General features: G+C 46.1%; 4 protein-coding genes across 5 annotated transcripts; 3 read left to right on the top strand and 1 right to left on the bottom strand.

Annotated features, from left to right (window-relative positions):
* The first annotated feature begins 62,629 nt into the window (after positions 1–62,629).
* Positions 62,630–74,586, top strand: LOC142817783 (uncharacterized). The gene is made up of 4 exons (XM_075895448.1): positions 62,630–66,027; positions 67,477–67,538; positions 72,648–72,795; positions 74,318–74,586. The coding sequence occupies exons 1-4, from the start codon at positions 65,895–65,897 to the stop codon at positions 74,374–74,376; spliced, it is 402 nt and encodes a 133-aa protein (XP_075751563.1). The 5' UTR covers positions 62,630–65,894; the 3' UTR covers positions 74,377–74,586.
* A 25,397-nt stretch (positions 74,587–99,983) lies between these two features.
* LOC119173449 (uncharacterized) lies at positions 99,984–109,067 on the top strand. Its single transcript, XM_037424266.2, has 5 exons — positions 99,984–100,164; positions 104,069–104,223; positions 104,735–104,808; positions 106,973–107,059; positions 108,822–109,067. The coding sequence occupies exons 1-5, from the start codon at positions 100,066–100,068 to the stop codon at positions 108,950–108,952; spliced, it is 546 nt and encodes a 181-aa protein (XP_037280163.1). The 5' UTR covers positions 99,984–100,065; the 3' UTR covers positions 108,953–109,067.
* Positions 109,068–116,770: 7,703 nt separating this feature from the next.
* Positions 116,771–123,300, top strand: LOC119173450 (uncharacterized). The gene is made up of 5 exons (XM_037424267.2): positions 116,771–116,924; positions 118,423–118,580; positions 119,554–119,627; positions 121,172–121,258; positions 123,049–123,300. The coding sequence occupies exons 1-5, from the start codon at positions 116,811–116,813 to the stop codon at positions 123,177–123,179; spliced, it is 564 nt and encodes a 187-aa protein (XP_037280164.1). The 5' UTR covers positions 116,771–116,810; the 3' UTR covers positions 123,180–123,300.
* Positions 123,301–137,259: 13,959 nt separating this feature from the next.
* Positions 137,260–143,482, bottom strand: LOC119174556 (uncharacterized). 2 transcript variants are annotated; one of them, XM_037425508.2, is made up of 5 exons: positions 143,142–143,482; positions 142,126–142,286; positions 140,783–140,856; positions 139,476–139,556; positions 137,260–137,615 (listed from the first exon to the last, which is right to left on the bottom strand). In XM_037425508.2, the coding sequence occupies exons 1-5, from the start codon at positions 143,259–143,261 to the stop codon at positions 137,482–137,484; spliced, it is 570 nt and encodes a 189-aa protein (XP_037281405.1). In that variant the 5' UTR covers positions 143,262–143,482; the 3' UTR covers positions 137,260–137,481. The 2 variants fall into 2 exon arrangements, with proteins under 2 accessions (XP_037281405.1, XP_075751562.1); XM_075895447.1 differs by lacking the exon at positions 143,142–143,482 and adding an exon at positions 142,384–143,124.
* Between the last annotated feature and the right edge of the window lie 697 nt (positions 143,483–144,179).

Below are 144,179 nucleotides of genomic sequence, written 5' to 3'. Positions count from 1 at the left end.
CTGGGTAATTCGTATGATACTCTACAGAAGAAAAAAAATCCCTTTTTTGTCTCGGAAGGCCGTCTGAATTCGCTGTCTATAAACATTTTTGCGGGCCCAGTCCGTTCAATGGCGGCAGCTACAAACACGCACATGCACGAACCCCTTCCTCGTGCACCACATATATCCCGGTGTCTATAGTTCTAATTCATGCCAGTACTGTTCCACCAGAGCCACTCTTGACCATATTCTATGGGAATGTCCAGCATTAGTCAAAAATTATGTGGTCGCGGCCTCCAATGAAGACCTTCGGGCGCGTTGGTGGACTGCGCTGCTCAGTTCGGGCCTGGACAAGCAACTTTGGGCGATCCAGCAGGCCAAGGAAGCTGCCGGGAGACATGGTCTCTCCGTTAGCTCCTATAGGTGGGAGCCCAGCCCAGCAATCTGCCGGAAATTATTAAAGTTTACCTCTCGCTCTCTAAGTGGGTTTAACGACTTTACTGGGGCCAATATAATGGGCGATGCATAAACAAAGTGACGTGTATGAAAAAATAATTATCACCCGTTCCCACGCGAATTATTAGATGTGTAAAAAGAAGGAAAAAAACAAATTAACGGATTTCTTTTGTAATCTTCTAATTAGGGGCAAGTCGTTCATTAATTCGCGTATGCATACGACACCCTTTTGCCTGATCTCTATAGATTCCCAAAAACATGTACACAACCGTGAGATCCGACGAATCTGGCCGCATGCAGACGCTGAATTTAGAAATTCAGCTAGACCAATAGGTCTACTTTGATAGCTTCCCTCTTTAAGTTCCCCGCACGCGTGTTTGATGTCGGCGCAACTTTTGATCTCGAGGTCACTGACACTGAAGTTGAAGCGCCTTATACGAAATACCTGCGCCCCATCACGAGAACAGAAACTCGCCATACAAGGCACCGCGCAGGCATCGTGCGCAAAGGCAGCACGTCTACAACTCGTACTCTGGAAGACGGCTTAGCGACGTTTTCAACAAAAGCAAAAAAAAAAAAATCACCCGAGCTCAAAGAACAATGAAAGGGATCCACTATCCGACCCTTTATTTGTTTGTTCTATTTTTTTTCTTTCTTCATTCCGCTCGCATTACATAATGGTCGCATCATTGTGCCACCGGCGGGCCCTTGTCTTCTTTTGCGGCTAATTACTCACCTGCCCTCACTCAGCGCTTTGTTCGTGCCGGTCGCCCCCATCACTCTTCGTGACAGTTACTTCGTTAGCGTAACCTTACGCCCAGCGCCCGCCATTGTGCGGCCGCTACGCAAACAAAGTTTTCGATATCTGCGAGCATAGCCTTGCGCGTATAGTTCTCCAATGGGAGGGGGGGGGGGGGGGCGAGTTTTGCCACAGTGTCCCCACCCCTCGTGCGCTTTTGCCGGCCTTTATGCAGAGGCATGTGCACGGTTGCTTGCCCATTAGAGAGGGGGGGGGCGTTCATTGCACTCCCCCTTTGGTACAGTCCAAAATACATGCTTCATCGTGGATGTATTTTCTGTGTGTTTCTTTCTGTGCAGACATGAAAACGAAGCGATAATTACACATTCCTCCCAGTAACCTGCAAACATCTTCCTGAAAGACTTCTTAGTCGATGCCGGACTGGACAAGAGCTTGTGATATATTGATTTCATTTCATTTTTATTCAAGGCAAAATCGTTACACTTTCCCTAGGGAAACACGACTAAGGGATAAATAAACACCTCACTAGGTCGTGCCACCCTGGCAGCAAAAGCATACACACACCGAAAAGCATTTTTTGTACAGAATACACTGATACATATTCATGTATTCATGTATCAGAGTGATATAGCTAGAAGTGACGATATATGCAATGATTGGAATTATGCGTTAGTACAGTGTCAAATTTAAATGCGAAGCATTTCTCAGCGAACTTCGGTGACTTTGAGTCTGTCTATCTATCTATCTATCTATCTATCTATCTATCTGTCTATCTATCTATCTATCTATCTATCTATCTATCTATCTATCTATCTATCTATCTATCTATCTATCTATCTATCTATCTATCTATCTATCTATCTATCTGCTTACGTTTGGGCGCTCTATTGGTCACCCCCTTAACTTGGCGTGAATTAGCCTTGGAGGGTAAGATGGCTTGACGAGTATAACACACTGGTCAGACCATGAATAATGTCACCTTCCCGTCGCGTACGTCGTCAAACACTTCCCGCCAGACAGTGGCACATGCCAACGGGCGGGTATGTGCCGCTGGTATGCGGGTATGTGCCACATGTGATTGACACTAATGATCTACCCAGGAACGACGAGAACACACATGGACAATTTTAACGCGTGAGCGTTAACCAATACCCGACATTGGTAGCGTCGACCCTACGAAGGCATGGAATAAATATCACTGTTAAGAAAAACCGGACATCGGCAGCGTTGACTGACCGACGAAAGCAAATAACAAATTTCAGGGTTCCCGCCGGAATTGGGCCCAAGCATTCTGCGTGGCAGTCAAGCATTCTACCACAGAGCTATGCTAGTACTCGGGACTACATTACAAATAGACGCTAATCTTCGAAAAGCGTCAATAGTGGTTGCAGTGCTGCCTACCCAATTTTATAAATGTTACATACGTACTCCTTTGATACAGCCATTACGTCGGGTTAACGTCAATTGTGGTTAGGTACCATGCGCTGAAGTTAACTTATGTATGAGTGTCCAGGGCCAGCATCCTCGTGGGCATCAGCGCTTCATATCAGCTTCTTGTGTTGCTAATACGCATGTTACAGTTGACATCGTTGTGTAAGTGCAAACGACTGGTTATATAAACAACAGCAACTATTCAACATATGTCTGTGCGTGCAACATTTGTACATATACTTAGCGTCATTTCATGACGTGTCGTTCAAAAAAAAAAATCCGACACGGTCACCTTCCCTGCGCATGCTTCGCATAACATCAATTCCCAGGTACGTGGGATCTGCCGAATTTTTTTATGAAAGGGAACACGGCGCAGCATGCACCTGCACGCTTCGGTGGCGGCTGGCAGTGCGTTCAAGCGGGAACAATAGCAACAACAGTCTCTTTTCGCTTCATTTCGCGGCGAGCAAAACAACCATTCGTTGCTGATATAACACCAGAACACAGCGAGCTCAGTGCTTTCTGCCATACTGAAAAGCGCGTGGCACCATCTGTTGCAGGTGCGGTGAAGCAACACCCTCAACTACCACGTGAGCAGACGCTCTGCAAATCAAACGCAAAAGTTCACAAACCGAGTGCGGCCGTAAGCAAAGAGTTTCCTAATATGCACTAGAGGGAACTCAGGTGCTAGTGTCTATGGGAGCTGCAACGCAAGGCGCTTCAGCGAGCATGGGAATGATGGGTAGTACACACATTTGTCTAATCTTCCTACTTCTGGCCTGCTTTTGGCTCCGTGTGTGTTCGTGTGGATTCGAGCTGTTTTCTCATGCAACAAAATTGAGCAAATGTTCAGCGGTCGCGCTTCACCACCTTATTCTTTTAGCCTTACATTTCCAAATTGGGCCACGAAGTTCAAAAGCGTTGAATCTTTTTTTTCAAAACAAAACCGAAACACAGCAACGAACGAAGCCACAAGTACGATTCGCCATCAGCAAGTACGAAGACTATAGGCAAATGCGTGTACTGCCCATCATTCCCATGGTCGCTGAACGATCGCAGCGGCTGAGTCCTCTCTAGTTGATTTTAGAAAACTCTATGACTGTAAGCATGTTTCTCGCTGTTCCTGTGCTTAATTGTATGCTGATTTTGTGTGAAGCGTTGAGGAGACCTTCCTTGACAGTCCGGAATGCCTGCAGCACGTGCATTTCAGACTGCGGAAGCAACTTCATCAGGTACGTATTATCTGACTGAAAAAAAGAAACGCGAATAGCACCAATTTCGGTGTGCCTTGGCTGTGACAAGGAAGAATTCGTGCTGTAAGCCGGCTTCAACGTACACTCATGCACAGCATGTGTATCATTTGCCAGTCCTGCCGGTCACTGGAACAGACACGCGGTGCAAAAAGCCAACCAGAACAAGATTTCAAAATGATACGGTGACGCCGGTGGAAAGCACGTGTAGATTCGCTTAGTGACAGTCAAGGCATGTCGCAGTTGGACCGAGTCGAAAGCCAGGCGTTCCGCACCGTTCACATCTCTTTGCATCGCGATAGTAGGCCGTTACAGCTGTACTAAACATACGCGGTGCGTGCATCCACGCGTGATTCGTAATACGTATATCCTATTATTGACATGCGTCCTGCGAAAGAGCACGGCAATAGTTTTGTGCCTCATACTACAGGCATAATCTTTTTTGTAGAGTGAAACTTTGACTTCCTACTAAAGTAAAGGCGAAGCAGGGACAGAGACGTCCTGTACGTTAGCACGTCTCTGTACATTAGTACAGAAACGTAAACTTCGCGCTGAAGTTTGCACGCCAGCTTCGAACCTTTCTGTGCCTTGGAAAAGAAATTTATGTTCAAGGTCGCTTGTGAAAAGCTCGAACTCTTCTCCTTCACGCACCACCCGCGGGGTTCTGTGGGTCCCTGCTGTCGTCACGCCGTGACAATTGTGACGTTTTCCATCCTCCTGAAGGGGTGGCGTGGGGGTACAAAAATACAGACCACTTTAGCAATAGAAAGGTCAGCGTCTTTCCTGCCCCGTTGTTTCTCGCTCCCGCCATTAGGTGTTTCTGTTCCCTCCCCGAAGCGCTGTAAATGTGTCAAACGTGTCTGAATTCCAGGTATCACCGCGTTTTCTGCCATGGAACGCGTCTGTGCTTCCTTCAAGTGGTGTAGGCTTTTTCTTTTTGTTTTTTTTTCTCGGCCTTGTAAAGTACTTTTCGTGGGGCTTTCGAGCTTTGTGGCACAGTGAGGCTGACTTCGCACGCGGCGACAGGCGCCGAGTTGCACTAGTACGAGACGTTAAAAAATGCAGAAGCTTACTGCTCATATGTTAACGCTGTTTCACCCTCGTCTTCGCCCCCTCCTTCTTCCTGGCGTCTCTCCTAGAGTCTCCCAATTTCTTTGTAGCCTCACGCACGCATAGGTTTCCTTGAAGAGAGCATTTTTTGCGGTGCGAAGTGGTGCGTAAGCTTCACGTGTAAGAAAAATATACGCATACGAAGAGATGCGGTCGGAGGAAAATGGAGACAAAAAAAGACTGGAGGATGCGGGAGGTGGGGGTGCTGATGACGCTGTGCGCGATGTTCTTCGCACCCTCGTATACGGGATAAGAATGGAAACTTTACCGTCGCAATCCATATACAGCGGGCTCGCTTGACGACGCAAGAATGTGCCTGGCGCCGTTAAAACCTGGGGTGTGTTCTCTTGTTTCTTATTTTCAAAGGCGATATAGCACCGTTGCCCCCCCCCCCACTTACCTCCTTCCCCTTCTCTTTTTTTTTTAGCAAACGTCACCATGACAGAGCAGTGATATGCGATCGTATATCAGGACACTTATACGAGGCCAAAGAGGAAGACAAAAGTAAGTTGGTCTATTAGTCTGTAGTGCTAAACCAATGGTGGGTGCACGGAGCAGGCGGGAGAACATAGCGAGCAAACGTTTCAAAACAGTTGTTGTCTTCCTGTATTGGGAGATTGTTTGGAGCAAGTGATGACAGCAGGGTCGTGTACAAGCAAACAGAGATGGGGACGTTTGCGACGAGCAACCCATTCGAGTGAGTGTAAACAGAGCAGTAAACATGGACATTCCAAGGCGCGTTTTACGCTAGCCGGTTGGAGCTTCTATTTTAAGGGCAGCTAAAGTTCAACGTCCCACTCACGAAATTGGGGTGTTTCCTTGTTTGTTTGTTTTTGTTCCTAGAGCGTCAACAGCGATTTGTTTAACAGCGGAGCTGTCTAATCGTTTCGCTGCGCCGGGTAGTGCGAACAGAAATGAGTCGGTACGCGCTATGTTCGTCCTTTGTCAGTAACTAATTCAGTAACTATGATGGGCGAGTATGTTACGTCACCGAAAATTGGGGAACAACTAGCGATGGGGCTAAAGTCACGTTAGGTCGCGTAATACAACTTGTCATACTAATATGAAATCGCGTAACGCTACGCAACAATTAGTTACGCGACTAAAACAATCGCCTAGTTCCTGGTCACACGACTAATACCACGTAGCATACGCGACAACTAGTAACATGAGCCAAATAACGTATACCGTTACTTAACTGGTCAAGTAACTGAAATCTCGAAGCGTATTGTAACTACTCCCGCGTCTGAAAGACACGTGACTAGTGACTAAAATCTAATGAATAAAACGAAGTATACAAGCTGTAACTAGCCGCGTGACGAAAACCACGTAACACCCGGCCACGTGGCGTGTTTTCCCGCGGAAATCATGTGACGGCGTAGCCACGTAAATAAAATCTCGAAACATCGCGTAAAGTCTGGTCACTTGACTAATAATCACATAACATCGCGCAACATCTAGTAACGTCGCCCGTATCACGTGAAATTGCGAAACGGCTGGTCGAGCGTCATGTTGCCACCATAAACCACGTAACGACTTGTCACTTGACCCCAAATCAAGTAACATCTAGTGACGCGACGTTTTCCCGACGAGACCGCGTGACGGCAGCGTATTGTGGGGAACCGACCAAAACCGGAGAGAGATATAGCGAAGGCTAATCATACCTAATACTACTAGCAAGAAGTCAGCAACCGTAACAAACACTTGAAAGAAGCTAGAACGAACAGAACAATAGCGAGAAGCTATCAACAGGGACTCGAAAATCTTCATGGTTGACATCTCATCAGCCATTGCGTGACAAACTAGCTAACCAGGACATAAGAATATTGAAAAACAAAACAAAAAAAACGATTTTCTAACGCGTGCGCGGTTCTTTTCCTGTGAGAAGCGTTGCCGCGTTCTAACTGCTCCCCTGTAGTATAGAGTACCAAGTGCTCTAAATCGTTCAACACTTTTTCTCAACGCACAGCCTAGTCACATCACATCACATCACATCACTTTAATACCTTAAAGACCCCCATGTAGGGGGTATTACATAAGGGTGGGTTACAGGTAAATGCACACAGGTTTTCAAATGGAAATGTGCGTGGTGACCTTCTCTTTAAATGTTGCTGGACACGTGATGGCTGGAACGTCACAGGGAAGGCCATTCCAGTCCACTGCTACACGGGGGAAAAAAGAGGCAGAAAAAGTAGTAGTGCGAGCATGTGGACGGGCAATTTGAAACGCGTGGGCAGTGCGGTGAGATATGCGCGTCGGTGGGACGATGTAGGGTGCTTGATTAAGAGGGCTGTGAAAGAACTTGTGTAGCAAACAAAGACTGGTAATGTGGCGGCGCACTGAAAGATTCGAAAGACCAGTTTCACGTTTAAGGGATGATATGCTTATGTTATATGAATATGAAGAATGTATGAACCTAGTGGCGCGGTTTTGCACAGACTCTAATTCATTTATCAAGTATACCTGGTGCGGGCTCCATATGGGAGCTGCATATTCTAGTTTAGTTCGGATTAAAGATTTATAGGCGAGAAGTTTGATGTCAGGTGGGGCATGACGCAAATGACGCTTCAAAAAACCCAGAGTTCGGTTCGCTGATCATATGACGTTCGTGATATGCGTGTGCCATGAAAGATCACTGGATAAGGTGACGCCTAGGTATTTATAGGATTTAATTTGTTCAAGAGTAGAGTTAGCTATTACGTAAGAAAAATGCAAGGGATTATGCTGGCGTTGAAAAGAAACGAGTTTGCATTTAAAGGGGTTAAGCTCCATCAACCACAGGTCGCACCATTGCTGTACACGATGAAGGTCATTTTGAAGTGCAGTTTGATCAGAGGGGTTAGTAATTTTGCGGTATAGAACACAATCGTCGGCAAACATGCGGATATGAGAAGATACATGCATGGGTAAATCGTTAATATATATTAGAAACAGAAGAAGTCCGAGGACGGAACCTTGGGGGACTCCCGATGTTACCGAGAGGGAGCTGGAATGTTTATTTCTAATATCGACAAACTGGGAACGGTTAGCAAGAAATTCTGAAATCCATGCAAGAAATTTGGGGTGCAGATTCAACTGGGCAAGTTTTAGTAACAGGCGTTTGTGTGGTACCTTATCGAAAGCTTTAGCGAAGTCTAGAAAGATTGCATCAGTCTGGAAGTTACGGTCAAGATTAGCGTGCAAATCATGAGTAAATATAGCTAGTTGTGTTTCACAAGATAAAGATTTACGAAATCCATGCTGGGAAGAATGAAAGAAATTGTTAGCATCCAGAAAGTTTATTATGTGAGTGTATATGACGTGTTCCATGATTTTGCATGAGACGCTGGTTAGTGAAATGGGGCGGTAATTTAGGGGTGACTGTTTGTTACCTGATTTGTGGACCGGAATGACCTTTCCCACTTTCCAGTCAAACTGGCCACTAATTGCGTCCTTTTGAAATATTCCTGACTGATTGAGATTTGCCGTTTATGATTACCCGCTATAGTGAAGCGTCCTCGTTCCACTGCTAATCATTGCATTCATTGTGTCATTTACGTTAAGGCGCGAAGATAAGTATTTCCTGTGCATTCTCTCTTATATTCACAAGGGAAATGCAAGAGATGGGCTTCTTTACACAAAAATCGTTATTGCAGAAAAGCAACATTTAAAGGAGTTAGTTACACGCGTGCAGGCCGCTTTTGTTAGCTTCGAATATGCAAGTCGGCACTCTTGACGTTCGTGCGGTGGCTTCATGTTGGAAACTGTCAGGCAGCACATTTTAAAGGCGGGGAAAGCCTTAGATGCTTCATCAAACGTGAAAAGTCACTGTTGGTGTCGCCGTCATCACGAATGATGCGAAAATTCACGCGATCGAAATTTATGATTGATATGTGGGGTTTAACGTCCCAAAACCACTATATGATTATGAGAGACGCCGTAGTGGAGGGCTCCGGAAATTTAGACCACCTGGGGTTCTTTAACGTGCACCCAAATCTGAGCACACGGGCCTACAACATTTCCGCCTCCACCGGAAATGCAGCCGCCGCAGCCGGGATTCGAACCCGCGCCCTGCGGGTCAGCAGCCGAGTACCTTAGACGCGATCGAAATTACTATTTGAGGACGTCACGACGACAAAACTAGTGCCGTAATCGTGACGTCATCTAAGATGACGTCACATGATGACGTCGTCACACAAATTGATTTTGTGGTTAAATGGGGACCAATCCCCGAGGAACACCACCTCATCTTGTCCATGCATGTTGCATCTACGTTGCAAAGCCGGACGCCTTGCAACTTAGATAGATAGATAGATAGATAGATAGATAGATAGATAGATAGATAGATAGATAGATAGATAGATAGATAGATAGATAGATAGATAGATAGATAGATAGATAGATAGATAGATAGATAGATAGATAGATAGATAGATAGATAGATAGATAGATAGATAGATAGATAGATAGATAGATAGACAGATAGATAGATAGATAGATAGATAGATAGATAGATAGATAGATAGACAGATAGACAGACAGACAGACAGACAGACAGACAGACAGACAGACAGACAGACAGACAGACAGACAGACAGACAGACAGACAGACAGACAGACAGACAGACAGATAGATAGATAGATAGACAGATAGACAGATAGATAGACAGACAGACAGACAGACAGACAGACAGACAGACAGACAGACAGACAGACAGACAGACAGATAGATAGATAGATAGATAGACAGATAGACAGATAGACAGACAGATAGATAGACAGATAGACAGACAGATAGATAGATAGATAGATAGATAGATAGATAGACAGATAGACAGATAGATAGATAGACAGATAGACAGACAGACAGACAGACAGACAGACAGACAGACAGACAGATAGACAGACAGACAGACAGACAGACAGACAGACAGACAGACAGACAGACAGACAGACAGACAGACAGACAGACAGACAGACAGACAGACAGACAGACAGACAGATAGATAGATAGACAGATAGATAGATAGATAGATAGATAGATAGATAGATAGATAGATAGATAGATAGATAGATAGATAGATAGATAGATAGATAGATAGATAGATAGATAGATAGATAGATAGATAGATAGATAGATAGATAGAGTGCGCTCAGTCGAGAGGCTCCGATGACCAAAAGACGCACACATAACGTAAGCTCACGCGAGCTATGCGAAGAATTTCACATAAACAAACAAAAAGCTACTCTCTTCCATCTACGGCTCTCAGCGAACGCACCTAGACCTTGGCAGAACGGAGTCAACTCGTTCGTGCGCAAGTCGCGCGGAGCACGACCTCACGCGGCTTGGCGGCCGCTCACTTGCGCCCCCGGTCGACAGCCCACTCGTCTCTTCGGGCTACCGACGGCTGTCAGGTCCGGAATTCTTCCCGCTCCGCTCGTATATACAGGCACGTCGGACCGCTGTCTTAGAGGGTGCGGGCACGATTGGCAGCGGTGCCATAACGCGAGGCGCCGTGAGAATCGGCGTGGGCGAAAGGGTGCTCGCCGTCGGAAAAGAGCGATCGAAGTTTGCTTGCCTCGCTGTCTAACCCTTATTCTGAGGAAGGAAAAACATTCCAGCAGCGAGACGTGGCGTTACTCACTGTGTGGCTCTGGCTGCTAAGGAGGAAATTGTTTTTAGAAGCTGCAACTGTATATACCGATGGGAGCCGGTTGAGAATTCCCTACAGATTAGGGCGAAAATCTTGGATGCGCCTCATACGACACGAAAATTGACCGTCGGCATTCCTCGGCGGCAACACGAGTGACGCAAAATTCATCATTAGATGACGTCATCGTGACGTCCCCGATGATGAAGCTGTGGGATGCCGCCATGGTGCCACCTAACGTGACGCCACGTCATCACGTGACATTGTCGATAGGTCAAATGCGGGTCGATCACAGAGGCAATACAACATGGATTCAATTCAAGTCCGCAATGCAACTGCGCAAAAAAATGAACAGAAACAGGAAAGTAGAGAAAAGGACAGACAAGCGCAGACTATCAACTGAAGCTTTATTGCAAGAACAAGGCAATATAAAGGGCAGGATAAAAAGCAAGAGAAGGCAAAAGGGGACGAGGGGAAAAAAAGACACAAGAGACCAAATCAACATCGCCAGTGTTCCCTCTGCCGTCAAACATGACAAGGAGTTATCTGAGTTTCGTATGACGCACGTGTTATGCTTGATCTGGCCGAGGTTTTTGTTGATTTGGTTCTGCGTGTCTTTTTTTTTTCCTCGCTGTTTGCCCTCTCTTGATTTTATAATCCCTCGTTCCTGCAATGAAGCTTCAGTTGATAGTCTGCGCTTGTCTGCGCTTTTGTCTCCTTTCGCGCTAGCGTCCGTTTTTTTTTCTTTTCACGCAGTTAGATTATGGATTAGAACCAACCCACCCAACTTACCATTCTTCTGAACCATATTAAGTACAAAAAGCTTGCAATGTCCCTTATACAAGAGGCTGTGCATGATCACGTTAGGCGCAGAAAGTTCGAAAAGGTTGAGGGGACGGAGTTGGAACTCTTTTTTCTAACCCGGCTACACCAACGGCGAAATCCTCCCAGCACAAAGGTCTGCGACACGTTGGAGCTTCTCTGAACTGCGACACGTATACGACACGCGGTAACGCCGCAATACAATACGCCGACCTTATCGGCGTCATATACTCGAATGAACCAGACAGCGACGCCAAGATCACCCGGCCGGTATACCTTATGCGTGTACATGCATACATACAGATGGCAGAGCCATCGCACGTTCCCAGATAAGTGTGAGTCTGCTAGCTGTCGCATCGCTCGACCAGGTCGTTTCTCACGCCCGCGAATTCGTGGCACGCGTTGGACGCGGTGCCACCGACAGTACGCCCGCATTTTGGGCAACACTAAGCAAAAGAAGTACATAAGGAAATGATGAAGGAGATGGGCATGGACGCGGCATGGGACGCCGGCGAGTGCAAAGGAGACACGGAGGGGGAAGAAGTGATCTTTCGTCTCTCTAGATGGGCGACGAAGCGTGCCCCTTCCCTCCGCAATGGTCTTTCTGAGGAATAACGGGGAATGGTGGAAGGTGAACAAGAAGGGGAGAGGGGGTAACTGTCCTTTTGTTTCCGCGGAAGAGCGAGCTCTTTCGAATGAATAGTCAGACCCACGTCGCCTCGCTAAGGCGCCGTCCTGGTCGGGGGAAGACATGCTATTCATAGACTCGGGTGACGTGTCACACGATGCCGACTGCTAGAGCCTTCCATGTATCAATTCCATCTATCTATCTATCTATATGCTTGCCATGCCCCGGGCCCACGCGACGGCATCAGAGTTAGCCGAACCACATCTGCAACACCAACCACGCCCTCTTGTGTGCCTGCTATAACAATCCCTGCCCACTCCCAGTCCCATTATTCTTCTGCTTTCTACGTTAGCGCTGCGCATACAAACACGCAAAGAGCGTAGAAACGAAGAGAGGCACTCCTATAGTGAGAGATAGGGTCTTTCGACTCCAGGAAAGATGAAAGTAAGAAGGACGATTCGTGGCACACCGCATGGTCGGTTTGACGCGAAGACCGCACAGGGCGACACGCTTGGAGTCGTTCTCGTCGTTTGGTGCCAAATGGGGAACAAACGATGCCGGCGGCGGCCAAAAGGCCCGCACGACGCGCGCAGAGCGTATCGCGTTTGTGCTGCGAGCGTGGAAGCGCAGGCGACAAGCATCTATAGCGAGAGATGCTTGCTCGCCCGGGCGCGGCCGATTTCCAGCAGAGATATATATTTGTCGTGTGCCGCGCCCGTAGTAAGCGGGACCATGCCGCCGGGTCCGAGACGATGGTTGCGGGTGACAATGAGACTGACGGGCCCACCTAGGAATCGAGCTCGCGAGACGACGCCGCCGCAATTAGGAGACGCGATGGGCCGCATTCACTCGCGGAGCGTAAATAATGCTCCGCGGAGTTTTTGTCGTTGCCCCTCCTCCCCATAGCGACGGGCGGAGGCAACAGCCGGAGAACTATGGCAAGCGGAGGACGGAGAGATGAGATGAAGAACAAGGATTACGAATGGAAAGAACAAGAGATATGGGTGAGTGGGAGGTGAGGAGGAAACGAGAGCGTCAGAATGACTGTATGGTGGAACGAGGATGCTTTTCGGGTCAACACTACCACGAGTGCGCATGATGGCGGGTGCCCTCTCGGGGAGATGCAAAACTACTGATAGACGCATGGGAGGTGCTACAGGAAGACAGGAAGGCTCAAATAGCCAAGCGACTCGCTGGTAGAGCTAAAGAGGTACAGATGCTCTCTCACTATCAACGAAAAAATTCGCTAGTTTGCACACCCAGAGCGCTGCTGTATAGATAGGAATGATTACAAAGGACACTGTATACGCAGTTATCCATCGAAAACTTACAATCTATTCAGCCCGCATCCCTACACATAACGTATATGCTACATCTTTCAACGTTAGGTGGTTAGAAGCGTTTTCGCTGCACGAACCACTCAGTTATAGCGCCTGCCCACAAAGATTACCATGTCGTCACGCGAGCGTAACACCTTGTGATTTATACTGAATGTGGGCATTTCGGACTCTGCGAAAACATCGCGAGAACATAACGTTGACTGTGTCTTTCCGTATATTATGCACGCTTGATACAACGCGCCCACACAAGCGATCGTACATAGGACTTTAATTTTAATGAACAGTGTTTGTCTACTCTTGACCTTTCGGCGCTGTGAAAAAAAAAACAAAAGCGGGAAGGGGGAGAGGGCAGACAAAGAGCCCTAGCTGTCTCGCTCTCTCAATTTTTCTCTCTCTCTCTTTATTTCTTTCTCGACGCACTGAACATACGCCAGAAGACAGGCGAGAAAACTCCTTTCACTGTTGATATATAGCGTGTTAATGCGGGCTTTTTGGTCCGTATACAGTGAGGCTCACGCGATTCACCTGCGCAATGACTCATCTGTAAGCGCGGCTTCCGAATCCTGCTCAATAAGGAGAATCATTATCTCGATCATTGAATAATCCTTCCGCATGTGCCGCTACGAGTGCGTGTCCACATACAATGCTTTCTTGTTTTTTGTTTTTTTTTCCCCGAGAGCATCCGTTCCGCTTCGGCGAAATAAAACTCGTTGTTGATAGTGGGTACTTGTTCTCGTGGCTTCTCTCTGTGTACCGTCTTAGTGCTATTTTTCCGAAGTTCTCGTAATGGCGTCCTGCATTAAACGCACACGCACAAAAACGTCCTCGCCTCCGGATTGATACTATACAAAGCTCAACTTCTAACACCGTGGTAGACACAGACATTGCGGGGTAAAACCGAAAGAAAAGAAAGAGAAAAAGCCGAGGAGCCAGCCGAATAGCAATTCGGTCCAAGTCGGCACCCCAAACTAAACTAGACGTTCAGCGGAATTTCTTCCCACCGTACACGGGTGCTGAACACGGCCGTGTTTTCAAGTAAACAGCCACGTCCAAACGACCTCCTCCTTATTATAGGCGCAAACGCAGAAGCACACAACTGCTGGAACGCAGGAGTACGATAAGAAAAAAAAACGAAACGAAAAAAGAAAACGCGGGAAATCCGCAGGCGTGACTTCATAGTGCGTCGGGAAGATGAGGGCTAAAGCGGCGGCACGCCGAGTCACGCTCGCCGTCCGAAAGTGAACGGCGACGCGTGTTCGCCTGCGGTAATGACCTGACGCCACGCGAGTCGCTCGCGCGTTCGCCCAAGCCACATGCTGCAAAGGCGCCGCCAACTGGGCGAACTTCCTCTGCTGCTGCTGCGGAGGCAGCAACAGCCTCGCCTGTATATAACGGAAGAAGCATCAGCAGTACCTATAGCAGTATACGGTAAGTGCAGTGGAGATAAATGAACGAGGCGTTATTCGTTTTCTTTTTCCCTACCGCATGCGATGCGCGCTCAGCGGGTGGCTGTGTACTACGTGGCACTTTCGCCGTCAACGTGGGAGGCTTTTCGCGCCCCGGGTTCACGCGCGCGGCGCGCCACGCATCCCCGCGGAGACAAGCAGCGCAGCCTTGATCGCACTGCACGGGGAAAGCCGTTCCACGTCGTTCGTATTAAACGTGCCACCAAGCCTGCAGGCTGCGAGCGCGCGATTGAAGACCTGCCAGTATACAGGCCGTGTCTGTGTTTCGCGTGCCGGAAGCTGCATGCACGAATGCACGAGATCCATACGGACGTCGTGTGACAAAGAGACCATGTGTGTGTGTGTGTGCGTGTGCGTGTGCGTGTGCGTGTGCGTGTGTGTGTGTGTGTGTGTGTGTGTGTGTGTCCAAAGATCTGCAACAGGAGCGAACACTGTGTAGGAAGGGAGCTTGCCAACAGTGGGTGAGTGGCAACACATGACGGGCTGCCTGGTGGACATGAGGTTCGACATTACTTAAATAGGACAGTGTTTAGAGTGTTTCTAATTTTTAAATCACATTCGGAATCATTATACACAGTGGCGTGCCAGCAGATATATATATATATATATATATATATATATATATATATATATATATATATATATATATATATATATATATATATATATATATATATATATATATATATATATATATAGATGCTAGCAAAAATACGTTTTTTTTTCTTTTTTCAACAAATGTATTCTCTCTATATATATAAGACTATAGAATTCCGCCACAAGTGCAAGAACGCTTCCAAAGCCTTCTGTATCAAGGACGGTCTCAGCCCGTGTACCAAAGCCTCTAAACCCCGAGAATGGGCGATTTGTCAAGTCCGTCTAACACACTCGAATGTTCTTTCCTGGACGCACTGAAGCAGGACACTCAGGGAGATGAGCAAACGTTTCCTCGCAGCATGGTTACCGCATTGAAATTTGATCAACTAAATGATATCGCTTGAGCAGACGCACTTTACCACTTGTATTTCAATTTGTCGGAGAAAGCTTATATCAAACATCTCTCAAACGATCAAACGATAGTCCGGTCGTGTAGTTCTTACCAAGCCTACGATGTTTGATGTTGTGAATAACTGGCGCTGGGATGAACGCGACAAGGACGAGCTCAAATGTCTGCGCTGCCAGTTGGGCTCGGCGCACCAAGAACACAGCTCGTACAACAAGCGATGTTCTCGCAGCGACTACAAAACGTCAAGTCCAATGCGACAAAACCAATCGTACACTCAATTCCTCGGGCATTGCATACCCCAGTTTGTATACGATGTACGCGGTGGTTTCACAATGAACGTTAATGAACGTTACGGAATGCACAAGTCCAATATAACGCTCGCACACACCTCCATCTAACGCTTCTGTCTCTGTCTCGAGATCTTCAGTGAATTGGCTTCTTATTGGCCTCGTCTTGGCTAGGAATGTGTCATGGAGAGCACATCCTCGTCCGCTTTCGTCCTGTGGGTGCACACGTGCACGATGCAGCACCGGCATCACAATCAATGGGAGGGAGGGAGAGGGGGCAGCGAGATATCCCGACTTTTTCTCGGAACTTGGTGATGAGAGGGCCGGGTAAAAAGGCGGAAATAGATTGGTCCCATGGCTTACGTCGTCACAGAGCCAGAAGAGGAGCACGCAGTACGCGCTATATTGCGTCGAACAAACCTTTGGCTCTGCGAGCCGCGAATCTCGCGCGGGTGATGTATAGGCGGGAACTCGGAGAGAATCCCAACCGAATCGTAATGAAAAGGGGTGTCTCAGTGGGAGCACACGTGGGGGAGATGACGGTGCATATTTGTGAATCTCCCCAAGCTTTTCATCGCGTAACGAATGTGCGGCACGCGCTGCACAGGATTGTATACGAAGTAAATGAAAGCCACGCGCCTGGTGGCTGCAGGAAAACCTATTGTTAAGACTATTATATACGAAACTACATATACGCATATGACGATCGCACCAACTAAGAGAAAGCTGCTGTACTAATTATTATTGATATAAATAAAGAAAAAGGAAGACATACAGAAAACAAATTCAAACTAGCAACGCTCAAGCACGGAACCTCGCAGCGGACGTCGTCAAACTTCCATTACAACGGCCCATATGCAATCGACAACTCAGCAACGATTACCTATATATTTCCATCGCACTTTTCACCACAACAATAGACGGCTCGCACTGGCGTCACTCAAACAGCCACAGTGGAGCCCAAACATGACGGCACGCGAACAATGCGATGTCACGTTGCCGTTATCACATGTTGGTTCTTTCGCTATTCATGCATAAAGGCCTGACAACGGTACAGAGAGGTCGTTATCAAACTGAAATAGGTTAATCGCCGCACGATTACACTGCTTTGACGTCATCTAAGCTGCCGCGCTGGAGCCACGTCTTGCGTCCATGACGTTACAAAATGTATCAATGCGTATACCTGACCCAGTGTCCCATACACCCGGCACAGGGTAGCCAGCACGTCTGAGAACTGGCTAGCGTCCCTTTCCTTCCGTTTTTCTCCTCCTCCTCACATTGTGTGCAAGACTTGTTCTCATCAGCCCAAGGCCGACGACATCGTTAGTTACACTTCCTGGTTGAGTTCAACGATAACGCTCGTCTCTTCGAAATGCGCGCACCGAACGAAATATTGGGAAAAGCTCCCATTTGTGCATTGCAACTTAATTGGATGGACCGGCGAAAACGTAGCTGAAGTCATGGGTGACATGTGCGCCGACGGCGTTGTTGCGGCAAGAAGAGAGATCGCCCCGACTCCTTGATTCTAAAGATATATTCGCTTGTCAGGAGACATCCCGACTTCGTCTTGAACGCGCCGCGCTCGTTTCTCTATAGCAGCCTTAAGATATTCCGGAAGACGTCAGCTTGACGCACTCTTAACGCCCCGCCTCGTTTGTTGGCAGACTCAACAACGGTGTTCGCCATTGCGACAGTTGTGGATGTCGCAATGGCGTAGGTTTTCAGAGAAGTCCGCGACGATATGCGCAGGCACGCGTGAATCTGGCGATTTCAATTGAAAATAAACGATGTGTTTCGCAAACAATGTTTCGCACGAAAGTGCAGTTCTATATGGGAGCTTCAGTCGAATGTTATGTAGCTCTGAAGTTGGAAGTTCTTCAAGAGTGAAGCTAATGAGGAGTTCACGTTCGGGAAAGTTCTAGCGATGGAGCACCGGCGGAAGATCATGGATTACAGCCATAAGCATCTGCACACGGTTAACGCTTAACTCGAGTAGTTAGCCGCTAGCTTTGATTCAACGAATGAGAAAGATACATCTCATTTTTTTTTATCTTCACAGACCATCCTGTCATCCTCGTCAGAGAGCGACAGTGATGAGTGTGTGACAAAAAACATTACAGTGTAATAGCCTTCATGCGTATGAGGCACACGCGCATATATACTTTCTGACAACACACATACACCTTCTGAAGACCCTTCTAGACTAAGCTGGCGATGGACGGCTAAATGTGGACAAGATATAGATGTCCAGATCTCCCCTACACCCATGCGTATTTTTTTATTTCTTGGTTTTTTACGCACTATAACGCCCGTATGCCTTCAGAACATCCTGCTAAATTCACTCACCATATCCTCTCAGAATCTCTGACGTCTGTATTTAAGCACCGCTTCGCGCTGTGCAGTTAGAAGCCGACTTGCGAATATACGTAACTCGACCTAATTGCGGCATCACTGATCAAATGAAGGAACACGTATTAGAAAATAAAACCTTTTCTTACGCGAGCTTAACAACCACCGACATATGGCATTCACCGAAAAGCCACAGCATTTCTTACTTCCATTACAAGCACCACTCGTAAAGCTCACGTAATAGCCACTGACAGACAATATCGCACGTAAAACGTCGTTGGTTTCTATATACCACCACCACCGCCACCGCCAAAAATAAAAAAGAGAAACGGATCTTTTTACACGCTTTTAGCCGATCCTTACGCGCGCAACGTATGTGCATTCCGTGCGGCCACTGCGCAACTACGTTTAATGGCTATCGTATGGCCTCTAACTTGTCCACTTTCACAACTATACTCCCACGGGGGTTTTTTTATGTGTGTGTGCTTTGTGTTAGGTCCAGGTGTGTAACCGAAGCATCACCACTGCGGCCTTGTACTGTACCCGCTGCCCAGTGCCGCCGCCAATTTCCAAGTCTTCTCTTAGGTAAGAGGGCAGTTGGGAGAGGAGGATGATAGTAAGAGGAACGGAAAGCTAGGTCAGAGTTGGGTTGAGAGAACGGACGCGCGAACTGACCAGCGTCCCAACGCTTCGTCACTCTCGCAAAGCAAAAAATAAATAAGCCTCATACCCGGGGGTCTAAACTGGCTTGCCCGTAAGACTAAGCTTTTCTCCTCGCAGAAGATAAAGAAAATAAATAGGTGAGCGTTACTGGAGAGACGCAGATAATGGGAAAGAACCGATTTGGGCAAGGGGAAAGGTGGGGGCGGAGGAGCGATGGTAAGAGCACTCCAACTGGACAGTGGTTGAGTACTGGCGAGCACGTGGCTTGGTACAGCCGTTAATATACAGCGGCAGCTGTCTGCCTCGTTCTGTATATGTAATACTATATTCTAGCCACCATAGTAGCATGTATACACGCGCGGCCCGTATACGCCACTGCAACTATACAGAGCCCACCCAGCAAACGACGCGACCTCTCTCGACTGAGTGCGCTTTCGCTCAGCAGCCCCGGACTTAATGCGATCCCGACGTTTGCAGTACAAGTGGGGACAGCACGGCTGGAGGATTACTGTTCTTGTCCGTGTGTTCGAAGGACACGAGATGCTCCATGAGGTTGCTCTAATAGAGATGGAACGGTTGTTCGAGAGTTCGTTTGTATCACTTTCTCTCTCTTTCTAATCTATAGATCTGTACTGCAGTGATTGTAAATGAGCTGCACAAAAAAAAAGAGATAAAAAATCAAGAGGCTTCAACCGTACACGCAATAGAGTCATTTACTGCAGGTTCTGCTAACCTGGACAGTGTCATCTTTTCTCCTCCGATAATTATTTGCTACGCACGCAAGTTCGTTGCCGTCTGTTATGCCGAATTTCCTGCCATATACGCATTCGCCAGGTTCTAAACCGAACGTGTACAGTCCAAACAATGCAGTTGTTTCAGCTCGGTGGTACCAGACGCGCGTGATTGATATGCATCGCTGCTTGCAGTGTACGAACAGGATTACCACAATGCACCAGGGGCGTAGCCAAAAAGTTTTTTTTTTTCCGGGAGTAACCTCTTTGGAATGGTCATTTTTCGCCCTGTGTGCCATGGTGGAAAACATTTTAGGGGAGGGGGGGGGGTCACGTGGCTAAGGTACTCGGCTGCTGACCCGCAGGTCGCGGGTTCGAATCCCGGCTGCGGCGGCTGCATTTCCGATGGAGGCGGATATGTTGTAGGCCCGTGTGCTCAGGTTTGGGTGGACGTTATAGAACCCCAGGTGGTCGAAATTTCCGGAGTCCTCCACTACGGCGTCTCTCATAATTATATGGTGGTTTTGGGACGTTAAACCCCACATATCTATCTATAGGGGAGGGGGGGGGGGTCACGGGTTCGGTGTGCTACTCTCTGGCTACGCGACTGTGCTTGCCGCACACGTCACAATTACAATGGCTGTAGAAGATCGCGTCAGAAAATGTAAGTCCACTCTTGCTAGTGCTTGATATAGTATGACAGTCACATGTGCTACCGTGAAGCGATGTATTCTCTGCTATCGTTTCTGGACGTCCGCCGCTAAGGCACCGCAGCGGTATAGCCTAATCAACGTTTATTTATGGCTTCTTCGTTCTCACTCCTCTATCTACCTGTCCACACTAATTCCCGCTGAATTTCACGATAGTGCGGTCACAGAACATCACTCTTCGTGCTAGTGCGCTCACTGAGTGTAGCTGCAATTTCAAAAGCACACTCGGCGTTCACAAAGCAGAAAGACAACCATTGTGTCGACGAATTCGCTTTAATCACCCTAATCCATCGGACTTTAGAAAAAAAAAACATCACAAACGTTTCAAACAACGGCGTCACGCTTTGAGAATGAGAATAAAAACTTCCCTGCAGCCGACAGCCTGAAATCGAGTCCCCTGAACAGCAAGCGTACACCATCGCGGAACCGTTCCAGATCGCGTCAGATTCAGCCACAACGCACAGCTATGAAACTACTTTCAGATCGGTAGCGTGACAGTCACTTGTCGAAACTTCGCCGTCACAGATTGTGGTCTTTTTTTTTCTCTTTCTTTTCTTGAGCTCACAGACGAAACGTTCATCGGCAGTTGAAATCACACTCGGCTGAGGGCTTGTTTCCAAAATTGGAACGCCGCACCTCGTTTTTGTTGTCTCCGTGTTCTGTGTACAACGCTTCCATAGCTGCCCCCCCCCACCCACCCTCTTTTACCCCTCGTCCCCCCCCCCCCCCCTCCAATGCCTGCATGTTCCGTCTTCATGATCGCATCTCTGAAGTTTCGAGAGGGTCGGCCTTCGGAAGGTGCCTGCTGTCTTTGTGTCCTCGTGACATCCAACTTCTTATATTCGAGTTTGTTGTTTTCTCGCGATAGAGCGGATGAGCATCGTCCCACTGGGGACTTGAAGCAGTAAAGGCGATAGGGGGGGGGGGGGGGCGAGTGTACGTCCGAGTGCTCCCATTTCCAGTCCCCAGCAAGAGAGCACAACAATGGCCGGGTAAGCTATTTCGAAAAAGCCCCGCGAACAACGTCCTAATGACTCTTCTCATTAAAGGAGATTCCCGATGCTAGACGGGAGACAGATTTGGACGCGGATAGCTCCGTTGAATGTTGCGAAGATTTACGCGTCGTGACCTGCCTAGGAGATAACGGAGGACACAGCCGCTGCATGCTTCACCGTAGGGAGAGATAGTGTGTTTGTGCGTGTCCATGAAAACTCTACAAGACGTTGTATATGGTAAAGATTATACAAGTCATGCGTAACAGCGTGAGCCGGCATGATCATCGGTGCAGTTCTCTAGGAAAATGGAGGCTGTTACGCCCCAGAATTTTGATGATAGAATGTCTTCACATGAGCCATTCAGAAAAAAAAAATTCTTGCAAGGGACGGTTTAGAACTGCGCACTTTCACTACACTAAGGACCATTTGAGGGTCCATTTTTTTTTTCGCTCACAGACGCAGCACAAGGACCACCCATTGGCACTGGAGATTTTACTAAGAGATAAAAGCAATGCTCATAACGATGTACAGAGTAATGTACATATATTACACGAAATGAATTTTGGAGCTCTGAAATGGACTATCCTCCATGGCTGCTTGCAATACCAAGCATTGAATTCTCAGTGGATGGCATTATCAGAAAGAGAGACATGTTCGTCCAAGCTGCTCAACAACTAGCGCTTTATCAGATACACATGCGGTATCCAGGGTACATACACATTTACACAGATGGCTCAAGTACTACAACGTCTTCAACATTGGCATTTATCATACCACAGCTCAATATTCAGGAATCGTTTAAATTATGTCGCATGACGTCATCTACTACATCTGAGCTCTTCGCTATTCTGTATGCTCTAAAGTTTATAAACTCGGTAGCAGACGCTAGAAAATGGGTACTTTTCAGTGACTCACAGGCCGCATTAAGATCACTTTCCAGTACAAACAGGACAGTAATAAATGATAGTATTTATTCACAATACTGCCAGTCTCCAAAGAGATCATAGCAGGTGGGCACTACAGTATACAGTTACAAAGAGCACTTAACACTTTCAGGATCGTAAATTGGTAAATAATGTGTAAAAATACAAATCAGCAACCTTGAAGCATACAATCAGTACTTATGCACACCATACACACCAAATACAAGTGAATGCTGGTTTGCATGTCACAGAAAAGCAGACATATCAAGGACGCTAAAAGACGTTATTTTCAATTCTTGATAAGAAATCGCACAATGACTGGGCATTAGTGGTGAAAGGGGTTAACAAATTCCATTCGTGGATGGCAACTGGAAAAAAAGAGTATTTAAACGCATCATTGTTACATTTATATTCTAATAGAGTATTTGTATGTTGGTGCCGGGTAGCTCGTGTTTGCGAATATTCAACGTAGTTTGAGACACCTATTTTGAAATAATTATGTAGGAGTTGATAAAGAAATTTCAAACGTGCCTGCTTCGCCCGTGTTTCGAGCGTGGTAAGCCCAGAAACAGCTAGAATGGTAGTGGGTGAATCAGCCAGTTTAAATTTGTTATGTATGAATCTTATGGCCTTCCTTTGTACCTTTTCTATTGTTTTTATGTTAGTCACGGTATGAGGAAACCATACAGTATTTCCATATTCAAGGATTGGCCTAATGAATGTTTTGTAGGCTAGTAGTTTCGTCGAGGTGGGTGCCAGATGGAGCGATCTGCGAATAAAAAATAGTTTTTGCACAGCAGAAGAAGTAACATTATCAATGTGAGCGTCCCACCTTAGATCTGATGTTATTGTTAAGCCTAGATATTTATGTCTCTGTACATTCTTGAGAGCAGCACCATTTATGTTATAGCGAAAGTTAGGGGGTTCTTTTTTCTGTGTTATCGTCATGCATGCAGATTTTTTTACGTTGATTGTCATCTGCCAATGAGAGCACCATTCTGCAACGGTATTAAGAGACTTGTTGAGAGAGAGGTGATCTTGTTGATTGTTAATTTCTCGATAAATGATACAGTCGTCTGCGAATAACTATATTTTACTATCTATATTAGTAGTTATATCATTTATATAAACGAGAAATAACAAGGGTCCAAGCACGGAGCCCTGGGGCACTCCTGATGTCACTGGTACTGTGTCTGATGCAAAATGTTCAAAAATAACAAACTGGAATCTATTAAACAAGAAATCTTGAACCCAAGCAATAATTTCTCCATCTCCGATAAGGCTTCTTAATTTAGCTATTAGCTTTGTATGACAAACGCAATCAAATGCCTTGGATAGGTCGAGTAGGATTATGTCGATTTGGCGGTGATTGTTAATGCCTAGCGCGAGGTCGTGTATTACTTCGGTTAACTGTGTTATAGTGGATAAACCTTGGCGAAAACCATGCTGGTTATTGGACAGAAAGCCTTCTTGTTCAAGAAAAACGGTTAAATGTTTTAGAATGATATGCTCGAGAAGTTTACATGCCGTGCTGGTTAGCGATATTGTTCTAAATTTGTTTCAATGGATTTATCTCCTGATTTGTGTATCGGAATAATTTTTGCTATTTTCCAATCTTCTGGTAGTTTGGGCCCCGCCGCGGTGGTCTAGTGGCTAAGGTACTCGGCTGCTGACCCGCAGGTCGCGGGTTCGATTCCCGGCTGCGGCGGCTGCATTTCCGATGGAGGCGGAAATGTTGTAGGCCCGTGTGCTCAGATTTGGGTGCACGTTAAAGAACCCCAGGTGGTCGAAATTTCCGGAGCCCTCCACTACGGCGTCTCTCATAATCATATGGTGGTTTTGGGACGTTAAACCCCACAAATCAATCAATCATCTGGTAGTTTGGATGTTGAGAGGGATTTCCGAAAAATAATCCCCAGGTATCTGCTGCTCCACTGTGCGTATCGTTTAAAAAATTGATTTGGTATATTGTCCGGACCACAGGCTTTTTTGGTGTCTAGGCCAAGCAGAAGATTAAGAACACCGGCGTCTGTGATAGTGGGACCAGGCCGCGGATGTAAGTCGGGCATGACACCATTATCTTTAGTGAAGACAGAACGGAATAATTGGTTGTATCTGTTGGCTTTATCTTTTTCTTCAATGGACGAAAGCTTAGTTGTGAGTGTGTTTTTTTGGCGGAAGTGGTTCCAAAATCTATGTGAGTTGTTTTTCAAGAAGCTGGGGAGTACAGTGTTGAAATAATGACTTTTCGCTTCTCTGGATTTCTGTTTAAAAGTTTTTACTGCAAGCGCTAGCCTGGAAGCGTTAGATCGGTTGGTGCCTGGTACCTTGTTTGCCTTCCGAATCCTTTTGAGTTGGTGTTTTGCATGTATTACTTCACGTGTAATCCATGGGTTATTTTTTAACGGTTTTTTTAACCGCACAGGAATAAAATGTGTTACACAGTGCGACACTATATCTTTGAAACACAACCAGACATCGTTTGCATCAGACAAGGGATCTGAGGCCAATTCCGAAAACACTGGGAATTTATGAGCCAAGTAGGTTTGTATGGAAGCGTCATTTGCTTTGTCAAAATTTATTATGGTTTGCGCTGCCGTTTGCATCGTTATTGAACAATGTAGCGGTAATACACACATCGGTATTCTGTGATCTGATATCCCTTCAATTATTTCAACCTGTGTTTGTTCTAAAAGGAAGTTATTACTCAACAAGATTAAGTCAAGTACACTGCGACACTCGCCTTGTACCCTTGTGGGGCATTCCACAATCTGGCGCAGGTTAAAACTTAGCATCATATCGACAAGTGCTTCTGAAGCCTTTGTCGTGTACTGCATGGTAGCCCACTTAAAGTCGGCAAGGTTGAAATCCCTCATAAGAATAACCCGGCACTTTCCAGCATGTTGGTGCAAATACTCTTGTATGGCGGTTATGCATTCGTGCCCACATCCGGGGCTTCGATAGATGCAGCCAACAACTATACTTGTGCTTTTGGTAATAATTTTACAAAAAACTGCCTCAGCATCTGCTACTTTTGTAAGGATGATTAGTGGGATTGATTTCTTTATTACTAACGCCACGCCTCCACCACGTAATGGGGGTCTTTTCTAACAAGTACATAATTTGGGGGAGCAACTTCATGACTCGAGATGGATGCCGATAACCACGTTTCGGTAACTGCCACTATATCGGGTTCTCGATCGAGTAGTAGGCTTTCAAATGGCTGTACCTTATTCAAGATACTGCAGGCGTTTACGTTCAATAACGTTATTTTTTCTTGCGCTGGCTTTGGCGCGTTGCGGGCCGGGTTGCTTCGTTTTTTTCTTTGTTCCACTTTGTCGTACGACATACGAAACTCTGAAAGAGCTCACCAAAGCAAAGAAGGCGCAACACGAGATCAAATTCTAATGGATACCTGGCCATTGCAGCATTCCTGGAAACACAGCTGCCGATGAAGCAGCACGACAAGCACATCGTAAAGACGTTACTGTTTCTTTACCAATTTCGAAAAATGAATTGCGTAGTATTATAAAGAATACAACTTTCAGAATGAGCAAAACTGCTTGGTTTGACCAAAGTAAAAAGAGCTGTGATTTATATCACATCGATCCGTTTATTGAATTCAAAATTACGCTGGCTTTAGATAGAAGTATGGAAACTCTAATTCACCGATTGAGGCTAGGCACCGCATACACAAAACATTTTTTGCACAGAATCGGCAGAGCTGAAACTCCCGAATGCGAATGTGGATTTATAGATGAAGACGTATGTCATCTTCTCATAGACTGTCCACATCATGACACGCCGAGATGTCGTCTTAAGTCACAATTGTTCGCATTGGACCGCAGACCATTTAGCATGAAAAAACCTCTGGGCCCATGGCCAACTGGAGTTTTACAGTCACACGCTTTAAAAGCATTAACACATTTTTTACAAGACAGCGGGATTGCTGACAAGTATTAAGAAAGAACAAACTTTCATTTGTAACACATGTACTTATTATGTACAGTATCATGTGACACCCATCACGTGTGTTGTGAAATGAATGCCGGGATGACTATTATGTACATACGAGCGAATGCATCTTTATAAGGACCAGACGTGTGCTCTGCTGTTTTGTGCTGGTGGACCGAATATTAACGAGGGACATTTCCAGAGACTTCTTTCATTGACTTTCGAACATTTACTTACCATTATGTTGTTATATGTGCGTAAAAGTGTGTCTTTGCATATCTGTGCCTGAGTTTTCTATTTTCCATGCACTGCTTTGTATGTTTTGCTTCAAGATACGTGTTCAAGTTTCAATCAACGGCTAAGGAGTAGCCGGCGCCACAATGGTGCGCCAACATCTCCTTATATATCATATCAATAAAAAAAGAACATTTGAGGGGGGGGGGGGGGGCTCGGAAACATTAAGTAATCGCTGAGTAAAGCTTTCTGTCTTCTTTTTATCTGTTGTCCTTTTGTGGCCGCATATAAATTGGAACTGCCTCAAAGTATCTCCCCCCCCCCCCCCCCCCAAAAAAAAAGTGTCTGATCAAGTCATAACATGTCGTATGTGTACTAACGTGTGCGTTTTTGCGCATCGCTCCAACGCATCTGAATGCAACTGGCAGCCGCAACTACATGTGAGCCGCTAATGAAACGATCTCGAATCGACCAGAAAAAAAGAGAAATGTTGAAGGCGCGATTGTCTGAGCTTGGAGCGATGTTTACGTGACTTCCGAAGTAGCGAAGGAGGCGCGTTATAAGTATAAACACGACATGGGCTGTACGCGTGACAGAGCTTGAGAAGTTAAGAAAAAAGCCCTTATAACAGAACACCGCATATAACGTAATCAAAAGTTGCCCACATTCTTACGATATCTTGCTTTTAGCTGTAAGAAAAAAAAAGACGAACGTTCGACAGAAAACAGCACAAATTATGCGACTGCCCCGTCGTCTCTCGTCTGCATGTCTCTTTCTTTGCGCTAAAATCAAGATACCACTCATTTTCGATTATTCACCAACTATCCCAGCAAAGAGATGTCATATTCATTATCACAGCTTACCTCGCTAGGCTCTGAAGACGCTAGGACGTTGTAGTATAGACGCCAGGCATTCTTAGCGCAGGCATTCACGGCACCCGCAATCATATCCATAGGATCCTTCATCAAGATTGCATTTGGTGATTGTCCAGTCTTTAAAGCGTGGTGCACGACAGATTTGCTCCTCCTCCACACTTTGTCGCTCTAGTAATGACTGATCGATACTAAAAAAAAAGGGGGGGGGGGACTAAGATCACTCAGTCATCACCATGCACGTAAGAACTGCTTATCACGAAATACCTTCTCGGGTTATCCGTCGCGTGCAGCGGGCTGCCATGACTGACACACTGTAGTGCTGGGCCTGTCGCGATAAGCTCTGCTTTCCATCTCAATTATTGTTATTTTTATTTTTTTGGAGCTAAGCCGTTGCCATGTCGATTCAAAGCGTTTCTGCTTACATATAAAGTGCACGTACGATCTATGTTTTCTCATTTCTTTTTTCAGGTGCCAAGGCTACCCGTCAGCAAAAACGAAATCGGCCTCTCATCGATACCGGACCCGTGCGGACGATATCGTACAACACTAGCAGCGGCAGCCCACCAAAACACGGCACCGCGTCCAGCCCAATGAGGCAGCCGGCCATCCACGTGTGGACAGTCGTAAAAAAAAAGCGTCCACCTAAAGCCGGGCCACACTATCTTTTTTTTCTTCCACAACATCCCCCCACGCTTTAGATGCCGCGGATTGCCTCACGCCTCATTTTGGAGTGTTTTCCTAAGCTTACACGGCCCGTCCAACAAGGGCACCGCATAATAGGCCGTAGGCTGCCGATCAATTCTTCGACACCCTCCTCCCCCCTACCCGATTTCCTGGCCATTCAACACCTATACTACACCTTTGGCGGCACCTCCCCCGTGGAACGCACCATCACCCCAATCTCCCACCCCCATCTACTCCCCCCCCCCCCCCCCCCCAAAAAAAAAAAGGTGCACTTTTTTTTCTCTTCCTATACGAAAGCACCGTGACCTACCTTGCTTTTCGACAGTGCCGCCGACGACGGTCTGTATCTTCCGCCCCATATACAGCAGCCACCCCTCCGCCTTCTCTATTCGAACAAGGAGACGCCAGCAGCTTTTGTGCCGCCCTTGTCGGCCCCGGCTAAAGCTCGTCCCGCTCGTGGCCTAGTTACGTCGTCGGAACGATGTAACGGTGCATGATTGATCCCTCACTCCTCGCTCACGCGACGCGACGGGCACGAAGCATCCACGTTGACATGTACGCCGATTCCGAGCGGTCTCTCATTGCTTGCCTCCTCAGCAGGAGCGCCAAGTGACGCGGCTATATTGGGAGGTGGCGCATTTTTCCTCGTGGCCCACGTTCTGATCGAGTGGCCGTGCTGGTTTCCACTAAATGCGCCAACGGTATTATTAACGAAGTTTTCATCCAGAACGGTCACTACACTTTGCATCTCTTTTTTGTTTTGTTCCGTTTCCTTATATTATTCATGCTGTTAATGCATTGTAACAGATGCATACCTACTTGGTCGAGCTTCAACTCATTTTCCTCTTCACTTTCTTCCCCATATTTCTTCGCCCTTCCCTTAGTGCAGGGTAGCAAACCGGATGCTCCATTTTCTGGTTAACATCCCGGCCTTTCCCTCATTTTATTCTCTCTCTCTCTCTCTTCAACTCATTTAGCGCCAGCAGCAATTTTCAGCATCTCATTACAACGCGCGAGGTAATACTGCGTCGTATGCAACAACAACGCTATAGGTATGAAAAGAAACCATGTTTTGGGGTAGTAACGGGCGTGCACTGCCGGAATATAACTCCGAAGATATATTTGTAAAGGTATTCATAGGACAGCAGTCATCGACAATGCGCAACAGCGACAGTCAAGGACTCTCCAGAAGCGGCGATAAGCTACGACCCACTAGAAGGCGCTGAAGAGAACGATGCAGTGCAGAGTCGCAATGCTTGGCTATACGGTAACCAGGGTACTCAAACAAAGCCGCCTGGCGATCTAACAACATGTCACTCTAAGTGGTCACGGTAGGTCTTGAGGCACCCCACGCTGACAATGTCGAGCCTTCGACGGCACATGTCCGAAGATGGTTCAGTGGGTTCGATCAGGTAGTTGACGATGGATGTGAATTCAACAGGACCTGCGTAAGATGGTCAATCGCGACGATAGTCCAACCCATAGATAGCTCATATAAAATTATGCAACTGGATACTTCAGAAATTAATTCTATAACGTTGACCCATTTGAGACGTCGACGTACATGTGACAACAGGCTGTAAACAACAGATCAAGCATTTCGCTTACTGTGTACGTGGTAATGCGTGCGATGAAAAAAAACGGATGTGGACTGACTTGCAGGTATGTCAGTGCATTCGAAGACTGCCAGTGTTTGTGTTACCATGTTGTGGGAGTTGGCACTGTTTCGCGAGTACATTGTTTTATACTGCATTAATTTCAATGTCACTTGCCTAACACCTCTAAAATTCCAACAAATTGTAACATAGCCCAGTGCTCAAATCCTCGGATGTTTTTTTTTTCGCATACAAGACGTGCTTCCCACTGATTGCCCTTGTCATTGCACTAACAAGCGTCGAATCACAATTAACTCGAACCTTCTCATCTAAAGGTTTTATATATAGCATGAGAAAACCTCTCTGTGAACGCCTGCCCACAGGAATTCCTCAGTATAGCGGTGTCCGTGACACATTTTTTTTAAATATTTTCTCTGCATCTTTTCTTTAGGACTTTAGAACCATTTGCGCGTAAATAGAAACAAATACATCCCCATTATAAGAAACGGTAGCACTACCAGTCATTTTTTGTGAACTGAACGAGTCGCACACGCGAAAGGATATCGAGATATAGGCGTCAGTAAATGAAACACGCGTTGAAGCGTGTAATAAGTCACAACATCCCTCACAAGCCACACGCTGACGTCACCATGCACTTGTCGATATAAAACAACCATGACCCATGCACCAAACAACGCGATTGATGGCTGGCAAGAAATTTACTTTGCGGATTGCGTGCTTGAGATGCAATGCTACATCTGGGAGAATACTGGATAACAAAAAAAATGAGAGACGACCTCCTTTTTGTGTAGGTGTTTATGTGTATTAGCTGGTACCCCGTCTTTGAAGCTCACGATGCATCAACTGACCCAACAGCTATCGCTCATGGGAGACCCGGTAAGACCGAAAGTTAAACTGATGACAAAAGGGTCCTCTCATCTGGCTATTTGCAAGCTGTCGATTTCTGAGAGACAGCGATATGTAAAACCTATACGTCGGCAATATAACGAGCCGCCGCCTCACTGAAAATGCACAATGCGCAACAGTGCGTCATTGCAGCGTTTGCTAAAGGGGAAGTATATGAACACGCTTAGTAACTATACCAACCAACAGGTCCGTAATCTCTTCCACCACGCATTCGCGCTTGGAGGAGCGCGACATCCACTCGAAACGGGCCTGCATCTGTCAAGATCAGATGCAATATTACTCATCTCCCGACACCGTCATCCATCACAGCTATAACGTCGTGCCTGGACAGCTACCGCGGTGGCTCCAGCTTCGCCATCGGCTGAGCGCACGCGCTGTCCTAGACTACATTGGCTCAGCCGAGGTCAGGAGATACTGCAGCCGGCGGCTGGACAACGCAGCCTCCACGGTCAAGCAGGCTTCAACATAAACAACAACAGAAAGAAACCCCCCCCCCCCCCCCCCCGGTGGACCACCATGCCGCGTACCCTGTCAACCCACATCAAGAAAAAGCCTACCCCAACTTCCCGCCTTATTTATTTCTTTCTTTCTTTCCGTCTTTCTATCACGACAGCTCCAAACCATTCTCCACACACATATCCTCGTGCATCTGTGCGCGTGCGAATTCCCCTCCCTCTTAGCTCCTTCACCACAAACCCTCTCTCCCACTGTCGAATCCCACTCACTATACTCTTCGCATTGCTTACACACCGTCCACTGCGGGGCCGAAATGAGGTCAGGGGTCAGCCGGACTCTCATTTTCGTTCACTGTGCTCCCTGCATCACGAGTGCGCACAACCAAAGCCGGTGGCGTCCATTTGCTGTTGTTATACTATTGGCATCGCTGTCCACGCTTTGCAGCCCCCTCGTCTCGTTTCGTTGGTTCGTTTGTTTGTCTATTGTTTACACTTTTTTTTTCAGTTGCTCTCTATCTATTCTCCACGGTCATCGTCGTCGCCCCGCACAGCTAGGCGGCTGGCAACAATGAGAGGGCGAGAAAGGTGCCGGACAAATAGGCAGCAACAGCCGTGAAAGAACACGCAGGAAAAAAAATAAAAGCAGCAACGACAGATGATAACAACAACAACGGCAACGCATTTGTGAAACATCCGACCGGTCGGCCATGCTCGAGAACGGTCAGAAAAGTGGACGAGAGGATCAAAGCGGGCGAGAGCAAAAACCAGCAGCTGCACTTTCACTTAGCCACGCGCACCCGATGGATCTGGAGAAGCAAAAACAACTTACGAAAACAAGTAAAGCAATGTGCAACAGGGCTGTCGTTAGCTTGCGCGTGGCTGACGACTTGAATTAGGCGCGATCACCTTTGGAGATAGTCTGTGCGTGGGATATATGTTGAAAATATATGTATAGCCACGGAGTGACATCGAAAAGCCTTCGCCTTGCTACGGCGAACTCACACGATGCTATAGTGACACTAAACACTGTACTTCGAACACAACTATGACACCGTAGTCTCAGCTTTTCTTCGTCTCTCTCTTCTTCCAGCAGCCCCTACACAAGTTCGTATGGTGCGGCTTTCTTCGAGAAAGAGGCCATGTGTATCTGTTTTTTTCTAGACATTTCAGACAAAGATGGACGATAGAGACAATCAAGTAGCTATACATTAGGTGACGTTACAATACAGCGATCAGGCAATGTGGGTTTGGCCTTTAATGATTAACCTTGCGGTTTTTCGTGTCAAAACCGAGACATAATCATGAAGTGGAGGACTCCAGAAAACCTAGATTAAGCACCTGATGCACTGCACCATACACGCGCCTTTATAGCCTTTCGCCACCACCGAAATGCGACCGCAACAACCGGGATCGAACTCACGACTTTCCGGCCAGCAGCCGAGCGTCGTATACCGACTGTGCCGCCGCGACGCGGATCGCGTGAACGTTAATGTCGGTTTCGAGAAAGAGCTACGGGGTAAAAAATATGTTTAAAAATCATTTCATCGTGGGTCAGGATTCTATAAGAAAGAGCGTGACCTTACCGATGTAGGACATACATACATACATACATACATACATACATACATACATACATACATACATACATACATACATACATACATACATACATACATACATACATACATACATATATATATATATATATATATATATATATATATATATATATATATATATATTGTTTTTAGCTTTTTACATGCATCGCAACAGCGCCAAGTGTAAAGGGGGTAGCCGTCACCAAACATTGGTCGACAACACAAGTAATTTATTTGTTTTTTCCATCTCAATAAAAAATAAGAATTCGTATACATTATAGCCCTCAGTTATAGCTGTCTATACCGCATCTGTGTGGTCATAACCCATAGTTTAGAGCACAAAAAGACTGCGCACCATCGTTGTCGTCTGGCGACCACACAAAATTACTCCAGCTAGCACGGTTCGGTCACCGCAGAGCTAGGCTGGTGGGCCCCAAGCTCGTCTTGACTTGGCTAGGCTTTCATCCTCTCACTTCTCTCAAGTTCAGCCCTTGCTGTACTATGCTATAAACGGCTACTCTTCCTCAGTCTTTTTTTTTTTTGCCTGTCTGTATATTTCTTTCTTTCCCGCTTCTTTTCGTTTTTTTTTCTATTCTGCGCATTACTCTCTTCCCATTATCCTTTCAGTCCTCCTCGCCATCACGTATCCCCTCCTCACACTCAATTCCACCTTTCACACCCATGCTACATTCTACAAGCTTATGCTACGCGTTGCTAGCGTGCGCGGATAGCCACACGCCGGTTACGACGATCGTCTTCGGATCTTGAGTACGCGGGTTCGATTCTCGCCATCGCCAAGAAATTCTATTCTTCTCTTTCTGCACCCGTGCCCATTGGAGGTATTGTACACCACGCAGGACAAACAGTCGAGCGTATAACAGGGAGCAAAGCAGCGGAGGAACACAAAGAGAGAGAATGCCGGCTCATTATGACAATGATGTTCTATCCACATCACAGGGCAAACATCGAGCATAACGTTCGCTATAAAATATCATTGAAGCTGTTGAGATTGTTGAGGAACGAGAGACGAGACGGCGGCGCTTGAGACCGTGCTGCGGTCTCGGCTTTTATTCGGCACGCGAGCGTAGACTGCTTTCCAGCTGCCACGTCCAGCCTGGCCAGGAGCTCAGCCGTTCTCCAATTCCTCGTGGCACGAGCCACGCGGCTCGCTTCTTTTTCGGCACGGCCAGCTGGCAAAATCTAGCGTGGCACTACAAGATCATTCGAATGGAAGCGTAGTGCATTTGCCCGAAGTCATTGGCACTGTTTGGTAAAGAGAAATACGTGGACCCGGGCTCCACTTGACAGCGGGAATGATGTTACGTCATTACACGTTCCGTTCCCGTTTCTCACGTATTGACCGTCTTGCTCTTGATGATGATGATGATGAACAAACTTTATTTAATTAGAAGAAAGGTCCTCCTCCCCTTTCAGGTGCGAGAGGAGAAGGGAGGACCAAACCTAGACAACGGTTACGATCCCATGGGCCGTGGCGGCGTCTTCCGCCTGCCACCGTCTTACTCTTTCCAATTTTTTTTTATCTGCCTCCGCCCCGCCAGGAGAAGCTGCCGATGTCAGGACTGTGTTCACTATCTTGCTTTTATTTTTCATATTCTTGTCCTATCTCACGCTAGTCGACATTCATTTGAAACAAAGTTCTGCGGATGGCATTCGGACAAAACATTTTTATTTCTATCTGCTGTAGCGAAAAAGAGAAGTCTCAACATGGCCTCAGCGGAATTGCTCTGTGCCTAGGCGTCATCGCCATCGGCATGAGTTCGTGGTTGCTGCGCTTGCCCGAAACGCTGTTGGTCCGTTCTCGTGCATTGCCTGACAATAAACCTACTAACAAGTGGTGGAGATGCTACGGGACCTCCACCACCTTTTCATTTAGACCTTGCAGGCTGCAGTCACGTGAACAACCACTGCAAGCTGCCCCACTCCTTCTCTATCCAAAATTCGCTCTTCTTTTGTTTAGGTGCGAAGCGGAACAAGTGATCTTCAGTCTACCATTCGCCCATGCGTAAGGCAGTAAGCGCGCGGTCAAGGTCGAGTAAAATCTACGCGGAAGGCTGCGCGCCTCTTATTTTCCCATGAGCAAGGTCAGCAAACCAAATATTTCTAGCTCCCCTGCATTTCTGTTGCCTCCCTCTTCGCTTTCTTTCCCATCTTTCTTCCCGATTGCAGGGTAGCAAACCGGATGCTCCATTTTCTGGTTAACCTCCCTGCCTTTCTCTAATTTTATTCTCTCTCTCTCTCCTTTCCTCTCCCTTTCTGTCGACGCGGGTGGCATGTCGCGTGACCAGGTACAGGGCGCACGTGTAAACACTCGCACGCCGACAAGCATGCAGTCGCAATACGCATGCGCCAAACCGGCGAGGGCCGCTAAAAGGTGCCCAACTTCTTTGTCCGGCAGGCATCATTGGTCAAAAGAAGTCCGGCGCCGTTGTCGTCGGTGCGTGTAACACTGTTTACGCTTCGGACCGCCGAACAATACGTCGCTGCTAAAGAGAAAGAAAAAAGAAGAAAAAAAAAACGAAAGTATGATAGTTGGGAGACGGTTTTTTTTTTCTATTTTCGTTCTCCATCTCTCTCTTCTCCCCGATGGCCTCAATCCGCGGGTCCCATTACACACGTCCGTAGAGAGATCCGACAATAAAACGAAAAACTATCACAGAGAAGGTTACCGGGGTTCCGAAAATCGTGAAGTAAGGTAAAAGCGACGGCGGCGGGGAAAACGTGAGTGCCGACGCGCGTTCGAGAAGTGGGGGACAGGTGTGTTTGCCGCCCGTCTGCAGGCGCGTGCGCGCGGACCACTGCAGACCGTTTATACGCGTGCCGTGTGTGTGTTGGAAGCAATCTCCCGTCTGGCTCGTGCCGGTTTCTTGGGGGATCGTGGCGTTGTTCGACGAGTTAGGTCGTGTTTTCTTGCTCAGCGCTGTAAATGGCTCGTTCGGAGCGCAAGCGTAATGTGGCAGCTTGGGCTAGTTGGTATGGCATGACGATAGTTATAGTGTGAGAACAAAACGACGACACAGAGACACGTGTCTTTCGTGTCCTTCTTGTCTCTGTGTCGTCGTTTTGTTCTCGCGCTATAACTATCGGCAAGCGTAATGTTCGGAGCAATAGCAACAACAACAACAAACAAACAAACAACAACAACAACAACAAAGACACATGCCTTGTTTTGTACTATTCGTGTAAAATGATTCATCTCTCTGGTGTCTGTCAGCTCTGCCCTTCAAGCCAAATGAAGCTACGGCAGGCCAATTTGTATTGTATCGGTGCTATGTAATAATGTTATTAAAATATTAAGCTAATATTACTATAACTTATAGCGTGCTTAAGCATACAGACTTGCATAGCTGAAATCCTCCGCCATGGTGGTCCAGTGGCCAAGGTACTCGGCTGCTGGCCCGCATGTCACGGGATGGAATACCGGCGGCGGCGGCTGCATTTTCGATGCAGGCGAAAATGCTGTACGCCCGTGTGCTCAGAGTTGGGTGCACGTTAAAGAACCCCAGGAAGTTGCAATTTCCGGAGCCCTCCACTACGACGTCTCTGACGATCATACGGTAGTTTTGGGACGTTAACACCCCCCCCCCCCATATCAAACTCAATTGCATAGCTAAAGTGGAAACGTGTTTGCATTTCGCTTTTACCTTAATTAATGAGTGACTTACAGACAAAGTGCAGCATTCGTGATGAAGTTATCGAGTGCACCCTTCGGGGTCCTGGCGAATATCTTAGTTCGCACGAAATTCGCCAAGTAATGCTTAACTATTCATCATATTCTAACTAACACTCGATGAATGTTCAGGGGCAGATGTGCCCATATATGCATGGTCAGTGAGAGTTGAATGTTGACAAAGTAGAACAATTTGCATCCAAGTTTGGAGATGTTCGTTTTCAAAGTGTGCCAGGCAATGTAACTTGTGTTTCATTTAGTCTCGATTAATAGCGCCATCAGGGTCTTTCTGTGGAAATGGTAAGTCGAGTCCCATCGGAATGGGGCGGAATGTTTTGAGGACGCGCATATAGATACTGCTTGCGCGGTGCGCCGGTCTTCCGAATATATGCAGCAGATTTGACATTTATTTATTAGTTTGAATTCAATGCCGACCCCGTGTGTTTTAAAAAAAATAGCAGAAAATAATTAAGGGTAATAAATGAATTCAGAACAGGTAAAGTGATTCAGTGATAACTGCAGATAATAAGTAACACCTTCACTCTTTCATGCAATCAGTTCTCGTTATTCTTTTAAGATCAACTATTGAAGAAAACGCCTTTATATCGGACGGGCGTTGGCTATAGTCCGGTTGCCTGACTTGCGACACACAAAGAAAATAATTATTTAAATATATATAAGGTTGGCCATGTTGGTATTCCTTTTCATCATCTAGAGCAGGACACAAGGATATAGCGAAATATGATGAGATACGCGCTCTGTCGTCCGTGGAATAATGAAATATTCAACGCTTTCAGCGAGAAGTCACACAAGCAGAAAGAACATTTCGTGAAAATGGCATGTGAACCACACTCAGACGTATCACTGCACAAGACAATGCAATAGTTTGAATATAAGCAAACTTGATGTCGATACAAACGCAAAGAACGTGCGTGCATGCGCTATACAATGAGTGTGCACACTTATTGAAACACCGGCTCCATAGACATTTCTAATATTACCGTTGTTATTCGTTACAAGTCCCAATCTTCATGTGAATCGCTCTTCATTAGGCAACGCAAAGTTATATATTCGGAGTTCACAAAAAACTCTGTCGATTTCCTTCTTCGTGCCGGCCAAATTAAAGACAGAATGTTCTAAATGACTAGGAGATGCATAGTGGCCCCACTGGAAGGACATTTTCAGAAGAAGATAATACACCGATGTTCCATTCTGTTCGTAGTATATATATATACTACGAACAGAATGGAACATCGGTGTATTATCATCGGCGCTAGGCATATGTGTATACACATATGCCTAGCGGCAAACACACTGTCACAGCGAAAGCTAGAAGAACGGCCTTTAAGAGCCTTTTTACAGCGAAAGCTGTTATGAAATCACAACTCGGGTCACGCGCAGTTGTCCGCCGCCGCCGGTGTCCATAACCACATCGCGCGAAAAAAAAAACTAGTACCAATGACACAGTGGGTCTACAACCCAGGTCCACTGGATGCAAGCCTAGTATTCTACCACTGAGCTACGCCGGTGCTTGTAACTTGTTGTCAAGCTCGTCTTAGGTACGCTTGACTACAGTGTACTAGAAGAACAGTGTACTAAAAGTACAGTGTACTAGAAATACTTCTAGTACACTGTACGCTTGACCTAGCGCCAATGACACAGTGGGGCTCGAACCCGGGTACGCTGGGTGCCAGCTCAGTATTCTACCACTGAGTTACACCAGTGCTTGTGACTTGCAAATTAGCCTTAGGCAGGCTTGATGTCGGGAAAGCAATCGCGTTAATACGACTTTTAAAGCATTTTAAAACAGCGAAAGAACAAGCAGTCATCGCACAATGCGAATATAGCGTAACGAGTGGACCGTCCAATGTCCCAACCCATTACAAAAGCTTGTTCTTGCTCTTCGATGAACTGTGGCGCATACCCACTTCATCCATGATTCCTCATCGTCATCAGCCACTGCATGAACAATTGGCACACGATTCCTTGCAAATGTTTAGCGGATACTACGCTTCTCAGAAGAATGGCAAAAGATAGCATAGCAAATACCGGCCTATTAACCAGGTAAATTTATTAATAATGCCCTAGTGGGTAGCCAGCCGGTCTGAGAACTGGCTAACCTCCCTGTAGTTCTTCATTTATTCCTCCTCCTTCCCTAGTGGGTACCTAGCAAGGTTGCTTGCAGTAGTTACCCAATGAGTGTTTCGAAAAAAAAAACTCTGAAAGGCCGCTCTTCTGGATTTTGCTGTGACTGCGCTGCGCCTTACGCGCAGGCCTGGCGTTTTTTTTTAACACTCTTTGGGTAGCTGCTGCAAGAACACTTGCCGGGTACCCACAACACCATTAATCATTGTGTAATAGGCATGCATTCACTATATATGCAATCCGTCATTCTTCGGAGGAGCGTGGTATTTGCTAAGAAGTTTCAACGAATTTCGTGCTAATTTTTTATTTTCATGCAGTGACTGACGACGGTTAATAATTACGCCTGAAGTTGGTGTGTGCCACAGTTAATAGGTTATGAAGAACAGCCTTTTGTAATGGGTTGGAGCATTAGACGACCCACTCGTTACGCAATCCGCATTGTGTGACGCCTGTTGTTCCTTTGCTGTTCTAAAACGCTTTATTACTAATGCTAACGCAATTCCTTTCCCAACATCAAGCCTGCCCAAGGCAAATTTCCGAACGAGTCCCCCGAAAGACATGGCGCGCGTGACATCACCCAATAGCGGAACGCCGTTTTGTTTCAACGGAATGCTGCGCTTTGTGTGCACTCGTAATTAAACGTCTTCGTGTAAACTTCCAGCCCGAAATTCAAAATGGCGGACAAGGAGTAGGCGGTACCTTCCACCGACGCAATCAAGAAACTATTCTTGACGCACAACAAAACTCACAGCCTCTTTGAGTGCGCGTTCCCAAAGAGCCCGATTTGAGTGAAGAGTGCGGAGGAAACGGGAACATAGCAGAAATGCAGCAGCAATGGGCTGTCGCTCGCGCCCTTATTTCACTGTTTGCACAGCCAAGCGATTCCGCCGCAGCCATTACAGGAGCATTCGCTTAGGTATGACTTGTACTGGTGCATCACTCGAAAACAGCAACTCAACGACCTCTGAATTGTTTCCAGAGTCCAGAGATACAGTTTCCAGATGTGCTTCCTTTCATAAACCGCGGCTCGGCGTCTACAGAAGATGTACACCGAAACATTTGTGAACAAAAAAACAATAACGTTTTCAAAAGGCTGTTAACTAGAACAACAAAATAAAAGGCCACAACAGCAAAAAAAAATATCACCGACATTTAACCCGTCAATCAAAGTATATGACAGAACAAAAGGTTAAGAAGAACAAAATAAGATGCTGTTAACCAGAACAAAATGGAAGGCCGCAATTCATGATACAATGCACACTGCTTTACCCCATCATTCGCATTGTTTTGTAAATAAGCTGGACTTTTCCTTCTTGTTCTTTTGTTTTTTTTTGGTCTTTTTTTGTGCAGGTGGCATGCTTTCTTTTCTTCGCTAACGAAGAGTATAGCAGAAGTGGCGAGGCGTAGGATGCGAAAAAAACAAAAAACAAACATGAACATCATGAACAAGTGCGGACGATCTGCCATTCTGCCATTTTCGCTCACCTCCTACGTCCTTATTCTGTTTTCCAACGTGTAACGCACCTGTTTATGATCACGAGCTGTCACAAAACTACTTCTTTCCAACATTCACTGATATCCTACATTTATCGAGTAAGGGCATCAACGAAAGAGAGCACACGTGGCTCAGAAACAAAATACACCGCACACACATGCAAGTCCGTTTGTATACAATAAATTACACACATTCACAAGCAGGAATTCGTACAAGGCGTCTAAAGGGAACCACTCACCGTAGAGTTTCCTACACACTAGAGGGAACTCTGGTGCTATAGTGTCTATGCGAGCTGCAACGCACGGCGCTTCAGCGAGCATGGGAATGATGTGTAGTACACATATTTGTCTAATCTTCGTACTTCTGGCCTGCTTTTGGCTCCGCGTGTGTTCGTGTGGCTTGGAGCTGTTTTTTTTTTTTATCACGAAACAAAAATTAGCAAGTGCTCAGCGATTGCGTTTCATCACCTTCTTCCATTAGACTTACATTTCCCAATCTGGTCGCAAAGTTCAAAATGGTTGAACTTTTTCTTTTCAAAACAAAATCGCAACACATGTATAAACAAAGCCGCAAGTACGATTCGTCGCCCGCAAGTACGAAGACTAGGCAAATGTGTGCACTACCCATCATTCCCATGGTCGTTGAACGATTGCAGCGACAGAGTCCCCTTAAGTTATTTTAGGAAACTCTATACCACTCACTACCAACGGTGATAACATCAGTAGCATCCTGCTCTCTCATCAGCCTATTTTCGCGTTGATATTGTAAAAGTGGCACTAATTTGGTTTGCTATGTTTCCACCGAAGACGCCTTACTTAAGCATGCTCTGAAAATGCTCAAAACTGCAGTCTTGCACAGCAAACCATCGCATATGCGGAAGTTCTGGTAGGTGCAATTGGCCCATCTTAAACCGAAGAACATAAACACTATACACACACATATACGTATACACATAAGTAAACCACCACTGCGAAAAACCGAGCGCTAAAACTGTTCGTTTAGAGCGAGCGCCAAGTGGTTTATATACTTGCAGAGGTTGCAACTGTTTGCGGACAAGTTATTCAGCTATTCACTCAAGGTGAAGCGTGACCATCATAGGAAACTATCAAAATTTAGGCACTCCTAAGGCACACGAACTCTTACAGAATAGCGTAACTCAAACATCGTCTTTGAATCGTAACCACTTGCCAGAATTCTCTAGCCTTTGATTGGCCTGCCATAAAACATGTCACTCACATTATGCATGAGTGAGTGACTGATTAATCACAGACTTTCAGTATTTGAATCGGCTTGACTAACGGACGAAGCAGTTTCGTTTACACCGCTTGCGCGCAATCAGAACCAATTTACACTACACTAACAGGAAAAGTTCTTCAAAGGTCTTGAGTAATATAGGGATATATGGAACAAGTTACTGTGGAAAAGGAGGAGTGTGCTTAGCTAAGCTCGTTGGTTGCACATAGCGAAGGGGTTCCAGAGAACTATGCTTGGACGAGGATAAAAAGACAGACGACAACAACGCTGGACAAGCAACTGAACGTTTATTGAAACTTTCCTCGAATATTTATAGCAGTTGGTAGTCAATGCAATGCTCACTGATGCCCAGATTGTTTATTTGTGCCTATAAATATTTTTTTTCGTTTTCCGTAAATAGTATGGAAGGTGCACTGATGCATGATTGTCCACTTTTCATCCATGACCAGGGGTACTAAAATATTGCCCGTTCGCTTGTTATTGCTGCTTGCTAAGATCTCGATGTCGAGCGATTTGGCCGTGCACTTACAGTAGTGATTGTGGAACTGGCGGCCGATGTGAACGCGTGTAAATACTCCGGTGTCACCCGGAAGAACATGAAAAATTTTCGAGTGGTGTCAGAACCTCCTGAACTCCCACCTAGTTACGACCATCGTTCTTAGTCCAACAGTGTGCCGTCTGTCTTTCGGTCCATGTCCAAGTGGTTGGCTGAAGCCCTCTTGCTGTGGAAAAGGAGTTCGTTATCATGTTATCACATAACTTATTCTTACACTACAAACTAACAGTATGACTAACGATTGATTTTATATACCGTGAGTACCACTAATTATTTCCTACTTAGTGGCAGAACAAAACGCAGGCAACATTTAATGCATCGGGTGCTCACAAAGCACTGCGCAGGAGAGGGTATACACAGAACGCAGAACGAGAGAGCGAAAGAAGCGGTGATCAATACTGACAGCTCCCAACGCGGAGGGGTCGGACGCGAGTGATGACTCAGCGAGTGCGTACAATTCCATCCACACGTCGAAGCTGACAGCCTCAATCTCCCATCCAATTGGACAGGGCCTCTCACACTCCCCCCTCCTCCCATTTCTTCTACTTGAACAGCGTCGTAGCGTCAGAGTGCAGTAGTTCTCCCGGGCGCACTCTCACGGTCTAAACCAGCAAATACATGCAGGCCCAAAATCAAATTGAAAAGTTGGGTGGGGGGGGGGGGGGGGAGGCACCGAGGTTTCGATTGAGCCCGGCCCTCCTTCAAAAACGCTTCGCATTGGCGCCGCTATCAAAGCGCCCACGCAACGAGCTATTAAATAAATAACAAGAGGAACAAAGCAAAGAGGGATGAATTGAAAACAGCCCCCTCCATCAGCTCTCCCCCAATTTATCACGCCCTCTCCTCCTACCTTCCTCTTCTCCCTTTGAAGAACGCGCCCTTAGCGTTGCGCTCGCTCTCCGCTCCGTTATAGAAGCTTCACCCTCTCCCTCGCGGCACGCTCTAAACGTGGCCCGGTTGGAGGTGCGTGCACCGTTACAGACCGCCCAGCCGTTGCCTGCCGGGCACCGCCCAAAATTCAAATGGTGCGTCGGATGTCGAGGGTGTCCCAACAAGAGCGTGGGCTCCTCCCTTGCAGTGATGCGTCATGGGGTTCAGACGGTTTCTTTTTTCAAAGTAATTGTTAGCATCGCGTTGCCTGCAAGAAGCGAGGAAACAACTGCAGAATAGCGAAGACGAATACAAACGCAATCATATACAAAAAGAGGTTAGGTGTTCAAGGCGCACTGGGAATACTAACTTACAAGTATGATTCTACGTTTTCGGTTTCTTTCATAGAAATGTAAAAAAACAGTCGGCAAGAAACATATAAGCAAAAAAGATTGGTGATTGCATCCTCCTGTACAATTTAGAGCGATAGTAACCTTTATCTGGAAAAGACCGAGTTTTCGGGCTCTCAACTGTGATCATATTATGTCAGCGTAGGAAACCTCGTCACGCAATCTGATCATTACACACAGGTTGACAAGACCTAAAGTCGGATCATCAATATAATTAAAGAACTAGAAGCTGTGTCTGTAATATTTTCTCCCGTCCTTCATCTCCTGATGCCGCTAAATATATATAAAATAAATGGCGTCTGAAACACAAAGTATGTGAAGTTATATAACAGCTCTTGGATTGTTCCCGGCGTGTGGGACCGGCGCACGCCGTAATGACCGACCCATTGTAAGCTGTAAAAAACATTAAAAAGAATCACGCCAGATGTGTGAACTCCATTGACGGGGTTGTGTATTGAAGCATTTTTGGGTACAGCGCGAGACCGACAACGACGGATGACCTGAGGGACACAGACGAGCACAGACTTGCAAATCGAAGTTTTCTTTTAAGAACACGTGAGCGCATAGATGGCCAAAAGTGTGCAGCCCACTTAAAGGGATACTCAAGTCAAATAACAATTTAGGTGAGAGTGAAAGCTCAATGTATGATAACGCCTAAAACGACAATATTATTAACAACAGTGCTGTACTTACCGAGACATTAGTGTAAATGCACGAACACATGCATCGCAGTAGGACATTCGTAAAACGATCCCAATGACGTCACAGCTACAGTCTACAATTATTCACGAGTAATCAAACTAGCTGCACTAAATGAAGAACCTTCCGTGCATCAAGAGACGTAATAAAATGCTGCTTGTGTGTTTCTGTTTGATTCGGGGAAAAAAGAACCATCGGACGTTCCATTTTTGACTGGTTAAACTGGACAAGTCGTGCCATCTAGCTGGGCCCAGTTGAACCAAGCACGTCTGCCATCTCGGAGCCAATGGCAGGAAATTGTTAAATGGCCGTTGTTGTTGCTCAAGCTGCCTTCGTTTTGCTGCTATGGTGTCGACGGCCACGCAGTAAATCCGGCCAACGAGGTGCATGGCAACAATGACGTGAGACGTACTGCTTTAGGCGGGTAACTTGAAGTGCGCTAACCAATCGCGGACTACTAAAGCGTGATTTTATTTCAAAATAAGCTCTTCATTGACACAAAAACAATGAATCTAATTGTCTGTGTTTGTTGGCATAAGAGTAACACTACGAGGTTTCTAGACAGCTATTAAAGCAATCAACGTCGACCTATTATTGCCTACAGTGACCTTTTAAGAAATACATTTTGGGCTTCGTGCTCACTCAAACTCAGCGTCACCAAAATTTTGCTCAACCGGACTCACTCGGAATCAAACTCACCAAACGATTGCTCACCTGGACTCACTCAGACTCAGACAAACTACTTGATCTGAGTCTGAGCGAGTCTGAGCATGCATGGCCTCCGTGATGGCGGGCGCGATACACGCCAAACGCCCGCCATCTCGGACGCCATGGTCTAAGGGAGTCGACTCATTAGTGAGCTTGACGACCTACGCATGAACGTGAACGCAATAAAAAAAGAAAAAAAAGAAACGTATCGACATTGAGGGGAAGTGTTAAAATTTGAACAGAAGTATAGTTACATGCAGCGTATCAACTAATGGCGCATGTGCTGAAAAGATATGCGAACAATTTGTTCGTGAGACACATCGATGCCTCACTGACGCATGTGTGATCCATTCGTTCGTATATGTTCTTCAAATAAGGCTTTTCAGTAGCGAGTCGTCGCTCGTCTGTGTCCCTACCGTCTTCGTCGGCCTCGCGCTGTGCCCGAAAAGGCTGCCTTATGCCAACGAGCCCAAGTTCCTATACTGTGTACTAATAAAGGGAAAGAAGGCAACCACCCGATTGTAAGACGAAGCCACAAGGAAATCCGTGCGGATTTCCCAGAAAGAAGAGCTTTTTTAGTTGCCGAAAACTACGTCCTGGTTCTGCACTATTGTGTAATGTATTCCGCTGACGTCATCATCATCATCAGCCTGACAACACCCGCTGCCGGGCAAAGGCTTCTCCCATGACCCGCCAATAAACCTGGTCTTGTGCTTTCTGCTGCCACGTTATACCTGCGAACTTTTTCATCTCACCAATCCACCCAACTTTCAGTCTCCCCGCCGTGCGTTTGCCTTATCTGACAATCCGGTTAGTTACCCTCAATGACCAGCGGTTATCCTGCCTGTGTGCTACATGTCCGGTCCATGTTCATTGCTTCTTCTTGATTCGCTGACATGCAATCGCGTGCATATTGGTCAAACAGGTCACTGTCTCAATGACCGCCTACGCCAGGATGCGTTTAACCTAAGTGATAATGCAGGCACATGGCTGAGTCGGCTGGCCCTGCTCACGAGAAAAATGAAGTTGCAAACCTGAATTTCTTAGCTGCAACGTAATTGCAAAGAACGGAAATGAAACAACACGCCTAATTGTTGAAGCTCACAAGATGTCATGCCTCAAAGACAAATACATCATTATGATATCCATATCTTTATCGGCCAAACAATTTTCTGATCACACCAGTGTGACACGTGCGTGTTAAATTGCGCAATGAGTGTTAGACGTTGATATAAAACTAAGGTCTCATTTCTCTCAAATAAATTGTTATTAGTTTGCGCTTCGTCTGTCTTTCTGTGTTCCTCATTGTGTGTGCTCTCGGAACAGTTCACATCAACACGTAAACAGCAAAATCGTGACCTCCGAGACCTGTCAGCTGGAGAAGCCGTCGATGGGTGTGGATTTGAAAACCACAAGCATAACGCATGTGGGGAAGCGTTTGCGCATTGCAGGCAAGCGTGAACTGCTGGGAGTGCTACAGTGCTGCGCTGAAACGTGGAGCCATGCCACGCAGTGAAACATTTTTAACGGCTTACAGCGCCACATCAGCAAGTCATTTTGGCGGCATGCTCAAGTCCAACCATGATGACGGAACTGCACGCAGACACTTATCGAGGGGCTTTCTGTCACTTTACCATAGCGCTTCTGATTATATAGATTATTAGCGTGCGCATGTAGTAGAAAAAATCGTTAATACTGCAGTTTCAGGATGATCTCTGCAAAACTAGCCATTAATTTAATTAGGAGACTATTTCATTGTGTCTTCTATAGATAAATTGCACTGACGCGACTAAATCCACCGCGTTAGAGCCCTATCACGTGAGGACACGGCGTTTGGAATGTGACATTAATTGTTATCAGAACGTCCCATGCAGGTTATTTCGTTATTTACGCGTGGAGACGTTTTTGCCACGTCGTTGCCGCCTTGCAGCAACTTAATTAAACATTTTGTTGAGCTAGTTGGCACAGTCGGTCGAATCTAAAGCTATCGTGTGTGAGTGGCAGTTGTTTCTGTGTATCCTTTCCATAATACTAAATAAGTTTCAAAAAAAAGGAGAGGACAAGTGTATACGCCCAAGAAGCACGTGCCTCCGAAGCACTTCTTTTTGTAACCTTGTTCCATAATATGGCGCTGAGAGACAAAGAAAGTGGCTGCTGCGCATAATAGTTAAAGTTTTGGGAGACTGTACATGCTTAATGAAATACAAAAAGACGCCCTTTCTCTGCTGGCCCAATTTTTCGTCCTCGATGGAACGCGTCCTTTTGTATTGAAGCAACTTGTTTTTTCCCCAAAGCCGACATCATGGAGCACTGAGAAGTTGCGTACTGGCAAAACGTCTGAGCATACGTGCAAGCTTGCATGCGTGACGTCAAGTTCTAGACGTTGAGAAGTTTCATTCCCTGCGTTCAGACAACGAGAAAATAAATACGGACCGATTCGAGCAATGGTAAGCGCATACGAACGCACATACTATATAGTACACAGCAAACCATGATGCTAAGATAACGATACGTAGCTTAACGTTGCCATTTTCAAGAGCAATATGGCAATCTATGCGCTATTTCTGGAGGAGATTTAGCGTGAGTAGTCGAGAAACGCATCGATATTGAATTGCTGAAATCAGTACTGAGATTCTGACTCCTTCTTCTTCAGTTATGTTTTAACACCCATTAGGATGCCTCACTAAAAAATGCTTAAGACGAGTGACGTCTGTGTAGCTCATTAGCAAACTTGTTAAGAAAAAAATATGGGACAGTAATGTTATGGCCGTGGGCCGATAGTGAAAGGTCCCCGGGCCGCGTTTGTGAGGCCACTGTCTTAAAGGAACTGCAGTGAAATAATGTATCGCTTTAGATTGATAAATTTTACTTCGATAACAACACTAATATTGTTAGCTCTTTCGTTACCACGCGAAAACGGTTGTTTTTCATACGTCTCGGGAAGATCGTTTTTGCCAGTTTTAAAAGTACTCCAGCACGCATTGCAGCATACTAAACTTTGCACAATGATATGCTTTTTGCAAAAAAAAATGTATGTTGTAGAGCAGCAAAAATATTTTAGAAGGAGAAAATGTGACAAGTGTGGAATTTTTGTTAGCCAGCAAGTAAACAGTGTATATGCCAAAATAGTATAAAAAACACTATATATGCCAAAATATTCAAAACAAAGAAAATTCAGAGTATACATTTTGTGCATCAATGACCCAGGAACAGCATAAAACATAATGAATGTTGTACAAAGCGTTTCTCTTCACACAGACTAACAAAATCAGAACCGTGGTGCTGCTTCGTTGCTCGTGCCATGCGGTGAAGCATTGCATAATTTTCGTGAGACACTAGTGTACTCGTACACTTTTATTAGTAAATTTTCGTTGCCTTGCGATAATAGTCTTCAGGTATTCCAGTATAGATGGATACCCGTGATGTGAATGATCCCTCTATAAATGAGATGTCCATTGATCTTCACTGTTTCGTCTAGCGTCACCTATTTCTATGAGCCACCTCACTCCGCATAGGTTGGCGTTCCAGTATATGCATCCAAGCATATTTTTTTGCATTTCTGCGCATATCGTTCTGAAAAAAAGGCCAATATCGCCCGCAGTTCTGACACGTATCACACTGCTCCGTAGTCAGGGCCAAGATGTGCTCCGGGGACCTTCTTGCTGACAGGAGAAGCTCTGCAGCCATCGCCAGCGCACCGCGCCCCAGCAAATTCAAGTGTGGACAGCGCACGTGACCAGAGTAGCTATAAGATTGTGCACGAAGGTCAGAAGCTATACGCACAGACAACTTGAGGATGTAAACGAAACAAATTCATGAACGACTGCGGATATCTCAGGATGACACAAAACATCGTCGCCATAAAACTTGAAGCTGAGGTGCGGTCATCCTCAAACTCTAAGCTCGTCCTCACTCAATTCAGGTTGGGTTGCAAGACAGTTTCGAGCAGCACATGTAAATTGCAGCGCTGGTGCGCACCCATGAGCGCGAGACGACGACTTCATAGGAGCGACTAGTGGCATTAGATGCGACCCTGGGTCTGATATAGCAATGTAGGCAAAAGCGAGGCAGCTGGAAACTGTCAGAGAAGGCCACCTCGAAACTTTAAACGCGCGGCGGACCTTCGTAAATATTTTTTTGAAGAACAAATTTTCCCCGACTCCTACTAACAGCTCTCTATTGAATACCTGGCATAAATTTCTGGCAATTATTACTGCTCAACATAGTCAAAGTGCGAAGCTGACACTTTAATTCGACATTAGGCTTGCAAAGGTTATTTTCACCACAGAACTTCAATGTTACTGTATAGCATAATCCCGAGTGGCACGCACTTCTCTCAAGTTCGCCAGCCTAGTCGATTTTTTCGAGGACACACGCACTTTAGTTCGCGCAAAGGTTTGTCGAAAATCACTATGTTGCCAAAACGGGCTAAGTCAAGTTGATTCTGAAAGTTTGAATTGCTGGGCTAACTACTAAAACGTTCTCGGTGCACGAGAAACAAATTTACCGTAACAAAATTGATGATCCAAAAGCATCGATCACCGGTGATCGTTATGAATAGACGTGGTAATGAAAGAGTTAATTGCGCCAGCGTGGGTTTATTCACAAAAGAAAACAAATCTATCAAATTTCCAATTTTCAATTTCGCTTTAAGAACACCTCACATGATTTCAAGGATTTTAAAGCGCATTTTTCGTGCTTCCGCGACATTGGCTCAACAAAACCTCCAGAAATTTGCTATCTTAAGCCAATGGCCTCCCCCTGAGAGGACAATGTAGTTAATTTCTACCGACTATAATCTAAGTAGGACCCCCGTAGGTGCCGTCAAACTCTATGACGTCACGACGTTTGGTGCAGAAATTTCAAGGCGGCATCGCTACGTACATATTTTTGCATGCGTTTTTTTCCCTTAGCAAGCGTCTTTTAAAAATGTAGCAATAACGGAGCTTTTGTAATTGTGAAAGAGTAATCTAATAATGAGAAAAAGCATTTTGATATTCATGCAGTGTCCTTTTTAAAAAAAAAAAAAAAGAGGTCCAGTGTACAGAGATTTGTTCCGGAAACAACAGCATGGGTGGTCGACATCTATAAATGCGCACGCATACAGCGCCTACACGACTAGCAGAACGCCAGATTAAAAAAAAAACAATAGTTACTCACTCTTGTAGAGATGAATGACACCATGACGTAGCTGCTGCACGCATGCGCATTTGCGATCAAACAACTGTTGTATTGTTTCCGAAACAAAAATTTCAATATGTAGCGTTCGCCCTGTGCATTGTCTTCCTCTCTGTTTGCTAAGATTTTTTTATTTCCTTTATTGCCAAAGAAAAAAATGAAGTAGAGCTATGGGAACAGCAAAGTTTTCGGTGCAAAGCGAATTCGAATATTATTATTTTTCGAATAGTTATAAAATATTTAAAGTATTCTTTTTAATAGTTCGAACTGAAATTAAGAAACAAAATGTTGCGTAAGAACCATAAGTATATGCATTTTTATGAGATAGCAACACAGAAGTGGTTTTTTTTTTTTTCAGTTAGATCGGTGAAGTGCTGGAGGAATGGTGTTCCCTAGTTGTTTCGTCAAGGTTGAGGCAATTACAGAGGCCGAATCGTATTTATTTGCATGATATAAAAATACCAATGGGGTGTCACAACACTTTGCACGTGAGAGGAAAAGACGCTGATTCCTCCACTTTCTCCTCCAATTTCAGTGTCTGATTTGGCACAGAAGGTAACACTCCCTTCGAATTCAGAGTTCCATATTTGCCTCGTAAACGTCAACATACAGGAACATCTGTAATTTCGGGTGCTAAAAATTCTCGGCGTCACAATTTTTCGCACTTTATGCCAAATTTCAGGTCCAAAGAGGGGATAACTGAACCCCCTGCTCTGGCGCATCTATTATCTCCATGCTGCCTGCTATGTTATGGCGCGGACTGAGGCTTTATTTATTTATTTTTTTGCTACCTCAATATAAAGAATGTTCGGACCAGCGCTTTCGAGCTAATGCATGTGTGACCGTAACCGAGTTTAAAAGGTGCCTTTGCCACAGTACAAAAATGTGCAGGGTGAAGCATATAAATATTCTGAAAAAGCCATTGTCAATCGAATGTTGACTGTATTTTTCCTTTGGAAGATCGAATACTCCCAATACTGAAATTCCGGTGAGAAACGAATTGAATAGCAAACACATCGAAAATATTCGAAAGTTCAAATATTCCAACACTGCTAAAAATGTCTTTCATAAGCGAGATGTTTTACATGGAGTCTTCTGTACAAGTCGAATCCAGGTATATCGAATTAACATCTGCATCGGACACTTACTTATTCTTATGTAAACACACGCAAAAATAATGGGCGCATGTCTAAAACGTTAGATGCTTTCAACACCGCGACGGCAGCTTCAAGTGTGCTTCTTCAAACAGGCCATCGCGTCACCGGATATATTCGGGCCTACGAAACGCTGTTTTTTGAACAGATGCTTTCGAACAAAGCATCTCATTAAATACAATCGGACGCAATTGTGAGGTGAAAAAAAAAGAAAAGGGCAACGTATAGGCGTCGTTAAATTACTGGAACGCCATTTACGCTCCGTAATAAAAATTTTTAGCAAGCTTCACTGCAATGCAGTCCCGCAATGCTCGAAGCACACTACCAACAAAACGGGTCATTTCACAGTGAAGTGCACTTCGTGGGGGCATGAACTTACATTGAACAACAACAACAACAACAACAACAACAATAATTATTATTATTATTATTATTATTATTATTATTATTATTATTATTATTATTATTATTATTATTATTATTATTATTATTATTATTATTATTATTATTATTATTATTATTATTATTATTATTATTATTATTATTATTATTATTATTATTATTATCATCATCATCCTTGTCCTTATATATTTCTTTTGTTGTTGTATTCTAGCCCTGCTGTCTTATAAGTCTATGTATTCTCGCTCTTTTTAATTGCATTTTACTTTTAGGATTGCCTGCGTTGTATCATTCATATTTCATCATTTTACTCTTTTTTGTGTGTGCCAGCACAAAAGCCTCACGGTTATCCCTGGGCATGTTAAATAAATGATCAATTATTATTATTCTTGTTTACCTAAGAGAAACTGATACACTAGTTTGTCAGCTTTACTAGGAAAAGAGCAGTGTAGTTAAAGTGAGTCCATGTTTCTTTGTCTATAATTTGCTGCTCCCCTGTTATATTTATTGTGCATGCTATTGTATATTTCAGTCAATGATGCACCACATAAGCGTTGTTGCTCTCATAGGCCGCATTAACAGTCACTGTATGTATGATAATGCAAGCAAGTCCACTAAAATGTACTCGGTGCGACATAATGGAGTTGGCACATCTTTTTAGCTGATAGCACGGCTGTCCTAACGCAACAATTTGTCATGCATCTTCAATTCTCGTACAACTATATTTGCTTTATTCTGCACTTGCAACATAAAAAAACACATAATATGCACAAAGAAACATCTAAATAACTGGAGTAGCCAGGGCAGCGTTGGGAGTTGAACAGGGCCATTAGGGGTGGTTTTGACATTACCTATAATGCTTTCGTGCTTGGACTTTGTGTGTGTGATAATAAATTGTTTTATAATAAAAGTTTTAGCCTTTCTACACATAAGCAACCCCCAAGAAAGTTTCCTGGTTGCACGACCCTGGGTTTATGAGTTTGAACCATTCCCTCCCCCCCACCACTACACAATATGTGTACACAATACACACATACATACAAACCAATCTATAAGAAAAAATAGAACTGAATCTTTTTACATAAAAGAATTTGGTGAGACGCACTATTGTTTGAATGGTTATCCTCACTTTTCAATGCAGAATAATTTGTCTCTAAATACACCAAAAGTGTGAATGCATTAAGTTTCTGAAGAGTGTAATAAATATAATTCGGCGGGCTCTGGAGATGTCTGAATGGCCAGCCAAGCTCGCTACTCCTAGCAGATAATAAAGTTGATACACTCGAAATGAATTGTACATAAATAACCCATACATATCTATGACAAACATTAGTAACAGGTAAATAAACAAACAATTGACAAAAGGAATGATTTCGGCCAGTGTGTTGCTGGAAGACATGGTGAAGATTTTGTGGCTCACACAGCGGGAAATAACGCAGCTCCAATATCGAAAATCTAGTGAGTCCTGAAAGAAGCTGCCATATTCTTTTACCTAAATTGCTAACTTCAAAGATGTTGTATATCAAGATTTGCTGGAAGGCCCCCTTGGAAATAATCTAGTGAGATGAAACTAAAGTACTTTAAAAATTAATTATGTTTCCTGTGTTTGTTCTTTTATTGATCAAACCTACCTCTAGTATGTATTCTCTAGACAATAGCATTAAGAACATTTTTTGATTTTACCATTATATTTAGAAAACGCTAATAATACACACAACAAAATGAAACTTCCATGTCCCTAAACAGCCCTTTCACAGACAAAGCCCCTGGTCATGCCAAGTTGTCATGTGCTGGATCTCATTCATCATCATCCATATTACTCAAAGACCCTTTTTTTTTTACACGGGTGGGTCAAAGGTATCAATAAACACCGTGGTTACTAAATATAAGATATGTGGCAATTTTTGTTACGCCTCAAACGGTGGTACACTTTTAGCATTGACACTAAGAATGCCTGTTTGCGTGAGCGTTCTGGATTGCATATCCTTGTATTTCAACCGCAGAAGTGAAGTGTCAAATACTAAATTAAACTGTGCTTTCGATATAGGCTGATATTTCATTGTAATTTAGTAGCTGCAACTTTGACGTGTGCCTTGCACGTGGCACAAGCACTGAAATAAGATTAAGTAAGCTGCTGAGGCAACGGAGGGACGCTAACGCCTTCTCGGGTTTTACGATCATGGTGAAACGAGTTTTTTCGAAAAAATGACAAAATGTTGTCGAACTTGCATTATTAACTATCACACAGCGGTGTAGGTTATGGCGACTTATTCATAAATGAAATGGCAATGGCATTAGGCGGTGTAGTTTTTCCCGACATTGAACCTTATTTGTGAAGAGTTTCAGTTTCTTGAAGAAGTAGCCACATTACAGCAATGCAACACGGCTTATTTATGCTACCCCAAGTAACTTGAGATATGCTACCCCAAGTAAGGTAGTGCGAATACCCGATGTGATAACATCAACCAGGTAGTAGTACGTTGACATAGCTATGGCTTTCGCACAACAATGTATATTAAGATGCACAAAGTACGCGCATACACCAAGCCACGGGCTGCAAGTAGTGCAAGCCCCTGAAAATGTATTGTTTCTTCTTACCCACTTCAGGAACTGGACGATTTCATCATGCAGTCAGCATCAGAAAGCCCTGTGCCCCTCTGCCATCAACGAGGCACCAGGTGAATATTGTTGAATATGCCGCAAGAGCTTTGCGAACAGGCCTTGTGAAGAATACAAACGCAGGGTATCCTGCAAGATGGCATGTAATTAATAAAATCGACAAGTTATTCGCAAGAACATGCAGATATGTGCAATTTAATAACACAAAAGCATGCAAAGAAACATTGCTTTAAATAAAACAACAGCAAACAGGGCAGTCAAACACTTCAAGAAGCTTCGGTAAGCTGCCCCTGCCACAGAAATAAAGCAAGACAAGGCCCAACAATTGAACTCCCACTAGGCAAGAGTTAAGTAAGTGAGAAGCAGAAACCAGCCATGAAAACTAAGTTTAATCAACAACTGCAAGTGTTTAGACGAAGCCTGCCTTTAATCTAACCTCAGCACCTTCAGAAGAGTGATGTGCATCCACTTTGGCAGCAAATGACTAGATGAGTGAGCCAGTATAGATGCAAATTAAGAGTAGTTTCACTTTAACAAAATCTTGTTACAAGTTTTTTTTAATCTACACATGATGCCATCAATTTTAATTCAATTAAGCAAATGACAATACACGAGAACCTTGATTTGCACACTGAATTTGTAAGCTTGACACAAGAGCCAGAAAAATGTAATAATTAAAAACATACCACTATTTTGTGTGCACAAAGACATCATATGCCTAAAGCTGAGAAAGTTAGTATCAAGATGACACAAGAAAATCGTAACCTGTACTCTTTATCATCACGGTGAACTTGCAGCTTTATTTGCATCATAACTGCCTTGCTTGTATTCTTAACTTGTTTATTTGTACTGTTACACAATTTTGTATTCTAGGTACGCAAATATGTCAAAAAAGGCTAACAGCATCCATTATTAATTTATTTTGTTCTACATACTGAGACCAGATTGCAAAAACGTACACCACCGTGCTTTACCTACCCTATAAGAAAAATAAGTCATGGTTTTACTTAATAAACAAAGATAATAGAAAGCAACCACAAACTTGTCAAAATTAAGTCAAGACAGCGAAAGTTCTTCTAAGTTGAGCATTAACGATGCAGTATGAAACACTGAGCGACGCTGAACAGCTTACCGGCAATATTTAGCTCTTGCAGCATAGAGAAAGAAGAACACCTTTTTTATTTCTCTATGCTTGCAGTGCGTGGGGAGAGGAGACGCTGGCGGCGGCGAGTCAAGACGTGCTCGCGTCGGCTCCCGGATTTTGCCAACTTTTCTAGCATTTTGTCGTCGAGTATCCATGTTTATTTGTGCAAATCTTTTCCGTGAAGTTCTAAGGACCACGCGGACACCCTCTTTTGCCACAGTGAGTGATTTTTCACCATTTTACGGACATTTGTGTGCCTCCGTCGGCGGCGTCTCACCTAACGAGCACTTCGGAGACCAGGCCTAGGCCTAGCTCAGCTAGGCCACCCAGCCGGCCTCAGGGGTGGCTCGGCGCCACTCGTCCGTTACCATGATGGAATATCGAGTAGAGGGAGAAAACATTTCCCCGGAGGAAGTCACTCAAGACTAGGGATGGCAAACTGCGGGCGCCAGAAGAGTTAACGCCAAATCGCGGGGAAGTGGCCCTAACGCCGCGGCAACGCTTTCGGCGTCCCGTGGCGACAAGCATAGCGGCGTAGCGCTGAAGTATAAGATTATTAGGGCAGGCCGAATGCTGGTTCTTCCCAAAGAAGACACCAAAATCGTCATTCGACCAAGAGGTGGACTGAATATCTCCAAAATTGGAGCGGCTGCGGTGGCTGACGCTATACTTGCAGCCGCCGGCATCAGACCCGATGAGCTCTCACAAGACACTCTGTGCCCGAACTTACAGCAAAACATTATGGTGGCCAGCACTCCTAGACGGGAAAATGCCGATCGATACTCCCGCCTCAAGCAAATCCGCATCTCGGGCAACATCCACGAACTCTGCGCGTACGAGACTGCCCCACACTCCACGTGCAAGGGGGTCATACGTGGCATACCGTTGCAAGACGACCCTGCGACGCTGGATGGCAAGATCGTTAACCAGAAAAACCCGCTCGCACTGGCAGCTAAGAGAATTGCTCAGACGGAGACTGTGATCATCGCCTTTGACGGGCACCGGGTACCGAATTTTGTCAGGTACGGAACGCTCCTGTTGAAATGTTCCCTATATAGAAAGCAAGTGGACGTATGCCACGCCTGCGGAAGACTCGGGCATCGCGCCGATGTCTGTCCAACACCTAGCGACGTCGTCTGTCGGGGATGCGGCCTTCCAAACCCTGATGAGCAGCACCAATGCACCCCAATATGCAAGTTCTGTGGCGGTCCGCACCTTACTGCCAGTAAAGAATGTGCGCATAGATTCAAGACTCCGTACATTGTTCGCCGACGACGCTTCGAGCGCGCCAGACAGCAAGAGGAGCTCCCCCCGCAGTCGATCCTTCGATCCTCCTATTCTCAAGCCTCATGTAGCCCTAGCCCTAGGGGAAAACGACGCTCGCGCTCGCGAGGTCGCTCCATGAGCCGACGGGGCTCCAAAAGCCGCTCTGCCCCAAGGTCACGACCATCATCGCCTTCTGCAGCGCGCTCCGGCTCCAGAGGCCGCTCCACGTCCCGCACCCGGAGCGGCTCGTCCAACAGGCCAAGATCCAACACCCCCTCCGGTGGTAAAGGCAAGTCCTATCTAACGTGGGCCGATAGGGCCCGTGGCAACCAAGCGCAGGCGTCCAACTCCCAGGACTCGCACGACCCGCGTCTCACGAACGAGCTCAAAGAGCTTAGGCGTGCCAATGATAGTCTTAGGAAAGAAAACGCCCAGTTCAAGCAGGAAATCAGTCGGCTAGCCACCGAGATAGCCGAAATACGAAAATTGGCGCTCAAACCGCCGGCTCCTCCGGCCGCCACGAGTTCGTCGGCCATGGACACGGCGGAGGCTCCCCCCAAGGCGGGTGCAGTGAAGCGTCGCGCCCTGGATAGCTCAAGGGAAGACGAGACTCTGGAGCTCCTTTCGGAGCTCAAGAAGGCCATCTCCAACATACAGTCAGGCATCTCTCAAGTACAAGAAATGATCGCGCACCCCCAGCTGGGTCTGGTCGCCCTCAGCGAGAGAATACTTAGACTGGAGGGGACCCACCACGGATTTTTGCCAAGCACATCGACAACACCAGTCCCAAACTTGAACAGTGTCATTGCCCCGCCGACAGAGGGTGCCATCCTGCAGGCGGCCCTCTCGAAACCCATCCCCAAGCCCAAACATGGATAACGAAACTAACGTCATAACAATGTGGCAGTGGAATTGCGCAGGGTTCGTCAGCAAACGGGCGACCCTGTGACAATACCTAAAAGGCATAAAGGATAAACCCCAAGTTATCACCTTGCAAAAAACGATCACATCATCACACATCAGGCTCCCTGGTTTCGTCACTGTGGCTTCCACTGAAGGGGGAAGGGGGGTGGCCACTCTGGTCAGTAAAAGGTTCACGTGCATTCAGCGAGACCTCGGTCCAGCGGACAATGGGGTCGAGTACTTCATGACGGAACTCCTAGTCGACCCCCCTAAGCGGTGCTTACGAAGGAACAGTATTTTCATATTAAATGTCTACTGCAGGCCCAGCGTACACAGAGCCAGGGCTGGTGGTCTTCTGAAGAAGGCCGTGCATTTTGCCGGCTGTCAACCTCTTGTCGTCATGGGGGACTTCAATGCCCAGCATCAGGCGTGGGGTTACCTCACCAATACGAAGAAGGGTAGAGACATATGGCTCACGGCAACGGAGGAAGATATGACACTGGTAACCAATAAGTACTTCCCAACCAGGAGAGGGAACTCGGTGTGCCGAGATACAACCCCGGATCTCACCTTTGTCAAGAGTCTGGAAAACGTCAAATGGACCAACACAGCTATCGACCTCGGTAGCGATCATTGCATCATCGAAGTGCTCATAGAGGTTGCCCGCAACAAGACGAGGACCTTTAAGTTCATAGACTGGGACTTGTTCCGAGCCAACCGCTCCGAGCGCGCCCTTTCCCAGGATGCGGACCTAGACTCTTGGTGCGACGGGTTAAAAGATGTGGCCAGCGCCACCAAATAGGTGACAACCGATCTGGAGGTGGACAGGATGGACAGTAGGCTCGCGCATCTGTTGGAAGCCAAGCAGGCACTGCTCGCGAGATGGAAGACTCAGCGCCATAACAGAAGACTGCGCAAGAAAATGTCCGAAATCAACAAAACGGTAGGAGATCATTGCAAGGTCTTATGCAAGCAGCAATGGGATTAGCCCTGTGATTCTATGGAGGGCCAACTCAAGACCGGTAAAAGCTGGAGACTCCTCAAACACCTACTGCACGACGGCAACACCAAGTCCAATCAGAAGAGTTTTTTTTTTTTTTTGGCCACCGACTCAACTCCAGATGAGGCGATCACGGAGAAGCTCATAGACAAGTACCTGGCGGCCACGGACGATCCGGTACCTCCCCAGTTTCCCGACTACGAGGGGCGCGACGCGCCATCGATGGACGAGGACTTCACCGTGGCTGAGGTCAAGGGGGTTCTCGCATCCCTCAATAGCAGATCCGCCCCTGGGCCAGATGGGGTAACCAACAAAATGCTCAAGCCCCTCGACGACGACTCGATCGAGTTTCTTACAGACAAGATCAACGAAATCAAATCTGGCGCAGCGGTCTCATTCCCAAGAGCTGGAAAGCGGCCTGCACAGTACTGATACCCAAGCCGGGTAAGGCACCGAGCATCGAGAATCTTAGACCAATCTCGTTGACGTCGTGCGTCGGGAAGGTGGCCGAGCACGCCATGCTCAACCGCCTCACCGACCACCTCAAGTCTAACGAATGCTATACCCACAACATGATTGGCTTTCGGTCGGGGCTCTCGACTCAGGACGCCATGAAGCTGATCAAGCACCAGGTCATTGACTCCGGCTCCACCGACACCAAGGCGATTCTTGGATTGGATTTGGAAAAGGCTTTTGACAACATATCACACGCCTTTATTCTCAAGAGCTTGTCTGAGTTTCACGTCGGCAAGCGGGCGTACAATTTTGTGCGCTCCTTCCTTTCGTCGCGGTCCACAAGACTGAAGATTGACAATTTTTTGACCCACGAAATTACCCTTGGGCCAAAAGGGACACCTCAGGGGGCGGTGATCTCCCCGACGCTGTTCAATATCTACATGATCAACCTGTCGAGGGCCTTGAACAAAATCCCGAACATTAACCACACGATCTACGCAGACGACATCACCATATGGTACCTCAGCGGATGTGAGGGTCAGGTCGAGAGTGCTTTGCAAGAGGCCATCGATGTGACGGAGCGCTATCTCATCCCCACCGGGCTAAGGTGCTCGCCCGCTAAGTCCGAGCTCTTACTGTATAAGAAGAGGCCCAGAGGCGGTTCTCACCGGTCCTGGAAGCCAGCAATGGAAAGCCACATTACGTTACTCACCGGTAACGGCTCCCCAGTTCCGCGGGTGGACACTATCAGGGACCTTGGAATGTTTATCGAGTCTAACGGAGCCAATGGAGCCGCCGTCAGACGCATTTGTTCCAAGACCGAAAGCGCCCTCGGACTGATTCGAAGAATCGCTAACAGGCACCGCGGAATCAGGGAGGACAATCTGATCCGGATTATCCACGCATTCGTGCTATGCCACCTCGCTTATTCGGCGGCTATGCACAACTGGCTCGTGTCGGAGCACAACAAAATCAATGCCCTAATCAGAAGAGTCTTCAAGCTGGCCCTTGGCATTCCCGTTCGAACGCACACGGAAGACCTCCTGAAGTTGGGAATCCACAACACGTTCGAAGAAATTGTCGAAGCCCAAGAGTTTGCACAGTTTGTCAGACTGTCTGGCACCCCAGCGGGTAGAGCCATACTCGGCATGCTGGGACGAAACCCCACGGTTGTCGGTCCTGACGCTGTGAAGTTGCCCAACGACGTAAGATCCAAGATCCAGATTGCGCGGATGCCGCGCAATATGCATCCAACCTACAACGAAGCACGAAGACGAGCCAGGGGTAAATCTCTGCTCGCCAGTGCCCGCTTGGACAAGGATCGAGCCTGCTTCGTCGATGCTGCTTCGTACATTCAAGAAGAAGCCTTCTCCTCAGTGGTCGTCGACTGTGATTGCAGAGTCATCAGCTGCGCTACCATCCGCACTTCTAGTTCCAGCGTTGCAGAGCAGGTTGCCATTGCTCTTGCATTGACGGACGGTGTACATGACACAATGTATTCAGACTCCAAGGCCGCTATCAAGGCCTTCCAGATGGGCATGGTGGCTCCCCAGGTCCTACAGATTATTCAAAAAGTCAAAGACCTCAAAAATCACTCATTGGTCTGGTTTCCTGCGCACCTTGGAACCATTGAGGGTGCCTCGCTCAATCCCAACGAGGAGGCGCACTCGGCTGCACGAGGTTTGACTGACCGTGTGCCGGGTAACGCGTCATCTCCTGGGCGACCTGAGCCTCTCTGCTCGTACAACGAGATATGCAAGCACCTCTATCTGTCAAGAAGACTGCTGCCTCTACCACACTCCTCGCTATGCAGGGCCCAAGCTGTTACTCTCCGACTGCTACAAACAAACACTTACCCGAGCCCTGCGGCACTGCACACAATGTACCCTGAACGGTTTCCAAGCCCGGACTGCCCCCTGTGTGGTGGTTATGCGGACTTCGAGCATGTACTGTGGGGCTGCACCTCTGCCGGTCCCCCTTTCACCCAAGAGGAAATGAAGCGACTCATTAAGGCCCAGGACCAGATCTCTCAAATCCTGGCCGTCCAGAGGGCCCGCGCGAGGGCCGTCAGGTTTAACCTGATGGTCCCCGAGTGGGCCTAGCCAGGTGACGCTGAGTTTACTCGCGTCTATTGTGGACCGAATAAAGTTGTTTCACTCACTCTTGCAGTGCGTTTCTTCAAGTGTCTCTCATCGTATCAGGCATGTTTCACTTGTTGAGCCGGTGCTAACATGTAACAAGAGCGCAAATCAGGATTACTTAGTTCGAATTTTCACTAGGCGCTGAATTTGAGGAAACAGGGTGCGAATGGACGGCTAAGCGCTACGCCTACCTTCCTCTCAGTGGGACACAAATAAGCCGCGACAATTCGATCAAGGGAATGACATGGATTCAATTCCACGAGAACGCACTGACAAACTTGTTCATATTTACCTCCTCAGATTGGCTTGGTTTGAGTGCTGACAGCGGCTGGCTTGACGCACACGCTGGCACATACAACCATACTTCGAGCAATTTCGCATACGTTGTTGCGCAAGAGCCACAAGCGCAACTTACAGAGTTTCATACCATAACACTATGATATCCTCTTATCGGGTATTCAAAGTACTTTATATTTCAAGAGACTAGGGTAAGTAAATTATGTTGCAATTCAGAAACCGAAACTGTTCACAAGTAGGTGTTGGTGTCGGGTGAAATCGCACAACTGTCAGTCCGTCAGCACAATTCATTGGCAAACAAGTTGCCATAATCTACATCGTTGTTTGATTATTAATATTATTGCAGATATGACGAGTGTTATGTTGTTATTCGGGAAACTTGTGTCATCACGATTGCTTAACACGAGAAGGCGTTAGTGTCCCTGTGTTGTGTTTATATTTATGTGCGCATGCGTGCGACGAAATTAAAAACAAACTTATGCGAGTGCATTATTCCGTAATCAAACGGTTGCGGCTGGCGTGTGCTCCGTGTAGATGATGCTGAACGTGCCATGTTAATATGCATGTGGGTTTCGCACTTTCATACACGAACGAGCCAGGCAAACTTGCCGAAGTTTCATCGCGCGCTTTCGATCACGGTTTCCTGCATAGCTGTCACCAAGCACAGCGAGAATCTGTGATTTTGTTGTGCCGCTGACTCCAGCTAAAGGTGACGACAGTTGCTGAGAAGCCGCAACATAACAGCTGAAGGTTTCCGACGAACTGTGTAGTGCGTTCCGTCTCTGTGTCTTCCGACAAAAACTTACCTTCGGGATCTCTTCCCGAGAACCTTTTGGTTCATTTGTGCCGGTGTGACACTGTGCACTTCCGATCGTGATCTATCCCTATCAGGATCGAATATCGTTTACATAACCTGCGTTGTTAACGATCGTGATTGGCCCAGAAAGTCAATAGCGACCGAAAGTACACTTTGTGATAACCTTGCTAGTTATGAGGCAAGTGATTGTCTCGTGAATGTGTTTACATGCCCATTAAGTGTGGTATTCGTTTGTCGTGTTTATTTTTAAGGTGCTCGCAAATCTTCATTTAACACTTGCAGGAGCACTGACAGTAGCGATTTCATTTACTAAATGTGCGGTTTATTGCGACGGTGGAAGCAGTTTTTGTGGTAATCTCAATAGCCGGCGAAATTGGCAAGTGGGTATTTAGAAAACTTTGTACTAGTTGTTCTACCGTCCGCCCTGGTATTTAAATGTTACAAACCAGTTTCATTGATTGGTTGATTGATTGATTGGTTGATTGATGTGTGGGGTTTAACGTCCCAAAACCACCATACGATTATGAGAGACTCCGTAGTGGTGGTGGGGGGGGGGGGGGGCTCCGGAAATTTTGACCACCTGGGGGGTTCTTTAACGTGCACCCACATCTGAGCGAACGGGCCTGCAACGTTTCCGCCTCCATCAGAAATAGAGCCGCCGCAGCCGGGATTCGATCCCGTGACCTGCGGGTCAGCAGCCGAGTACCTTAGCCACTAGACTACTGCGGCGGGGCAACAAACTAGTTTAAGAACCATAAACAGGCCTCTGTGTAGGTGTGAAAGATTGCCAATTTACTTTCAGTAATTTGTACTCGATTGCTGTTTCCAAACCGACACACCGGGCGTCAAAATGAGAATGTCCCCAGCCCCTCTTGTGTTTTAGTCTTCTGAAGCACTTAGGCTGGCAAGGGTGCCTTAAAATATTCGTTGCCAACCACATTTCAAGGCAAAATAATAACTCATGAGAGCGTTTTCATATGATATGAGAATGGATGTGATATCAGATATTTATCTGGGTGTATGGCAACACTTGTGTTAGCCTTGAGAGATTCATGAATTCTAGCGTTATAACAGCAAAACTTTTGAAAACAGCAGCAAGTTAATGCCATGTGTGCATATTAAACAACGACGCAAGCGAATCTCTGTGCCATGCTTTCTGCACCATCAAGTTCTTTCTGCATCGTTCGGCACTTGCGATTAGTTGTGGTAAACTGGCCGTACCCAATCACCACAATTGCTTTTCTCTGCAGTTTTGGATTCAAGCACAAGTATGCCGTGGTGGTGTAGCAGTCGTGTTGCACAACAGCTGATCCGAAGGTCACGGGTTCAATCCAGGCTGCGGCGGTTGCATTTCGATGGTGAAACGCTAGAAGCCCACTTGCTGTGTGAATGCCCTCCACTGTGGCATCACTCATAATCATGTCATGGTTTTGGGACTCGAGATATTAATATTATTGAAAGAAAATGCATAATCTTGGATTGATGTGGTGTGCAAAATAGTGGTGTGCGAAGGGCTGATAAACACTTAGCTTCATTTAATCACTAGGAGGGACTTCAGTTCAGATATGAATTGAACACGAACTGCTTCTCTTTTAGCTTTGTGATTTAGTGTGCCTGCACAATGTTATAGCTTTGCTTCTGGCACTGCCTGCGAGAGGTGCACCCGTGAAGTATTAATAGCCATTGTAACACTGAATGAAGACTGCAAAAGCTATGTTCGAAAGTGACACGATCAATTCCTATTCACTAACTATTTATTTACACAATTGACTGTTGTTGTGTTAATTATTTTGAGGAAATCCAATAAAGCTTGTTCTCTTTAGCACTTGATGTGAAGCGAATTTTTCACTTCACTCAGCTAAGATTATTGAGAATTACTGGTTCTTAAAATCACTGATGATAACTTACAGCATTTGCATAGACCCAGGCTTCATTGGACTGTTTTATTCAGAAAAGGAATAGCAAGCACTATTCATTTTAACAGGGGAATAGTGTTGGTAACTGAGAAATGTATTATTGTAGAATTTTTAGACAAAGTAGTGATTGGACTAGAGTAAAGAAAAGCTGCACCTATGATCTTGGTTGAACCTGCACTGTCAAAGACCTGTGCCTGCCTTTTCGACTGGCGTTTTATCGTCACCACTCACTCTAGACAATGACTTTCTATGTTTGCTTCAGTCAGCACACGAAACTTGACATCTCAAGTGTACGCATGACAAAATTAATGAAATTTTAAATGTCAGATAAGGAACCCTACTTGAAAACCTATGAAATCTTTAATTAGGACTCCCTATCTGACACACTTAATTGCAGAAGTTTGAGACATTTGACCAGTTATAGCTAGCTCTTGCCAGTTAAACTTGTGGTGTTGGGTTTCATAGAAAAAGCTTGAGTGACATGCATTATGATTTGGGCAAATATTCAAGAGTATGACAGAATCCTGTCTCTGTAGGTAAAGCCATTGTTAATGAACTGGTCACTGACCAATCTCAGAATTAATGAAATGATCTTGTGGGTTCTGTACAAATCGTGAAATATTGTTAGGTTAGTGTTATTTTATCTCAAAATTGGTCTGTGGCTGTTTATTAACAATTAGGACAGCCATTGGAGGTTGTTCTCCTGAATTAGTAATATTCAGAGACTTCCTGTATGTCTGTCTCATACACAGCTGTCATTTCGATTGTAAAAACTCAAATTATTTTAATGCAATGACTTGCCATGAAAGTGCCACATCTCAGCAGTGGGATAACCATTGTGAGTGGTTAAGATTCTTTGTGAATTAAGACTGGTAGTGTCTTTTTCGCACTGATGTGCAGTGACTTTCAAAAGCATTTTCTGTTGCTGTGAACTTGCAAGTGTGCCACGCGTGTCTTGAATTTAAATTCTGTGACACTGTTTCAGGACATCGCGAGACAGCATCCACCCTCCTGCATATGCCTGGTGACACATCTTAAGAGTAATCCTTAGAATTGTACCAATTCTTGGATGCAGTAGAGATAAGGACATTCAGATGACTGCGAAAAAGTCATGTGTGTAGAGTGCTATAATAATGTACCTAGGTTCATGTGTGCCTTTGTCGTTGTACTGATTAATACGAGTCCTTCCTCATTAAAATCTTTGATGTCTGCTTCTGTGATTGTTGGTTCTAGTTTCTGTGCCTCCTTACCTATACAACCCTACATCTTCAAGTATTCTGTGGTTACTTATTTTAAACTCGCATTTCCTTCTATCTCGGAGTTTATAGAAACTGCATCTCGTTTTGTAGTTCATCACTGTTTGTGCTCCAAATGTCAGTTCGAGTTATAATGCAAACATTTGAGCACTTCATGGTTGGTATGTTGTGTGTGTTCAATGTTGCTTCGTACAGCATTCAATGAACACAGTCTTAATATGTGTTTTTAATATGTGTTCTTGTACACGTAAATTGTGGCTATAAGTATGAAAGCTTTATTGTTTTGTAATGTGCCATTCTACTTGTGCTGCCTCAAGTGATTGCAAAAAGTAGCAACAAGTGATCAATAGCTGCAGTGATGATCATATTTGACCGCATCAAGTTATGATCTTATTATTAGTACCCCTTTAATGTTGGCTATCTTTGAAGTAGAACAGTCTGTGCAGTCTGTAACGTTTAACAGCAGTCAGTACTATGACATTCTTGCTCTAAATTAAAACCTTGCCAACACAGCTGATGGTAATGTTTCATTTGCTAAAATTTTGTGAATTGTCTATCACAAGAAAGTGATGCTCTGAATGAAATTGCCACAGCTATTTTGATTACCTACAGCTGAAAGTGAATTTGCTGCATTAGCATCATGTAATTGTTGCGACTCCTTCGTAATGTACAGCCCTTTTTTTTTTGCAGCAGCATATTTAGTGATTGTGCTGCTGGAAATCGCCATAAAGACTGAACCCTCTGGCTTCAGAAAAAATTGCACCCTGGTTTCTGATACAAGTGACCCACTGAATAATGGTGAGTTCTCCCAGTACAGAAAATGCACATCGGTCTGATGGTAAAAATATTCTAAATAAAGCTTATAGTATGAATAGGCCTGTATTCACATTTAATGAATTGTTATATATGTGTACACATAGTATTCTTTCTCACTCAACAATTGAGTGGGGCTTACCTTGTGGGTTTTTCAAATATTGTTTCACATACGCAACCAAACTTTTGGTGCATATTTTTTTTTGTTTTTTACTGACTTCTTCATGCAGTAAAGATACACCTATAACAAACACTGATTATGATGAACCTAGAAAAAAAAGTGGCGCTCACTGAAGATTGTTGCCAAAAAAATAGTCAAAAAATAAATTATTGATCCATGATAATGATCCCTTGTCCATACTGAGACCTTATGGATTTCAAAACTTGTGTTTGTCTTGACTTTATACAGTCACCGATGCATGTCTTTACTAGCAGGGATTTAACTGACCCGATGGTATTTCGCTTTACTCTCAATCATTACGGTAGTGGTACCGACTACGGCATCATGCTGCTGAGCTTGAAATCATATATTTGATTTTGTCTGAGGTGCCTGCATTTTAATAGGTAAAAAATACTAAAGCTTTTGTTTGTATAAATTTGAGAGCACATTACCGAGCCTGAGGCTCTCCAAAATAATTTAGAGAAAGAAAAAGGCCTTAATGAAATGTTGGCGATGTTAACCTGGCTGTATGCATGACATGCTACTCCAAATGCTGATTATGATATATACACTGATGAATATAAATCAAACGTAGTCTCATTAGGGCAAGCTTAATAATAGAAATAATTGTGGTTTTGGCATGTAAAACAGTAGCACGTAATTCGATTTGCAGGTGTACTCTGAATTGTAGGATATAGTGAGGTTCTTGTCAATTACAGTTGTGGGTGTGCAATCGTTGCATACTACCAGCTCTAACATACAGGGCAGCAACATGGAGGATAACTAAGCAGTGAGAGAAAAAATTGAGGACCATGCAGTGTGCGATGAAACAAAAATTGTCGAACGAACACCAAGATCCAGGGAGGGCAGCATGGGTCAGGGAAGAAAACATGGGTAGTGGACGTTCTATTTGATATCGTGCGAAAAGAAATGAACCAGGGCTGACCACGTAAAGGTTAATGCTTGCTGAAACATGTACTGCTGCTGTGAGCTACATTCAAGCACTGATCAAATAATACCACCACTGTGCTTTGTCACAATTAAAAACAATCTTACATTTGTGTCGCGTATGGAGGGTGCTAAATGGCATTGAAGACACTTCATACACTCTATAGCATGCTGCGTTAAATTTGCAATGGTCGATGCGCGTGAGAATATAAAAGCAAATGAAAACATCCATGGTGGCCTGTATTGAAATGAGTGTCATCATGTTTCATCACAATTCGTCGCAATGAAGCACATATGACTCTGTGTCCTGTTTGCTTTACTTCTAGGCACTCATGAGGTGTACATGGTCGACACTGCTGCACTACGAAAGGGATGCAAGAGTGATGAGGTAGCACTTTAATATCATTTGTTAACAGTCTTTGCAACTTGTTCCAGTGGAAGGGTGTTTCTTTAAAGTTTCAAGAAAAGTTGATGGATTCCAGTAGCCACCGCAGGTCGGCGAAATCACTCAAAAGTCGACTGCCCCAGACTACTTAAAATCAGATTTCATAATTTCAGTGAGACTGAGTAGTTCAAAAAAAAAAATTTAGCGAGTCTGCGTCCGAGCGAGTCCGGTTGACGGAAGTTTTGGCAATTCTGAGTTAGCCCAAAGCACAAAACATCTTTCTGGGGTGAGTCTAAATGAGCTCTACATTTTTTGCACACATATGATCCTCTCTACTTTTATTTAGCATTGCTATCAGCCTTTGTCGGCTCACATTTAAACTCATGTTTTCTCACAAATATTTCAATGCCCTAACGTTCGTATGCCACCTCAATATTTATCGGTCTTAGGTGTGCGGAGATCATAGGAGGTAGGGGGCGGGCGCCTTCCTCCACAATCTCTTTCACAAGAAGTTGTTGATAAAAATACATTATGTGAGTTGAGTCATTGACAAAAATGTCTTTACTCAATTGCAACCACAAATAACACTCATTTAAAATACAAGATGAAGGGTGCCGTGCAGGGCACTGATTACATGAGATGTTAATGTTACAGAACATGGACACCACAAATGAAAAAGCACACTCATGGGTCGACTCACTTGTACTCACCCAGACTCGGATGGATCTGTAAGTCTGATTCCTAGCAAGTCTAGTTGAGAAAAAGTTTCGCGAGACAGAGTTTGCATGCGTCCAGCTGAGGAATGTTTTGGAGAGTCCGAATAAGCCCGAAGCACAAAATACTTTTATCGAGCGGGTATGAATGAGCTCCGTATTTTTTTTTTTTTTTTTGCCAAGCTACCTCACCTGCACGTATGCAGTGCAGTGCTAAATCTTGACATTTCTGTTCTGCTACTGTCTGTTCCTGGACTAATCATTACCTTTTACTAATGGTTTTACTTTTTGTGATTACTAAAGACGGCATCGAGGTACCCTGTGCTAGTGACAGCGCCTTGTCAATATAATACCCATGTAATACATTTTATCATCATATAAGAGCCCACCCTGTAAGTATAGTCAATGCTTTCATGAACAACCGAGCCAAATATCCTCTTAACACTAAAGAGGAAGCCATTGTTGCATTTTCCCCGGTTCATCGTCACAGGTGCATCTTGGTATAAGAAACTGGTTCTTGCGTCAAAAATTGTTTATGATATCAAGTAAGTTGGTTTCTCCTTCAAATCATGCGTGCCAGTTTAATGAATCGAAGATCGCAGTTAAAAAAAAATAACACTCAAAAAGCTTCTACCTGTTTAGGCACTTGTGTAAACGTCAATGTGCAATATGTGCGAAATACTTTGGCGAAACCTGTTGCAAGGGCCATCCCTTTCCTCTCTTGGTTGTTATGTCATTGTATAGTTGCCATACATTGTTGTTACTGTCAATGTTTTTTACATCAAGCATATTTTATATATTGTTCGACAGCTCAGTACGTATTGAACTAAGTGGCTGGTTTCCTCATATGCGATGTTCCTGTGAAAAGCTCACGCATGTAGTCTGCGTTTTATGAATAGCCCGCTGAGAAATGTACAGTTTCGAGTGTGAAAACGGGGCCAGGGCCCTCAACCCAGATTTGTAGCATGTCGTGGCACTGCCTAGTCCCTATAATCTGTGTAAGTCACCATGTATGATCTACTATGGTAGCTTAGCAGCTAATATGTTGCATTGTTACGCCTGAGAAAGTGGGTCTGGTTCCCAGCCAGACAGCCACATTTTTATAAAGCAAAATGAAAAAAAAACACCTGTGTACTTTTATTTAGGCATTCTCGGAACCACAGGTGGTCTAAGTGAATTCATAGCTCTGCACTATTGTGTGTTCTGTAACCATGCATCGTCGTTTTGATGCATATTATGTCACATGAAAAAATTTTTTAGTGTGCATATGTAGCGTGTCAGTTGAGTAGCTAAAGAATGACATCACATCGACGTACGTACCAGCACTGGAGGTCCAGTGAAAAAGTTTAAGATGTGGAAGGTTACACTGAAATTTCTTTTCTAGTAATGAGCCTATAATTACAACACCAATGAAAGTATTAATTTCGAGTACTAGTGCACCTCGTTTAAAATATTTAGTGCTTATACTTACCATACCTTTAAAAGGGTAATAACATCATTTTTAAAAGGCGAGTTTATTCTGTCATATAAATCTCTTGTTTACAGGGATGACCGAGTAATTGAGAAGCTCAGTAAATACCGATAAGATATTTAATTTTGACACTATGGCCGATTTTGCATGGCACTCCAGCTGACGACGACACTATGATGACACCAGGCTATAGTGTCAGTTCTGGCGACTTCACGCACCAGCGTAGCTAGTTGTGGCGACATCAGGTACCAAAGCAATAAAAGTGGCTGCTTACGCATTACTAAAAACATTCAAAATTGCCGCTTGTGCATCACCACTGGAACCATAGAGCAGAAAGGCCATGGTAGTTGACATGATATTTTGTGCGCACATGGGATTAGAAGTTCACACAGTGTTGCGATGTCAGGCTGAAATAAAAATCGAGACTAGCTTATAAAAACAAGCTGTAATTACTTTTTGAGGGCGCACCCCCACATTCCAAAACTTTGTCCGGACTCCCGAGGGCTTGGCCTTTCGTTTGATTTAGAAGAAGAAGAAAGAGAACTAAGTTCTTTAGTTTCCAGGAAAGGAGTAACGAGAAATTCAGGAGCTAGCTGGTTGGTGCCTCAGGTCCAGGACTCCACTGGCTTTCATCGATTGGTGGACCTTATCTAATTGACTCGAAACACTTTATAACAGACACTGATGTAACAGATGAGTGAGTGCGAGACACACCAATGTGCATACATTAAAACAGGGGTTCATTTGAAAATGCACACGTGGTACCCTTGCCCGTAAGAGACACCTCGTCTAGGGGAGTAGAATTGCTCCCCAATGCGGGTTTCTTATAAGGGAGTTCAACTGTATCGCGAATTTCGTTTCCGCCTCTGAGCTTACAAAATTGAGAACTGAAAATGCTCAGACTAGTTTACTCTAGTAACGAGCCACAATACCAACGAAACTAAATGTTTCAAAGTATAGTGTGCTGCTTTCAACGTATTTAATGTTGATAGTTAGCATCCCTTCAAAGCTATGCAAATGTGTCGCTCTTTATTGCGACAGCAGCTTATTGATCGGTACGCCGTCCCTCAGGGGAATCTCAAGCTGTGGTCTCCGAATGGCCTGTTCCCGGAGTTCTCATCGAAGGTTCAACCCCTTCTGCACGGAGGTTGTATGACAGCATGAAGGCACAAGGCTCTCTTGTGTACACTGCGCGGCCGCCCCGCCGCGGTGGTCAAGTGGCTAAGGTACTCGGCTACTGACCCGCAGGTTGCGGGATCAAATCCTGGCTGTGGCGGCTGCATTTTCCATGGAGGCGGAAATGTTGTAGGCCCGTGTACTCAGATTTGGGTGCACGTTAAAGAACCCCAGGTGGTCGAAATTTCCGGAGCCCTCCACTATGCCGTCTCTCATAATCATATGGTGGTTTTGGGAGGTTAAACCCCACAAATCAATCAACACTGCGCGACGAAATCATCAAGTTCCTGAAGTGAGTAGTAAAAGAAAATGCTCGTTTTGGCTTTATCTCTTACGTGTACCAAAGGTCACGATGCCCTTACGCTATCAAAGTTAAAAAAGCTGGCATAGATATGGTTAAAAATATTTATGGATGCTGCGCAACTATCATAGTTCATAACTGAGGAGAGGGAAAATAAATGGCATGTCTGATGTTTTCAAAAGTTGGAAAAACTGCTTAGAACGTAGTTGAAGGCTAGTTGATACGTCGTCATTGCATATGGCAGCGCATACCAGGTTATGCAACGAACACGCACACAAATGGATGACACTCGGCACTTGTGTGTCGTCTATTTGTGTGAGTGTTCATTGTGTAACCTGGTGTGCCGTTATGCTGTAAAAACTGACATGTGGCTACAATCAGGTTTGCCAGTAGTTAATGCATAGTAGGACGTAATTACAATTGCAACTAACATCGAAGCATGCCTTGGTAGATACCAGCAATCAATTCATTATGTCTGTTGATTCGTTATTTATGCCAGCCTGCTCAAGGCTCAGTTGTGCCTAATACTATAAGTTATGCTCCTGTATAGAAGGATAGATGTTAAGTATTGTCTCATGTTTTGTAATAAATTTTTTGTCAAAATGTTTTTATTGAAGATTGGGTTTATTCAAGACAGTGCTAAATCAACTGGAGGCTGTCTAAGGTGTCAATCAGTTTAATTTGAAACAATTTGAAACGTTATGCATTGTCAATCTTGCTTCATACACTACATCATCTTGTGAACTGCGGCAGAATCTATTTGTCGAATTAAATGATATTATTCTAAATTTTTTTTTGTCTAATGTGTGTAAAACCAAGCGTCGTTATAGCATATCATAATACTTTCATTGCCACTGGCAAGACAGCTCTTGTAGAAGTCATAACGCGGGTGTGTCCCACTGTCTGTGGTGAAAACATAGCTATTACCACTTCTAGTATAATTTTTGAAAATGGGGGGACCACGCGCTTCTTGTACATCAGCCTTGCCTTTAATCTCGTTGCTAGGATCTCAGCAGCGCAGCCATGGTGAGTCAGCATGTCACGTGCATGCACTGTTTGACAGAAAAAAGGTCAAAGTGCTCATTAATTCAGATGCTTAATAAAATGGATAATTAGTGTTCTGGCAACTCTGTATTAACAAGAAAGTATTTATTAAAAATTGATTATTGTGTAAATAATGTATTGCTTGTAACGAGTGCCATTAGTATTTTGATTGGATAATCCCATATTAATATGCTTATGTGTCCATAAGAGCATCCTACTCAAATACCAAAAGAAAATTTCCACGTAATAATCAAAAGCAAAAAAATATTACCTCAGCATGGAGTGAGCAGCAGTGCCAGAAAAACCTGGCAGCGAAAGACTTCAACACGCGTCGAGGACCCTGTCATGACAGATTTACAATAGTGATGCTGTTGTACTCCCCCTGCTTTTCGTACCGCCACACGCAGCAAACACAAGCCGATACAGAACCCGAACACGTCAGTCATGCGCTGGGAGTACTGCGCACTGGGCCGGTCCATGGCGGCCCGGTACCCCAACATGATCTGGGACAATCCCGAGCCTGGCACACAGTTACCACAAAAACAAAATGTCTGGGTGAGTAGAGACTACGGGCATTACCAACAGGCATGACACATAACAACGATATTATTAGTGTAGAAGTTTTAGCCCTCAGGATTGTGAATGCTAAGTGCTTACCGAAGATAATCATTAATTATCAAGAAATGATAAAGAGAATAACCAAACAAAAGTTTAATTCACTACCCTGAAGAGATACACTTGTATACAACATCAGAAAAAAAAAACAGCAGCACTGCCCACAGAACTGCGGTGCATCGACTTTTAAACGGGCCCTGCAACACTTTTTGAGCACGGTCAGAGAACGTCGCCGACTGTTAGTCATGGCTCCTGAGAACACGCAAGCCAATTACACTCAAACCTCATTAAAACTAAATGTCATCCTAAAGAAAAATAGGTTTTTATACCCGAAAATTCTTTATAAATGTTTATTCCTAACACTATCTTTATTACAAGACCATTTTTCATTTACTTCGTTATGAGCAATATTTTGTTATATCCAGTTTTAGTTATATTGAGGTTTGAGTGTATTATTGTGCAGCACACTGTCTGGAATTTACAATATTATCTCGAAGTCAGTTAAAAAGTCACTATGTCCTAACAAATGATGCTACAATATACTAAATAATCATTGCATCACAGACCAAGTGTCATTTTAGTAGCTTATTTGAACATGGTGCGCTTATAAAAGTTTGCTCCCATAAAATTACGCGGAAGTGCCAGCAGTAGACCTTCAGTAGAGATCAGATTAGCTAAAATATCAACTGAGTATACTGTATAAGTATATTTAGATATGACTCCTTTAATGCAATATTAACATCTCATCTGATTATACAACCATATGATTAAGTTTTGCAGACATTGAATCAAGAGACATATTTGCGCATTTTTCGCTTGCAAGTAGACTTTTTTATTCTTTTGGAGATGCAGTCACCGGCGGAAGCCTTAAAAAGAGCATTCGCAGTGCTGCCATGTATGAAATAGAGTAATACAACTGCACGCAACTAGCACTAAAGTGTTTAATGCACAGCCTAGTGCACTGAGGAAATGGGGCATTTTTTAATCTTGTGCTGACAAATTTGCCAGACACATTTAAGCAAATGTGTCTGGCATCTGATCTGTCTGGCAACTGGTAGATGGTGGGCTTCTTTCACTGCACACATTACAGACACTCCTTGGCTAGGTGCACTGGGAGTTTTCAGATATTTATCGCACCACGTGCCTGCAATTGTATGGGACATAATGCTGCTTTCATGATTGCCCTAGCAAAGAGTATGAGCACATCTTAACTGGACACTCAAATCGTTACAGCATTTCTTGCGCAGTGCTTGCTTTTTATAGGATGTAAAAAGATGGTTTCAAGTGTTCTTGGAAACTATCACATAGAGGAGCTTTTCAGGCATACTTTGAAAACCTGTAAATGTGCTAGATCCCTTGACAAACCAGTTGTTTCGAAACAGACTTTGAAAGATGGCTCATAGAAGCACGAGTGATTCTGTAATTCGCACTACACCTCTTCCTTTTCTTCTGTGCGTTGCAGAGTCTCTTCATACAGCACCTCACCGCTACCAGAAAGGCCCTGAAGTGGAGGGTAATTAAAAAAAAGCTTCAGGATTCGGGCAGCACTCCTACCTCTAATGCTTCCTAGGCTGTTGAATTGTTCCACTCTGGCATGTGTTCAAAGGCATCAGCTGTAACGCTTGATAGGTGCGAGCAGCATGTTAACAGGTTTGTGTAGCTGTGTAACAAAAATAACAGCAGAAATTTCTCAATACTGCAAGTAATAAATATGTTCCTATACTGTTCCAACATGTTTGGTCTGCTGCAAATGGTTCATCAGAGTTTCTCAGAACGGCTAGCTGTAGCTACATTTAAAACAAGCTAAAGCAGTGTCTAGGAGTTTCGAAATGATTAATTGTGAGTTATTACTAAAGCGTAGTGCTATACCTCGGCTACTGAACTCCCATCGGAGTGGATGGAAATGGCCAACAGATAAACGGGGAAGTCTTTGCTGCAACTTGCAGTAGTAAGATTATGTCATCAAATCGCAAAATACTCAACCTACTGCTTCCGTATGCCGCATACCTATATTTGTTGCCGCATACATACAACAAGTATACGACATACTTGTAGGACAGTCATTACTGCAAACTTCGTACTGACTACTCAAAATTTTTTTCCACTAGACTGCTAATCCGATGATAAATAAGTGAACGTCTGTTATACCTTTTATGTTATAGGTTTGTAATGTTTATATGGTATCTGATAACACTGTCACCAGTAGCAAAGAGCATGTCTCGCTAGGCAGGAGACGTTTGCCACATGAGTGACCACAAATTTATTAGCTAGGTGCTTTTTATTGTGGTATTAGATCCCGCAGCTTAGCCACATCAGAGGATGAGACACTGCTACATGAAGTTTCATTATGCCTTGTTACGAAGGGCGCCACGAATCTCGCCGCTGACACCACTGTTAGGAAAGACGGCGACGCCAACATGGTCCCGAAGGCGCCACTGCTTCGAACTCCGCCGGGAAGGTCACCAGCTGTTTGGTAGAGTGGGTTTCTCAGCTCGCGACTGCTTCTGCGCAGAGCTGATAGACGAGCAGACGAGACGACGGGGAGTTAAACAAGGTTTATGTGCAGCATATATACAGAGGCGTTACAAATGCGGCACTGTGGCCGACAGTTTAGAGACTCGAAGAGCCGAGCTCTCTTCTCTGACACATAGGTCTACTGCTCGCAATGCGCCACAGGGCTTTTTTATATACACCGGGTGGATTCTTTGAGGAACCAAATGTCCAACCAGAAGCGGCGCTGGCCGTGAGGTCAGAATCCTCCAATGGGGTCACCGCTGGGCCGCGTCATTCTCATCGAATCCGGAGCCGCTGCACTGCACGTGGCTGCACCCAAGGACGAGTGACGTCGCCACGCATTGCATAAGACTCGCCAGACAGGAAGGCGCCTATTGCTGCAACGGGGTCGTTGGCTGAGGTGGCTCGCTGTGCGTCGCGCGACAGAGAGGCGCCGCCGCGTGATGACGCCGTTGTGTTGTTAGCGTCAGGCAGGCTCACGTGCTGGCCTTGACACAGATTGCCTTTTTCAGAGGCATGGACATTCAATGTGGACTCGCAGGCATAACAACACCCCCGGTGCCAGACAATGCGCCGGAAAGACGAGCTGCTTCCACGTGGCTCGGATGTCAGGCGCGCTTGTTCGCCAGGTCCCTCCAGGTTCGCCCCCAGAGCCATGGGGAAAATGCAGCTCCAGACTGTTGCGGGAACACATCTCATTCTTGAAGACGGATCCCAGCTCCACTGGCTTGTCGCCACAACTTGTCGGCCAGCTTCGCTCGTCTGTTCTGACGATCTTTAGTCTCAGCACTTGTCGATGGTTCTGCAACTTGTCAAGAACGGTTCGACAACAAATGACACAAGCAAGTGCCCTCGGTCACCCGACAGAACACCAGACAAAGTATATTACAACATATACCTAGCTACTTGTCTATCGGGATTTCGTTCCCTCTACATCAAGAGGCACATGTGGGACACAAGACTTTTAAAATGAGAACTCACATTTTTACACGTACAACGTAACGAAGTAGAATACAACATAAAGTTGACTCCTTGAGCTCACTCTGGACGAGAGCACTCAGCTAAGGTCGTGATGGGGACAAAATTTTGCCCCGAATCGCCAGCGAGAAACCGAAAGGTGGAGAAAGTACTAGCTAAATCGCACGGCTCAACGCGTCTGCATTAGCATTTAGCTTTCCTTTTTTTGTAGCTAACGTCAAAGTTATGCTGTGGGAGTATCATGCTCCACTTCAGTAACCAGCCACATTTAGGTGACGATACCTATGCGGTACTAACAGCTGCTCATACTTGCGATGTTGCACAGGGGAACAACAATACAGCTTGCTATGGATTGGCTCCTCACAGGTTAGCTCGGTATCGTGCTCAATCACCGTCGCGTTTTCGGGACAGTCCGAAAACACGTCTTCAAACTCGGAAACAATCCTCTCAGGTTCTCCTCCTGGACTTCATTTAACCTAGGCTCTAGGTTCAACTGCTCCAAGATTACCGCCGATCCGCTTTCGATTACATCACTAGAACTCTAAATTTCTGCTCCTTCTTCCTCTGAAGCATTGAACAGCAGATTTACGACCGCTTGACGTTGAACGTATGGTTTCATCAAGTTACTGTGGTAAATTTTGTGCGGCCGCCTTCTTAACTTCACTTCATAATTGGTTTCAGAAAGCTTCGATATTACTTTAACAGGCCCTTCCCAATGAACCTCAAGCTTGTTCTTTTTGGACGGCCGCAGCAGCATTACCTGGCTTCCTACTTCAAAGCGCGCTTTTTCGCCGATTTGTCGTAGTACTCCTTCGACAACACTTGTGCAGCGTTCATGTGGCTTTCCACTAGATCTTTCGTTTTCCCAAGCCTCTGAAGGAGGTCTAGAACATACGCAACTACACTAGGGTCCTCTTCGAATCCCTCCCAGGACTCGCGTAGCATTCACAATAGTGTTCTCATGATGATGTGCAGGGTTTAACGTTCCAAAACCACCATTTGATTATGAGAGACGCCGTAGTGGAGGGCTCCGGAAATTTCGACCACCTGGGGTTCTTTAACGTGCACCCAAATCTGAGCACACGGGCCTACAACATTTCCGCATCCATCGGAAATGCAGCCGCCGCAGCGGAGATTCGAACCCAATGGTGTTCTCAAATTCCTGCCATACACAAGCTCTGCAGGGCTAAAACCAGTGCTCTCATGAGGAGCTGATCTCAGAGCGAACATAGCGGGAGGAATACACGCTTCCCAGTTGCATTTGTGCTCGTAGCAAAGAGCTTTCAGTATCCGTTTCAGAACGGAATGCATACGCTGTACCGGATTAGATTGCGGGCGATGGATCGAGCTGTGCACTACTTTTATTCCACATTTATCCACAAAGGTAGAGGTAAGGCAGCTGGTGAAGACACTACCATTGTCGCATTGGATTTCAGAAGGAAATCCGATGCGTGCAAATATAGATAGCAGTGCATCCACAACATGAGGGGAATTGGGCTCTTAAGTAGTCTCGCTTCCGGAAATTTTGTGGCTACACAGAGAGCCGTCAGGATATACCGACAACCTTGCCTTGACTCTGGCAGTGGCCCGACGATATCAATTACTAGGCGCCGAACAGGTTTTGTGAGAAGTGGCACAAGCTTCATGGGTGCCTTCCACTTGTCCGTGGATTTCCCCGCTCTCTGACAAGTGTCGCATGAGCGTACAAAGTCTTCGATACCCTTCCAGCATTTCGGCCAAGAAAACTCAAGGAAAACTCTAGCCTTGGATTTTTTTTATGCCGAGATGCTCTGCCCATGCGTTTTCATGCGCCAGTTCGAATAGTTGGCGACGATACTTTTGTGGCACCAAGAGCTGCTCATACTTGCGACCTTGCGCATTTGTGTAGCTCCGATACAGGAGCCCTGCTTTCTCAAGAAAAAAAAACATTCTTTTTCTTTTTTCCCAAGTTTACGCTGTCCATTAGCGCTTTAATCGAGAGGTCCTCACACTGCCCTCGAATGAGCGTTTCTCAATATACCCTCGACAGCTTACTCCAACTTTCCGCTACAGGTGAGAGCCTTGCACCCCTCTCACTCTGACCCAATGGCGCCATGTCATCTCCCTCTGCTACGGAAACCGCGCCAGTCGCTTCGGCGACGGGCCGCTCGAGTGACTGCTCACATGACTCTCAAGGGGAATTTCCTCTCTGAGGTTCCGTCGACTCGTCGCCAAGGTCACTTGATGGTTCACCACATTGAACAAGATCAAGCTCCTGCGAAAGCTTCCGCGCTTGCGATAGCGTGAGGGCCATGTACGCTAAGTTGGGGAAGAACGATTTACCCTGCTCTTTGAGAAGCTGCTCCGAGTTGTTAGAAAAGATAAGGAAAACGCTCGGGAAGCGCGGCAGACACAGCCGCTTCGGTGCGAAGCTTACCAAACGGGCCTTCAATGACAACCGTAGCGATTGGTAAGCAAGCACTCTGCTCCTCGGCGACCTGCCTGATCCACGCGCATTCTCCTGTAAAGTCATCCGGAGACACCAATGAAGGATGGACAACGTCCATGGTTGCCGCTGAGTCTCGAAGTGTTCGACACATTTTCCCATTCACACTAATTTTTTGGATGTACCGCTCTAACAACCGCATGTTCTTTTCCGATTCTCGGATTGTTGCAAAAGCAAACTTTTGCTTACAGTTTATCGCGATGTGCCCTTCCTTTTTGCAGTTGTAGCAGATTAGCGGCTTCCGTGATTCAAACGCCCGTGTGGTATCAGTGCGTTGTTTAGGAACCTTATTCGATTTTTCCGCTTCCGCTTGCCCTTCCCCGACAGAGTCCTTCGTAAGAGACTGGTCCTTCTTGAAATTACGGTGCGGAGCGAGTTTCTGTTGATTAGGTTTCTTTGAAAAAGCCCTCTTTCCTTTCATCCTTTTCAACGCGCACTGCCCTGCTATGCAACTTTCGGCGAGTATAATACTCCTCAGCTAACTCTGCTGCCTTGTTTAGCTATACTTCACCAAGTTTGTCCTGCAGCCAAAGCTTGACATCCTCCTCGATGCAGCGGTAGAATTGCTCCAATGCAATGCATTCTACCACTTTATCGCGATCGTCATAAACACCTTCGCCCTTGAGCCATTCAATTAAATCGGCTTTAAGACGAAACGTGAAGTCAACGTGTGACTCATTCCCCTTTTTAGCATATACCGAAACCTTTGCCTGAAAGCCTCGGGTGACAACTTATAACGTCTCAAGAGCACTTCCTTAACCTCGTCATAGCTCTCAAACGCTTCCCTCGACAAGCAAGTTATCGCGTCGGACACTTCGCCGGGAAGAAGAGCTAACACGTTCAGCGCCCAAAGAGACCGCTCCAAAGCATTTCGCTCACAGACGTGTTCAAACTTGACGAGATACTTCGCCATGTCCTCGCCTACTACGAACGGTGGCAGTTGGTCGTGAATTCTCTGACCGCTGACCTGAACTGTCGCAGAAGCTACGCTAGGCACCTGCGAACACTGTAGGATTGCCAATTCTATTCGTTTCAACTCAAGGCACTCCTGTCTCTCAGCCTCCTCACGGCGTTCTCGTCTCTCAGCCTCCTCACGGCGTTCTCGTCTTTCAGCTCCTTCCCGTTCGCGAACTTCTCGCCTTTCAGCCTCTTCACGTTCGCGAGCTTCTCGCCTTTCGGCTTCCTCGCGGCGTGCTTTGATATCCGTCCAGGCCTCATCGACTTCCTCAGCCGACACTCCTTCATCCTTCATGATCTCGAGGATCGCTTGCTTTCGTTTCGCACGGCCCAAAGTAAGGCCAAGTTCCTCAAAAATTTCGATGAGTTCCTTCACTTTAAGGTTCTCCATCGTTCACACTAGCCTCTTGTTGTTTGCCCCTGTTAAGAATCTACTTGCCGTACCCACTATAATTCTTGCCGTACCCACTATAATTCTACTAGCGAGACGCGCAAGCAATTTTAACACTGCCGTGTTTACACCCTCCGCATTAACTTTGGTTTCAAAGCGCTCTGACTTGGCTTGAAACGATCAAAGCTCGCTCACCAATGCTTCACACAGCCCTTCTATAAAACTACTATAACCTTAGCTAGAGTAGTCTGGTGAACTGAGGGGAAAACATCAGGCACTCACCGCATCGATGACGCCGGACGATCTCGCAGCTGCCAACCACTGTTACGAAGCGCGCCTGCGACGACGTTAGGAAGGGCAACGCCTCCTGTAAACAATGCCTGGGGAATGGCTCGCGCTCCCAGCGGAGTTGGCCTACCTTCAGTTTTGAGCAAGCGCCGCGCGGTGGCGCTCGCGACCGAGACTATTATAACCACGCTATCGAGCGTACGATAGCGTGGTTCAAGAAGAATTGTGGGGAATACTGGACACACTAGGCGTGAAACATGTAGTCACTAATCTTTTAAAGGGTATCTATAAAGGTAATAAGGTAGTTATAAAGTGTGAAAAACAGGTATCCGAGCCTGCAGAGGTAAAACGGGGGCTTAGGCAGGGGTGCTCCCTGTCACCCTTATTATTCATGATGTACCTACAAGGATTAGAGGCCAAATTAGAGTGAAATGGACTGGGCTTCAACCTCTCTTTAGTCAAACAAGGAAAACTTATTGATCAGGCACTACCAGCATTAATGTACGCAGATGATATAGTGCTAATGGCCAACAACAAGGAAGATTTGCAGAGATTGATGGACATCTGCGGTAATGAGGGCGATAGGTTAGATTTTAGATTCAGTAAAGAAAAATCAGCAGTCATGATTTTCAATGACAACGAAGGTAGTGAGCTTAGAATACAGGAGGTCACGCTAGAGATGACAGATAAATACAAATATCTGGGCGTATGGATAAGCAATGGGACCGAGTATCTGAGAGAACACGAAATATACGTGACGACTAAAGGTAGCAGGAATTCAGCAGTCATGAAAAATAGGGAACTGTGGAATTACAATAGGTATGATGTTGTGAGAGGAATATGGAAAGGGGTCATGGTTCCTGGGCTGACGTTCGGCAATGCGGTCTTGTGCATGAGATCAGAAGTTCAAGCAAGATCGGAAATTAAGCAACGTGGAATAGGTAGGCTTGCTTTAGGAGCTCACGGGAATACACCAAATCAGGGAGTACAAGGTGATATGGGATGGACATCATTTGAGGGCAGGGAAGCTAGCAGCAAGATAAAATTTGAGAAGCGATTGAGAGAAATGGGGGAAGAGCGTTGGGCTAGGAAGGTTTTCAGCTACTTGTACATGAAGAATGTCGATACAAAATGGAGGAAGCGAACCAGGAAGTTGACTGGTAAATACTTAGAAACCAGCAGGTGGCCAAACCAAAAAGAACTATTGGTTAAGAAGAAAGTGAAGGAAACAGAGACTGACATGTGGAGAATGGGCATGATTGAGAAGTCCGCACTAGAGATCTATCGAACTTTTAAGCAGGAAATTGCCAAGGAAAGGATCTATGATAATACTCGGGGTAGTTCTCTACTGTTTGAGGCCAGGACGGGAGTACTGCGAACCAAGACATATCGGGCCAAATACGAAGGGGTAGACACAGTATGCAGTGCGTGTGGAGAGGAAGAAGAAACTGCCGAACACTTGATAATGTTCTGTAAAGCGCTTCACCCTATAGTTCAGGATGATGGCGCAGAGTTTCTCAAAGCACTGGGGTTTAGGGACCGGGAGGGCAAAATAGACTTTAAGCGGGTAGACTTAACTAGAAGGAGGTTATCTGATTGGTGGCTAAAGTCAAGGCACGAGTGAAAATTAAACTCTTCACTGCAAAGTACGAATCCTCAAACTCGCTTTTTAAGAAAAAAAAATAAATATAGTTTTTGGTTCATTAGGTATTACGGCTTAGTGGCGCTAGCCACTGCCCGATCTAAAGGGTACATCCATCCATCCATTATCCCGGCAGCGGGCGGTACCACACCGCGTCGGCTGCTGCTGACGTTCAGCCGCGCGCTGTGCTCTGCGCTGTGTTCTGCACGCTGTGCTCTGCTCGACAAGGCTGCGGTATCATTGTCGTCGTGGCTGCCGTTGTTGCTCGGAGAAGGCTCACGCTTTCTTTTCCGTATTCTTCATCCCGCTTTACTGCGACCCTTTCGATGTCCACAGTCTCGCAAATCGGGTCGTCAAACACGCTTGGAACAGCACCCGGTTTTAAAAGTCGTCTTGTGCAACCGTCTTTGAAGTCAGATGGAAGAAAGTGCAGACTACATACCACTGAGTAGTTTGAGGTACTGTTTGGCACTCACTCTTCTCTTGAAATGGTCGTTAACCATCGCTCGCGTGAAGTGCTCTCAGCCGGTATCTCATGAAAAAATACGCCATCTTGTTTTCGCCGCTGACCAGACCTGCACTTTGGCACGCAACAATAGCGCATGTCCGAGTGTATATGGTTGGACCGGACGCACGCACAACACAAGTAGTAGGTACAAACCTTTCGAAAAAAAAATGCAAGTACTACCAGTAATGCAAGCGTGCGCACCCCTAGCACTCGCGCTACAATGCAATGTACGTCTGCTAGCGGTCGTGATTTCCCGTACGAAACGACAAAAGCAGTTGAAAAGACGATGTAAAATACTTTCCACTGTCCTAAAACTTATTATTTATCATTCCTGCGTCCAATTTTGCTATAATACGAGTTATTTGCTTGTTCGTCTGCAGTAATTATCAAGCGGAACCGCACGCCGTGCGCTTTTTTCTGCGCGCTGCGCGAACGTCGTTTGCTAAACGTTTTTCACCGGCGGCCCTTAGGGGCGCGTCAGTCGAGAGTTGTTCGAGACCTGCAACTGTACACTGCTATTTCGGAGGCTATGCAAAGTGTGGCGTTGTTGCACCGTCCGCCACAGGTGACGCTAGCGACCGAGAACATTCTAAAATAAAGGAGAGAAAGGGTGTGACAGCCGTTTTTCTCCTCATGCGGCAGGCGTCTTCTAGAAGAGGCGTTGGGAAGGGCGCCACGAATCTCGCCGCTGACACCACTGTTAGGAAAGACGGCGACGCCAACATGGTCCGGAAGGCGCCACTGCTTCGAACTCCACCGGGAAGGTCACCAGCCGTTTGGTAGAGTGGGTTTCTCAGCTCGCGACTGCTTCTGCGCAGAGCTGATAGACGAGCGGACGAGACGACGGGGAGTTAAACAAGGTTTATGTACAGCATATATACAGAGGCGTTACAAATTCGGCACTGGGGCCGACAGTTTAGAGACTCGAAGAGCCGAGCTCTCTTCTCTGACACATAGGTCTACTGCTCGCGACGCGCCACAGGGCTTTTTTATATACACCGGGTGGATTCTTTGAGAAACCAAATGTCCAACCAGAAGCGGCGCTGGCCGTAAGGTCAGAATCCTCCAATGGTGTCACCGCTGGGCCGCGTCATTTTCATCGAATCTGGAGCCGCTGCACTGCACGTGGCTGCAGCCAAGGACGAGTGACGTCGTCACGCATTGCGTAAGACTCGCCAGAAAGGAAGGCGCCTATCGCTCCAACGGGGTCGTTGGCTGAGGTGGCTCGCTGTGCGTCGCGCGACAGAGAGGTGGCGCTGCGTGATGACGCCGTTGAGTTGTTCGCGTCAGGCGGGCTCGCGTGCTGGCCTTGACACAGATTGCCTTTTTCGGAGGCATGGACGTTCGATGTGGACTCGCAGGCATAACAGCCTATGTAAATGTGTTATAAAAGTTCACTTAATCACTGAACCAAGAAGACTCAATGTTGTTCTATCGAACTTATTCCATGGCACAGTCGGCTTTCATGATCTGTCTGAACCAAGAAGACTCAATGTTGTTCTATCAAACTTATTCCATGGCACAGTCGGCTTTCACGATATGTGATGTGTATTACCTTTTTTACTCAGCCAGCCACAGACAGCCTGATCTTCACAAGGTACATGCTCCCATAAGGTCCGCCATTCGACCTTTTCGTCTATGTGACGACAGGTGAGCTCTACACTTCTTTACAGTTCTCGAGAAAGTGTCCATGCCTCTGGAAGAGCTCGAAGAACTCGAAAAAAAAGGGTCTATGAAAATGAATCTTCAAGTCTCCCTTTTTAACCGCCTTGTGACATCGAAGCTAGAGAAACCAGCTGCATCAGAGCCAGCTTCCCATGCAGAACTCTCCATTGTTCTTCAGGTGATTCGAGCTCAGCAGAAACAAGTTTGCCAGCAAAATGAAATGATTCAGACCTTTTTATCAGCTTTAAGCCTGAAATACAGCCGTCTTTCTGAGGTAGTGAATCCCGAGACTTTTGATGAGGCATTGATTATTTTGTTTGAATATGCCTGAAGACAGAACAACATGGCCACAGAGAAACAATGAGTGAGATAAATGCTCCCGTTTTTAACTGTCATCACACAAAACTGGTACAAGTTGCTTATTATAAGATATGAATGGGATGCATGGTGTGCGTGGAAGGAGAGCTTCATCTCACGATTCCATTAGAGCCCGCTTTAGTTGTGGGATCAAGCCATTTTTTACTGTTAGAGTTATGGACCAGTTATTGAGTAGTATTTCTTTTTAAGAAGCGTGAATCGTTCCTCCTTGCAGAGCCGGACCTTCCACTGACTTCTGTTATAACACTCCTCATACATGGCTGCACAGGTTGAAGCTAGAACGCCCCGCCGCGGTGGTCTAGTGGCTAAGGTACTCGGCTGCTGACCCGCAGGTCGCGGGTTCAAATCCCGGCTGCGGCGGCTGCATTTCCGATGGAGGCGGAAATGTCGTAGGCCCGTGTGCTCAGATTTGGGTGCACGTTAAAGAACCCCAGGTGGTCAAAATTTCCGGAGTCCTCCACTACGGCGTCTCTCATAATCATATGGTGGTTTTGGGACGTTAAGCCCCACAAATCAATCAGGTTGAAGCTAGAACGCCAAAAACGCAGGAAATATCACTGCAGTCACTCCAAAATACGGCCTGTCATTGGACGGAGAGGATAGCAATGTCACGCAGAGATGTTCAAGGGACAGGAACATCAGAAGACTGAAAGTTTCGTATGCGGCCACCAAAGACTTTGCAAGCGGCAAGTCGCCACGCATCGTTGCACATCATCGAGATGAAGTCCATGACTGAGGAATGCATTCCATATATATTAGCAGAACTACTGTATGATGGTTCTCAGGCTGACCCTAAGACACTAAATGAGGCTGTTTGACTTCTCCAAGCTTGTTGCATGTAGATCTGGAGGTCAGTGGGCAATGCATGCGAGCACTGATAGTGAAGCACTTGTATCTATCCTTAAGAAAAGCAATGCTAATGATAAAGATGTATTCCGGGTGAGGTGGGTTCTTGTGCCTAGATGCAATGCAAGCATGAACGAGTATTGAGAGTGGGCTCGCCTGAAAATAATGTATCAGTCTATAGAACTGCAGAAGTACTGCCCTGGTAGTTTTAGACCACATGGCGTATGACTTCCTCCTTTCTCGTCCAGATATGAAGCTGTTGAAACTGAATATTTATTGGGACAATGCAGCGTCTGTAAATACACAAGCTGACAATGTGGAGCCGGAACACTAAGATTACCTGCGGATAGTGAACCAAAGTAGTTTCATTCGGCAATTGTACCATGAACTGGTTTGCTTGGGAGGATATCCACCAGCTACCATAAAGTGTAGCTTTAGAACAAAACAACTGTGAGAAAAAACCATATAACTTGATGCGAGAGAAAAGCGTGGCCAAAAGAACTTGAAAAGATGTTAGATGCCACAGTAATTCGCCCATTGACGTCTCCTTTTGTATCACCTATCACCATTGCTCCAAGGATCCACTTTCGACACTGAAAGTGAATCTGTGGTTGGGATGGTGAAAATCTTGAAGTGTATTTAAACACAGTTCTCTTACTACAAGTCTAGAACAAAATGAAGCTGGTAATGGGGGCCCCTAAGGTTTGTGGCTTCTGAGGAATAGAGGTACCGAGAATGTACCCTTGCCATATGAAATGAAGTTGCATGACACACTAATTTTCCCACATACTGTTTCAAAAGCAGCTTTAAAAACATTGTTAGTATTATATGCATGCTACACTCCACAGCAGGTACTAAGTGATCTCGGGGAATTCGCATGCTTCTATAGACGACTCTGGATCAGTTGAATTATTTATATTATGCAAAAGTATGAAAGTGTATCAAATACTTGTCCATTTCCATATTCAATATATCGAATGCTTCACGATATCTGATAGCTCCTTGATTGATTTATTTGTGGGGTTTAACGTCCCAAAACCACTATTTGATTATGAGAGACGCCGTAGTGGAGGGCTCCGGAAATTGTGACCACCTGGGGTTCTTTAACGTGCACCCAAATCTGAGTGCACGGGCCTACAACATTTCCGCCTCCATCGGAAATGCAGCCGCCACCGCCGGGATTTGATCCCGCGACCTGCGGGTCAGCAGCCGAGTACCTTAGCCACTAGACCACCGTGGCGGGGCATCTGATAGCTAGCTCCTTGACCTCTAATTTGGGCATTCTAAAAGAATGAATACAAGTACATTTTTTTTCGCTTGTGAACTGCCTGACAGTGTTTTCACTGTATCGTTACTTGACCTGTCATGAAATCACTTGATAATGCGCAATTCACGATGCCGTGAAGGCATACTTGAACGCGAAATCATCATATTGACCGGAACCCATTTTAAATATCTGAAAAAAGCTTTTCACCAGTGCATACTTGCGAAATCCAGTTACTGTGGAGTATGTAAACGTGTACGATTCATCTCTAGAAAATCCCGAAAGAGTGATGTCCTCTTCGCCGAAGAAACTCACTCGTCATCTGTGCATGTCCCCAAAAATCCTGGCACTGCTCCTGCCAAATTGATATCCCTGAGAAAAGATTTGTACGAGTACATATAATGTAAACTACAATTTTCCAATAGACACCTTTGAGACAAAAAAACTTGGATCTGAGCCCCTAAATGGGAAGAAATAATGAATCAAAAATGCATATAAATAGCAACAAAAAAGTTATTGCTGGGTAGAACAGATACGTCGCAAGTATGTCTATTGAAAAGCGATTGGACATCAACACTTTTGTTCGTAATTCAAGGGGATTCTATGCCAAGTCAAAGAAACTGCATTTGTTCTTCGTGGCAGTTGAAGACTTTGAGAATCCTTTGACGTTTGTCATAAGTTCCTTACAGTCTCTTATGGGCCATGCTATGACCTTGTCACCTTTACCAGGGCAGGTCATTCGACAGAGTGTCGTCAAGAATCATTAAGCTCGACGATCAGGTTCAACTGGTAGCTATGGAGCAGTTGCTTGAGGAAGACAGAGTGCGACAGCTCCACAGCCGCGACTTTGCTGACACGGGCACACTTCGTTGCCTGGCTTGGGTCTTCTCTGCACGGCTGCTTGAGCTCTAGCGCCGCGGTGGCATTCCGGGAAATCCAGGACCCCGACTGGCTGACGCTTCCGTTCGGGTGCACACAATGGCACGTCTCTCCCAGCGTGCTCATCAGCGCGAGCGAGAACAGAAAGCCGAAGCCACCATAAAGCATGCCCAATGCCCCTTGCTCGTAGTACAAGGTAGTGGCCAACCCCGCGACGGCGACGTCGACCACGTTCAGCTGCAGCTCATAGTCGATCAGATTGGGCGTCAGGTTGGGTAGTAGCGCCTCCGCGTTATACTGGCGTCCCCCCACGGTCATCAGTCGTCTGTGAAGACAGTAGCGGGCCTTGATCCAAAAGTCTACGGTACTCGCCTCGCCCTCTGGACGGGAGGCACGGAGCTTTTCGAACGCACTGGCTTCTTCTGTAGAGCCCTTGCCAGACGACGTCGCTAGCTCTGGAGGCCAGAGACGTGCTGACGCGGACTCCAGTATGAGCGCCAAGAACAGCCGGGAGTCCTGGACCAGCTATGACGCCTCGTTCAAGAGGTTGGAAGCCTTCTGTGTGATGGTGCGAAGGACGAAGTCAACACGGGCCCTGGAGGGTGGCTGTAGACGGCATCGACCTCCATTGCGCACAGCGTTCGCAGGTGGCTCGACGTGTACTCGAACGCGTCAGCTACATCTACCACGTCGTCTATGAGGAGTTCGCGGTTGAAGAGAAACTGGTAGTACGTCTGCACGAAATACTAGATGTGCTACAGGATGTCCGCGCTGCCCGTAGTGCTGAGGAAGTTGGTGACCGCGTGCAGCTGAGCGTCCGCTAGGATAAATATATAGTTATTTTATAGCGCACCGTGAGCCCTTGCGGCGCAGGCGCGGCCTCTGCGCATGCGTCGTAACGCGAGCAGCTGTTCGTGTTCGTGGCCCGCCCGCAATAAATCCGAAATAGTGGGCGGCGTGTGCGGCCCACAAACGCTGGTTTCGAGGCTACGGTGTTGCTGCGATTGTGCGTTGCAGTTTTCAGAAGGGAAAACGCTATTCTAAAGCTCATATGGCACCCGCTATGCCTGCAGCCTCTGCAAACGTCATTCTAAAACTTCCCAATGTCGTCGTGCGCCAACGGCGCGTACGTTTGTAGGAGGTCGCGTAACGCGCCACTAGCCAGGTTCCGTAGTCGAGCTCAGACTGCCGTAGTTCTAAATCACAAAGGTTGAACAGGGAGGTGTAGTAACGGGACTTGAGCGTTGCAATCTCGTGGAGAATGTTTACAGCGTGTCCCTGAAATTCGGCGCTTCTGTTTGTGGCTTCATCGACGTCGGGCCTGGGCGGGCGGCCTGTTACAAATGTGTACCTGCACAGACGCGTTGCGCGTGTCACCCCGAACGTCAGTGTGAGCAAAGAATATTGGCGAGTGGCTCAATTCCACGGGATCGAGATTGAAAGCAGTATTGTATTTAGTCGGCCATTCTTCTTTCATTACTTACGAAACTGCGTATCCGCAAGTGTAGCCCCGCATTTAGTCGATTCAAGTGAAGAGTGATGTAAATGGCGGGAGGGAGCCTAATTAATACTTGGGACGAGAGAACTGGCGGTATTTACTGGCAAAGAAATACGAAAATAGAAGACAGCGATTTGAGAAATAAGAGATCAGAACCAACGCGTAGACCCGCACTTCCGCGACATCTAAACAGAGCAACTTCTCGTATGACGAACGACACTAGACGATTGACATTCACTTTACCTTTCGTAACTGCCTGTCGCCATAATGCGCGTTTCGCGGCGAACAGACGTACGTCACTCTTCCGGCCGGAAAGGAACACAATTCGGCGAGCGCCATGGTAGGACAGGATGACGCGTCACGCGAATGCAGAGCCACAGAGACACGCGCCAGTTCAGCGCATGCGAGGTTGACCAACGCACTTGCCACATTAACATTATCGCTGGCCGCTGAGTCCTCTGGCCACGACAGTCTCAGTTCCCAGAGAAACTTACGGAAGAGCTGCCTATCCTCCGTATTCGCCCTACCAGAAGTTGAGGCGATGCAGTTCTGAACAGAGCCTGAGGCTTCCTGGCCGCCGGTATCTTTCGCACTGCTCGGTCGAGCAGTTTGTCTAGTCCGTCCATTCAGGCTATGGCGAGGTCGTCGAATGCGTTGGAAGGGGCGGGATGCCGGGCATCGGGCGCCCACGCTGAGCACACGTACGCCTCAAAGGCGTGGCACGGGTCGATGCTGCGGTTCGGGCCCCGTGTGCCGCGTGGTGGCGGCTCGGGAATAGCTCGTGGGAAGGCGCACCAGCCGTGGCGCTGGCAGGACGTAGACGAGCAGAGTTAAGGCGGCCACAACGGCGACAGCAAGGACGGTCAGGGTAGGCAGTCTTCGCCTCTCCTGGGCGTTGTTCCTCACGGTCACATGGTAGTTGCTCGCGGTTGGGCTGTTGTTGGAGCTCGCGTACTGCAAGCCTTACTGCGGGCATTTGTATGAAGAACAAAGGAAAACCCTATACTAAGAACACCGGAGCGCCTGCTAGGTCAAAAGCCGAGACAAAGAAGGAAAGAAGCAGCATGATACGCTGACCCTTTGTTCGAGTGTCATTAACGAAACTTAAAGATTTACAAGCTCACTAATGTATATGTGTTATAACACTAACCTTGTACGTTTGCCATGACTCGAAAGCGCAATGGAAATGGAAAGAAGTCTGAATTACACACATGAATCAGCAGGTTTACCAAGCATAAAAGTGAAGACTGGTCGAATACAACACCATTAAACACTCTTTCGTAGCGGCTGTCATCACGCCGGCCGGCATGGCCATACAGCTATAGGCGTGCGCAGAGTTCTCCTTCAGGGGGAGCGGGAGTTTCGTTGCAGCGCACCCGTCCCTGTTATATCACTGTATGGAGCTGCACCGACATTTCGCGCCCCTGTTACTAGCGGAGTCGTGGTGCTACCCATTCTCAAATTAAGGGGCTGTAATTGTTCCCCCCGAACATTTTATGTCGCGTGTGTGTACACACGCGCACATAATTGCGCGCGCTCGAAAGTCGCGCGTGCGTAGCGTGTTTGTATGTATGTTCGTGCGTATATATATAGTAAAACTCAACCTTCTACCCACTCCCTTTGTTCCCTTGAGCAGAGCTCTCCCAGCTGCGAAGCGGCTGTTATTCATCAGAAACTTAATAACATGGATGGGCGAACGGAAAGAAAGGAGCACTTCTATTATAATCGAAACCAAGATTTGCCTTATATCAAAATACACTGGCCCAGGCATAGCTCCGTCCTGTAATAAAGTGAACCGCGCGCGTATTCCGCTTTTTACGGGATAACGGAGCTCAATGGAATACATGCACTAGTCGCGGCTTAGTTGCCTCGAAAACTGATAAGGCCTTCCCTGTAGCAGTGCACCAACGCAGCGCAAAAGTGCTAGCATCCTTTAGAGGGGCCCGCTACACATTAGCAGTTGCCTTCTCCCACTTCAGGCTCGCTAGACAGGTTCTTCAAGTAAATCTGATTGATTGATATGTTGGGTTTAACGTCCAAAAACCACCATATGATTACGAGAGACGCCGTAGTGGAGGGCTCCGGAAATTTCGACCGCCTGGTGTTCTTTAACGTGCACCCAAATCTGAGCACACGGGCCTACAACATTTCCGCCTCCATCGGAAATGCAGCCACCGCAGCCGGGATTCGAACCCGCGACCTGCGGGTCAGCAGCCGAGTACCTTAGCCACTAGACCGTGCACCGTGGCGGGGCTCTTCAAGTAAGTCTGAAACGGTTCGCCAAAGAAGCTCAATGTTTGCACGCACATCGCAACTATTTCCGCTGTTTCACCTGTGCAATCCTTTATGCCGATGAAAATGAGGCGGCCAGCACCCTTTCGTCTTCGCCGAAGCAACCGATCCGACGCCGCAATTGATGAACTTCAGCACAGCTCCATGCGAAAGTGCCACGTTGACCCCATTAAGCACGGCCATCTCTGTTCTTTCGACCACTGTTGCCAGCACATGCAGCGTTTCATGGAGTTGCGGAACGTACGTTACCATTTGAAAAGAACTCCTTCCCAAATCTCATGTGTGAGCCATTTCTGAAGGATACGGCGCCAGGATTCCATCAAGTCGATACAGATCGCCACAATCGCTGAAATCTGCACTCTTATTCGGCTCTCTATTCGTTTATGTTTCACAATTACGCTTCAGCTCAAATTGACCACATGCGGTGCCTCACGAGAACAACCCTTTAAACCAGTAACGTCTGTCTAGCTGATGTGTGAGTGACTAACAAAAAGCAAATGGGGTGAAGACTGTCATGTGAGGGGCGCGGGCCGCAAGTGAGGGGTTCGCAAGCCACGTGTTTCAGACGCCCTGAGAGTTCCAGCTGGTCACGCGAGCGATAGTATGAGCGACTCTATAGGTCTGCGGAACTTTTGGCGAGTATGTTCCTGGCGACTGTCTTTTCGGTTTGGTAATTACCAAACGCGTACAAGTAAACAAATACCAAAATGCAGACGGCCAAATGCTGATCTCAACTAGTTTCGCTATCTTCCACTGTCCCACCTGCAGTGGTCATGGAGAAAATTATGGACCATCCCCCGAAAGGAACCCTGATGGGATGCGAAGCAGCAGCGGTCCGCACGGCGTTGACCCGGTTGGAACGGGCGTCGACGCGGGTGCTGGAAAAATAGTTTGAAGCGAAATTCGTTGAAACGTTTACTCGAGTAAACGTTTGTTTGAAACGCAAAGACACGGGAAACGGGTTGGGTTTCGTGAAAGTTTCATCGCACAACGAGCCGAAAGAGTTTCCACTCGACGGGCGGTTGAGTGTATTGTGAGCAGGGGGGGGGGGGTGATTATTTAGTGAAAAAAGAAAAAAAAGGTGGAAAGGTACGAAAATGGTGTGTGGAGTGCACGATAACTGTGTCTCATGTGAGGACACCTCAACCGATACACTCAAGGGGAAACGAAGCAGCAGTTAGAGTAAAGAAAAAAAGTAGGCTAAAAAGAAACGGAGGGGGGGGGAGAATGAAATTAAGGAGGAAAAAAATGGCCCCGGATCTGCTTGGTATATTGCAGATGCCATCAAAAGACTATAGTCTTGCGTCTGGAGAGAGTGAACAAAACATTCACTTGATGTTCCGCGCAAGAAAATCGGTGAATGGTATTCTGGAGGCGCTGCGTTAGAGTGCCTCGAGCGTGCAGCGGAGGCGAACGAGCGCATCGAGGCACGTTAGAGTTACTGTATATGCAACCTAAAGGTAGCATATACAGTAACTCTAAGGCACGTTAGCCACGAGCGCCATCTGGCAGTTATCTGCGAAAACAAAGGAAGGCCTGCGCGCCTGCGGAGAAAGATGCGTGCCATTCTCGGAGGCGATAAGTTGTAGAACGCAAAGTGACGGACAGGGGCCGCCACCGTGTCGTTTTAGCGAAGCGTTGGTAACACTTGCCTTTTTGAGGATCGCGTTGCACTGTCAGAGCAGCGTGATAAACGCTACGGTCCTAGAATTAGTTGTGCGTGCCTTATCTCGTATAAAGACACACATACAAAACGTCAACGTGTTGTTATGGTGCTTCAGATATGCGCAGTAATTGCTTTTTAATTAACAATCACACAAGTATGAACGCTGAATTTTGGGCAACATTGGTGGGCGCTGCGGGTGGGGTCGGCCGTTTGAAGTATCGTTAAGGGCGGACAAACAGATAAATGTACAGACAGACAGACCAAAATTTTTTCCGTCGAATGTCCCCTAGAAAGAAAAAAAGGAAACTAGCGTGATGGGAGGAAGACACGCTTCACTGTGGCAAGCGGTTTATCAGTCAAGCTGGTGGCAGCCGCGGGCGCTGTGGCCAGCGTGCTGTGAGTGAAGGAGAGGGTGACGTGAGCACGCACATGTAGGGGAAGCGTGCGAGGAGAGCGTGACGTCAGCGCGCAGTTGCGGCGTGACCTACTTAGAACCGCTCCAACACGTGCGGCGACGGGAACGCGTTGGGGCGCGTTCGTACGGACGTACGTACCTACGGCGTCACACACGTGAATCAATGAGCTGCTCTGCATCTAATGTTTAGAAATTCAAGACGCCACACTGATGTACCGGCGCTGTGTTTCTAAATTCAACCAGTTAAGATTCTCTTTTATTAATGTTCTCTGGTAGTTTGGTAATTCCTGGTAATGCTAGTATTCTAGTAATTTATCCTTATAATCAACCTTTTAGCAGGGCGTAAATTGAATTTTGAAGGTACGGATTATTCTGAACTTATAAAACGTTTCTCTTTGTGGCACATTCAGTGGTGCCCTGCTACAACTTTTTTCAGCATGGTCTGAAAACGTTGCTGATCGTTAGTCGGGGCCTCAGAAGACGTGCTAGGGACTCGCTCGCTAAATTCCGTGCCGAATGGTTGTGCCCTCGCGATCTCCCACGACGACGAGAGCGTAGCTCTGGCCGACTGGATTAGCCCTACGCCATCTCCTGACGCCGACAAGAGCTCTCGTCGAGTGGTGCCCCGTCCTCGGACTCCTGCGACCGTGGTCATCTTTCCTATATTCTCTTTACTTCCGTCGCTCGCTGTCCCTTCGCCTCACTATCTCCTTCCTCTCTCTCTCTGTATATGCCTTTTAATCCTATCCTTTTAATCTCCCCCCTTACCTCCATCCCTTGTGAGCTACTGTTGAGGTGTCGCACCTGATGCAGACAGTTACGGGGCTCAGTTTTCTCTTCTTTTCCCTTTATGAGCCACAAAAGAAAACGTGTTAGTAGTACGCAGCCTAGAATTTGTACTTGATTATGATCAACAAATTTTGCCATTAACCCAAACGGCAGTGCCATAAACACTAAGTCCATGGTTATTTAGTGATACAAGCATTGTGGGACATAATTACTTCAATGGCCGAGCGCCACGTGATCACACATAATTACTAAATGAATGCTCTTGAATGGAGCGAAACAGTGTGCATCGGATCATGAATAGTGGTCTTCTATTGTGTTCTGGTTAACAGCCTTTTATTTTGTAGACATTAAAAAACAGTACTCCGACCAAGAGGGTGCCCAATGTGTAATAAGAACAATATTACATTATTATCTTATTACATTTTTGACGCCCTCTTGGTAGGCGTCCTGTCTTTTTATGTCTACAATGTCATTACTTTTTGACCAGACGAAATTCCGTCCAATTCTCTACTTCAGCCTTTTATTTTCTTCTTAGTTTGTTTTTCTTCTGTGGTTTGCTTTGATTGATGGGTGGTTAAATATCGATGTTTCTATGCTGTTGTGGCCTTTTATTTTGTTGGTCCTGGTAAACAGACTTTTGATAACTTTTTTTGCTGTTCACGAATGTTCCAGTTTGTGCAACATGCGCCTGCGCTATATCTTCTGTAGACACCGGACAGACATTCTGCGGTCTTGAGGGGTTTCGCCCCTAAAATGCACTGAAAGTGCTCAAGGTGAGGATGTGCGCTGACGAATTGGCGCAGTTACTTGCCCCTTGTCATCACCCCTACGTTTCTTTGAGCATGCTTCCTGTTATGAAATGAAAGAGCGTGCTAAAGATATCCAATCTCGACTCGTACTTGACGGATTCTATGTTAGGGGCGAAGCTCCTTAAGCCGAGGGTCGTGCGTCCACGATGTATGGATGTATGTATGTATGTATGTATGTATGTATGTATGTATGTATGTATGTATGTATGTATGTATGTATGTATGTATGTATGTTGTTGTTGTTGTTGTTGTTGTTGTTGTTGTTGTTGTTGTTGTTGTTGTTGTTGTTGTTGTTGTTGTTGTTGGTCGCTTCCACGGCCGGATCAGAGGAGCGGGACGCACGCACTCTCTTGAATTGAGGAGGAAACCCGTGCACGTTAATCATAAATAAAAGGATAGTTGTTTCTAATGAAATAACCTACAGAGACGGGTATCGATGTGTCAATCTCCAATAAATTTGCCTTGCATTTGATGCTTACTAAAAAAAATCTAAGAAGGGTGCACTTTGAGCACTATCTGTCCAGAAAAGGTTGCCACGTTAAACTCGCTGGGCGTAACCTCCTTAATTTTTACAAGGTTTAGTGAGGTTTGGGCCGCCGCGCCATGAACTAGCGGTGGAGAAAGGGGGGAACTAGAGACAGAGCGCAGGCCGTAAAAGAGTGTGCGCGTGCCGCTCCTCTAGTCTGGCCATGCCACCTCTTGTTTAGTCCTTGGAATGTCCGCTGGATGGCGGTACTTCTATATAATGAATATATGATGAAAAGATGCGAGATGGTGGGGCTTGGAGTGTTCACTAGATGGACGGAAGGATGGACAGACGCACGGACAGACGGACGCATGGATAGACGGACGCACCAACCAACGCACAGACGAAAGCAGGGACGGACGCATGGACCGACGCACGAACGGATGAACACAAGGACGGACGAACGAACACACGGAAGCAAGAACGGACGGACGGATGGAAGCGCGGGCGGACTGCCGGTTGCTTCACCCCACTCATCATCATGCACTCCATGGATACGCAGCGATCTTTTTTCGGCAGGCGATACGTGAGGTGATAAACTCCTGTGATGAAGTCATCATCATCATCAGCCTGACTACGTCTACTGTCGGACAAAGGCCTCTCCCATGTTCCGCTACTTAACTCGGTCCTGTGCTTGCTGCTGCCAATTTATACCCGCAAACTTTTTAATCTCATCTGCCCACCTAACCTTCTGTCTCCCCATAACCCACTTGCCTTCTCTGAGAATCCAGTCAGTTACCCTTAATGACCAGCGGTTATCCTGTCTACGCGCTACATGCCCGGCCCATGTCCACTTCATCATCTTGATTTCAACCACGATATCCTTAACCCCCGTTTGTTGCCTGATCCATTCTGCCCTCGTCTTGTCTCTTAAGGTTACATCTGCCATTTTTCTTTCCATTGCTCACTGCGTAGCCCTCAATTTAAGCAGAACCCTCTTTGTAAGTCTCCAGGTTTCTGCTCCGTAGCTAAGTACCGGCAAGATACAGCTGTTATATACCTTCCTCTTGAGGAATAGTGTCAATCTACCTGTCATAATTTGAGAGTGCTTGCCAAATGTGCTCCACCCCATTCTTATTATTCTAGTTACTTCAGTATCTTGGTTCGGCTCCGTGGTTATTACCTGCCCTAAGTATACATACTCTTTTACAACTTGAAGTGCACCATTACCTATCTCGAAGCGCTGCTCTCTTACGAGGTTGTTGTACATTACTTTCGTTTTCTGCCGATTAATTTTAGGACCCACCTTTCTGCTCTCCTTGTCTAACTCCGTAATCATTAGTTGCAATTCGTCCCCTGACTTACTCAGCAATGCATTGTCATCGGAGAAGCGCAGGTTACTAAGGTACTCTCCATTAACTATTATCCCTAACTGATCCCACTCTAGGCTTCTGAAAACCTCCTGTAAGCACGCGCTAAATAGCATTGGGGAGATTGTGTCCCCCTGCCTTACACCCTCTTGATTGGTATTCTATTGCTCTTTCTATGAATCACTATGGTAGCAGTTGATCCCCTGTATATTTTTTCCGTGATGTTTATATATGCTTCATCGACGCCCTGATTCCGCAGGATCTGCATGACTGCTGATATTTCTACTGAATCAAACGCCTTCTCGTAATCAATGAAGGCTATGTAAAGTGGTTGGCTATATTATGAGCATCTCCCTATTACCTAATTGATAGTATGAATGTGGTCGATTGTTGAAAGCCTGTTCGAATAGCCTGTTCGAAACCGCAAGTGGACATGGAGGAGCCCTAATGGCGAAAATAAGAACGAAATAGACTTTATAATGAGTGCACACCCAGGCATCGTGCAGGATGTGGAAGTGGTTGGCAAGGTACGATGCAGTGACCATAAAATGGTACGGTCTCGAATTCGCCTAGACTTGAAGAAGGAACGACAGAAACTGATACGCAAGAAGCCAATTAATGAACTAGCTCTGATAGGGAAAGTACAGGAATTCAGTCTCTCTTCAGAACAAGTACTCGGCTCTTAGTGAGGAAACCAACCTTAGCGTAGATATAATGAATGATAATCTGACGAGTATCATTACGGAGTGTGCAGTGGAAGTAGGAAGCAGGGTAGTTAGACAGGACACTGGTAAGCTTTCCCAGGAAACAAAAAATATCATTAAGAAGCGTCAAATCATGAAAGCCTCAAATACAACAGACAAAATAGAACTGGCAGAGCTTTCGAAGTTGATTAATAGGCGTAGGGTATGCGATTTAAGAAGGTATAACGTGGAGAGAATTGAACACGCTCTGAAAAACGGAGGAAGTGTCAAAGCAGTGAAGAAGAAACTTGGGATAGGCAAAAATCGGGTGTATCCTATTCGGACGCGTTACTTTCCGGGCCCCATACTTTCCTGGCCCCAAATTGTTCTGTTTATAACGAAACATTTTTTTATGTAAATAACTTGCAAATACACAAAGCCAGGCTGAGATCAGAAAGCAGTAGGCATACGCTCTTACTATTGCCGGGCCTGCAGAACAGCGACACCTGCTTCATAATTAGAAAGTATGAAACGGCAGAACTACTTTTATAGAAAAAATGATTATGCGGATCATGAAGTTAATCATCACGGCAATTGCACGCTCAATTTAAGCATGTTTATTTAATCAGGTCTAGTCTAGGGTTATCCGTTCATGAAAGAGCCTGCCATGTTAGCCATCATAGTCATCATCGTCACAATAATAATAATAATAATAATAATAATAATAATAATAATAATAATAATAATAATAATAATAATAATAATAATAATAATAATAATAATAATAATAATAATAATAATAACTTGCAAGGGCTTTCCAGGTGGTCACAAACTTTTTAAAGTAGCTTCAGCTTACCAACCACACAATTCCCGATGAAGCCGCCATACTTAATAATATCACGGATCTTTTTTTACCGATTTCCATGCGTGGCAAAAGAGATGTCAGATGCTACGGAATCATGGAACGAAGGGGATAGATTGGTTGGTATAGAAATGGTGGTGGTGATGGAGATATTAGTGATGATGGGTGTCTCAATTGCTCGGGAAATAAAAATCGATGCAGTAGTCTAGGTACTTTTTCGGCATGCGCTGTTTTTCGTATTAAAATTAATCACGTGCGTTGATGAAAAAAGAGTGCGTGGTCGATCGATCAATCGATATGCGGGGTTTAACGTCCCAAAATCACCATAGGATTATGAGAAGCGCCGTAGTGGAGGGCTCCGGAAATTTCGACCACCTGGGGTTTGTTTAACGTGCACCCAAATCTGAGCACACGGGCCTACAATATTTCCACCCCCATCGGAAATGCAGCCGCCGCAGCCGGGATTCGATCCCGCGACCTGCGGGTCGACGGCCGCCGATCACCTTAGTCACTAGACCACCGCGGCGGGGCAGTGCGTGGTCATTCCGCAAGGCACCAGAACCACTACGTTACTCTATGCCAGAACTTACCAAACACGCGGAGGCATTGAACCAATAAAAACGGCTCGTTCTCACGAGGAGACCACGTGAGCGCGCACGTGCCCGTGTGGGTTGTTGGCCTCAGCACATCGCAGCAGCAGCTCTCTCATCGTTGCATCACTGCATTCTGCAACGTTGGCCGGCGCAAAAACGGCGAGTATCATCGTCGCGCCGACAAGAAGGGACAGGTTTTCTGATCTTCTCGATCGGAACAAGACAAGAAAAGAAGGAGTGTACCTGTCGTCCACGATGGCAGGAAAGCGTGAGTGCCTCCTTCTCCTCCAATTCTGAGGGCGATGGCCACGCGACAGCCAAAAAAATATCTTCCGCACATGGCACGGAGGGCCGGCCGTTGAGGCTAGGACTGGTCTGGCCACGAAGGCGTAACGATGTCCGTGCCGAAAAAAAAATAATATAAAAAACGAGATCTAGTTGCGACATCATCGCGCCACAGGGCAACACCGGCAAGCGCTCGACGCGAATCCTAGCGGCGTTGACAACGTGCACTGCACGCCGAGGCCAGCCGGGCGAGCAGGTCACTACTCCCCGTCCGTCGTCCTCCTCACGTGCGGGAGGCCCTGCACCTTTTCCATCCTCTTCCGCAGCATTGGGCCGAGAAACAAAAAGGGAAAGCATGTCGGCGCAGTTACGTAATACACCAGGCTCGCGACTTTCACTTGATGTACGGTTTCCTTGGTTTAATTCCGCTCGTCGTCTTATAAGCTTCGAAGGTAGGCGGGTGATACATTACAACGCCATCTCCGGGTCTTGGCAGAGATCCTGTACGAGGCTTGCGACAGGCGTGGTTTATCGAGGTGCGGGAAGGGAAGGGCGGGTTTTATTAAAGCGATCTCGCTGTGCTTTCTGTATAAAAGGCCGACCGATCGAAGTGGTCAGTGCGAGGAGTGTCCGTTGTCGTAAACGTTCAAGAAACCCTTCGTGCCAGAACCGTCGTGAAGACAAACCATGAGGTGCCTACTAGCTCTCGCCTTTCTCGTCGTCGCTGCCAACGCGTTGTACTACGAGACGAAACCGGAGCTCGGGAAGTACCAGGACGAGGCCGAGGTACGATTGATTGATTAGTTTTGATTTGATTCGTATTCTTTAACGTCCCGAAGCAACGTTGCAACTGTGGAAGGGGCGATAGAAAGTGGGTTTGGTAATATTTTTTTTTTGCCCTCCTGGGTCTCATAGCAGCAGTTTTGGCATTCTGCATCCATCCAAACGTGGCCACTACAGCCCGTAAACTAACGCGATACCTCTTCAGCAAAACGCCACACATATAATTGTTCGGGTTTTAGGTATCGATAAAGGTATATGACTTGTGTGAGACGCCATAGTGAAGCGCTTCGTGAATTTGGACCACCTGCGGTTCTTTAACACCCAAGTGTAAGCACACGGACCTCTGGGAATTGGCTTCGATTTAAATGCGGCAACCGCGGCAGGGATTCGATTCCGCGACTTTCTGCTCAGCAGTCAATCATAGTATATCTACATGACCACCACAGCTGGTAACGTTATAGTAGATACAGTCATTGAGGCGGATACTGATGCGCGAGTAGAGTGAAGCTATATTTGTTTTTTTTTTTAGTCAACTGGCCTTCTGCCTTCACTAATGATCTGTTCGACATCACGCGTGGCTGACATATCCAAACTTTTCTAGCCTAATAACTTTCTACATACGTGCGTGAACAGCGGCAACGCCTTTCTCCAGCCAAGGCCTGTATTGTATAACATGTGAGAGCGTAACTATAAGTTTGTTTGTGGGCATTATATGACTTATATAAGCCATAAGCGACGGCTGCTAATCATCATGTGTTGCTTAATTTTTAGCTCAATTGGACTCGCCGAATAATGGAGGCGTTCACATTGAATCAGGGCGTCCAGATAACAACGTTGGTTATTGCAAAATTTTAGCTTGCCTACTGCCGAGGCGCGCTAGCTGAAGCATGCACAGCGAACCCTTTCTGTCAAGGACCGCAAGGGAGCGTAATCATCCGTTTTCCACCGCCTATAGCTGTCGGAAGCGCAGCTTTTTTTTATATTCCTGGATCAAGGATAGAGAAAAGCAGGATGTGAACGAGATGTTGTCAGCCTTGGTTGGAAGTTCTTATGGACGCCCAACGAATTGTATGTACACTTAGAGGGATGAGCAACCTCTTTCATTGTTAGAATCAAAGTTCGCACTTGTATTTACGCACTGTTTACTGCTTGCAACAGATTGAAGTCGGTAATTGAATGGCCCTCTGACAGGTGCCACGAAACACCAGTACAGAAAGGGCAATCTCAAGATGCAACTGAGAAAAGGGGTGGTTGAGAGGGACATGTTCAGGTCGGTATCTACGCCTGACTACCCCTTCAGTCGCCTTACTATGTGTTGAAGATAACGACATTTTAACCGCAGGTGTAATTATTATATATGAACAGACATATGATTAGACAAGAGCGCTTTCGTTCATCAAAGCCTACAGAGCTATATGAAGGGCGGACTTGTCGGCTATAGTTGGTTGAACACATATAGAACAGCGCCAAAGACGAGAACGGGAAAAGGCACACAAACAATCACCCGTAGCGCCGACTGTCAACTTTCAAGTGGTATTTTTTGTTTTAATATATGCTTTTTCAGCATAGACGTTGTCTTGGTAAGGTAAATGCACATATTATCTAGACTGCTTGAGACAGAAATTCAGCTGAGTTGTGGTGAAGCTGAAACAACTTTGCATGTCATTGCTACACATGCATTCCAATACTTTGATTTAAAGGACAATTACTACAAATGTGTTCTCATTTATTATGTGACACACGACAAAAGAGTACATCATTTCCGGTTAGAGACACATCAACTATGAGATGGGTGTAATAGAGTAGCTTTTGTGCTCAGCCCATGAACAACAGTGGACGCATGAAAATACTTTAGGTCTAACGCTCACGTCTTTTTTTTTGCGTGAAGTGGGTTTTGCAATGATTATATTTTAGTACTTTATCAATTTCCGTTAAAGCAAGCAACGGTTTATGTCATCCCTTGTCGCTCACTGAAAATATATGCCTAAAGATGACAGCGTAGAACCATGTTGTATGTGCAAAGCTTCTTTTTTTTTTTATGAAGGACCTTCATTACATTTTAGGGCAGCTTATTTAAATGATTTTTGGTCCGCGATCGTGTAAGGTGCACGTCTGTTTTCACTGGTTGAACATATATTCAGGAAAGCTTGCATTCGTTTACTAGAAAAATGTTGTTTACTACTTGAGATTAGAAGAAAAAGACAACCTTCCCTCGAATTCCGCGACCAGCCCTCGGAGTCGATACGTCATTTCGACGTACAGCCGTCAGCACCTTTAACACGAACACTTCGACGCGTGCGTGGCCTGGGCTAGTTTGATTGATGCCAGCCGCGAAGTGCTGAGCGCTTTTGCCGAGATAATACCTCGGTAGGCTTGGATAGTATGTCGGCTTGTATGGTTAGCATCTTGGAAACAGAACCCAAACGTACTTGGTGTCAGAGTCAATCAAACTACTGCGGGACACGCGGCGGAGCGTTAGTGTTGAAGGTGCTGACGGCTGTACGTCAGGTTTCGGAAAAGTGTCTCGTTCTCTCGACCTTTTTAGGCATAGAAAATGTCTTTAAGGCACGCGTAATTTTAGCCTCTGGCTCAATCACGGTATTGTGCACAGCAGCGCCACTTTACTGGTAAACAAGTATAACCGCAGCTGTGTCGCAACTGTCAAAATTGATTACTTCAAGGTTAATTGAATGTGAAAGCTTTGGCTTACCAATGCCTTCTCTGGCGTTAAAGGTTTCAAGCAGATTAGCGCAACTTACCAATGCAGCTCATTATAGTCTATAAGTAAAGATGTAACGTTGGTCAAGCCTGTGTGTCCTTAACAGATACACTTACCAATGCAGCTCATTATAGTCTATAAGTAAAGACGTGAGGTCAAGCATAAGTACGTACACTTTGCAGATACATTGATAGCTAGCATATCAAAGGGTTACTAAAACGGGAAAAAAATCCCGTATTAGTAAACTACCCTTTCGCGATACTAAAAGCACCAAGCTTGCTTCTATAGAAGACGCTTGGCGAGCGAGAAAACGTGGGTGGAAACGCCGCCTACAAGTTTGCGCACCAGCCATCGCAACGTCAATGATGTTGACGGCGTCTGCTAGGGCCTACGCAGTTCCAAGTCGATGAAACTGAAATGCATTGCTTTCTGAGAAAGGCGTAGATTTAACGTACGAAACGCCAGGAAATTTCTCCAAACCGGTGCGGCCAGAATACGAGAAATCACTTTGAAATCCGTGGCACCACCACAGGAGATTTCGGTGCGAACGATGAACAAACGTGCTAGCATCGAAATGTATTCTGTACGTGAGATGATACCTCCGCGTGCTCAACCGCCGATCAACGCCAATTCGTTCACCGTGACGGATGATGTCTTGTCCTACCGTACTTGCTCGCGTGCTACCTGCACTGGTTGACACTGGCTAACGTTGGCTGAATGATGGCTAATAATGTTCGCCAGCGATGGCTCAATCATTTGTAGTTTTGGCTGTGACGTAAATCATGAGCTATTATAACAGCAATGCTGCCTTTATAGACTCTCTATCTAATCATAATAGTAACTTCTGGGGTTTTACGTCGCAAGACAACAATATAATTAATGATGGCCGTAGCAGTAGAGGAGTCCGGAAGGAAATTTCGACCCTGCACGTATTCAAGCACACGAACCTCAAACTCCCTCGAACTTCCTCAAAATACGTCCGTCACGGCCAGGAATCGACGCCACAGCCTTCGGGTCAGTAGGCGGACAGCCCCGATGGCCGTATCGGACCTTTGTCTAATGATATCCACGCACATATAAACTGACGAAAATTTCAGTTAGTTACATGCCCGCGGGTTTTCTCTCGCATTTGTCAGGGCTCGTTTCGAGAAACACTCTTGATTATGCATTTGCCGATTGTTTGTGCAGTGCTTCCCGTACGAGACTTACTGGTACGTAGTCTACCGGACGTTCGAGCATGACCCGTACCTCGACGATGGCAAGTGCGCCTACATAGCGCAGACCAAGCCCCTTGTGAACGGAACTGCACACGCACATCTCAAGGACGCCACCGGACAAGTTCTGTGAGTACCTTAGTAGGCTCGGCTAAGGGCGAAAGGGCAGAAACATACTATCACTTTGAAGGGAAAGGGGCTTGCGAAACTCTTTAACGTTAACGCCTAAACGTAAGCACACGGATGGTTTTCCTTTCGTTTCGCCCTAATCCAAATGCAGCCGCTATGAATGGAAATCGAACCCGAACCCTCGTGTTTCGCAAAGCAACACTAAACATTGCACCACGACAAATATGGCGAGCAACTGAACGTGGTGATGTGTGTTCGAAAAATCTCATTGGTATACTCACGGCTCTGTTTTTAACGCGAAGGTGTTTTACGCCAGCGTCCACCAAGACTGAACGTATATTGCTGTCACGGAAATGACGTAAACAAAAGGGCACGTGCATTGCTCGGGAAGGAAATAAAAAAAAATATTGCGTGTTTTTTTTTTTTCGCGCGGATTACTTATACACGATATGAGGGACTGGAAGCCAATGTGAACTTGTCAAATACATTTTTTTTTCTTTCCATTATACAGGGAGTTCACGACGGAACTGCACAAGACGGAGGGATACAAATACTACAACAAGCACAACGTGACTCTGCTTAACGGTAAGCGTAAAATCTTGCGAACTGTAACCACAATCACATACCGCAGCCAGTGGCGCGGAGTGATGCTGTTTCCGGAGCATTATACGTGAAGAAATGCAAATGACATTGAAAGAATGGGCGTGTCCTATTGTGGTTTCAGAGCTAACACATAAACCACCGCTATAGTTGATTTTTACGGAAGATTTCGATTACAATATGTCACTTATGAAGCTTAATTACTATAGGTCGTACCTTGACATGTCGTAAGTAAGGTACTTGGAACTTGTGCCATATAGTCTAGGGGTGCACCTGAGGTTAAATTCCACATTGTGCGCCATCTAAAGCTTCCAATTGTAAGGCTACGACGAAGGGATAAATGTAGCAAACCTGAGTGCCAGTGGTAATGATATCAAATTTTGGGTTTTGCATGCCAAAATGACCATGATTGAGGGACGCCCTACTGGAGGGTTCCGGGAATTTTGACAATCTGGAGTTCTTTGCGGTGTGCCTAAATCTAAGCGCACGGGCCGTCTCGCCTTCATTTAAATGCAGCCTCCGCTGCCCGTGTTCGATCCCGAGATCTTCAGGTCAGCTGTCGAGCAGCATAACTACTTTGGCACTGCGGCGGGTCTAGATAAGGTGGTGGTTGGTGGTTGCCACGCGGCACGAGCGCGCTTACTTGCCCAAAGTTTTTTGTTGCTTCAACGCTTGCAGTTTTTTCACGCTCGGGATGAACGTTCCTTGACATTTACGCTTCAATAACGCGTGTCACAGGACAATCAAAAGGAGCAGGAAGCCACGATTCTACGAGCCAACCAATCAGAACTGACAAGACGACAAATTCGACAGCATGGCAATATTTTGACATTGTACCGAACAGATTGATGATTGATTTGTGGGGTTTAACGTCCCAAAACCACTATATGATTATGAGAGACGCCGTAGTGGAGGGCTCCGGAAATTTCGACCGCCTGGGGTTCTTTAACGTGCGCCCAAATCTGAGCGCACGGGCCTACAACATTTCCGCCTCCATCGGAAATGCAGCCGCCGCAGCCGGGAATCGAACCCGCGACCTGCTGTACCGAACAGAGCCATGAATTCGGCCAGTTGGTGGTTCACTATTTCTTCTTGCTCTTCGTATTAAGAGGTGGGGACGAGATAGAGATTACAAGGCAGTTGGTGCATTAACTGATTGATTGATTGATTGATTGATTGATTGATTGATTGATTGATTGATTGATTGATTGATTGATTGATTGATTGATTGATTGATATGTGGGGTTTAACGTCCCAAAACCACAAGATATGATTATAAGAGACGCCATGTAGTGGAGGGCTCCGGAAATTTCGACCACCTGGGTTTCTCTAACGCGCACCCAAATCCGAGCACACGTGCCTACGTGCGTAAACTGGCGACTGTTTCGTTAACATCTTGTCAAGTGTCAAATAAAGGTCAACAATTCAGATAGCATGAATAAGAAAAAGGCCGAAACATGGCAAAAGGACTAAAACATAAGATGATGCAAGGTTATATGAAATATGCCTTTGAGTTGTTCGTCGTTTATAGTCTTTCTGTCACCGTCCCGCCATTTTCCTTATTCATCCTATGTGAATGTTAACTTTTTTTTTTTTTTGGCACTTCGCAAGATGTGAATAACACCGCCGTGAGTGGTGGTGGTATAGTGGTTAGAAGATGAGAAAAGGCACCTAATTTCTGCAACCCGGTCGGGAGCATGGCGCAGTGCCTGCCGTGAGTTCGCGCCCCAACTGTCCTGTAGTCCCTGCAGTGCCTCCTCCACCTCTGGTGATGCGAAGCGCAAGAATAAATCGTGAATATGATAGAATACCGATGGAAAATTGAGCTAGTTGGTAAGCATTAATCGTAAATGTTATGTACTTTAACACGGGCGCATGTGAAAACAAAAAAACGACGTTCGTTCAGCCTCGTTTTCTTTTATTCATTATACTACTCCAGATGGTGACCATGTTTGCCACATGGCATAGTTTTCTTTTTGTTTCTCACCTGTGAGGGAGGGGGGGTTGTACAGGTACATCGAATAATAAGTTGAAGCGGTACTTTCGGTAGTTAATTTCGCTCTAAATTGCACGACGTGATCATGTCCGAAGGACGGTGCACGCTACGTGAGCGTTTTTAATGAAATGATCCTCATGTTTTTCATTACAGGACCCAAGAAAGGCCACAGCGTCTCATTGTTTAGCGCGTACTCCGACTGTGACGAATGCAAGGTCTACAGGCACCCGTACATTGGCGGTAAGGTCAACCGCGCTTTGCATTTCGCTCAAGAAGCTGTGTTTCTCAGCTAAGCTGACTACAAAAGAGCTTGTCTACTATGCCGCTTTTCCTTCTCAGTGGATGCATTCTTCATCCTCCCCCGCCTGCCGGGGTACTCACCCCGGAGGGTGGGGGAGCAATATTTATTTACATATATAGTTAATTAGGTGTTACTAATTAATTAGGCAGTATTGTATAGTTAGCCACTCGGTCAGAAATTATTTAGTCAGTAATTAATTAGTCAGTAATGACACATATACAAAATATGCACAAGCTGTATGGTCCCATAGCTATATAAGCTAGTGCATGTGCAATTAGAAATATACAACAGAAACTGCAATACTATGAAAGTAAAAAGCAGCAAAAAATTAAGTTTGATATCATGCAAGAAATAGTCCATAACTACTAACAACAATCACTTGATATCGATCAAAAAGAAAATGAAAGTACAAGTCTTGTAGTCAACTCCCAAACTTCTGCTCCTAACGTCGTTTTACCTGGCCTCCATGATCGAAGACATTTAAAGCTTCCAGCACGTCAACTGTTTTCGTACAGACTCAGTGATCGGCCCGCCACTGACCAAGAGACTATTCCACGATGACGTCATCGCTTGACGTCACGTGACGTAATGATGTCATCACTAATTTTGGTGCTTTGTTACGTCATCGCGCGATTATAATTTTCTGCATCACTTGCTTTGGCGCCGGCGGTCAATATTCGCGTATGACGGAGCACCTAACACACGCGCGCACGCATGCAACCACGCACGCAACCACGCACCACTTTATAATGTGACTACAGATCAATCTAGATTTGCCAAACTCGATATTGGACCAGCGAATTGTTTAGTTAAATCTATAGTTTCGTCAACAACAAAAAATGAAAGCTCACTGAGGTGAATTAAATTTGCTAGGGATTAAAAAGTATTTCTTTTTTAAATTATGCCAGCTTGACAATTTTCACTCTTGTCAAAGACAGCCAACTCTTAGAGCGCTTCAAGTTTCGTCGTTACAGTGACAAACCTAAAGAAATAATAATAATAATAAGCGTTTAGCATTCGCTGAGGGACGAGGGCACGGAGAAAGAAGAATTCTCGCTCCGTGGACGAAGGATTTGGGGGCAAAAGAAATAAGACTCTTGAAGGCTTCAATAAAAAAAAATGTGATGGAAGCCAGCGAAGATGATTGCCAGTCAACCGTATCGATTTCTCGTGTCACTTGCCATTCCTGAATCACGGTGCCCTGTTGGCACTTCAGAGGCTGACACACGAAGTCGCCTTCTGAGTGTCAACAACAATGTCCAATCACATCAAGACACAGTATACACGGTTCCATATCCAAAGCCGCTCCACTTGGACCTCCGTAGGACTGACTACATGTTTGAATAGCCCTTATATAGGGGAGCGCTCATCACTGCGAATTCAGAGCCGAGGCACTTCCTTTCTCGTCTTCAGCACCCTTTATACGGGCACAATCTTTTCCTCACCACTTACTTCTTCATGAAGCGCGTAGACAACGTCAGCACTGAAACATTGAGTCTATCTAGATTTCTCGCTTTTTCACCAGTTACGTGGTGTTATCTGCGCTTGAAAAAATGCAGAAAACGAAGTGATATCAGTTGACCGCGCACGACGGTCGTGCGAGGCAAGGCAGCATCGGCTTGTCTGGACAAAATCTTCCAGGCCTACGCATGGATCACAGGAACCGTTTTGATTGATTCTGCCCCTCTTTTTTATTCGCAGAGAATGCCTGCTCGCTGCTGGTACCTGCTCACAGGAAGAACAACCTGACCCACTCGTGCAAGTTCATCTTCCACCTGCTGTGCGGAAGCAACTACGAGACCGTCTACGACGAGACTTGCAAGGCCAAATGAGCTTGCCCCTGGATCCGGCACGACGTATATGAAACATTTATGCGTTCATTGTACCGCTGTATGGTCTCCGCCTCCGTACATTTGGCATCCAATAAAGGCATTACTCCCCGCTGTACGCTCACGGCCCCTTCTTTTCTATTAAAAAAATTGGCAGGTCCCACGTACAGTGGGAATCGATGATATGCGAAGCACGAATGAGGAAGGTTGATATGTCACTTCAAAATTGCCACAACTTTACGAGGCGGACGTAAATAATGCCGTACATGACTTCCATGCCATAATTGTCGTGTTTGCGCCTGGAATTTGTGTTCGTCGTCCATCCACGTCACGTATTAACAAGTTCAGTATATGTGAAGCAAGCGAAATGGCCGCGAGCGCGCTATACGAGTGTATACCCTGTAGTCATGTTTTACAGGAAACGCACGTCATGATTACCATGTTTGGACGTGTCATTTACCTCCGTCGTCTATTCACGTCACGTAATACCCAATGTGCTATATGTGAAGCTAGCGAAACGGCTACGAGCGCAACATGGGCGTGGTATGTAGTCACGCTCTTACATTGCACGCATGTCATGACTATCATGTTTGCACCAGTCGTATACCTTCGTCGTCCTTTGACGTTACGTAACACCACATTTCGTATACGAGAAGCTAGCAAAACGGCCGCTAGTGCATTATGAGCGTAGCACGTAGTCATGTTCTTACATGACACGCACGTCATGAAATCCACGCTAGGGCCTGTCACCTATGTCAACTTATGTTCGCAATGTAGTCATGTGATACCATACCAGTTTTTAAATGCGAAGCATATCTTAGCGAACTGCGGCGAGATTGAACGTATCTATCTATCCATCCATCTATCCGTCCATCTATCTATCTATCTATCTATCCATCTATCTATCTATCTATCTATCTATCTATCTATCTATCTATCTATCCATCTATCTTTCCATCTATCTATCTATCCATCTATCTTTCCATCTATCTATCTTTCCATCTATCTATCTATCCATCTATCTATCTATCTATCCATCTATCTATCCATCTATCTATCTATCTATCTGTCTATCCGTCCGTCCGTCCGTCTGTCTATCCGTCCGTCCGTCCGTCCGTCCGTCCGTCTGTCTGTCTGTCTGTCTGTCTGTCTGTCTGTCTGTCTGTCTGTCTGTCTGTCTGTCTGTCTGTCTGTCTGTCTGTCTGTCTGTCTGTCTGTCTGTCAAGGCGCCCACGACTTGGCCGTTTGTGTAATGAGATATGAGATCTATATCAAAAATGGTATGACATAGTACGACTGTACGACGAGCATAAGTGACTAGTCATAACATGAAAATTGTAACACATATCTCATAAATTTCATAATTTACATGTCATGATCTTGGTGCTCTTGCAGTAGTGTCTTTCCATTACATGTTGCAAAACTGGTATAGTATGACACGACTGCAATGCGAACCCAAGTGACAGACACTAACATGTAAATCATGACATGCATGTCAGGTAACAACATGACTACATGCTACGCTCATGAGGCGCTCACAGCCATTTCGCTAGCTTCGCATTTACAACATTTAATATTGCGGGACGTGAATGGATGACAAAAGTATGCGTCTGGTGCAAACATGATAATCATGAGATGCGTGTCATGTAACAACATGACTACATGCCATAATCATGATGCGCTAGCGGCCATTTCGCTAGCTTCACATATACCAAATTTGGTATCGCGTGACGCGAACGGACGACGAAGGTAAACGACACGTTCAAACATGATAATCATGATTTATGCGTGTCGTGTAACAACATGACTACATTCTACACTCATGATACGCTCATGGCCATTTCGCTAGCTTCACATGTACCAAATTTGCTATTACGGGACGTGAATGAATGACGAAGGTACGTGAGTTGTGCCGTGGCCGCCTGAATTGGGCGCGCCGTGATCCAGGTGGCCGTGCTTGTGCAAACATGATACTCCTGACATGCGTGTCATGTAACAAAATGACTACATGCCACGCTCACGATGCATTCGCGGCCGTTTCGCAAGCTTCACATGTACAAAATTTCGTATTACATGACGCGAACGGACGATTAAGGTACATGACACGTCCAAACAAGATAATCATGGCATGCGTGTCATGTAAAAGATGACTACATGCTACGCTCATAGCGCATTCCCGGCCACTTCGGTAAGTCAACGTATACCAAACTTGGTACTACGTGGCGTGAGTAGACGACGAAGGTAAATAACACGTCCAAACATAATAATCATGACATGCGTGTCATGTAAAACATGACTATATGTTTATTATTGTGTTTACGAGCGACTATAATCATTGAGATTAAATCTGGGTTTGTTTAATGAAGAGATGAACTCTAAAATCAAATAATACTTTATAAGACCACTCAATTATTGGCCGGTAACCCCCAGTGGGTATGAGCCACGAATGAAGGGCAACAAGAACAAGTACGACGGCTCGTCCTAAATTTTCTCTACATTTTGGTGCCGTGCAACCCGGGAGGAAGGACCGACGGACTTGCGATGGAGCGGACTTCACGAATTTCGACCGCAGTCGTAGCCTCGAGGACTTTTGTGAAGCCACCGTGGGTAAAGCTGATGTGCGAGCCTAACCCTACGGGTGTCCTAAATTGTGAAGGATGGCATCTCTACGATTCCCGCATCTTCGCTGTGCGAACATTCTGCGATGAATGCCATGTTGACTCCAGCTTCGCCTCGTGACACGGCCGGCCAGTGATGTATCCCATTTCCGACACTAGATCGGATCATGGAGGCCCTCTTCGAAGGGCGGAGTCAAAACACGCACGGCCGTCACGCAAGTCATCGCAGATACCGAACGTCTTCGGCAATTGGATCGCCCACCAATCGGTGAGTTACGACGTATTCGCCGAGTTTTGATTGAACAGTATGAGGAACTCAGACGAATTGACAAATAAGCTGAGAATACAGTCGATATCGATAATTTGGGAGCTGAGACTAAGGAAGCTGATATTTACGAGCGCCAGATTATTCTAATAAGGGTCGGAGCAGAATATAAGATCGCGGAAACCTTAAAGGGTCGAGAGGTTCATTTAACATCAATAAGACAACAGGTTAAAATGGAAGCAGAAAGAAAGGCACTCTCGGCGTCTGCGTCACCGCCATCCAGCCGAAGTCTATTGGAAAGTAATCGTGCAGCACAGATGCCAGACGAGTAAGCCTCCGGGCATAATCTTGAACGTAAGGGAAGCCAATCGATAAGCGCCTTGGCTGCAGTAACGACCATTAAAGGAGCCCGCACAAAACAACCGCTACCTACAAAGATCTGGCCCAGGCCTTTAGAACTGTCGTCAGCGTGCAATAGTCGTGAAACTATCGACAAGACGTCTACAATTCCGTTATTCGAGGTGGAAGGCATTCCCATGATTCAAAAGAAAGACTTTGTAGATACAAAACACCACCCACGAGATGTTAAGGATGCGTCTAAGCGACGGCTGGCCGACTCGGAAGTTATAAAATTCTTCATCGCCCTGCGTAAAAGTGCCCGAAGGAGGCAAATCAAGGCCAGTTAATGGAGCGAAAAGAAACAGAAAAAAGACCACGAAAACACAAAACCGAGCCCTTCGTACAGAACATAACCTCTGCTCCTCGAACAAGCCGCCAACATCAAAGTTGAAGCGAATGCAGATGAAACAGCTGCTTCTACCCAAGATGCAAAGCACCAAGACAAAACCAAAACCACAAGCGCGACAGCCTAGAAAAAGCAAAAGGAAAAAGCTGATTGTTCCCAGGCGACTGCAGACAAGCCCAAGAAATCGAGAAATCTCAGAAATAGCTCCTGCAGACCCTCGTGGAAAAGTCAGCATCATCGATTTTCCCGCGAACGAAACCGGCTCATCGACCGCGCAAGTCCATCAAGGGGAACACGTTCAAAGGCACACATTTTGAACAAGCGTGCGAAACGCCACTGGAAGAGCCGGCGCACGAGGAAACCTGGGCTCTTCCATATGGACCGACTTAGAACTCGTATAAATGCTGACTAGTATCGTGTCCAAAGAACCTGGGCTTGTTTTAAGCGTTCTTCGTCGTCATGCGTCACTTGTGGGGGCGCGCAAGATGTTAAATATGGTGTTGACGAGCGACTATCATCATTGGGATTATATCTGGGTTCGAATAAAGAAGATGCCAACGGGTGGGCTTCGCGATGGGCACGGTGGCTCGTCCTTTTCTCTACTATGTTACAGTTACAGGTCGCTCACGGCCATTTTGCTAGCTCCACATGTACCGAAAAGCGACCGCGATCACACCATGAGAGTGGCGTGTAGTCATGAGTGACTTACATGACATGTCTGTCATGATTGCCACGGTAGGGTCTGTCACTTATTTCCGCATGCAGTTACGTCATGCCGCACAAGTTCTGCAATACGTCGTCAACAAAAGTACCTCGGAAGCAGAAAGACCACGAAATGTAAACCACGACGTTTGTGACATACAAGTCATGATTGTCATGTTGTTACTAGTAGTTATGCTCGTCATACAGTCATGGTATGCCATACCAATTTTGGTATTGATAAGACTATAGATAGATAGATAGATAGATAGATAGATAGATAGATAGATAGATAGATAGATAGATAGATAGATAGATAGATAGATAGATAGATAGATAGATAGATAGATAGATAGATAGATAGATAGATAGATAGATAGATAGATAGATAGATAGATAGATAGATAGATAGATAGATAGATAGATAGATAGATAGATAGATAGATAGATAGATAGATGTGGTCTAATTCGCCGAAGTTCACTAAAATATGCTTCGCATTTAAAAACAAAGTTCAGAAGCCAAGCCAAGGATGTCGGTGCCTGATGTACTACTACTATTTCTTTCTCTGCTTTTTTCTTTCTTTTTTTCTTTTTACCCTACTTTCCTTCTTTCTTTCTTGCCCCGCCGCGGTGGTCTAGTGGCTAAGGTACTCGGCTGCTGACCCGCAGGTCGCGGGATCGAATCCCGGCTGTGGCGGCTGCACTTTCGATGGAGGCGAAAATGTTATGGACCCGTGTGCTCAGATTTGGGCGCACGTTGAAGAACCCCAGGTGGTCGAAATTTCCGGAGCCCTCCACTACGGCGTATCTGATAATCATATGGTGGTTTTGGGACGTTAAACTCCACACATCACTTCAAATCATTCTATCTTTCCTTCGTTCTTTCTCTTGAACTGTGCGATGCTGCCTCGTAGCAGTTTCCTTCCTTCTATGCAAGGAGATGAACCCTCACCCAGCTGCGCAAAAATTCGTTTACTACAGAGAACAAGTATAACCATGCTTTCAAACACAGGTAAAAATTGAATGCCGCACCTTAAAATAACAAGTCATCTCGATAGTAGTCTGTATTGCCACATCACAAACTGCTGATTGTCGACAAATTCTCGATCGAGAGAGTTATTAATTATTGAAAAACGGCGCATGTAATTGCAGAATTGACTAGTGCGCTTTAGAGGGCTGCATTTATGTACGCTCGTCAGCGCCGACAGTAATATTAACGAAATATAAAGTTGCTCTGTCACGTGGGACCGCTTTCAGCTCTCCCATAGCACAGTACCAAGTAATGTAAACCGTTACCCACTTGTTCTAAACACATTTTTTGATAAATCGGACACAGCGATACGTCGGTACAACACCTGCTGGTCCGCATGGCATCCCGCATCTGTTCCTTGCTCCACACCAAGCTCGAGTTCTTTTTTCTTGCCATCACTTTGTTCTATTCTTTCTTGCGTTATCCTGTCCGCACCTTCAACACAGACTTTGCAATTATTCGCTATCGTAGTGCTTATTGAGGTTATTGATTTAATTGATCAACTGCCCTGCCGGTGAATTGTTGGTGACGAAACGATGATTGCTGACTTCGCTCTGTTTCGCGACGTGGCTTAAACGCACGTCCAGCTGCAAACCAAACCAACTATATGAACAGCGCGACGAGTATGCGTAGCTCTGGCCGACTGGATTCGCCCTACGCCATCTCCTGACGCCGACAGGAGCTCTCGTGGAGTGGTGCCCCATCCTCGGACTCCTGCGACCGTGTTCATCTTTCCTATCTTCTCTTTACTTCCGTCGCTCGCTGTCCCTACGCCTCGCTATCTCTTTCCCTCCCCCCCCTCCCTCCCTCCCCCTATATATATATATATATATATATATATATATATATATATATATATATATATATATATATATATATATATATATATATACGATGATTCCTGAGGTCGCTTTGTTTGCGACGTGGCTTAAACGCACGTCTAGCTGCCCGCTCATAATAAGTTCACGTGCTACGTGACCCCAAACATGCGAATAAGAGTGTTTTCACACTCGTCGCTCGGCTTATAGATGGCGCTGACTGTCACTCCTACTTCTAAATTCACATATAAACCCAAAAAAAGTGGATGGAGTGAAGGCCGCTGTGATAGCTCAGTGGTTAAAGCATCGAACGCGTTATTCGAAGGTCGTAGGTTCGATTCCTGCTCACGGCTGGTTATTTTTTCATCCACTTTCCTTTCTTCTTTCTTCTTATTTACATTCCATTGGTTCTAATAACTTCCCCTGTACATTCCTTGGCATTACTGTCTGTTAGATCTCATTAATATTGTGTTAAAACACGTAAAAACGAGCCCTTAGGTATACACTTCTTTCCCTTATATGTATATGTATATATATATATATATATATATATATATATATATATATATATATATATATCTTTTAATCCCTCCTTATCCCCATTCCTTGTCAGCTATATACTGTTGAGGTGCCACACCTGATGCAGACAGTTATGGGGCTCACTTTTCTCTTCCTTTCCCTGTAAGAACCACATAAAAAAGAGTATATTTCCTGCTTGATTTTTTCAGTTTACCGGTTATTATCGTCTACGAATGTATCCTGCACGTTCCACGATAAGTTAGCCGTGACCCTTATGTTGACTAACTTCGCAAATCTTTGCACTGACTTTCAATGACAGCTAGACGTTCATCAGCGGCAACCTCAAACCGGTCGGGGCGACAGTCGGTGCCGCGGTTCATTTGCATACCTGGCAGCACGAATGATGAGGAGCTCGGAATCTCCACGTGACCACGTGTGCTACCTTGTTCCTCTGTCAGATAACCTGCCGCCCTATCTATTTCAGTGTAAAAGGCAGTACGTGCAGACGTCTGGTAAGAAGCACGTCCGGCCAGAGCACTTCACGTCATAAATTAAATGCACCGTGGAGAAAATTTCAGTAAGAAAAACACTTTGAAGACGGGTCTCCAACCGCCATGCGCTCAACGCCGACGAAAATGTAAGTGGGTCCGCAATGGCCGAAGCTGTTCTCGATTAGCCGAAACCATCGGCGGCCTCTAGTCGCTACAGGCTTCGCTTCACTGCACGCAATTGGTGAGAAGCAGTTGCACGGCTATGTATGCGTTTGATATCTACCTCGTCACGCTAAGACATCGTATCTGGGCACAGAGCAACCCTTTCACCGTCGTTTGTCGCGGAATGTTTTTACACACGCGTGCCACCGACCGCTAAACATGTCTCCACGTGCACGCTTTCTTTCTTTCTTTCTTTCTTTCTTTCTTTCTTTCTTTCTTTCTTTCTTTCTTTCTTTCTTTCTTTCTTTCTTTCTTTCTTTCTTTCTTTCTTTCTTTAAAAGTGCGCGTACGTTCACTTCGACTGCAGGGTCAAAGTATTATCGGGTCTACACCAGTATTGAGAAGGTAAGTCGAGGGGCATTACGATAAAATGGCGCTTGTGGATGTGTTGGCCCAATCCTATAAAAGGGAGCTCGTGGAGCGCCTCTCGTCGTCTGTTTTGAGATCACTGAGGATGTGCACCATGTCGATTGGTTTCGTCTTCGGGTTCGCCTTTCTCGCTGCCATCGCCACTGCGGTGCCTCTCGAACGCAGGCCGGAGCTCGGGCAATTTCAGGATGAAAGCAAGGTAGACCCGCATCATTCCTTTCGTAATTTACGAAGTTGCAAGCATGTTTAGGCAGCTCTTGGGCCAAACGCTTGTGAGCCTAAAGTCGCTTTTATATGCGCAAGACGGACATTTTGCTGGCTCATTGCACGTTTGTAAGATTACGTTTGTGTATAGCATGCATTCGAGTCGGTTTCGCATCGGCACGTACATAATGGTGGCTCCTCGCGTTGAGAAATGTGTCTAAAGCCAAAGGTTATCAGTATATTGATACAACCGTGTGATTTCACGAATCCACGTTTTTTTTGTATTCCAAATAGTTGACAGAACTATACTTTGCGTTTTTATAGACTATATATACCGGAGGTTCTCTTTAATATGCACACAAAGCTGAGTGGGGAAACGGTTTTTAATGCAGAAGCATTAGGAGTATAAAACTAAAAAAAAGTGTATCAGCATGAAGCCTACCCACATTCTCGCATAGCGTTACGTCAGCACTGTTGATAATTACGTTAATATAAGGTAATCAAGGCTAATTAGTGATAACGTCACTCACTTTCTTGGTATTTAGCGCGAAATCGAGACTGCATGTTTTCATTGCACTTTCCTCAAAGTTCGACGCTAAATAAGCCCACGACCTCATCATTTTCATTAGTACCACGCCGCCACGGTGATACGAATATACTGTATACGCGAAAAAAATCATTGGATGACACAAACACAGAAATAGGAAGATGATGGACCCACCTAGGCTAGTGCTAGTTTTTACACAGTATGAATAACCAACTCGTCAAAATTACCACTTCGACGGCTCCAGGAGCTCCAAATAAACCGGGCACTTTATATAAAATAATGACGCATATAATTAAGAAAAACGTATGCGCCAGGCATGTCGAAGTGGTACGGTATTTCTTCTGGGTCATATGCTGCATGTAACGATATGCTGTAGAATCCGTCAAGTCGTGTAATTTACAGAGATTGCTTTTAATTTACTTTTCAGTCAGTGACACCAGCTTAAAGTCTCGAAGGCGAAAGTTGTAGCATTCTTCTGAAAAGTCGGAATATTCCTTTCATGCTAACCTATAACATGCCAATTCGCCAAGCTGAGTAACTAACAACGATTGTCTAATCATACTCTTAATTGGCAAGTCCAGGAAAAATAATTTCAATGGAAGAAGTGTTGCACTTGTACTGAAGTGTCGGAATATTTCATCCATGCTGAACTAACTTCCAATTGGCCAATCTGTGTTTTGAACCGTTTAAAATAACTTGCAATAATATATAAAGAAAAATATTCCATAGAAAAGCTGTAATGTTTTTTTTCCAGCAACATGTATTCTTTCTAAGATATTTTTGCTAAGATAGATACCATGCATCACATATTCCAGCGTAGATGAAATCAAACTTCGCGCAAGTTATAGCTGCAATGCACTGCATATCTTGACGTGTGCAGCACATGCTTTATGTGCGCTGTTACCTGCATTTGCCTTCGGCTCACTTGGCACGCTACTGAATGCAGTGCTTCCCTTACGAGAAGCCCTGGTTCGCCATGCTGAGAAACTTCGAGAACGACCCATACGTCGGCGGCACTGCCAAGTGTATCCGGGTCACTCAGGCGGCTCCTCTCCAGGGTCACGTCACCGAAAACGTGGTCGAGTTCGGCCACACCCACAGAGCGTGAGCAGTCGCTTATCTCTACTCACTTTCCTACAAAAATGCCTGCACAAAATCGTGCAACGAACAACGCCCGCACTGGTCGCCGTGAAATATATCAATTTATACTGGCCCGTAGCCAGGAATTCTTATTCTCAGTTGGGAATGGGGTGCACTTGCTGAAGTTCTTAGCTACTCCCCCCTCCCCCCTCCATCAAAATTTTGTGGGAAGGGGAGAGGGGGGGAGGGGCTGCGCACCTAGCGCACTTTCCCCCTTGGGTGTGGGCTCTGTGAATATGACTATACAGCGAATGTTCTGGCAGGCAGCAATTTGTCAAGCGTGAGGCTTCGATTTACTCCGCATAGTTTGAACGTCGTCCCCCGTATTCTAGAAAGTCCTTTCACTCAACGTTCAACCTCGACCCGATGATAATGACGATAATCTTCATTTCTTAGCATCGTATTTGGAGCACTTTAGCGGTTACTAGTAACCCAGTCTGTTCGTTGCGATTGCGTTACTCTGTATAAGTCGCAATCTAGAATCCTGGAAATCCCTCTTTATTCTTGATACAAGCACGATATTCGTTCTTATGCTGCGTTGTTTCTAAGCCAGTTATATACAACCCAGCTGTTCTGTCAGGTGTCGTGTTTTGATTCGTGATCCGTGTTTTGATTCCGCGACGATATTCTGAACGTATCTTGTTTTGTAATACATCAGCATATTACCAGAGAACGTCTTTGATAGTGCCACCTCCTAAAGAAAATTACACATCAAAATAGCAATAATCGGCGAAAAAAGTTCACAAACGCGGCCTCACTTAAACAACAGTGCTGAACTAAATACGGTTACGTGAAACGGCAGGCCTTGCAGTAGAAAACGTTTAAGAGAATGTGGTGGTACGATTGAAATCGCATTCGCTGGTGCACCTGGCCGCTTTGAGTATCGGCGTTCGCCGTAACAGAGTATTCTCCAAAGTCATTACTGTTGTCTTTGCAGGAGAAACAGGCTCACATTGACCAACACTGAAGGATACCAGCACAAGAATGCACTGAACGTCACTTTCCTAGAAGGTGAGCACTCGCCCGTCTCGAATCTTGTGCTGCGCTGACAAATTATATAAGAGAAAGAAGTGTGTACCTAAGGGCTTGTTTTTCCGTGTTTTGACACAATATTAATGAGATCTAACAGACAATAATGCCAAGAAATGTATAGGCGAATTTCTAATAACTTCCCCTATACAGCCCTGGCATTAATGTCTGTTATATATATATATATATATATATATATATATATATATATATATATATATATATATATATATATATATATTAACAGATACTGCGTCAGTGCAGATGGAATGCAAAAGCAATCGCGGCGACAGTGTCTTGGAACAAAACAATAAAAAATAAAAACAAAAAACAACGTTTATCTGAACGATAATGTAACCTAAACATCATCTATCACTTTGTTCCGAAGTGAAAGCAAGATAAATTTTTACGGTTTAATGTTCAAAGAAACTGTTGTCAACCCGGAAGAACCAAGTTAGTGGACAACATGAACATTGTATCTCAGAGGGAGTTATTGGCGCGAAAATCAGTCAGGGTTTTCAAAGTAAAGATGTGTTGAAAATGCGCGAAAAACAAGCTAGAAAAGTGGCAACTGAAGATGTTCGTATTAACGCAAGTGGACCTTGGTGTGCCTGTCACACAGGCCGCCGTGAATAAGGCATTGTCGGCGCTGAAGCTTGCTGTATGAAAACAGCGGTCTCGGATACACACTCAATGACACGCTGCTTCCGAGATCACGCTCAATCCCTCAAGCAAGTAATTCAGCCTGCTCAGGGAAATTGCAATTAACCTGCGAGAAACACTGAGGTTCATATTTTCTATTTTTCTTTTGATTAATGAGTGCGGCGAATCTTCGTTTTTTGGTGCTAAGATTTCGAAGATATGCATCTTTTGATAAACTTTCAATTTTTTCGCGCTAATAAAAAAATGGTCGCACAGTTTTGTTTTTGTTTTCTTTTTGTTCCCGAACAAAAACATAGCGGCACTTTTTTCGGTGGAACGAAACTCAAACCGAAACGAGAGAAAGCGAGAATGAATGAAGGAAGGAAGGAATGAAGGAAGACAAGAGGGAGAAGGGAGAAAGGTTGACCAGGCAGCAGCTATGCTGGCTACCCTATGCCGGGGGAAAGGGACAGGGGATCAAAGCGAGAAGGAATATAAAATAAAGGTAGGGAGCCTGACTACACTGCGTCCGGTTTGCTATCCTACACGTGGGGAGAGGGGAGTAAAATATATAAAGACAAGGAGGTGCACATTGCAAATTACAAACACAGTGAAGGGGTTTCACAGGTGGTCGCTCAGTGACGTTGCCTTCAAGAATAGTAGATGGGCTCGTGTGGCTTTCTGGGTCACACGAAACGAAACTGAAACGAAAAAAAAAAATCGCAGCATATCCACGGAGTGAATGATAGTGAGCACTGTACGCTAAGAAATCTTACTGTACACGTGTGCGTGAGTGCACGCCTTTACGAGCGTGTACTTAAGCAGCGCACATTGTTTCGGTTTCATAACTGTGGTCCCTCTGGATTTTGCCGCCTTGTGCACAGGACCCGGAAAGGGATCGACCATTCAACTGTTCAACGCTTACTCCGACTGCGACAAGTGCAAGATATACAGGAACCCTTATGCCGGCGGTGAGTGCAGTAAAAACCTGCCAACTTCTCACAACGTTGCATTCCATTACTGCTCCTTGTCCTATTTGTCGTAACACGTTTTTTATGTCGTGGGCCAACACTTGGCCAAGAATGGACGTGGACTGCAGGTACAGGCAACTTAGTTTCACTTGTCAAATGTATCGCGGTCTCGATCTCTCTATCTCTAGCACGGAATGTTAGTAGATCTCGGAACCGCTTTTCAAGGATACACGCACGTTAGTTTTTAATGTGAAGTAATTATCAGTAACTAAACTGGGTTTTCTAGAGAATCAATCTTTCGGTAAGCACAAAAACATTTGCGAAACCACGTTATCTTTTTTGTTACCGATTAATCGTTTTTTTTTTTCTTAGCACGATCACTCTATAATACTACAGGCACAAAGCCAGAAAACAACTTTTTGCACGCATTTGACATTAAAGTATACAGCAAAAGTCAATCTGTCCCCTTCCTTTCGCGTGTGCGTCGTCGTAGTAACGGACATTCACGGAGTCGGTTTGTTGTTCTCTGCGCACACCTATTAATCGGTCGGCGAGAGCCGCGAGCCGGCGGGCACGCTCGCCCAACACCACCTATAGGCTAATAGACTCAGACTAATAGACATCAACTGTTGTCATCTGCCTCACGCGCCGGCAATGCGAAGGAAAAAGTGGACAGTGCGCCGCGACTTGCCACGCGGGGGCGCCGACGCACGAGACGCTTCCACAGCGTGCCTTCCGCGGTATATTTGAGACAAGCTGGGTTTAGTAGCGTGAACTATCGGGCTAGTTGATGAAACAAGTTTAGGTTTCGAAGAGCGAAATCTAAACGATGAAACACGTCGACGAGCGGTCCTCCTGTCTGTGCTCTGTTCTCGTCGACACGTTCCGTCGTCAGGTGGTCGCTCAGAACTTGGATAAAAAAAGCTCGACTTAACCACGTCCAACCACAAAATTTCAGAAGCGGAGCTGTTCAAGCTTGAGGTTTTGGCCGGCGTTTCAGGCAATTCGATGGGTATGCGCCACAGAAAGCAGGTGCAGGCCAAACAGCTCTTATAGCATAGCACAGCCATGCATATAGTACAGACCCATTCCATTGTTGTAAACAGGGGTAGGCGCCGTCGGCATACAGAGGCGCTTGTAGGGCCGTCGCGGCGCGTAGCCTCCGTCCACCTCCCGTCGACGCGTTGTGCTCGAAGGCAGCTTTGCAGCTGGTACAGGCTGCTTGATCATAGAGGGCGGTAGTGAGCTTTGAGCTGGGCGGAGCCTAAACGCCGCGACGTCACCACAAGCGCCTCGGTATGCCAACGGCGCCTACTATCCATGTTTATAAAAAGGAAGTCAGGCTGAGGAGGAGTGATGTAGAGTTGAAGACGATGCAGAGAAGGAGGAGAGAGGGTAAAACATGACAGTATTGTGTATCATAGTTTAGCAAGTATATAGGAGAGGGAAGTGGGGGTGAAGAGGACTGATGTACGAGTAAGGAGGAGGGTACACCATAGCGTATGGCTATATAGCCATGCACAGCATATACGACAGCAAGAGGTTGAAAAACGGCAATTGAGGGAGAGGAGAGTGTTGCAACGGTTCGGAGAAGAGAGAGAAGAAAAGAGGCCAACATAAATAGAGATAAAAAAGAAAACGACTTGAATGTGGAAAGCGATAAAGCGCCAAAGAAGAAATATCTTAATCAGCGTTCTCCGTGTGTTGAAGAACTGGTTTGTGCAGCTCCGCTGTTTACTCGGACTTGACAGGCTGGTTATACTTGCATTTTTTTTTCCTTGACATCGCAGAGAACGCCTGCACCCTCTTTGTGCCGGAGAGCCAAAAGAATCAGATCGACCCTTCGTGCCTGTTCATCTTCAACCTGCTCTGCGGAGGCGACAAGCACTATCTGCTGCTGGACGACAGCTGCACCTTCTGAGCCCTTCACCAGTCGAAGGAGCAATGTGGCTTGGTCACGCGGGCATTTATTTTTTTTTTTTTCTCGTCGAGCAGTACCGTCCACACATTGGGAGACCAAATGCACTTTCGTCTGGCATCAATTTGGCTGTTGTTTTATCAATCACAAGAGAAACCTATTTAGGATGACTGCCAGCTGGACATGCCGCATGTCGGTATACACTCATGATGAAAAAGCGCCAAAAAATACAAACACTGAGAAAGGACACAGTACGAGTACTTTCTAGCGACTTAAGTTGCCAGAACACTCAGAAAGGACACAGGACGAGCGCTTTCTATGAACTTCAGTTGCTAGAAAGCACTCGTCCTGTGTCCTTTCTGAGTTTTCGTACTTTTTGGTGCCTGTTTCTCAGTAAACTTAGAAAAAATTCATAGTAAACTTAGAATAGAACAGCTTCGATAATTCCGGTGGCCGCGCAACTGAAAAATTCAAAAAAAAAATGGCATTCACGTAATGATAAGTGCACGCTAAGAAAAGCCACATTGGACAGCTTCCACCTTTGAGTCAAATTAGACAAATGCACGTGGGACCGGTTAGATTATTGTTATGATCATACGTTATAAAACATTACCACCACCCTCTTCTACCATTCTCACTGTCACATTTCTTTTCCCTCTTTATCTCCTGCGACCCTAGATTAGTCGGCAGGTATATCTATAGCCACAGAGAACACTTTAACTTGTGCGCAAACCTTACACGCTCGCTTATTGTAGTTGCCACCAAAGTTACGCAGTCGTGAAACAGCTGGTCTGCTTGTGCTTTGTTCTTTTTTTTTCTGCGTATGCGAAGATTTATTTTCTCAAGCTTCGTTGCGCAAACGCTACTGTCTGCGACATGAAGTAAACAAATGGATCAATGATTAGTATGTGTCATTACCGTTCTGTCACATTGAGTGAACTGTCTATAGTTTAGAACCAGCTTCGATTTTAAGTCCATCCAGCGTATCCAGAATTTTATTTGAACTGGCTGCGTTGGTTACCCAGCCACCGCCTTTGTCATGAAGTGGAATCATTACAACAATGTGAGCGAAACGCCTGAGCTTACCTGGGACGAAGCTTCATGACGTTTCTTCACTTCGGTTCAAGCCACAGTCGTGAAATTCAGTCTAGTCGTTTGTGCGATCATTGAGACCCAGCTCTCCTCTGTTGTCAACGCTAAGCAGCAGCACAGGTACACACACAAGAATCCAAAGCACTATGATCATCATCACCATTGTCAGCCTGACTACGTCCACTGCAGGACAAAGGCCTCTCCCATGTTCCGCCAGTCAACGCAAAGCACTGTACTATACTCCTAACAAAAATCCATTCACCAGAGCAACACCACCAGTTATCTGAAACTGGTGTGCACTGTGATCACCGAATGGGCAAAGGCTCATAGTGAACTTGTAGCATTAATTCAATATATCGTGTTCATGTGACAGCGCTGACGCCTAGCAAAATGACGCTGAAAATTCCGGCGGCATAACGCAACGTTTCCGATGTCGCGGTCGATGTGGGTGTATAGTTTTCCATATACCGGAAACGAAATGTTTCGAGCATACATGAAAACTGACAGAATTCCCACAGTGATAACCTGGCAAATACCAACATCGAATGAGGTCGGGTTATCAGTTGATCCTGAGATAAGTTGGCGCATGAAAAAAAGTATACACCAAAAAACGAACAGATTATTTCGTGCCCACGTGAATGGTGGCATCATCTTGCAGATTATTTTTAACGCGCAGTACAATCTTATCAGCACCGCATCGAACGTGTGCACGAGAAAGAGAGCTGAATCGCAGCGAGTTCGGCTGGGGCTATGCAGCTGATAATCTGTGACGTTTCAGCTTTGTGTTTATTTCCTCCTGCATTTATGACAGTGTAGAAAAAATTGACCGCCACACAACCCTGCGAATGTGAATTTCCAGTGAAGCTCAATCAAACATCCCTCATGCTGTATGATCGGAGGCGCGTATTTGTTATGATTACTTTTATTATTACTTTAGAACAATGCTAGTGCTAATCGCTTTGTGGTCGCCGCAGTTGACCGTGATTGGTTCCGCTAACATTTTTTGGCAACACGAACTTTTTCGTCGTCAAGCATTGTATTCATGCCGTTCTTCGGCGACGTAATTCACAAGACTTGTCTTCCTTAGGTGCGCTTCACTAATTATATGTCTCGCGTCGTGATTGCCTGAAATGTTTTCGTACGCAATTTTTAGTGTATATGAGGTGTTTTTTGCGAATACGGACCCTGGTGTCTTTAATTTTAGTGGTCTATCAATGGCAGCCTTATAATGAACTGAACTAGTTGCTAGATTAATATTCCTGCCGCATATTACAGCGGGAAACATACGCTAAGAGAAGAAAAAAACCGTTTGACGTCATTCGAAGCACACGTGTGAAGCGCAAAGCAGTAGCAACCTAATCTTTACAAAAAACGGGTAGGAGGTTGTTTCGATATTTTACAGGCTCCTTATCCAGCATGCGATCCTGGTGTTTGTTTTGTTGTTTCTTTTTTTCAATTGAAACTAATACTGAAACACCAAGCTATAAGCTGTATGCCTGATATCAAAGAAAGATATGCTGTTTGCTTGCAATTATTAAAGGGTCACTAATTGACTCAATTAAAGGTCGAAATTTAGTTGTGTTGCAGTTAGGCACGAGCCTACAGCCACGGCCGTTTTTTTTTTTTTTTTCCTCCAGAGGCCGTGCTATACCGCGATTGCGTATGTCGGCTCGTCTGTCCAGTGATACGAATGGCCTCCCTCAGCGTCTCGGGTTTTGATTTATTTGTGGGTTTTTAACGTCCCAAAACCACCATATGATTATGAGAGACGCCGTATAGTGGAGGACTCCGGAAATTTTGACCACCTGGGGTTCTTTAACGTGCACCCAAATCTGAGCACACGGGCCTACAACATTACCGCCTCCATCGGAAATGCAGCCGCCGCAGCCGGGATTTGATCCCGCGACCTGCGGGTCAGCAGCCGGATACCTTAGCCACTAGACCACCGCGGCGGGGCCTCAGCGTCTCGGGTGAAAACGAAAGAAGCGCGCACATTATAGCAGGGCAGCACACGAGCGCGATTGTCTGTAGGTGGTTTAGGGGGTCTGGTGTTCGATTTTTAGACCACGGCAACGAAACCATTCTGGGGTAGAGGCACGGCCATGGTAGAGGAATGCATCTTTGCCGAACCACAGGACCCATAGGTGTTAGCTTACCTGGGAAGTAACGGAGGCGGTTGGTGCCACTGCTTAATTATTGGTGCGTTTTCAACCACAAGCGGTGATTTCTTGGCTTTAACCGGCAGTGGTTAACGTAACAATGGAGCAATATTCGGGATTTTTAACACGTTATCTGAACATCTGCCACATCGGGTAAATTGTTCTTTATGTTAAGAGATTGATATTAAATGATTCCCAGCTTATAAGTCTCTACAGCCACTTGTGACTGCAGACAATCTAAGTACAGGAAACGTAAACAAGTTCAGGGGCGTATACATATAGCTCAGGTGTTGGAGTCACTCCTGGCCAATGTTCGACGCAAGCCTCGCGCTTGTGCCACAGCACCAGTACAGTCGCGCGGGCACCTCGTTGTTGTCGTCTTCTAAGGCGACACGTCACCAGCCATATTTGTCGTGCTTGCTTATTTGTTTGCTCGTTTCCCTAGCTAAATGACACGTACCTACTTTGGGGGATTGGCCATTAATGCAACATTGAGACTGTTAGTGTTGTTTTAGTAAAGCTATGAAATTAAAAATCAAAAATAAATAAATTAAATGGGAATAATACGCAAAATATTCAATTTCCCTACAAATTATATGCTTTTGAGCTTGTATTCCATACTACCGTATTAACCTGATGTGAACAATTTTGAATACTTAGATGTTAACTTAATGAAATGACGAATAATGCTTTTCGCCGTTTCGTGCAACTGACAAACGCGATCTCGTGGAAGGCCATCATCATCGCTCCCTTCGCACGTAGCGCGAGCTTCAACGGCTCCCAGCTCGTTCCATGCCTCGATGTCCTTCGGATCGTCCGTTCTGCGCCCTCTGAAAAGCTAGGCAAGCTCCTTCGCACACTCAAGAGTAGTTCGTAATAAGTGCGAGGCTTTCCGTTCCAGCTAGAAAGGAAGAGAGACAGGAGTAAGATCCCAGTCGCCATTACGAGCCGCTATCTTATTCGCACCGATCTTCAAGAGCGCTCCCAAGCTGAGCAGCTGGTGGGGAAAAGGCAGGACTGACGTCAGCCATGGACAACCGGACCATCAATAGGCCTTTCTCGTACCTTCGGCCGAACATGCCAGTCCGGCCACTGGGAGCCGCCGTGTTGCCCAGCGGCCAGTACTTGCCACAGCCAGGCTACGTGTACAGCGCCGAGACGCCGCAGAGAGAGTCGGGAGCAGCCGTCCCTAGTGAGCAGTACGCTACGAGTCCGTCTCATCGAGCCATCGTCGGCAATACCGGGGCCACGACGCAGCCACAGCAGGCTCCTAAAGCTCCAGCAGCAAATGTCCCGTCTACCAAAACGTCCGCCATCGGGGGCTCAGCGCCCCGTTCGAAAGTCGTGCGGTCGTTCAGCGACCCGGCGACCACCGGACGCGTCGCAGCCCTGGCGGAGAAGCTCACCGCGAGCCGAGTGTCTCCGTTCGGCAGCTTCTCGACGCTAATGACGGCGAGCGGATCGTCGAGCAGTTCTTCGTCCTCCGAGGAAAAGGGGCTCGAGGAAGAGGACGACGAATACGCCGGCACGGAGGTGACAGACGAGGCCCCGTCCGGCAGCACTGCCCCGAAGTTCGACGGCAACCGCGATGCGTCCTTCGTGCTTCCAAAAAGGTGGAAGGATCTAAACTTCAAGGAACTGAGCGCGCAGACTGTGATACTGGCTGCCATCTTCGCGCTGATTGTCAGCTTTGTGGCGATGATGGTCATCGAGGTTTTTCCAGAGACTCGAGATCATCACCATCACCACAGCGAGACTCAACAGTTGGCGGAGACGACCGGAGAGCCACCTGCGGCGAAGGGCGGAGGTAGCGTCGTCGCGCAGGGCCGAGCGGCTACGTCCGTGGCGACTTCTATTCCGACGTCGACCTCAACGTTGGCGACGACTCGCAAGAAGGTATCGACCCTTCGGCAAAACGAGGACGACGAGACCGAATCGACTGGCGAGCCGGTGTCGACGTCTTCCGGATCGTTCGAGTGCGACACCGAGGCGTGTCGCTGGCAGATAAAGCTCGTGGACGAAAAGCTCAACGTCTCGGTCAAACCGTGCGTCGACTTCTACTCGTACGTCTGCTCGTCGGACTGGGAGATGAACGACGATCTGCCTTATAGGGCCGCGGGAAAGGCATTCTTGATCAAGGAAGTCACGAAGTACGTATGACACGTAATTTAATGAAATATTCCCACCGCATAAACAAGCTCGTATCATGTCCCTTATTGAGGGTACTATGGCAGGATATGAATATTTGTTTGACGTGGTGTCGCGTGAGCAAATGTTTCGATATATGGAGTTGACATTTTCAAGGCAGCAACTGCCTTAAAGGCAAGACAACTCTTGTGGAAGCGTCAAAACGAAACCGTGAACCCTGTTAATGAAATTGATCTCTTCAAGCTGCACCTTCTCCTGAACACCTGAATATCGTACGGCAGGATGTGATTATACAGCATTATCAGAAACTAAGCGGAGCTCTTCTCAATGGGAAACGTTCAGTAAGGTTGCGCTTTGGAAACCATGTAATGCTACTCGTTAAATCTAGCCAGCTATCAACTGATACGTACTTATCTTTTGCATGACGTCAGAACCTCCTAAAATAGCTGTAAAACACTGACAGATGTCAAATGACAAACATAATTCGTTTGCGAGTGGCTAAACCACGAGGCTGTCGGCGATTGCCGTTAGGTTGACGCCCCATCAACAGCATGCGCAAACACGTTATTGAAAAAGAAAAAAAAACACGAGCTGTTTTCCTGTGATCACCACGCTGCAAGTAGTCTCTTTTAGTAATGTCTTTTGGCATATGACAGGATTTTGTACTCACTGAAACAGGGTCTGGAATGACAAGATCACCGCATACCACACGTAACCCAATGAACCGACGTAATGAAAATGCAAAGCAGCTTGATTGTTCTTGACAAATGCGCTGTCTACCATGCACGATTCCATAAAACATGACAGCGGCAATGTGACAGCGTCTTGGCAGGAACTGTTGTATCAAAGTTCATGCACCCGTCCCAAGAAAAAGACAGACAGGGTTTTGAAATATCAGCTTTGCTAACAGTTTGACATCCTGTTACGCTACTCTGTAGTATCGTCTTCTGTAAAAACTTTTGGACAGCGAAGCTTAATAGTCATGACTTGGTCATCATTTCTAACACGAGCATTTTATGTTAATTTTTTACTTCCCATATGGTTACGTGACCTGCGTGACACCTGCCGTTACCACTATTACTACCACTACTACTTCTACTACTGCTACTACTACTTATAATGCGACGACGAAGACGCTGAAATAAAAAAAAAACTGCACGGTGCTTACACCCGGGCTCCTTTTATCGCAGGTATCTCTTGGATCACATGCACGCACTCACAACAGCTACCGCAGAAAGCGTTGGTCGCGGCGAGCACAACTTCTTGGATCATTCGAGCCTGGTGATGAGCCTCTGCCTCCAAAAAACGGTCGCCGAAGAAGGTGCCCAGTGGGACGGCATCCGAGGTCTGCTTCAAGCGGTTGGCCTCAAAGACTGGCCGTATATCGACTCACCGACACCGTTCCAGCTCGATCAAGTCCTGAAGCTGGTGGACCAACAACTGGCCATCTTTCCCATCGTTCACGCGTCGCTTCGGAAGGTCTCCGACAGTGGTCCCTACTTGCTGCACGTCGACGCACCGCGGGAATTCCTTTCGGTGCAATACGAGATGCAAAAGACCTCAAAGTCGATGACCTACAAGGAAATTGTTCGGCGAACGCTAACCCTATGGAAGACGTTGCCCCAAAGTAATGCCGCCGCCAGAATCGTGATACAGTTCGAGGCTGAGATCTTGGAAGCATCTAAGCCAGTTTTCGTCAAAGAGGCACGGGAAGACAAGGTCGTTTACACCGCGAAAGATTTTCCACCATTACCGATGTTTCGCGTGAGTGACTACCTCCTTTACCTTCGCAGAGGGCCTAACGACAGCGTCGTGGTGGTTTGTCACTCGTACTTCGAAAAACTTCCTGGCGTTATTCGAAAGTGGAGTCCTCAAGTCATGCTCAATTTCCTTGGCATCCGTGTTGTCGCACTCGTCGCTCCCTTGCTGCCACCGGCAGCGGTACCACAGGGCTTGCTACACATAGGTTACCCTAGTTTCCAACAGTCTGTGGACCCGAGGACACAAAGCTGCTTCCATCTGGTCAACCGACTGTTCCCGCACGGCGTTCGGTGGATCCTGCGAGAGATCGTCGCCAAGACCACTGACCTGGACCTCCAGTGGGCCGCGACGGCCAGGCACGCCATGTCCTCACTGACGAGGACCTATCGTGCGGGCACCACTTGGATACAGGGTGAAGACCTTTCCAACACCTTGAAGCGGCTTGGGGTTCTGCGCGTGGACTACCTGGCCGGCAGGGAGAGCCGGGAAAAAATCGACGCCTACTACGCGATCGCGAACACCACCTACGACACGGACAACCTGGTCGGCTACTATGGCGGTCTCCTGGCCACGTCCCTCGAGAGATACTGGAACTCGTGCAAGGGCGGTGTCAATTACGACGCCCGCTTCGACGGACGCTCGACAGATCTTGACGTCACGTGGACAAGGTCTCTGGAGTCGACCAACGCGGTCTACCTGACTTCCAGCAGCGTGGCGTCCGCGTCACTGGTAACGCGAGCCGATGTGCCTCCCACACTGTACCCTCTGCTGTCGATCGACGTGTCGAGGGCGTTGCTTCTTTCCTCGCTGGAAGATGCCCTCTGGTCCAGCTGGACTCGAGACAGGTTCGACTCTATCACGAAGTGTCTCGTAGAGCACTACAAAGACGCCGTCCAAGCTGCTGGCGTTTCTGCGACGAGCGGCAACGTGGACAATTTCGCCGAGGAGATCTTTGCGGACAACGCCGTCATCAAGCCACTCATGGTGGCGTTCCAGGGGTACTCGCACGGTGTACCGTTCGTGCCGGACCGCGCGCCCCTGAAACTGACCGCGTTGAAACTTTTCTTCATCAACTACGCGGCGGCATTTTGCGCACCCAAAAACGAGGTTGCGCGGGACCGCGAGCGTATGCGCTACGGGTTGAGTCTGCCGCCGCGCGTGCGCGTCAACGCCGCGCTGCTGGACTTGAAGGAATTTCGAGACGCGTTTAAATGCTCGAAGCGATCGACGGCGACGAGTCGTTGCCCCGTTTGGAACGAAGGCGGTGGTGACCTCTCCGATTCGCGTCGGCGTGGACTTCGACGGAATTTCGATAAAGTGGTCATGCGTTGATACATCGTGTTTTGTAATGCTCTTGCTTTTACTATAGTCTGAGTGCGTGGAGCAAAAGAACAGAAATAAGGTGGCCGTAAGATTGTCTGCCGTATCGCGTGTACGTTGATCATTTGATTTCCCTTTCAATGGCAGCGCACAAAGTGCACCATCGGTAAATAATTATTCTTCGTAAGAAAAGAATTTCTCTGCTTGTTACGACACTGCTTGAATGAAAGTACATATGCGTTTTACTATGGCGAGCGATCTCGCCTTCATGCTACGCTATCACAGGCAAGCTGTATTTTTTTAACACCGAAACTTAACGCGATGGCGTTAAAAAGCTCGTTTCGCAGAAATTCAGGCGTTGGCGTCGTTGGTTGCGAGCGAAAAACTATCTTTGCGTGACCGAAAAAATCGATAAATATGCAAGTAAAACAAATAATTCTTAGGCTGAGTGGGAATCGAACCCGGCTCATTCTTTCAAACGCAAGTTCATTCTTTACGAACACACGTTCTGAATACACGCTTCACGATAAATGAAACATTGCCGTAATGCGTGGTACAAGCGTATACACTGCAATCGGGCGTCGGTACATGGCATTATCGTAATTCATAGTTCAAAGCTAGTCACACACTGCGTTACTGCACCCTTAAGGCCACATAGTGGGTACATAGCAAGTTCTAAAAGATGGCACACACTAATTCTTTGAAGTATGCACTATATAGGAACAGAATATCCCTATCGCGTTCAACTTTTAAAGGTGACGCTTAATGGTCCCCCAATTTCGTTTGCGAGATTTTTACAGTAATTTGCAGCTTTTTGTGGCACTGGAAGCACTCTACGGAGCGTAACACGTCCACACGTGGCACGCGTGAAAGAAAACCGCACATCTCCTATTGTATTAGGAGTCAGTTCAATTCGGCGGCTTGAATAAATATCACCCTAAGAAGCGACTTAAAATAGAAAAAAACTAGCAAGGCGATGTCAAGGTTTGCTGAAAATTAACACAAGCTCGTTCCAGCGCGATAATGCAGCCTTCCCGATGCGTGAATCGCGGGCGGCAAAGCTTTGACAATGCGCGCAGTTCAGTTGAAAGCAACCAACAACGCAACGCTAACTGCGGTATGACTTATGCGAGCGTGAACAACGACAACTACGCCTCACAAACACAAGGAATGAAAACACAAAGTTGTTTCAGCATACAACCATACCAACTGGACTTTCACAATGCGAGGAGACAGCGAGCTATCATCACTGCAGTCGCTGCACGCACGCGCCTTGTTACGTACTGATTCAGGTAGTCGAAACAAACGATTTCAAGCGAATTGAGGCAATGAAAATGGGAGGCGCGACAGAGCTAGAACTTACTTTATACTCTTTTAACTGCGGTGATCCACGCTTCTTGTCTTTCCCTCTCGTAAGACTTGTCCGGCAACCGATAGTTTTGCAGGTGGATCGCGTGTCTTGGTACTGTCTGCACTCTCGTGGCACAGAACAACACTTCGGACCTCGCTGACGCTTCCGTGTGGTCGCTTCTGCCATCGCGGCAACGCAACGTCGAACAGCGAGCGTCTTCTTCCAGTGCGCCAAATTCCCCGCACCGACTCAGTGCCGCACATGCTCCCGCTGCGGTGAAACCACGGGGTAAGAACACACTGAATCACCTGCGCCCTCTGCCTCGCACATGGCTTGCCGCCAGAGCCCCAACGCGGCGTTGTCGTCGCTCCGCAAACTTGAGCTTTGGGCCCCTATTGTCATGATGTAGCGTCAGACTCCTTTCTCCTCGTTATTCTTTCAGTGCACGTGACAGAGCACTATTAAATGCGAAGCATTTCTTAGCGAACTTCGGCAACTTTGAGCGTATCTATCTATCTATCTATCTATCTATCTATCTATCTATCTATCTATCTATCTATCTATCTATCTATCTATCTATCTATCTATCTATCTATCTATCTATCTATCTATCTATCTATCTGTCTATCTGTCTGTCTGTCTGTCTGTCTGTCTGTCTGTCTGTCTGTCTGTCTGTCTGTCTGTCTGTCTGTCTAGCCGCCTACGACTTTTAGCTCTCCTAGCCGTTCCGATAATGGTATCGATACCAAAGTTGGTATGGCATAACATGACTGTATGAAGAACGTATTTGACTAGTCATAACATGAAAATCATGACATCGATGTCATAAATGTCAAGATTTACATTTCATTGTCCTGCAGCTCTTGCGGTGGTTTCGTTCACATGGCATGTTGCAAAACTGGCATGGTATGACATGACTGCATGGTGAACACAAGTGACAGACCCTAACATGAAAATCATGGCATGCGTGTCATGTAACAACACGACTACATGTCAAGCACATGATGGGCTCGCAGGCATTTCGCTAGCGTCTCATATACCAAATTCGGTATTACAGTACGTGAATGAATGATGAAGGTATGTGACCTGTGCAAACATGATAATCATGAGATGCGTGTCATGTAACAACATCACTACACGCCAGGCTACATGATTCGCTTGCGGCCGTTTTGCTAGATTTCCTTATACCTAATTTGGTATTACGGGACGTTAATGGATGACGAAGGTATGATACTGGTGCAAAAATGATAAACATGAGATGCGTGTCATGTAACATGACTACATGCTACCATTATTATGCGTTCGCAGCCGTTTCGATAGCTTCACATGCAACCAACTCGGTATTACGCGACACGAACCAACGACACAGGTAAATGACATACAAACATGATAATCATGACATGCGTGTCATGTAACATTAGTATACCTGCCACACTTATTATGCACTCGCGGCCGTTTCGCTAGATTTACACATGCCAAATTTGGTATTACGTGACGTCAATGGATGACGAAGGTATGTGACTGGTGCAAACTTGATAATCATGAGATGCATGTCATGTGAGAAATTGACTACATGCCACAGCCAATTAAGGCGCCAATACATTTCGAAGTGATGCGGTGCGCGTGCTCACCGGCGTTCATTTGGTCAGGTCACGCCGGCGTTGCCACGCAAGGCGCCGGTTCTGCCATATACTCGCATGCGCGCGCCGCGCTGCGTTGCTTTGACGCATGCGCGTTTCAGCGCGTGTGGCGTCCCTCCGTCACGAAAAGAGAAAGACACAGCGTTGTCTGGCTAACGCATCGGCTTGAAACGCAGCATGTCGCCTTTCTCGCCGGTTGCTTTCAGGCCGCGCCGACGGACGCTGATCGCGCCTCGCGTCAGACTATAGAGTGCTCCCGCTTTCTTAACGTAGCGTCACTGTGACCAGCGTGCGCGCACGTCATCGCTACATTGAAGTATATGGGGCCCTTCATGATGCGCTCGCGGCCGTTTTGCTAGCTCCACGTATACCAAATTTGGTGTTACGTGACGTCAATGCATGATGAAAGTAAATGACTGGTGCAAACATGATAATCCTGACACGCGTGCCATATAAGAACATGACAATATACCACGCTCATAGCGTGCTCGCGGTCGTTTCGCTAGCATATATACTAAATTTCGAATCACGTGACGTCAATAGATGACGAAGGTAAACGACACATCCAAACATGATAATCATGACACGGAAGTCATGTACAGCATCATTTACCTCCACCTCATAACGTTGTGCTGATTTTGAGGTGACATATCAACCTTTATCATTCGTGCTTCGCACATCGTCGATTCCCACTGTACGTGGGGTTTGCCCATTTTTTCTAAACACACTTTGTCGTCGCGTTTCTGAGGAGCTGGCCGATACTGCAACGGCAGTGCAGCGAAGTTACGCATCGCCTTGCGCGCCGAAACGCCGTCTCCCCTGACGCGAGCTGGCAGCATGAACTACGTGAACGCTTCCAGCGTTTGATTGCCGCCTCGTCTCTGGCGGCGGCTGCATGGCGTTGTAGGCACAACCCTTGTTCCCACCCGGGCTGAGGTGCTACGCCATGCGAGGCAATCGTGTTTTGGGCAGTCACAGTCACCTGTTTTAAATGCGAAGCATTCCTTAACGAACTTCGGTGACTTTGAGCGTATATTTATTCATTATACCTCAAAGGTCCCACATGGGACATTACATGAGGGGATATCTATCTATCTATCTATCTATCTATCTATCTATCTATCTATCTATCTATCTATCTATCTAGCCACCTACGGCTTTTAGCTCTCCTAGCCGTTTGGATAGTGATATCAATGCCAAACTTGGTATGACATAACATGACTCTATGACGAGCATATTTAACTTGTCATAACATGAAAATTATGACGTGTGTCATTATTGTCATGATTTACATTTCGTGGTCCTGCAGCTCTGGCGGTGGTTTCCTTCACATGGCATGTTGCAAAACTGTTATATGGTATGACATGACTGCATGGCGAACACAAGCGACAAACCCTAACATGAAAATCATGGCAGGCGTTTCATGTAATATGACTACATGCCACGCTGATGATGCGCTCGCGGCCGTTTCGCTAGCGTCCCATATACCAAATTTGGTATTACGGTACGTCAATGGTTGGCGAAGGTATGATACTGGTGCAAACATTATAAGCATGAGATGCGTGTCATGAACAACATGACTACACGCAACGCTCTTGATGCGCTCGCGGCTGTTTCGCTAGCTTCACATGTACCAAAGTTGGTATTATGTAACGTCAATGGGTGACGAAGATGTGGCTGGTGCAAACATGATAATCATGAGATGCGTGTCATTTGAGAACATGACTACATGCCACAGTCAAGGCGCCAATACATTTCGACGTGACGCGGTGCGCGTGCTCACCGGCGTTCATTTCGTCGGGTCACGCCGGTGTTGCCCCGCCAGGCACCGGTCCTGCCGGCGCGCACTCGCAGGAGTGCGCCGCGCTGCGTTGCTTAGGCGCATGCGCTTTCCAGTGCTTCCGGCATCCCTCCGTCACGAAAAGAGGGAGACGCAGTGTTGTCTGGGCAAGGCATTGGCGCGAAACGCAGCATGTCGCATTTCGCGCCGTCGGTTGCCGTCGGGCCGCACCGGCGGACGCTACAGTCACGCCGCTCACGCCTGGCGTCAGACTATAGAGTGCTCGCGTTTTGCTAACGTAGCGTCGCTGTGCCCAGCGTGCGCGCGCGTCAACGCTACATTGTAGTTTATTGGGCCCTTCTTGATGCGCTCGCGGCCATTTTGCTAGCTCCACATATACCAAATTTGGTGTTACGTGACGTCAATGGATGGCGAAATATATGACTGGTGCAAACATGATAATCCTGACACGCGTGTCATGTAAGAACATGACAACATACCACGCTAATTGCGTGCTCACGGCCGTTTCGCTAGCTCCACATATACTAAATTTGGTATCACGTGACGTGAATAGATGACGAAGGTAAACGACACATGCAAACGTGATCATGACATGGAAGTCATGTACGGCATCATTTACCTTCACCTTGTAACGTTGGCCTGATTTTAAAGGAACATAACCTTTCTTATTCGTGCTTCGCATATCATCGATTCCCACTGTACGTGGGATCTGCGAATTTTTTTTTTTTTTTGTTGGCATTTCCGGAGCCTTTCGCTATTTGCGGCATCCCTTCTAATCATATCGTGGTATTGGGACATAAATCTTCAACAGTTGTCTTCGTCAAGGCGCATTACGCCGCTTTTATTTCAATCAGTCATAGGTAAACTTTACTACATAATTATGTAAACAATGCACTTCGAACAATGGTCTTCAGAGAGAAAAGAAGTTATATTTGCGCAAATTATGCATTTATATATACATTTACTCAATCCTGAAAGGAATATCTGGTATGTACACAGCGATGGCGATATGATGTAGGTGCGACCGGGGTGATCAGTGATGCTTCTTGCAACTTTCGTCGTAGATGGGAATTTTAGTGGCGCCACACAGCAGCCGATAGATGAAGTGGCAGGCGTTCGGAGGGTTTTCGATGTGCTCGGCAGTGACGAGCAAACTGCAGGCAGCCCCTGTGAAGAACACGACAGATATCGATAGCGTTGACTTGGTGATTATTTAGTAGCATGTAGTAAGTTACGGGTGAAACATTTTACATGCTCGTTCGTACGTCTAAAACGCAGCGTGGACCGGTCGCCTAATGTTGGACAACCGATTCTGACTCACTGAAAAATATTCCGAGACATCTCTGTACAAGATAGGCTTTATATTGTAATTATACAACAGCTGTATCTTGATTACGACAGAATAGTTGAAAGAGAAGTGTACTGGGCGCTCCATAACAATTGTAGTGACAATGTAACGTGCTTCGTTGCCAAAAATGTGCGAAACGCTGAAAAAAAAACTGATACTGACAGATTGAAGCTGACGTGGTGAAGTGCACGGCGGTGGTTCAGTGATTACGGTGCTCTGCTTTTGTCCGTGAAGGTCCTGGGTTCGATACAGACCACGACGGTCGCCTTTTGGTGGAGATGAAATGCTAGAGGTCTTGGTGCTGTGCGATGTCTACGAAGCTTAAAGAGCACCAGGTGGTCGAAATTACCGGAGCCGTCCCCCTCATAATCATGTGGTGGTTCTGGCATGTTGACCACCATATATTGTTATTATCGATAATAATAATAATGATAGGGTTATTATTGTTATTGTTGTCGTCGTTGTTGGTACAGAAGCGGTGATTCACTGGAGTGATACAAAACAAATTCTACAACAACAACAATTATTATTATCGTTATCGTTGTTGTTGTTGTTGTTGTTGTTGTTGTTGTTGTTGTTGTTGTTGTTGTTGTTGTTGTTGTTGTTGTTGTTGTTGTTGTTGTTGTTGTTGTTGTTGTTGTTGTTGTTGTTGTTGTTGTTGTTGTTGTTGTTGTTGTTGTTGTTGTTGTTGTCGTCGAGTTTTTACATGCCAAAACCACTCTATGTTCATTAGGCACACCGTAGTGAAGAGCCCCGGAAGTTCACACATGCTAGTTTTTTTTTTTTTTAACGTGCCCATAAGTTTATGTGTACGGGACTCGAGCATTATCATCTCCACCAAAAATGCGACCACTGTTGGTAATGAGCCCGCGACCTTTCTTTAAGCGCAACCACTGTACCATCGCGTCGACCAAAACATTATTTCTGGAGTCAAAATTTTGACGAGAGCATTTTACGATGGCAGACACTGACGAAGTCGACTTCTAATGTCAAAATAGTGGCTCGACGGCGTGGCATTCCTTGACCGCCTGCCTCGATCTTGATGAAGTGACCGACAATGCACCTGAACAAAACCTGTATCTCAAATATAAAAGTTCCGATAATAAAAACCTGTCTTCGTCGGGCCAGCGTCTACTATACTTGCGCTGACAACGGCAAAGTTACATCTAGACGTACACCAGTCTTGAAAAAGGTAAGCGTCGACGCGTACCTGACGAAGACGATTCCCGACGAAGGCAACTTTTGGTGAGGACATATCTTGGCATTGAAAAGTCTTCACGTAAACAGGCCTTGACGAAAACGATTCATGGTGGAAAAATCTCTTGAAGGCGATGTGGAGAGGTCTTAATGAGGAGAAGTCATGACATGGGCAAGTCTTGACAAAGGCAAGTCCTAACGTGAAAAAATCCTCTAGGCAATTCACGACGTAGGTATCGACAATGAAGAGTCTTGATGAAGACGAGTCCAGAAGACAAGCTTTAACGATAACTAACACGAAAAATCATACTTCTAGAAACGTTGGCTCCAGAGACATGCCACTTCGACTATGCCTAGTTCAAGAAGACAGATTTAATTAGGTATATCTTGCCTAATAGGAGAGTAAGACCCTTGCTTTCTGTGTGTCGGTCGGGCAATTTGATAATTGAGTCCGAATGACTGAAGCCATGTGCATGACTTACTTCCTGCGTACGGGTGTCTGATGATCTTGCAAGTGCTGCAGTCCACGTAATCAATGGGCAGGTCAATCTCGACCTGCGCTCCTGTGGGGCATAGAGGATGAAAGACGAAGTATCGATTTTTACAAAAGTAACAAGCAACAGACGCTCTCAAATGTGACGAAAACTTTAGGTACTTAACCTTATGAGCCTTCCATATTCATTGTGAAAAAGCTTCTTATGCTCATAGCAGAATTCAGCGCGAAAAAAGAAAAAAACGGGGCGAAGAAAGAATCGACTCACTCAACAAGCCACTCCTCTGAAGCTTCTCATGCGGTGCCTGAAACCTCAAGCTTTTACAAACTTTTTTCAGGTTGATCAGACCCTGTTTCGTTGTATTCCCGGCATTTCTAGATGAGACGAAATTTCCTCATTAGAAAAGTAAAGTTTTAAGTCTACGGCCCAATTATTTAATTTTCAGGAAACGTTTGTCTTCGACTTTCTGTAAAATTCGTCCGCGTCTACATCTAAGCTTGACAGAATGTTGCTTAATGGTTACTTTATAATTTCATTGACGTCATTAGTCTGATGTTAAAAGTTCTGGGAAACCAATTTCACAAATAAGCAGTGCACTGTATATAGAATAAGTACGTGCAATATATTTAAGTCACACATTTAGCCAAATATGTCAGCTTTGTAGATTTAAGATGTGCGGAATTTTGAAGAACCGAAAATGGATGACATGTAGTTCATGAACGTGTGTCAAAGGAAGGTTACTCGAGTTTCTCGCATTTTTAATTACTGCAAGTGAGACATTCATGAATACGGGTAGAACCTCTGGCACCTTGCACAGAGCATTAACACCACTGAGGTGAACATCGAGTCATCGCATCTGTGCCACAGTCGCGCAAGTTAATGTGTTATTAAGGCAAACTAAGAAGCCCGTATTACAGCCTTAGTTTAAGTATAGCGAGTCATTGCGGCACATTATTCATGTGTGGAATTCTGAGCGCCGGTGCGGCAGGGGACACCTCACTTCATTCCAGAGAGGGGTATTTGAAACGTGTGGCTTCGAAAGTAATCTATAACCTTGAAGGTGATGCGTGACCTTGAAAGTGATCTGTGTCCTTCAAAGCAGTGTGACCTTGAAGATACCTTTAGTTAGAACGCCAGCTGATAGTTTACCGCTTTCCTCATCTACATAGTAGTGATACGGTAGATAACTATGGATTGTGCAATAACATTGTTCTCTCGTATGGCTTACGTGGCCACGTATAATGTTTGTTTACTGTTGACACTACGAAATGTTACGGCGAACCAACACCGCTCACCTCCTGTTGGTGACACTCGGAGGGCATTTTGGTGGTGATAGCCATCAGTGCGAACCAGCTGAACACTCAGGTCCCTGGCAAGTAAAAAAAAAGCAGAGCGAAATTATTTAGCATTCTTTACCAATAGCAATGTGCCAGCCCTTCATATATGGTTCTGTTGAAAATTGTTACACTCCGCAGCTTCATTAAGTTATTAGGATCTTCAACAGTTTTCTTTTTTAGAAGACCGAATCGGCACACAACAACTTATCAACTGCCAGCTCGTAACAAAAGCACGTGCTATGGGGCGCCGACAGGCAAAAAAAAAAGTGTCTCGCACTCACCCAAACAGCAACAGGCGACGCTGACTGACACTTTCACGTTTAAATGCACATACACACCCCATTAGGTATATACAGGGGGATAGCCGCCGTTATAGCTCAGTTGGTAGATTCATTCTTAAAGACTAGTAAGCCTGGCTGTATGAGTTAGACAGCAATAAAACTAATACTTTTTCCTGGATCGCGCATTTTTTAAAGCTCGTCGGTCCCTACACGAGCGTAATCAATATCTGACTAATGGCTAATGACTGTATAGGTCTCTCAAGTGACAGTAATGCGATAGCTCATTACGGCGTCCCATAAATCACTGCAGCGGCATTTTAATTCCCTTTTCCTTGCACCGCTGTGCCCATGCTGGTGCTGGACATGCTGGTGCTGCCCATCACCTCTTTGAGACCTCAGTTTACTGACTGCCTCGACCTCGCGGCTTCATGATATATGCGAGTTTACTGATTCATACTTACGACGTATTACAGGCACATACCTCTGTGTCAGAGTGATTATAACACGCCGTTACCAGTGCCATCCAGCAGGTATAGTTTGTTAATAGCCCTAGCAGGCAACCCGGGACAGTCATAACTGCAGCTAATAAATGTTGTACGGGAGAAAATGCTGAGGTGTCGATGATTTCCTAATGCGCTGTGCGCTACAAAGAGAAACAACTGGATTGTTTTAGTTACATTGCTGACTCCCTAGTAGATAGATCGGTTAAAGGCAGTGACGTAGCTAGGGGTGACACATCAGCCCCTTGCCTCCCCCCTCCACACCCAGCCAATTTTTTTTCCGCCATGGCTTAGACACCCCAAAATGGCACTCGACCACATCTGCCTGCCCGGTGCCCCCTTCATATGAAGGAAATGCCATTCCCGCCATATTCAGTATATCTTAATTATTCAGTATAGGCATATTCAGTATATCTTAATTGATGCCGCGAAAGCGACCGCTTACGCAGTTACTTTTACGCAACGAGAGCCTCGAAGTGTCAGTACAGCTATCACCATAAAGATGGTAACGGGTGCTTACAGACTGTCGTGGTCGCCGTACTCAACCTTGACGTGCGTCGCGTTGTCGACGTACGGGACGTCCGTAGGGCTGAAGCGAACGCACTTTGCCGCCAGGCCGAAGAAAGGGTCCACCTCGTAGTTGCGGAACGCCACGAACCACGGCTGCTTCAACGGAAAACACTGCGGGCAGTTTGGGGAGGAAAATGTTTTTTCGGCACGGTCATCCGGGAAGCTGCAGATGTGCCGGTCCAAAACTGACGGTTTAGAACTGGCCTACCTGTACGCTTTTTTTTTCTTTAGGCATAATTTCACGTGGGTATACCACGCTGCTAAGTTCGAGGGCGTGGGCTTGATTTCCAGACACGGCGGCCGCATTCTGATGCAGGCGAAACGCAACAACACTCGTGTACCCATAGATTGAGGCGCACGTTAAAGAATCCCAGGTGGTAGAAATTATACCGCGAGAGCTCTGTAACGCGACACATTACCTGGCTAAGCACCACGGCAGGGAGAGGGGGGGGGGGGGGCTAACAGCTGCACTTGCGCGCCATTTCAAACCAATGAAACTTAAATAAAACTGCGCGGGATACAAAACACTACAGTACAAGAAGTACACAGGACGAGAGCAGACCAACAACCATTGACAACATCAAACTTCCACTTCTGATAACATGCGTGCGCACAAGCACTCGTGGCTCAGTATCCCACACAATATTAAAAGCCCTTCATCTAACCCACAGATAGGGTATCACGCCGATAATCTCGAGGCCACGGATTTGACCCGCGGTTAAGAAGGCTGCATGCATTCCGGTGGTGCGTTAGAAATTTCGGGGTAGATGAAGGGCACTCAAGATGGCGATCGATACCGTCGCATGTGCCTGTGGCCATGTGCATTCTCAGAAACGGAAGTTTGATGTTGTCAACAAATCTGTTAATAGCCTGGGTTCGTCCTGTATACGCTTGCGCAGTTTTATTTCAGTTTTAGTGTCTTATCAACAGGCGAATTTCACTTGAATTTCAAACCGCGCCACTCACTTTGCCGTCGTCCTGAAATTCTCCCAATTCTGGATCTCTCACGTTGACCTGCTGCGCTCGGACGCCCAGGAGAGCGCCAAAGCAGGCAGCCGACAAAACCAAGATCTTCCACGACGACATGCTGTGACCACGAGTGCTGGTTTTTCGCCACGGGGCGTGGTGTTGAGGAGCGAATCGTCTCGCTTTTATATTTCGCCCTCCTCTCTCACTCACCGCTACCACCACGTTTAGTCACAACGTGCACAAGCAAAGTACACGTTCAGAGAGACGCGTTGAGGGAGAAAAAAAAAGTTACAGAGAGGCGGGAACGACGCGAGGATGCATTTGGTGGTAGTGGTTAGAAGAGGAAGAAGGCGCCTAATTTCTGCAGCACGGTAGAGAGCAGGGCGCGGCGCCTGAGAGGACTCATTTCAGTGGGATAGGTAGTGACGCCTCGCGCTCACCCTTTCGCTGGCGTGGAAAGGCGCGGTAAACGCGCGGTACAAAGGCGGGGCTTTAAAGAGAAATCCTCAAGGTCTCTGTCGGCGGTTCCGCAATAATAACCACAGACGTCTGTGTGTGCATGTGTCTATTTTGTGCACCCACCGAGGCAGCAGTCTCCACGCCGCCATTTCCAAAGCGATCTAAAGCTACTCACTCCAGGCGGTTGTTTGCTCGCTGTCTTTAGATCTTGCAATCCAAGGCTATTAAAGTATATGTACTGCTTGTTTTGTTTTTTTTTTTCGTATCCCGCGTCTTCTTAATTTTTCTGGGACGGCTATAACCGGCCGTTTGCATACTGATGACTCATAATTTCTTCGTTGTCGTTTCTAACAGCCTTTTTATTGGCGCGCTGGAAAAGTGTGCCAAGTGCACGCGCTTAATTTAGTATAGCAACAGTGCGCATGCGCAATGAGCCGGCGCGAGAGCTGAGTTAAGGCTTCCGCGGCCCACCGCACTCTCACTAGTTTTGCCCTCGCGAAAGGAGCACGTGTTTGACTCCGCATGTGGGAAGGGTGCCAACGTTGTTGTGGTCCGATGCTCTGTTGTAACCTTGTT

Source organism: Rhipicephalus microplus, chromosome 5 (genome assembly GCF_043290135.1).
Source record: "Rhipicephalus microplus isolate Deutch F79 chromosome 5, USDA_Rmic, whole genome shotgun sequence".
Taxonomy (NCBI): domain Eukaryota; kingdom Metazoa; phylum Arthropoda; class Arachnida; order Ixodida; family Ixodidae; genus Rhipicephalus; species Rhipicephalus microplus.
The sequence above is the reverse complement of the archived record's forward strand: the minus strand, read 5'-3'. Positions and strand labels throughout refer to the sequence as shown.

Excerpts from the sequence above, each read along its gene's own strand:
- LOC119174556 (XM_037425508.2), bottom strand. The coding sequence starts at position 143,261 with ATGTCGTCGTGGAAGATCTTGGTTTTGTCGGCTGCCTGCTTTGGCGCT. Across the intron at positions 139,557-140,782 it reads CCGAGTGTCACCAACAGGAG|GAGCGCAGGTCGAGATTGAC; the intron begins GTGAGCGGTGTT and ends TATGCCCCACAG. Across the intron at positions 137,616-139,475 it reads CAGACACCCGTACGCAGGAA|GGGCTGCCTGCAGTTTGCTC; the intron begins GTAAGTCATGCA and ends TGTTCTTCACAG.
- LOC119173449 (XM_037424266.2), top strand. The coding sequence starts at position 100,066 with ATGAGGTGCCTACTAGCTCTCGCCTTTCTCGTCGTCGCTGCCAACGCG. Across the intron at positions 100,165-104,068 it reads AGTACCAGGACGAGGCCGAG|TGCTTCCCGTACGAGACTTA; the intron begins GTACGATTGATT and ends TTGTTTGTGCAG. Across the intron at positions 104,809-106,972 it reads CAACGTGACTCTGCTTAACG|GACCCAAGAAAGGCCACAGC; the intron begins GTAAGCGTAAAA and ends TTTTCATTACAG.
- LOC142817783 (XM_075895448.1), top strand. The coding sequence starts at position 65,895 with ATGTACAGCCCTTTTTTTTTTGCAGCAGCATATTTAGTGATTGTGCTG. Across the intron at positions 66,028-67,476 it reads AAGTGACCCACTGAATAATG|GCACTCATGAGGTGTACATG; the intron begins GTGAGTTCTCCC and ends CTTTACTTCTAG. Across the intron at positions 67,539-72,647 it reads AGGGATGCAAGAGTGATGAG|CAAACACAAGCCGATACAGA; the intron begins GTAGCACTTTAA and ends CGCCACACGCAG.
- LOC119173450 (XM_037424267.2), top strand. The coding sequence starts at position 116,811 with ATGTGCACCATGTCGATTGGTTTCGTCTTCGGGTTCGCCTTTCTCGCT. Across the intron at positions 118,581-119,553 it reads TTCGGCCACACCCACAGAGC|GAGAAACAGGCTCACATTGA; the intron begins GTGAGCAGTCGC and ends TTGTCTTTGCAG. Across the intron at positions 121,259-123,048 it reads CAGGAACCCTTATGCCGGCG|AGAACGCCTGCACCCTCTTT; the intron begins GTGAGTGCAGTA and ends TTGACATCGCAG.